The sequence below is a fragment of the Mobula birostris genome, chromosome 3, assembly GCF_030028105.1.
Source record: "Mobula birostris isolate sMobBir1 chromosome 3, sMobBir1.hap1, whole genome shotgun sequence".
In the NCBI taxonomy this organism is placed as follows: domain Eukaryota; kingdom Metazoa; phylum Chordata; class Chondrichthyes; order Myliobatiformes; family Myliobatidae; genus Mobula; species Mobula birostris.
The window spans coordinates 224,740,079-224,884,257 of NC_092372.1; the positions used below are offsets into that span (position 1 = coordinate 224,740,079).

The window sequence follows — 144,179 nt, forward strand, 5'->3', positions numbered from 1 at the left end:
AATAAACTGAGGTGTTCAACTTCAGTTTCCAAAGCAAAGCGATACCAATAGCATTCAGGAAAATGTAATGTTCATTCTGGTCACATCAGACTGCACTACCCTTCTCTCAAAGGGTGCCCCAATGGGTCACCCCGTTGTCTAGTAATAAAAATAATTATAACTCAAGTCTTTGGGGGGGGGGGTCTTCTCTGCTCCTCTGAGTAATGTCTGTCAATAAACTTGTTTTTTTTCATACAGATTTCCATATAAAAGTCATGAAAAGTTGACCTCTAAGCATAGGGAGTTTCCATGGTCTGCTTCAAAGATGACTTGCCACCAACAAAAGAAGTGGTTGAAGATCTGCTGTCTCTGCTAATTATTCAGAAGTCAGGGCAATCCAATGACTCACAGAAAGATCAGTACTTTATCAGTAATCTTTCACCATTTGGTGCAGCAGTTGATCCTGTTGTTCATGCCATTGTTCTTAAATTGCTGTTAAAGTACAGTTTTGCTGATATTAAGGATTACTTGCAGTGCTAGCTGTCTGGCTCAAGAGGGAGAATTCCTTCAGATGCACATTCAGCACAAGTGTGAAAATATAACAATAGAAACCTTACAGTTTGTTGCCAGAATTTGCCTCTGTTTTGATGATGTCTCCCAACTTCTTTGTGAAAAACAAGACACATTGGCTGAGGATTCAAAGTATGTACGTGCAAAATAAATTTTCCCGCAAAGGATTAAATGTATGATTCTCAACGGAGGAAAAAATTGGTTCAAGATTTACCTTGTGCAAAAGCTGTTCTGTTTGAATGGAATTGATCTTGTCCTCTGTTAGCTTTACCTTCTTCCCCAGCAACTTGGTTTTCATTTATTTCACCACCCTCAGTAATTTCTCCCTGAGGCTGGTTGCTATATTGTGGGCGGCGACCATAAAGACGACGAACAAAGTAAGGTGGGTAACGCTGTCTTCTGTAAGAAGGGCGATGTTGCTGACTTTGATTATCTCGGTTTTCTCCATCCGTTGCTGTCTCTGCTCCATCTCCTTTCTCTCCAACTTCAATGTCCTGTTGGTAATTACGTGGTGGACCTTGGTGGCGGGGGTTGCAGGGACGATAATGATTTCTGTCCGCGGCATATCGGCTTCCTTGGACTGGAACTCCTCCAGGACCAGTTACGTTTGCTGCTTCGGCACCCTTTTCGTCTTCCACTACGTCGAACTCCACAGTTTCACCGTCTCCAACACTGCGGAGGTAGTTCCCTGGGTTATTCCTTTTTATAGCAGTCTGATATACAAATACATCTTCCTTTGTATCATTCCTGTTGATGAATCCATATCCATTTCGTACTTTGAACCAATTTACTGTTCCAAGAACCTTTGTTGCGCTGACTTTCTTCTCCCTGGGGAATTAGGGTTTGTGTGGCTGCTGCTGCTGCTGTTTGGGTTGCCGCTCCGTCTCGGCCTCGCTCATGGTGTTGACAGGCTGCGTGAGGTGGTTGCGGCTGAGGTCGATCTGAGGTGGGGGCTCCTGCGTTCTCTCTGCTTCTTTCTTCTCTCTAATATATTTCCTTTCCACTTTTTCTGTCTCCATTTGCAGAAAAAGCCCTGCATTTCATATTCCTTGCTTGTATTGTTGATTAGTTTCTTTATCCTTTTCTGATACTCCTGCAAAGTGCCTTCCTGTAACTGCTGTAGCTGTCCTTTGAGAGATGTCAATTTCTCCTGGTACATCTGCTCTTTTACTTCCAGGTAGTCTTCATCATCCTGTTTATTGGCAATATCTGTCTCCCTGTCGACGCTGTCTAGCTCCTCCTTGTTATTGTAATAGTTGACAATGGGTGAGAGGAGAGCTGCGGACATCTTCCCCGCCGAGCTGCCCTCCTTTATTGATACATCTAGTGCCTTGATGGTGTGCCAATCCAACTGGATTTTCCTGAGCCATTCACGTCCCAGCAGCGGTGGTCCTCCATTTTCCAGTACACAGAGGTTCAGCTGCTGTGTTTTGTCCCTGTCACTTTAATTTTACCTTTGGGACGCACTTTCTGTCCTGTGTATGTCATTAGCAGTAGTTTAGTTCGTTTCAGAGGTATGTGAGAAAACAGTTGTTTCTTTCTTTCATTTCTGTTCAGCATGTTCCCACAACGGTAACATTTCTTTCCTTCATTTCTGCTCAGTGACATTTTATTCGTAGCATATTCCAGGGATTTTTGTTGTATTTCTGAAACACCTCGTGCGGCTGTTTATAATGATATTGTGATGTTTAGCGCCTTCCGATTGTAAGGTCTTTTTCACACAGGAGCTTCTTCTGTGTGGTTTCACAGTGCATGCCACACACTAATCTATCCCTCAATGCTTCTGATAGACCCGCTCCAAATTGACAATGTTCTGACAATTTGCGCAATTCAACACAATATTCAGAAATGCTTTCATTTTTTGCTCTGATTCCAATTGTAAAATTTAAACCTTTCAGCAATGACCAGCGGTTTGGGGTTTAAATGCTGTTGGAGAGTGTCTACTATTTGTTTGAATGCTTTGTTATCTGGCTTTTCAGGGGTTAACAAGCTCCGTAGCAGCCCGAATGCTTTCGCGCCCATTACACTACGTCCACACTAGACCGGGTAATTCCGTAACCGAAGCCTTTTCTCTTCGTTTTGACCCTGCGTCCACACTGAAACAGCATTTTCCTCCCCCGAAAACGGAGCTTTTCCAAGACACTCTCCAGTGTTTAAATCTGAAAACGCTGGTTGGCCATTATAGTGTGTACGGGGTAACCGGCTAATTTTAAAAACGCTGTCATGACGTGCCGGAACAAATGGTGCAGCGGTAGGTCACGTCATTGTTTTCTTGAACACAACCTCCAACACCACAACAACAATATCTGACAATACGTAGATGTGTAACAGCCTAATGTAACATTGTATGGGAATACAAGATAACACTGATGCAGACATGTTTTACACACTTAACAAGGCGCTTTATTTGTCATGATCCCTTCTGGCGATCCCCCACTTTACTATCTACCTCAGGAATTGGGCCTCAATCCCCTCGTTTAATTTCCAATCATTCCCAGGTTCCACTAACTACACACACCTGCTTTCCATCAGAAAATGCAGGATCCTGTGATCACAACAAGGAACTGCCAGTTCGTTGGTCGACTCTGGTGTGAGTAACCTCGTTTCATGGTTCTTAGGACTGTTAGTTCTAAGCACGTAGCCTAAGTCTCCCGATATTCCCGACTCCGGCTGAATTCTCATTCCTTTCAGATCCGCGGCCTCACTCGGCCTCCTTGCACTCTTCCTCCAAGTGCCGTTATCAATTAAAACTTGGCGTTCCGATATAATGAAGGTTCATTAACTTTGTCGCCAATTTGTTGTGTATGTGGCTGTTTACACAACAATATCGTTAATAAAAACACCGGAGACTGGAGCTACGTTAACAGAGTTCTTTACTAACTAAAACCGGACTGAACACGTATATACAGGTCAATATGCACCCAATAGTGCAGGGGTCCCCAACCTTTTTTGCACTGCGGACCGGTTTCATATTGACAATATTTTTGTGGACCGGGTGGGGTTGCCAACGGACAACAGTAGCAGTCAAATACTGTACATTGTGTTTACCCAGAGAAAGACTACAATGACCATGAAGCCTTGAGCGGGCACCAGTGTGCATGTGTGACTTGCGCAAGTGTGCACGTGCCAATGATTTTTCTACAAATCGTTTTTGGTGATTCTGTTTGGGGTGGGGTGGGTGTCAATCACCACCAGAATATCGGTGATAAGTGGCTAATACATTCAATTTCGTTTCTAAAAGGGCTTATCTTAGGAATTTAATATTAAACACACAGCGCATATTTTCCTTGCATGAATACAGTAATAAGTCAATTATCAGGGGAGGACAGGGGAGCTTGAAGTAAGTGTTGAATGAACTTCCAGTAGAAGTGGCAGAAGCAGGTTCGATATTATCATTTAAAGTTAAATTAGATAGGTATACGGACAGGAAAGGAATGGAGGGTTATGGGCTGAGTGCAAGTCGGTGGGACGAGGTGAGAGTAGTGTTCGGCATGGACTAGAAGGGCCGAGATGGCCTGTTTCCATGCTGTAATTGTTATATGGTTATATAAGTCAATAGCATCATAATATTTTAAGTAACGTTTGGATGTTAAACACACAGCACATATTTTCCCCATATGAACATATAAAATCATTGCAACACACCAATATTGCTGAATCAGTGGGAGCCCTGGGCTTGTTTCCTGCAACAAGACGGTCTTATCGAGGGGTGATGGGAGACAGCGATACTTGAAGGAGGTTTCTTATGTCCAGTCAATTCTGCAATTTACTTTTCGTTGCATTCATTGCAGAGATATGTTGGAAATGGAAGCAACGTTTTCAGTGCTTTCGTGGCTATCTCAGGATATTTAGCCTTGACTTTGATCCAGAATGCCGGCAGAGATGTTATGTCAAACATACTTTTCAGCCCACCGTCATTTTTAAGCTCGAGGAATTGATCTCCTTCCCGCGCTGACATGGATGATGCATGGGTCATGACCTTGCATGCGTTCAAGCTCAACAGTGGGCGTGACAGGGAATGAGGAAAGATGCCGCTGACTCCTTTCGCCAAATCATATCGTTTCCTCGCGGCCCGGTAGCGCATGCTCTGCGGCCTGGTGGTTGGGGACTGCTGCAATAGGGCATGCTCAATACCGTGTTACTACGACATAAAAATAGTCCCATATTATACAGTAGGCTATATAGTACAGGAACCTTTTCTGGGGAAGGGAGTGACCTGTACAAGTGGGACGAGTTGTACCTGAATGATGTATCTATTTTAATGCAAGGAGTATCATAAGCAAGGCTGATGAACTTAAGAGCATGGATCAATACATAGAACTATGATATTATGAGCATTACAGAGACTTGGATGACTCAGGGGCAGGAATGGCTGCTGAGTGTGCTGGGCTTTAGATTTTTCAAAAAGGACAGGGAGGGAGGCAAAAGAGGTGGGGGAATGGCACTGCTAATCAGGGATAGTATCATGGCTGCAGAAAAGGAGGAAGTCATGGAGGGATTGTCTACTGGGTGTGTCAGAAACAGGAAGGGGAAATAACTATGCTGGGAGTTTTTTATAGAACCCCTAATAGTAACAGAGACCGAGGAGAAGATAGGGAGACAGATTCTGGAATGGTGCAATAATAATAGGGTTGTTGTGATGGGTGATTTTAACTTTCTTAATATTGATTGGCCGCTCCTTAGAACAAGGGGTTTAGATGGGGTGGAGCTTGTTATGCGTGTTCAGGAAGGTTTCCTGATGCAATATGTAGATAAGCCAACTAGAGGAGAGGCTGTACTTGATCTGGTATTGGGAAATGAACCTGGAGATCAGCAGTTTCTTAGATACTTGAAACAATCATCTGGCACCAACAATAACTCCATGGTCAAAGTCACTTAGATCACATTTCTTCCCCATTCTGATGTTTGGTCTGAACAACAAATGAACCTCTTGACCACCTCTACATGCTTTTATGCATTGAGTTGCTGCCATATGATTGGCTGACTAGATATTTGCATTAACGATCAGGTATACAGGTGTTTTTGCGTGAATGAAGTCACTGGAGAAAATTACTGGTAGGTACAAAGCAGCTTCTTTATTTGACTAAACAAGGTACAGAAGGTATCATATGAAGATGCTTTTGATCGAAAGCTCTCACTGGCCCAACATGGGGCTCGACATTTTATGTGGCAAACATCAAAGGACAACTCCATATTTACAATCGTAAACATGAGGAATTCTGCAGATGCTGGAAATTCAAGCCACACACATCAAAGTTGCTGGTGGCCACACATTTTAATTCCACATCCCATTCCCATTCTGATACGTCTATCCATGGCCTCCTCTACTGTCAAGACGAAGCCACACTCAGGTTGGAGGAACAACACCTTATATTCCGTCTGAGTAGTCTCCAACCTGATGGCATGAACATTGACTTCTCTAACTTCCGCTAATGCCCCACCTCCCCCTCGTACCCCATCTGTTATTTATTTATATACACACATTCTTTCTCTCTCTCTCCTTTTTCTCCCTCTGTCCCTCTGACTATACCCCTTGCCCATCCTCTGGGTTTTTTCCCCTCTCCCCCTTTTCCTTCTCCCTGGACTTCCTGTCCCATGATCCTCTCATATCCCTTTTGCCAATCACCTGTCCAGCTCTTGGCTCCATCCCTCCCCTTCCTGTCTTCTCCTATCATTTTGGATCTCTCCCTCCCCTTCCCACTTTCAAATCTCTTACTAACTCTTCCTTCAGTTAGTCCTGATGAAGGGTCTCGGCCCGCAACGTCGACTGTACCTCTTCCTAGAGATGCTGCCTGGCCCACCAGCAACTTTGATGTCTGTTGCTCCATATTAACAACGTATGGACAATACTTTTTTTGAAGCTACATACTACCTTCACACCTCCTGATTCACATCCCCACCGCAGAGATCCAAATGAATTTTAATCAGCAGTGTCTGGACTGGGATTCACAGCTTTTAGGAACCCATTGTTCACAGACACACTCCAAATTAAATGCTCAATACATTTTCAGATGAGAAGAGTGGTAGCCAAAGTCAGTTGTTAAATGTATATGTCCTAAACCCAAAAATCACTCTCGGCAACAGGTGTCCCAAATAAAGTGGCCACTGAGTGAACTATGACACAAAGCCCATTAACAGTATGCGTTCTCCTGATAAGTAAATTCCAAAAAATGCTTAGCCAACAACTCGTACAGGACAGCTGGTGTGAAGAGATTATCAATAGTTCACATACTGTGTGTGCGTATACACTTTATCTCCTCCTCCCCTTAAAGGAGATATTCATGAAACAAATCTTTATTTTTATGTGGAATTTTAAAGTGAAGCCACAGAAACAGACAAGAGAGAAAGAAATGGAAGGTAATGTTGGTGGAGGGAAGAGGCGGGGTGGCTCTGGATTTTCCCTCGGGGTTTACTCCTGAAGCCTTTCCCATGAGTGAGTATAGCCACAAGGCAGCAGAGGTTTGAGATCAGAGTTTTCCCTCTCCAAGATGAGCTGCCAACCACGGCTAATAAGCCCCATTTACCCAAAGCAACTGCCTTTGTCCCTTCTCCTGTCAGTAGAAACTGTTCCGTCAGGCTTTGAGGCCAAGTTAAACGTGAAGGCCTGGAGCTGGACTTGGTTGTCGGAGGCTATTTCAGCTGCACAACACTGGGAGCATTTAGTAAGTAGTGGGGGGCTTATCCCCGCTTCCCCTCCACACCCTCCCCATATATGACAATCTTAAGAAAATAAATCATATTTAAAGTGCTGTGTGCAGTTCTGGTCACTGCTTTACAGGGATGTGGAGGCTTTTGAGAGGGTGCAGAAGAGGTTCACCAAGATACTTCACACAGATTCCACCACCTGGAGTCTCTTGTGTCTTCATTTTCCACCTCCTTATTTCTCCATACTCGTGAAACATTTTCTCTCACCCACGCACATAAATGTCCCATTGATTCTCTTTGCCATCATGCAAACTCCACACAGAGGGCACCCATCATTTCAGAAACTGTGTCCCCAGAGTCGTGAGACTGCTGCATTAACTGTTGCCTCACCTTCCTATCCTTTCTGAGGAGTACTCCTCTTCTGTGTCATATCTCTCTATCAGAGAGATTGCTCCATCAGAGTGAATGGAAGCAGGCTTTTCCCCTCAGACTGGGTGAGACTAGAACTGGAGGCAATAGGGTTAGGATGAAAGGTGAAATATCTAAGGAGAAGCTGAGTAGGAACTTCTTCACTCAGAGCATGGTGAGAGTGTGGAACAAACTGCCAGTAGAAGTGGTGGATTCTGGTTTGATTGTAACGTTTAAGAGAAGTTTGGATGGGTACATAGATGAGAGAGGTGTGGAGGGCTATGGCACAGGTGTAGGCAGACCATAACCCTCCATTCCTTTCAGCAGGTGTAAATGGGTCTGGGCAGAAAATCGAGTTGGCATGGACTAGCAGGCAAAGGAGCTTGTTTCTGTGCTCTGATGCTCTAAGATTCTATGATTCAAACTCCACCTCTGTCTGCTACTCAACCTTTCTTTCTTTACACTCTCTCCCCTCTTAACTCAATTATCCTTCCCACCCCATCTCTACACCTTCCAACTCTCCATCCTTTCTCCTTCCCTTTTTCTTTATGCCGCCCTCTTAACATTCAACATTTCTGTCTAGCCTTTCTATTTTCACTTTTCCTACTTCCTCCATCTTCGGAGGACAAAGGGAAGATCGACGGTGTCAGCTCACCTTAAGACTCAAATCTCTCCCTCTCGCTCTCTCCATCACTACTCAACTAAATACCACGAACTGAACTGAACTTTACTCATCATCGTAAGATTCACCCCTAGATGTGAAGAAGCTTGGTTTTCATATATTTCCACACTTACTTATATATAAGCATTGCTAACCTGTTTGATATATCTGCATTTATATTACCGTATTGCGTAGCTACTAATAAATACCATCAGTTAATAGCAATACTGGACTCCAAAGTGTTTTCTGTTTCTGCTGGTTCTTTAACCCGTCCTGGGTCCCTATCAAAATTCGGGCCTGCGTCTGAGATATGAACAAATTGGTGGGAGCCATTCTAAAAATTGTCTGGAGGCTTGTTTGAATTGATTGGGGAAAATCCCTTTTGATTTGGTTGTGTGGAAAAAACAGCAGAAATGGATGTTAGGAAATTTCTGGCATTGCCAAACCCTGTGGCCTTGAAGAGAGCTAAAAAGGATGAGTTGTGGAAAATTGTTGAGGAACTGGAACTTAAGACAGTAAAGCAGGGTATGACTAAGGTAGAAATTCAAAGAAAAATAGTTGAATATTATATTTCGACAAAGCAATTTACTAAGGATGTGTTGAAAATGTTTGCTGAAGGTAAAATACTTACTGAGGCTGAGCTTCAGCTTCAGAGGGAAAAATTAAAAATAGAGTGAGTTGCAACTGAAACAGCTCAAGAGAGAAGAGGCAGAAAGACAGAGACAGTTTGAGAGGGAGATGTGGCAGATGAGAGGTTTAGTGTTAGACCTTGCAGATTATTACAGCTCAGAAGAGCTTGTTTTGTTTGATGGATTTAAAGGTTGTGTCCCCTGTAATGTAAGAGCATACCTAGATGAAGAGGATGCCGCCACCCTGCGGGGGTCTGCTAAGACAGCAAACGAGTTTGTTTTAACCCATGAGATTGAGTTTACTCCAGATGAGAGTTACCCAGAGAGTAGCTCGGAGGTTCGGGGTGACCTTGAATTTGAAACTGGGGCAAGTGATGAAAGCCCAGAAGAGGCAGCTGTCCCAGCTGCCGGTATTAAGGTTGTTGAAATACCCATGGATTCACAGGGGACTGAACCTTGTGTTGAAGCTCAGTTAAAGTCTGAGGTGTCTGACATGGTTGGAAAGGAATGAAGTACATTTGTGTCAGATGGTTTTGGTTCAGTGAATAAGGGGTTAACCTTGGTACCAGTGGAAATTGAGAATTCTCAGTCACTTGTATTAGACAGTTTTCTAAAAGTTAGTGATGAGAAAAAAATTGGTGAGGTAAGTGTTACAGGAGATATTGAGAAAAGTGTTGTCTTTGGACTTTTGAATAAAGTACTTGTGAAGGTTGGATTAGTTTCGCGACCTTTGACCCTGTTTGTTGGACAAAGGCCTGCTGAGGAAGTATGTGCCACTCTGTTGAATTTTGTTTTGACATTTGGAGGTAAACGCCTTCAAGGTTGTGATGTTGTTCAAGTTTGGGGTGTGGAGAGACAAAACTTGAAGTTGTTGTGACCAGGAGGGACTATCGGTAGATGTTGCTATGGAGACAGGTCAGAAGAAAGATCTTAGGAATAAGATAAATGGATTGTTTGGCCTCTTCCACAATATATACATGGTTTTTATAATTCTGGTGATAATGCTAAGCTTAGTAAACAATTGGGGGAGGTTGACACCTCTCCAAGATGATCTGTCACAGATCTTTCTACCTTCCATATTCCAGCAGGACTTGGAGGGTAGTAAAGCTGATGAGAGTAAGGTGTATGAGAAAGGTTTGTCCTTATCGGGAAGGAATTTATAGAGGAACAGAATAAAGATTCTGAAATGGTGGCTTTACAGGAGACAGCTCTCACAGAAGAGGAGGTTCAGAATGAGTCAGTGGGATATTACCTTAAAGATGGGGTGTTGATGAGGAAGTGGAGACCAGCCACTGTGCCTGCAAGTGAGGACTGGGCCACTGAACATCAGGTAGCGGTTCCGAAAGTTTACAGGGCTGAGATTTTAAACATAGCTCACAGTATGCCTTTAGGTGGACATTTTGGAGTGAGAAAAACAGTGAACAAGATTATGAAGGAATTCTACTGGCCTAGTTTAAGAAAGGATATTGTGAATATTTGCAGGATTGCCATACCTGCCAGGTCGAGGGGAAACTTAATCAGGATATTCAAGTAGCACCACTTAAACCAATACCTACTTTTGCTGAACCTTTTTCTAGGATCATAGTGGATTGTGTTGGCCCATTGCCAAAGACTGCAGCTGGTCATCAGTATGTGTTAACAATTATGTGTGTTGTGTCTAGGTTCCCTGAAGCAGTGCCTCTCAGAAACATCAAGGCCAAGACTGTGGTAAAAACACTCAGTAAGTTTTTCACACTGGTAGGTCTGCCCAAAGAAATTCAATTTGACCAGGGCAGTAACTTTACTTCGAGAGCATTCCAGGGGATAGTTGGAGAATTGGGAGCTAAGCACATTGTGTCATCTGCATATCACACAGAGTCCGAGGGAGCCTTGGAACGGTTCAATTCCACTTTAAAGACCATGATTAAAACCTACTGTTATGAGAATGACAGGGACTGGGATGAAGAGATACACTTATTACTTTTTGCCCTGAGAGACACCATTCAGAATCCCTGGGGTTTAGTCCAATTGAGCTCATTTTCGGCCATAGGCCCAAAGGACCTCTGACCTTGCTCAGGGAGCAATGGTCTAACCCAAAAGTGTGTGTCAGCATGTTAGATTATGTTTTAAGTACCATTAGTTAATAGCAATACTAGACTTCCCAAGTGTTTTCCATTTCTGCTGGTTCTTTAACCTGTCACGGGGTACGTGACATTTCTCTTTGATGACTACCCATTTCCTCTTCACATTCTTCTCTCCCACCCTTCCCCCTCACACTCCTTATCCTCCTCCTCGCTGTAATGGCAAGTAACGCTATTACAGTGCCAGCGACCCGGGTTCAATTTCCACGGCTGTCTGTGAGGAGTTTGCATGTCCTACCCGTGACCATGGGGGTTTCCTCCGGGTGCTCCAGTTCCCTCCCATAGTCCAAAGATGTATGGGTTAGAATTTGTAGGCTGTGGGCATGTTATGTTGTTGCTGGAAGCATGGTGACATATGCTGGCTGACCCAGCAGATTCTTGGATTGTGTTGGTCTTTGACAGAAACGACACATTTTACTGTATGCTGAGTGTACATGTGATAAATAAAGCTAATCTTTAATCTTCATCTCTTTACTTCCATCCTTCTCTTCCTTTTCTGCCTTATCCTCCCAACCTCTCCCTCTTCCCTTCCTCACTCCTTTCCCTCTCGCTTTCCTTCCCCAGCTTCTATTACTCTCTCTTTCTATCTTCTCACCATCTTGCACTTCTCTTCCCATTCCCCCTCTCCCTCCTGCATTCTGCCCTCCTTTCTCATTTCCTCCCCTTCGCTTCTGTTTCCCCTCCTCTCCTAACTTCATACTTCCCAGTCCCCCTTTACTGTTCTACACTTTTCCTTTTCCCCTCTCCTTCTCTGTCTTCACCCCTCCTCTTCTTAAAACACAGAACAGGCCCTTTGGCCCCACGTCTGTATCAAAAATGGTGCCATTACCATCATGACCAATCAGCTCTATCACAGGTACAACTCTCCCCACCATTGAACCTCAAGAGGCGGCTAAGGACCCTCACAACCCGGGACATGGCCTCTTCTCATTACTGCCACAGGGGAGGAGTTACAGGAGCCTGAAGACTCCACACTCAATGGTTCAGAAGTCGCTTCTTCCTCTTCACCATCAGATATCTGAACAGTCATTGAACCCATGAACACCAACTCGCTATTCATTATTTTTTTGCACTATTTGTTTACTTTTGAAACTTGCAGCACAAGAGATTCTGCAAATGCTGGTAATCTTGAGGAGCACAGACACAATGCTGAAGGAACTCAGCAAGTCAGGCAGATCTATGGAGGGGAATAAACAGTCGGCGTTTTGGGCGTGGGCCCTGAAGTTTAAACAGTTGACTGTTCATACCTCTCCATCAATGCTGCTTGACTTGCTGAGTTTGTTCAGCATTTTGTGTTTGAAATTTAATGTAGTTTTATGTCTGCACTGTATCCCTGCTGCAAAGCAACAAATCTCAAATTACTTAAGTCAATGATAATAAATCTGATTCTATTTCTAAACTAATCCCATCTGCCTGTACATAGCCCTTATCCCTCCATTCCCTTTCACGTGTACATCTAAATACCTATTAAACCTCTTGCTATCAGCTTCCACTACCTACCCTGTCCATACATTTCAGGTACGGATGAAAGAAAAATAGAGGGTTACGGGGTAGTGTGGGTTTAGTACCTTTTTAAAGCAATATATGGGTCAGCACAACATTGAGGGCCAGATGGCCTGTACTGCGCTGTAGTATTCTAGTGTCTAGTGTCTAGTAATTAGCACCCTGTTCAATAATACGTTCCTTGCAAATCTCCTTTAAACACTTCCCTTCTCATCTTAAACTTATATACCCTCTGTTATTTGACAGTTTCACTGTACAAGTGCATCATTATTCACATCGTTCTACAGGTGATCAGTGGAGAGCATCCTAACGAGCTGTGTCACTGCATGGTATGGAAACTGCACTGTGGCGGATAGGAAGGCTCTTCAACAGGTTTTCAAAACTGCCCTACGCAACACTGGTACCAGCTGACCTGCCATCAAGGACATATACACAGAAAGCTGCCAGAAAAGGGCCGGTAACATCATGAAAGATCCCCATGCCCCCCACTCTGCTCATGGTCAGTTTGTCCTACTCCCATCAGGGAGGAGGCGATGTAGCATCCACACCTGGACCACAGACTCAGAAACGGTTACTTTCCCCAAGTAGTAAGGCTGAGCAACACCTCCACCCTCAAACCCACCTCTCAACACCCCAACCACCTAAACTTTACCATTTCCTGTCAGTCACCTTGTGTACAGAAGCAATGCTGTGCCTAGTGTCACTTTATGGACACACAATCCATCTTTGTATAAAAGCAGTCTAGTGTATTTATATTTATTGTTGTTTTTTCATGCTACATCGGATCCTGAGTAACAATTATTTCATTCCCCTTTACACTCGTGTACTGGAAATGATATTAAACAATTTTGAATATCTATTCTATCCATGGCTCTCACAATTCTATTGATGCAGGATCACAACCTGAAACAATGGGCCTTAATAACTGCTGCCAAATGGCCCTGACATCCAGAGTCTGGTCATGGTACACGTCAACTCCAGCCCGTCAGACCACCTCAATGCTATTTGCCTTCTGCCGAAAAAGGCAAATGCTATCTCCCTGGTCCTACTTCCATCTCTGAATATTCTGGACAGTAAGGATACCCACGTAGGTCAGAGTATTGTTTATTGCCTACAGCTCTGCTTTCAACACGATAATCCCAAGCAGGCTCAACACTGTAATCCAAAGCAAACGCATCACCAGTTTCCAGACCCTGGCAGCCAACACTTCCCTCTGCAACTGGATCCTTGTTTTCCTGACCAACAGACTGCAATCGGTAAGAATAGGAGGCACGCCTCCGCTACGACTACTCTTAACACTGGTGCCCCACCAGGTTGCGTCTTCAGCCCTGTGCTTTTCTCCCTGTACCCTCATGACTGTGTGGTCAGATCCTGTTCTACCACCATATCTCAAATAACAGTGAGTCAGCGTACCTTTTCTTCAATGTCAGCAAAGGAGCTGCTCATTGACCACAGGAAGGGGCTGGCGGCAGTGCACATGCATCAACAGTGACGAGGTTAAAAGGGTTCAGAGTTTCCAGTTCCTCAGAGTGAACATTTCCAATAACCAGTCCCGATCCAACCACATAGTCGCCACAGTCAAGAAAGCTCACCAACACTTCTACGTTCTCAGGAGGCTAAAGAGGATTTGAAAACGCAAACACGAGGAAATCTGCAGATGCTGGGAATTTCAAGCAACACACATCAAAGTTGCTGGTGAACACAGCAGGCCAGGCAGCATCTCTAGGAAGAGGTACAGTCAACGTTTCGGGCCGAGACCCCTCGTCAGGACTAACTGAAGGAAGAGTTAGTAAGAGATTTGAAAGTGGGAGGGGGAAGGAGAGATCCAAAATGATAGGAGAAGACAGGAGGGGGAGGGATGGAGCCAAGAGCTGGACAGGTGATTGGCAAAAGGGATATGAGAGGATCATGGGACAGGAGGCCCAGAGAGAAGGAAAAGGGGGAGAGGGGAAAAACCCAGAGGATGGGCAAGGGGTATAGTGAGAGGGACAGAGGGAGAAAAAGGAGAGAGAGAAAAAGAATGTGTATATAAATAAATAAATAATTGATGGGGTACAAGGGGGAGATGGGGCATTAGCAGAAGTTAGAGAAGTCAATGTACATGCCATCAGGTTGGAGGCTACGCAGACGGAATATAAGGTGTTGTTCCTCTGTCCCTCTCACTATACCCCTTGCCCATCCTCTGGGCTTTTCTCCCCCTCTCCCTTTTCCTTCTCCCTAGGCCTCCTGTCCCATGATCCTCTCATATCCCTTTTGCCAATCAACTGTCCAGCTCTTGGCTCCATCCCTTCCCCTCCTGTCTTCTCGTATCATTTTGGATCTCCCCCTCCCCCTCCCCCTCCCTCTTTCAAATCTCTTATTAGCTCTTCTTTCAGTTAGTCCTGACGAAGGGTCTCGGCCCGAAACGTCGACTGTACCTCTTCCTATAGATGCTGCCTGGCCTGCTGCGTTCACCAGCAACTTTTATGTGTGTTGCTTAAAGAGAATTTGCCATGTCTGTTAGCTATTAACAATTTATTTTGATGCACCATAGAGTGCATACTATGTGGATGCATCACAGCTTGGTACAGCAACTGCTTTGCATGTGACAGTAATAAACAGCAAAGCTGTCGACACAGCTCAGCACCTCACAGAAACCAGCCTCTCGTTCATGAACTCTGTCTACACTTCTCTTTTTTTTCTTTTCTTTTTCAAACTATTTATTAAGTTTCAAAATTAATAAACATAACAATAATAATGATACAAAGAGATCGGGATTACATTAATAACGGTTAACATGTACAAGCACAGATTTGAAGTAACAAATATAGTTTAGCCTCCCAATCTCATAGCAACTAACCATGAAAAAGATATTTTATAAAAAGAAAAAAAACCCTAAACTAAAAAAAACAAACAAAGATTGGGCTGTCATATTACATCGGCTAAAATTATTATTTGTCATTAACTTCGCTCCTCTATACATGGACAAAAAATTACTACAAAGGATTCAGAAAGGGTCTACTTACATCATATGAAAATATTGAATAAATGGCCTTCAAGTCTCTTCAAATTTAACCGAAGGATCCATAATACTGCTCCTAATTTTTTCCAAGTTTAGGCATGCTATTGTTTGGGAAAACCATTGAAATGTAGTAGGGGGATTGGAATCTTTCTATTTAAGTAAAATGGATCTTCTGGCTATTCACGCAACAAATGCAATTAGACGACAAGCTGACGAGGATAAATGACTAGAGTCTATCACTGGTAGTCCAAAAATTGCAGTAATAGGATGAGGTTGTAAATCAATACTGAAATAATATCAAAAATATCTTTCCAACATTTTTCTAGAAGAGGATAAGACTAGAACATATGTGTCAAGGAAGCTACCTAGGAATTACATCTATCACAAACAGGATTTATCTGGCAGTAAAAATGAGCTAACTTATCCTTGGACATATGAGCCCTGTGAACCACCTTAAATACCTTAAATGTCTGGCACACATTGAAGTAGTATTAACTAGTTGAAGAATTTTCTCCCATTTCTCTGTAGGTAAAGGTATCTGAAGTTCTCTTTCCCACTCATTCTTTGTTTTATTGGAAGTACCTAAGCGTATTTTCATAATAAAATCATAAATAAATGATACTGTCTACACTTCTCACTGCATCAGTAAAGCAGCCAGCATAATCAAAGATCACAACTACGGCAGGCATTCTCTCTTCTCCCCTCTTCTATTGGGCAGAAGATACAAAAGCCTGAAAGCATGTATCACCAGGCTCAACAGCAGCTTCTAGCCCACTGTTATTAGACTATTGAATGGTTCCCAAGAATGATAAACTGGACTCCTGACCTTACAATCTACCTCTTCATGATTTTTCACTTTATCATTAGTTTTTACACTTTATTCTGCATTGTTATTGTTTTACCTTGTTCTCTCTCAAAGCACTGTGTAATGATCTGATCTTTCTGAACAGTATACAAGGCAAGGTTTTTACTGCCTCTCAGTACATTTGACTATAATAGACCACTACCAACTGTCATCTGTTGCGTTGTCTTCACAAATGATGTCTGATCTGTTAAGTTCTTACAGCCATTTGATTTTTTGCACCAGACAATAGACATAGGTGCAGGAGCAGGCCGTTCAGCCCTTTGAGCCAGCACCACCATTCACTGTGATCATGGCTGATCATCCACAAACAGTACCCTTTTCCTGCCTTCTCCCCATATCCCTTCACTCCGCTATCTTTAAGAGCTCTATTTAACTCTTTTTTGAAAGAATCCAGAGAATTGGCCTCCACTGCCTTCTGAGGCAGAGCATTCCACAGAAGCACAACCCTCTGGGTGAAAAAGTTTTTCCCCAACTCCGTTCTAAATTGTCTACCCCTTATTCTTAAACTGTGGCCTCTGGTTCTGGGCTCCCCCAACACTGGGAACATGTTTCCTCCCTCTAGCATGTCCAATCCCTTAATAATCTTATGTTTCAATCAGATCCCCTCTCATCCTTCTAAATTCCAGTGTATACAACCCCAGTCGCTCCAATCTTTCAACATATGACAGTCCCTCCATCGCGGGAATTAACCTCGTGAACCTACGCCGCACTCCCTCAATAGCTAGAATGTCCTTCCTCAAATTTGGAGACCAAAACTATACACAATATTCCAGGTGTGGTCTCACCAGGGCCCTGTACAGCTGCAGAAGGACCCCTTTGCTCCTATACTCAATTCCCCTTGTTATGAAGGCCAGCATGCCAGTAACTTTCTTCACTGCCTGCTGTACCTGCATGCTTGCTTTCAGTGACTGATGTACAAGAACACCTAGATCTTGTTGTGCTTCCCCTTTTCCTAACTTGACTTCATTTAGATAATAATCTGCCTTCCTGTTCTTGCCACCAAAGTGGATAACCTCACATTTATCCACATTAAACTGCATCTGCCCACTCATCCAACCTGTCCAAGTCACCCTGCATTCTCATAACATCCTCCTCACATTTCACACTGCCACCCAGCTTTGTGTCATCTGCAAATTTGCTAATGTTACTTTTAATCCCTTCATCTAAATCATTAATGGATATTGTAAATAGCTGCAGTCCCAGCACCGAGCCTTGCAGTACCCCACTAGTCACTGTCTGCCATTCTGAAAAGGACCCATTAATCCCTACTCTTTGTTTCCTGTCTGCCAACCAACTCTCTATAAATGTCAGTACCCTACCCCTACCACCAGATTTTATCATCTGCAGTTGCTTGTGTTTTATATAATTTTATATAATTCTATCGGGCCACACCTCAGTCTCCAATGCTTCAGAAATAAAATCTAATATATGCAAACTCTGCTTATAGCTAAATACTCCAGTCCAGTCAACATCATGGTGAACACTCTCTCCGAACTCTCCACATTCTTGCTATAGTGTGACTACACCAAGTGAACACTACACTCCAAATATGGCCAAACTACAATTCTTCTATGTTCACAACATGTCTTCCTGGCTTTTAGATTCAATACACTCTTCCTTCCGTCTCCTTCTACCTTCTTTTCTTCCCCTACCCTTTTCCCCATCATCTTCATGTTTATTATCATCTGACTGTACGTATATATATAACCAAATGAAACAACGTTCCTCCAGACCTCAGTGCACCACAAAACATACATCTCACACAGCACATCGAACAAAATATTACTAGAAATAAGTGAATAAAATATAATTCGAAATGCAGGTAAACAGTAAACAGCTCGCTGTCCCAGTGACGAGACCTCAATGGTGACAGGGTACTCATTAGTCTCCCAGCCTGAGGGAAGAAGCTGTTACCCAGTCTGCCAGTCCTAGTCCTGATGCTCCTGTACCTCCTTCACGATGGAAGTGGGTCAGAGAGATTGTGGGATGGGTGGTAGGGATCCTCAACAATGCTTGGGGCTCTTTGTGTACAACGATCCCAGAAAATGTCACAAATAAAGAGGGAGGGAGACCCCAGTGATATTCTCAGTGGCTTACCTCTGTAGGATGTTGTGGTTCAATGCCTTGCAGTTTCGTACCACACAATGCAATCAGACAGGACACCTCCTTGCCACCAATACCCCCTCCCCTCCCCACTATGTCCTCCCTCCATACATCACCCCATTTTTCTGCTCCTTTCCCCACATTCTTCACATCACCTTATCCTACCATCTCATTTCAAAGCTTCCTCTCATCTTCCCCATCCCTTCTTCTTCTCACCTAGACTATGACAGGAGATTGAGTCGCCTGGGACTGTCCTCGCTGGAATTCAGAAGAATGAGAGGAGATCTTATAGAAACATATAAAATTACTAAAGGGATAGATAAGATAGAGGCAGGAAAGTTATTTCCACTGGTAGAACTAGCCTCAAGATACGGGAGAGTAGATCTAGGATGGAGCTGAGGAGAACCTGCTTTTCCCAGAGTGTGATGAATCTTCATTGGGAATTCTCTGCCCAATGAAGCAGTGGAGGCTGTCTCAGTAATAAATTTAAGGTAAAGTTGGATAGATTTTTGTACAGCAGGGGAATTAAGGATTATGGGGAAAAGGAAGGTGGGTGGAGATGAGTCCATGGCCAGATCATTCTTATTGAATGGTGGGGCAGGCTCGACGGACCAGATGGTCTACTCCTGCTCCTATTTCTTATGTTCACCTGATAAATGGCCTTGGTCGGAAACATCAACTATCTACTCATTTCCATAAATGCTGCAGAACTGCTGAGTTTCTCCAGTATTTTTTATGTGTTGCTCTGGATTTCCAGCATCTGCAGAATACCTTGCATTTATTCCTTTCACCTCCGGCTTTTTCCTTGTTTCCATTCTTCTGTCTCCCTCATCCTATCCATATTCTGACGCCTTTCACCTTGGCATCCGAATGCCCTCCCCAAAGCTCTTTTGCCAGTTACTTTTCATCCTTCTGTCCCACGCTCTACCCCACATCCCTTCCCTATTGTCACTCCACATCTCATACTCAGGGTAACAGAGTTCGGAGTTCAATTCGAGCATCCTCTGGAAGAAAATCGAAGCACGCAGTTTCCTTCGGGAGCTCCAGTTTCCTTTCACAGTCCAAAGACGTACTGGTTAATAGTTTAATTGGTCATTGTAAATTGTCCTGTGATTAGGCTAGGGTTAAATCGGTGGTGGTGCAGCTTAGTAGGTCAGAAGGGCCTGTTCTGCACTGTCTCTCTAAATAAATAACTCCCCCTCCACCTGTTTCTCCAACTTCCCCATCCCTCATTTCCCCTCTACCTCATTCACCCTTCCTGTTCCCCTCCTTTCCTACCTTGACTCAGCCCTCCACTTCACCCTCTGTCCTTATTCCCTATCCCCTACCTCTATAAGCCTTCAATGTTTATCTCACTCACTCCTCCCCATTCTCCCTCCACCAAAACCTCATGCATCCTCCCCTATCCCCTCCATCCTTACCTGACTCTCCCTCCCCTATTCCCTCCATCCCTACCTCACTCTCTCTCCCATATTCTCCTTCCATTCTTACCTGACTCTCTCTCCCCTCCATTCTTACCTGACTCCCCCTCCCTTATTCCCTCCATCCCTACCCCACTCCTTCTCCCGTATTCTCCCTCCATCCCTCTCGCGTACACTCCCCCCATCCTTGCCTTACTCCGCCAAACGCGCCCCCTAGCGCAGCCCGCCACCGATCCTCGCTGCGCGCCACCGTCGAGCGGGAGCGCGCATCCGATTCCCGGCGATCGGGCGGTGGAGGAGGAGATCGATCGGTGCGTTCCGACTTTGGCGTTGCGGGAGTCGGGTCGCCGCAGGTAGGCCTGGGCAAGGCTTCGTCCTCTCGATTCAGTGTCCATGGGGCAAGGGGGGGAGCAGGGGAAAGCTGGGGAAAACATCCTGGTCGGGGTTGGAGAGTCGGAGGGATGGGCCATCGTGGTAAATGATCCGTTATGCAGCCGAATGATTCGTGTTTATTTCTGATAAAATTCAGCTCGCGGCTAATTTAGTGGCTGTCGCCTTCTGTCGTGTAAACTTCTTTTTCTTGGTGCGTCAGAGAGGATTAGGAGGCGCTACCGTAAACTACAGGGAGGTGGAGGGAGAGATGGGGGTTTGCCGGGGGGTGGGGGAGAGAGAGGAGGAGGAGGATTGTAGGAAGAGAGGATTGGGGGAGGGGAGGTGGAGGGGATTGAGGGAGAGGGAGGAAACGGAGAGGGCAGGGTAGGAGAAGGAGGGGGATTGAGGGATTGGGAGGAGATTGAGGGAAGGGGAAGGAGGATGAGTGGGATTGGAGGGGAGAGGAGGAGGATTAGGGGTATTGAAGTAGGAGATGTGGGACTTTGACAGAGGAGGAGGGGTATGTGGGGGTGGAGAATGGGTATGGAGAGTGAGAAGGTGGGATATGAAGGGAGAGGAAGGGGATTGAGGGTTAGGGGTTAGAAGGGAACATGGAGGTATCTGTGTGGTAGAGGCATCAGAGGGAGTTGTGGAGGCTGTGGTATTGTGAGGTGGGGCTGGAGGAACAGATAGGCAGGGATATGGAGTTATCTCTGTGGGGTAGGGATGTTGTTGAGGAGAGGATGTCAGAGGAGGAACGATCTCAGGGGGAAATGGTCACCAGTGAGGAAGTGGATGTGTTGGTATGGAGGCTTGTTTTTCTCTAACCCAGGGCAGCCTTTGGGATTGACAGGACAGGCGATTAGATTCACTGACAAGAAGCACAACCCTCCATGGAGTGGTTATCAGGGCTTGTGCTCCTGTGTATGGTTTCTAGGAAACACTTGAGCATTTAAAATAACTTGTCTAACTAGACTATTGTTGATCCAGCTCTGTTCACAGCAGTTGCCATTTAATTGGTGCCCTCAATGTAGATGAGCTTTGGACTTGCGAAGGGATGGAAAATGGGATTAGTTAAAATGAGTATTGGATGGTTGACATAAAGGTGGCAGGAAAGAGGATCTGTAACTGCAGTGCGACTGTATAGAATGTTAACATTGTGCCTTCGAATGTGTAGAGCAGGGGTTCCCAGCCTTTTTTATTGCATGGACCAATACCATTAAGCAAGGGGTCTTTGGACCCCAGGTTGGGAACCCCTGGTATAGAGAGTGATGTGGTCTAGCTGAAATTTAAAGATTAGCTTTGTTTGTCTTGTGTACGTGGAAATGAGTGAAATGTATCGTTTGCGTCGAGTCAAATCAGCAAAGATTGTGCTGGGCAGCCTGTCGACATGCTTCTGGCGCCATCATAGCATATCCACAACTCACTAGCCCTGACCAGAAGACATAGGAGCAGAATGAGGCCATTTGGCCCGTCAAGTCTGCTCTGCTGTTTCATCATGGCTGACCCAGTTTTCCTCTCAGCCCCAACCCCCTTCCTTCTCTCTGTATCCCTTTGTGCCCTGACCAATCAAGAATCTAACCACCTCTGCCTTAAATGTACATATAGACTTGGCCTCCACAGCTGCCTGTGGCTACAAATTCACAGATCCACCCCTCTCTGGCTAAAGAAATTTCTCCATTCTAAAAGGACGCCCCTTTATTCTGAGGCTGTCTTCTGGTACTCTCCCACCATAGGAAACATCCTCTCCACATTCACTTTGTCAAGGCCCTTCACCATTCGATAGGTTTCAATGAGGTCACTCCTCATTCTTCTGAATTCCAGTAAATACCTGCTCAGAGCCATCAAGCACTCTTCATGTGACAAGCCGTTAAAACCTGGAATCATTTATGTGAACCTCCTTTGAACCCTTCCCAGTTTCAGCACATTCCTTCTAAAATAAGGGGCCCAAAACTGCTCTCAATACTCCAAGTGGGGCCTCACCAGTGCTTATGAAGTTATATATATCCTTGCTTTTATGTTCTAGTCCTCTTGAAATGAATGCAAACATCACATTTGCCTTCCTCACCACAGACTCAACCTGCAAATTAACCTTTAGGGAATCCTACACAAGGACCCCCAAATCCCTTTGCACCTCAGTTGTTTGTATTTTCTCTCTATTTAGAAAATAGTCAACCCTTTCATTTCTTCTACCAAAGTGCATGACCATGTACTTCCCGACAATGCAGTCCATCAGCCATCTCTTTGCCCATTCTCCTAATCTTAGTCCTTCTTTAGCCTTTCTATTTCCTCAAAGCTACCTGTCCCTCCACCTACCTTCATATTGTCTGCAAACTTTGCAATAAAGCCAACAATTTTGCCTCTGCAACGTGGGTGTGTTAAACTAAGTAGTGTGGGGGGGGGGCGAACTGGAAATATAAGGATGGAGATAAAGGGAAAGTGAGAATAAGAAAAGTTAAGAAAGACAGCAGAATCAACAGAGCAGAAAGCTCAAGAAGGGATCGCACAGTATGACCAAGTGAAATAGGAATTGATATGGGAGATGAATTAAAAGTATTATATATGAATGCACGGAGTATAAGAAATAAAGTGGATGAGCTTGAGGCACAGTTGGAAATTGGTAAGTATGATGTTGTGGGAATAACAGAGACATGGCTTCAAGTGGACAGGGCCTGGGAAATGAATATTCAAGGATATACGTCCTATCAAAAGGACAGACTGATGGGCAGAGGGGGTGGGGTGGCTCTGTTGGTGAGGAATGATATTCAGCGAGGGGGGACATAGAATCAGGAGATGTAGAGTCGGTATGGATAGAACTGAGAAATACTAAGGGTAGAAAGACCCTAATGGAAATTATCTACAGGCCCCCAAACAGTAGTCTGGATATAGGGTGTAAGTTGAATCAAGAGTTAAAATTGGCATGTCGCAAAGGTAATGCTACAGTTGTTAATGGGGGATTTCAACATGCAGGTAGACTGGAGGAATCAGGTTGGTACTGGACCCCAAGAAAGGGAGTTTGTGGAGTCCCTCCGAGATGGATTCTTAGAACAGCTTGTACTGGAGACTACCAGAGAGAACGCAATTCTAGATTTAGTGTTGTGCAATGAACTGGATTTGATCAGGGACCTCGAGGTAAAAGAGCCATTAAGAGGTGGTGACCATAATATGATAAGTTTTAATCTACAATTTGAGAGGGAGAAGGGAAACTCGGAAGTGTCAGTATTACAGTTGAACAAAGGGAACTATGGTGCTATGAGGGAGGAGCTGGCCAAAGTTCAATGGAACAATACCCTAGCAGGGATGACAGTGGAACAGCAATGGCAAGTGTTTCTGGGAATAATGCGGAAGGTGCAGGATCAGAAAGATCGTAAGGGGAGGCCGTGGCTGACAAGGGAAGTAATGGACAGTATAAAAATAAAAGAGAAGTATAACATAGCAAAGATGAGTGGGAAGCCGGAGGATTGGGAAACTTTTAAAGAGCAACAGAAGGTAACTAAAAAGGCAATACGCGGAGAAAAAATGAGGTACGAAGGTAAACTAGCCAAGAATATAAAGGAGGATAATAAAACCTTCTCTAGGTATGTGAAAAGGTAAAAAATAGTTAAGACCAAAATTGGGCACTTGAAGACAGAAACGGGTGAATTTATTATGGGGAACAAGGAAATGGCAGACGAGTTGAACAGGTACTTTGGATTTGTCTTCGCTAAGGAAGACACAAACAATCTCCCAGATATAATAGTGGCCAAAGGACCTAGGGTAATGGATGAACTGAAGGAAATTTATATTATGCAGGAAATGGTGTTGGGTAGACTGTTGGGTCTGAAGGCCGATAAGTCCCCGGGACCTGATGGTCTGCATCCCAGGGTACTTAAGGAGGTGGCTTTAGAAATCGTGGACGCATTGGTAATCATTTTCCAATGTTCTATAGATTCAGGATCAGTTCCTGTGGATTGGAGGGTGGCTAATATTGTCCCTCTCTTCAAGAAGGGAGGAAGAGAGAAAACAGGGAATTATAGACCGGTTAGCCTGACGTCGGTGGTGGGAAAGATGCAGGAGTCAATTATAGAAGATGAAATTACGACATCTGGATAGCAGTAACAGGATCAGTCTGAGTCAGCATGGATTTACGAAGGGGAAATCGTGCTTGACTAATCTTCTGGAATTTTTTGAGGATGTAACTATGAAAACGGACAAGGGAGAGCCAGTGGATGTAGTGTACCTGGACTTTCAGAAAGACTTTGATAAAGTCCCACATAGGAGATTAGTGGGCAAAATTAGGGCACATGGTATTGGGGGCAGAACACTGACATGGATTGAAAATTGGCTGGCTGATAGAAAACAAAGAGTAGCGATTTACAGGTCCCTTTCGGAATGGCAGGCGGTGACCAGTGGGGTACTGCAGGGTTCAGTGCTGGGACTGCAGCTGTTTACAATATATATTAATGATTTAGATGAGGAAATTGAAAGTAACATTAGCAAATTTGCCGATGACACAAAGCTGGGTGGCAGTGTGAAATGTGAGGAGGCTGTTATGAGAATGCAGGGTGACTTGGACAGGCTGGGTGAGTGGGCAGATGCATGGCAGATGCAGTTTAATGTGGATAAATATGAGGTTATCCACTTTGGTGGTAAGAACAGGAAGGCATTATCTAAATGGAGTCAAGTTAGGAAAAGGGGAAGTGCAACGTAATCTAGGTGTTCTTGTACATCAGTCACTGAAAGCAAGCATGCAAGTACAGCAGGCAGTGAAGAAAGCTAATGGCATGCTGGCCTTCATAACAAGGGGAATTGAGTATAAGAGCAAAGGGGTCCTTCTGCAGCTGTACAGGGCCCTGGTGAGACCACACCTGGAGTACTGTGTACAGTTTTGGTCTCCTAATTTGAGGAAGAACATGCTTGCTATTCAGGGAGTGCGGCGTAGGTTCACAAGGTTAATTGCCGGGATAGCGGGACTGTCATATGTTGAAAGATTGGAGCGACTGGGCTTGTATACTCTGGAATTTAGAAGGCTGAGAGGGGATCTCATTGAAACATATAAGATTATTAAGGGTTTGGACATGCTGGAGGCAGGAAGCATGTTCCCACTGATGGGTGAGTCCAGAACCAGAGGCCACAGTTTAAGAATTAGGGGTAGGCCATTTAGAATGGAGTTGAGGAAAAATTTTTTTCACCCAGAGAGTGGTGGATATATGGAATGCTCTGCCCAGGAGGCTGTGGAGGCCAAGTCTCTGGATGCTTTCAAGAAAGAGATGGATAGTGCTCTTAAAGATAGCGGTATCAAAGGTTATGGGGATAAGGTAGGAACTGGATACTGATTGCGGATGATCAGCCATGATCGCAGTGAATGGCGGTGCTGGCTCGAAGGGCTGAATGGCCTACTCCTGCACCTATTGTCTATTGTCTAATTCCATCATCCAAATCATTAATATGCATGTCTTTGGAATGTGGAACACCGAGAGGAAACCCACACATTCACGATGAAAACATACTAGCTCCTTACAGACAGGCGTGGGAATCAATCCCAGATCTTATCGAATGTGATGGAGCATTAAGCTCTGCCTTGTTGTAAATAATCTCATTTAAAGGAAGAAAAAGACACGACAGCCTTGAGATTATATATGGATTATATCGTGCGAGAGTTTAGGACCAGCGAGGGTAGAATCAAGATGGAAGGATACCCCTTTAGGACAGAGATGGAGAATTCCTTTAGCCAGAGGGTGGTGACTCTTTGGAATTCATTGCCACAGACAGCTATGGAGACCCAAGTTTTTGGATATATTTAGAGCAGAAGTTGATTGATTCTTGATTGGTAAGGACGTCATAGGTTACAGAGAGAAGGCAAGAGAATGGATTTGAGGGGGATAATAAATCAGCCATGATGGAATGGCAGAGCAGACTTGATGGGCTGAAAGGTGTAAATCTGCTATTGTGTCTCTGGTCTAATGCAGGGGTCCCCAACCGTTTTTGCACCGCGGACCGGTTTATTAGATTTTTTTTTAGATTATGAGGACACACAGTCCTCTTTTATTGTCATTTAGTAATGCATGCATTAAGAAATGATACGTTTTTCCAGAATGATATCACAGGAACACATGACAAACCAAGACTGAAAAACTGACAAAAACCACATAATTATAACATATAGTTACAACAATGCAAAGCAATAACATAATTTGATAAGAACAGACCATGGGCATGGTAAAAGTCTCAAAGTCTCTCGAAAGTCCCATCATCTCACGCAGCGCCGCAAACTTGCCGATGCAGCATTCCGGAAGCATCCGACCACAGTCCAACTCCGAGTCTGTCCGAAGACTCCGAGCCTCTGACCAGCTCTCCAGCACTGAGCACCATCTCTGCTGAGCGCTTAGACCCTGGCCCCGGCAACAGACAGTTGGCAAAGCCGAGGATTTGGAGCCTTCCCCTCCGGAGATTCTTGATCACACAGTAGTAGTGGCAGCGAAGCAGGCATTTCAGAAGTTTCTCCAGATTTTCCTCCGTGCTTCTTCACATCTGTCTCTATCAAATCAGGATTGTGCACGGCATCCTACTTCACAGATACGATATCATTCGGAATGACTGCCCACGCTGTGTCGCTCCGCCATCTTCTCCTCCCTCCTTCATCTATTATTGACAATATTCTTGCGGACCGGCCGACGGGGCTGGGGGGGCGGTTAGGGTTGCCAACGGACAAGAGTAACCATCAAAATACGTTGTGTTTACCCCGAGAAGACTACAATTACAATGAAGCCTTGCGCGGGTACCTGTGTGCACATGTGTGTAAGTGCCGATTTTTTTTTGTTCCCTACAAATCATTTTTGGTGATTCTGTTTGGGGGGGGGGTGTTAATCATGACCGGAATATAGAAGATCAGTCAACTGTAAGTCACTTTTTAGTGGCTAATACACTCAATTTAGTTTCTAAAAGGGTTTAGCTAACAAATTTAATATTAATCACACAGCACATATTTTCCTAGCATTAAAATAGTGATAAGTTAGTTACCGTATAAGTCACTTATAAGTCAATAGCATCATAACCTTTTAAGTAACTTTTGGATATTAAACACACAGCACATATTTTCCCCGTATGAACATATAAAATCATTGCAACACACCAATATCGCTGAATCAGTGGGAGCCCTGGGCTTGTTTCCCTGCAACAAGATGGTCCCATGGAGGGGTGATGGGAGACAGCGATACTCGAAGGGGGTTCCTTATGTCCAGTCTATTCCGCAATTTAGTTTTCGTTGCATTCATTGCAGAGATATGTTGGAAATGGAAGCAACGTTTTCAATGCTCTTGTGGCTATCTCAGGATATTTAGCCTTGACCTTGATCCAGAATGCCGGCAGAGATGTTATGTCAAACATACTTTTCATCCCATCATCATTTGCAAGCTCGAGGAGTTGATCTTCTTTCCGCGCTGACGTGGATGACGCGTGCGTTCAAGTTCAACAGTGGGCGTGACAGGAAATGAGGAAAGGTGCAGCTGACTCATATCGCCAAATCATATCGTTTCCTCGTGGCCCGGTACCGGTCCGCGGCCTGGTGGTTGGGGACCGCTGGTCTAATGGATTTCTCCTAATTTGGCTCTATGGTCCCCCTCTGTGCTTTAGTTTCCTTTTCTGCTTTGTTCTCCCCCCCCCCCCCCCCCCATTTTCTTCAAACTTCTGATTTGGGTATTGATTTGAATAATTTGCTGTCACTATTGATTTGGGATTGTGCATTGAAGGAAACAGAAAGAGCCTGGTGCTTGCCATGAGAGATTGGAGTAGGTATCAAGCAGGAGGAGCAATGCTTGCTACTTCCATGACACAGTATATTGTGATGCCCTGAGGTCATTATAAATTATTCCTAATTTTCCAGTGCTAATATAGTGAGCTAACCCAGATAGGATGAGCTTGCAGTATGAAGTATCTGTGAAATAATTTCTTTTTGTTCACATTGATTAAGGTCAACCCTGTCAAAGCGTTATAGAGCACTACAGCACAGAAACATGCTGTTTGGCCCATCTAGTCCATGTAGAGCTGGTATTCTGTCTGGTCCCATTTAACTACATTTGGACTATAGTCCTCTATTCCCCTCCCTTCCATGTACCTATCCAGATTTCTCTTAAATGTTACAGTCGAACCTGGATCCACCACTTCTGCTAACAGCTCGTTTCACAGTCTGAAGAAGTTCCCCCCAGGTTCTCCTTAAACATTTTACTTTTTACCCTTAACCTATGACCTTTAGCTCCAGTCTTACTAACCCTCAGTGGCAGAAGTCTGTTTGCATTTACCTTCATAATTTTGTATGCCTCTATCAAATCTCCCATCATTCTCCAATGCTCCAGGGAATAAAGTCCGAACCTATTCAGTTATATCCTATAACTCATGTTGAATATGACTTATTGGGTAGCAGTGTGGCATCTGAGTCAGACTTGTGAGTAGGTGGAGAGCGTGTCTTTCAGATGTTAAACTGACAAGTTCCTGTCTGTGTGGCCAGTGGATATGAAACATTCTGTTTTAGCTTGCTTAAAGAAGAGCAGGTAGGTTCTGGGCTGCATCTTTTTCAGAATCAGGTTTGTTATCACCTGATTTGTGATGTGAAACTTGTTATTCAATGCAGTACATAATCTAGCAGAGAAAAAAAAATGAATAAAATAAAAACAATGATAATAAATAAATCAATTACATATATTGAGTAGATTTAAAAAATGCAGGAACAGAAATACTGTATATTTTTTAAAAAAGAGTGAAGTAAGTGTCCAAGGGTTCAATGGCCATTTAGGAATCGGATGGCAGAGGGGAAGAAGCTGTTCCTGAATCACTGAGTGTGTGCCTTCAAGCTTCTGTACCTCCTACCTGATGGTAACAGTGAGAAAAGGGCATGCCCTGGGTGCTGGAGGTCCTTAATAATGGACGCTGCCTTTCTGAGACACCGCTCCCTAAAGATCTCCTGGCTACTTTGTAGACTAGTACCCAAGATGGAGCTGACTTGATTTACAACCTTCTGCAGCTTCTTTCGGTCCTGTGCAGTATCCCCTCCACACCAGACAGTGATGCAGCCTGTCAGAATGCTCTCCATGGTACAACTATGGTCAAAGCAAATTACGCAGTCATTTTGCTCTTTGAGGGACCTTGCTGTACACAAATTCCTTTATTGAGGAAACAGAGCAGCTAGTGACTGCACTTGGGAAGTGTTTCATTGGCAGTGTAAGTGCTTTAAATATTCTGAAAGGGATGTGAAAGGTGCTATGCAAGTGCTCCTTTTCAGTGCTTAAATAGGTTTTTCTAATAGATAGATACTTCATTGATACCAAAGGAAATTACAGTGTCACAGTAACTAACATTGCAAGTGCACAGCTATACAAATATTAGAAGTAAGAAAGAATAAAAGATAAGTTACCTAAAACAGTCTAACAGGAGGGGTTCATCAGTTCCCTGGCTAAAGGTTGATTCATTTTAGAGCCAAGTGGCCGAGGTCAAGAAGACCTATAGCGATCTTTGGAGCTGCGCAGTTGCCTTAGTCGTTACTAAAAGTGCTCCTCTGTTCAGCCAAGGTGGCATGCAGAGGCTGAGAAACGTTGTCCAGAATTGCCAGGATTTTCCACAGGATCTTTTGTTCTACCATAGCCTCCAGTTTGACTCCTATAATAGAGCCAGCCAGTTTATTAAGCCTGTTGGCATCATCCATGTTGATGGCATTGCCCCAGCACACCACCAAGATTGTACTGGTGACAACAGACTGGTAGAACATGTGAAGGAGAGGCCTGCATACTTCAAAAGACCTCCGTCTCCACAGCAAGTAGAGGCAACTATGGCCCTTCTTGTACACAGCCTCCGTGTTGGTGTTCCACTCAAGTCTGTCATCCAGGTGCACCCCCAGGTACTTGTAGGTCCTTACCACATCCAATTCCTGACAATCAATATTAACAGGGAGCAGTGCAGATTTGGTCTGCAGTAACTTGGTTTGTTCAACAAAGCAACAGCACACAAATTCATTATCTCTTTCAAGCAATTGTTACCTTGACAACTATTGGTCTGCTTGCAATCATAAGCAGATTTTCTCCATGACCGTGTGTGTTTCTTCTGGGTGCTCCAGTTCCGCCCACATTCCAAAGACAGGTTTACAGGTTAGGGTTAGTGAGTTGTGGGCATGCTATGTTGGTATTTGAAACATGGTGACACTTGTGGGTTGTCCCCAGCATAATCTTCACACTTTGTTGGTTGATGAAGCAGAATGATGCATTTCACTGTTTGTTTCAATGTACATGTAAGTGCAGTTGCAAAGATTGCATGCAGTGCCTCTACTTCCTCAGGACTCTGCAGAGATTCGGCATGACATCTAAAACTGACAAACCTCTATGGATGTGTAGTGGAGAGTGTATTGACTGGCTGCATTACAGCCTGGTATGGGAACACCAATGCCTTTGAACAGAAGATCCTACAAAAGGCCCAGTACATCTTGAGTAAAGCCCTCCCAGCCATTGAGCACATCTACATGAAACACTGTCATAAAAATGCGGTATCCATCAACAGAGATACCTACCACCCAGGTCATGCTTTCTTCTCCCTGCTGCCATCAGGAAGAATGTACAGGAGCCTCAGGACTCATATCACCAGGTTCAAGAACAGTTTCTACCCCTCAGCCATCTGGCTCTTCAATAAAAGGGGATAACTATACTCACTTGACCCATCATTGAAATGTTCCCACAACCAATGATCTCATTTTAAGGATTTTTTATCTCATTATCTCATTCTCGTTATTTATTGCTACTTATTTATGTTTGCATCTACGCAGTTTGTTGTCTTATGCACTCTAGTTGATCCTTCAATGATCCTGTTTGTAAGATCATAAGACAGGAGCACAGTTAGTCCATTCAGCCCATTGAATCTGCTTTGCCATTCTAATCATAAGACATAGGAGCAGAATTAGGCCATCTGGCCCATCAAGTCTGCTCCGCCATTCAATCATAGCTGATCCTTTTTTAAAAATCTCTTCCTCAACCCCAGTTCCTGGCCTTCACCCTGTAATCTTTGATGCCATGTCCAGTCAAGATCCTAACAATCTCTGCCTTAAATACACCCAACAACCTGACCTCCACAGCTACTTGTGGCAACAAGTTCACCACCTTTGGCTCAAGAAATTTCTCTGCATTTCCTATACTGAGGCTGTGCCCTCTTGTCCTAGACTCTCCCACCATGGGCAATATCCTTTCAACATCTACTCTGTCTAGGCCTTTCAACATTGGAAAGGTATCAACTAGATTCCCCCCCCCCCCCCCCCATCTTTCTGAATTCCAGCGAGTACAGACCCGGAGCCATCAAACGTTCCTCGTATGATAACCCTTTCATTCCTGGAATCATCCATGTGAACCTCCTCTGAACCCTCTCCAATGCAGGCACATCTTTTCTAAGATGAGGGGCCCAAAACTTTTCACAATCTCTGATCATGGCTGATCCCAGATCCCACTCAATCCCACACACCTGCCTTCTTGCCATATCCTTTGATGCCCTAACCAGGAACTGCTTTGATGCCCTAACCAGGAACTGATCAACTTCTTCCTTACGTATGTGCTCAGACTTGTCCTCCACCACAGCCTGTGTTAGAGTGTTCCACAGATTTACTACTCCCTGACGAAAAAGATTCCTCCTTTGTTCCAAAGGGTCGTCCCTCAGTTTTGAGGCTGTGTCCTTTAGTTCTGGATACTCCCGCCATAGGAAACATACTCTCCATATCCTCCCTATCTAGTCCTTCCAGTAGGTTTCAATGAGATCCCCCTGCATTCTTCTAAGTTTCAATGAGTACAGGCCCAAAGCTGCCAAGTGCTTCTTGTATGTTAACTCTTTCATTCCCAGAATCATCCTCGCCATCTACCATCCTGTATGCCATCTACCATCTTTTTGCCCACTCTTCCAATTTGTGTAAGTCTAGCTACAATTGCATTGCTTCCTCAGAACTACCTACCCCTCTACCTATTTTCATATCATCCATAGACTTTGCCAGAAAACCATCAATTCTATTATCTAAATTATTGACATACAATGTGAAAAGCAGCAGTCCCAATACTGAACCCTGAGGAACACCACTAGTCACTGGCAGCCAACCAGAAAAGGCCCCCTTTATTCTCACTCACTGCCTTCTGCCTGTCAGACATTCCTTATCCATGCCAGTATCTTTCCTGTAACACCGTCGGATTTTATCTTGTTAAGCAGCTTCATATGTGGCACCTTATCAGATACCTTCAGAAAGTCCAAGTAAATGACATCCACTGCCTCTATTTTGTCCACCCTGCTTGTTACTTCCTTGAAGAACTCTTAACAGATTTGTCAGGCAAGATTTCCCTTTTCAGAAACCATGCTGACTTTGACTTATTTTATGATTAGTCTCCAAGTACCCCAAAACCTCGTCTTTAATAATGGACTCCAACACTTTCCCAACCACTGAGGTTAGGCTAACTGGCCTATGGTTTCCTTCCTTTTGCCTTCTTCCATTCTGCAACAGTGGAGTGACATCTGCAATCCTCCAGTCCTCCAGGACCATTGCAGAATCAAGTGATTATTGAAAGATCATGACCATTGCATCCATTATCTCTTTAGCAACTTCTCTAAGAACTCTGTGATGTCGCCTGTCTGGCCCAGGTGACTTATCCATCTTAAGACCTTTGAGTTTGCCTAGCACTTTTTCCTTTGTAATAGCAAGAGCACTCATTCCTGCTCCGACACTCTTGGACCTCTGACACACTGCTAGTGTGTTCCAAGGAGAAGACTGATGCAAAGTATTCTTTAAGTTCATCTGCCATTCTTTTTTTGTCCTCCATTACTACCTCACCAGCATCATGTTCCAGTGGTTCAATATCGACTGTCACCTCCCTTTTACTCTTTATATAACAGAAAAAACTTTTGGTATCCTACTTCATATTATTGGCTGGTTTTCCCTTGTATTTAATCTTTCCCTTATAGCTTTTTTTAGTTGTCTTTTGTTGGATTTTAAAAGCTTCCCAATCATTCAACTTCCCACTCACTTTTGCTACCTTATATGCCCTTTCCTTGGGTTTTTTTGTGGTCCTTGACTTCCTTTGTCAACCACAGTTGCCTACCCCTGCCATTTGAGAACTTCTTCCTCTGTGGGACGTATCCTGCACCTTGTGAACTATTCCCAGGAACTTCAGCCATCTCTGCTCTGCCATCGTGCTCGCTAGTACAGTATTCTCCTCCAATTCACCTGGGCAAGCTCCTCTCTCATGCCTCTGTAATTCCCTTCATTTCATTGCAGTACAGATACATGTGACTTGTGCTTTTCCCTCTCATAAGTTACTATTCTATAGATTTGCTGAGTATGCCCACAGGAAAATGAATCTCAGAGTTGTACATGGTGACGTATATGTAGTTTGATCATACATTTACTTTGAACATGTGACATAGCTAATCTTACTTGAAAAGTGCCATTAAACCTTAAAGACACGGGACACCAAATGCTGGAAATCTGGAGTAAAACAAAATGAGCAGCTGATCTTTCCATTTAAGACTAGGAGCCTTGATGAAGGGTCTTCAGCCTGAATGTGGACTATTCATTTCCTCGTAGATGCCGACTAACCTGCAGAGTTCCTTCAGTGCCTTTATGTTGAGCTTTGGAAGGGTGTAGCATAAAAGATTTTAAATAAAAGTGTGCTTCATCTTGTCAACACTGTGCCCAACACATTGAGACTTCTCATTTAAGCTGCTTTATCGCTGCTGGCTGTGAAATCTTAAGTGCTAATTGGTTGTTTTTAGTATGTAAATGAAATCACTGGCGATTCTTCCTGTTTGAATGGGAAAACTTATTATTTTTCTCTATCAGATGATACAATGTGTTAACTCTGCAAATGCATTTGATTTTATTCATGTTGTGCAATAAATAAACATGAGGTGTGTTTGATGACTCTGGGCCTGTAATCGCTGTAGTTTAGAAGAATTGGTGATGGGGGTGGAGGGGGGAATCTCATTGAAATCTATCCAATACATGAAGTTCTGGATGGAGTGGATGTGGAGAAGATGTTTCCTATAGTGGAGTCTTGGACCAGAAGGCATAGCCTCAGAATAGAGGGACGTCCATTTACAGCAGAGATGAGGGAAAATTTCTTTAACCAGACGGTGATGAATTTGTGGAATTCAGTGCCACAAACAGCTGTGCAGGCCACGTATTTAAGGTGGGGGTTGATAGGTTCTTGATTAGTCAGGGGGTCAAAGGCTGTGGGGTGAAGGTAGGTGAATGGAGGTTGAGAGGAATGATGGAGCAGTAGAACAGACTCATTGGGTCAAATGGCCTAATTCTGCTTCTGTGTCTTATCTTCTCATGAATTACTTAGCAACACCAGTGTTTGTACATTAGCAGCATGATAATTCAGTTGAAAATAAATTCCTTCACTACCAACCCAAATGGAATTTTCAAATCATTAGATTTTGTTTAAGACCATAAGTAGAATTTGCCCAACGACTTGTCTCTGTTTGCCATTCCATCATGACTGATCCCTCTCGTCCCCATTCTCCTGCCTTCTCTCCATAAACTTTGACACCCTTGCAATTCAAGAACCTATCAACCTTCGCTGTGAATATATCCAATGACTTAGCCGCCACAGCTGTTTGTGGCAATGAATTCCACAGATTCACCACCCTCTGGCTAAAGAAATTTCTACTCATCTCTGTTCTAAATGGACATCCCTCTGTTCTGAGGCTGTGCCCTCTGGTCCTGGACACCCTACTTTAAGAAACATACTCTCCACATTCACTCTATTCAGTATTCAATGAAATTTATTTAGAGAGATATAGTGCAGAACAGGCCACGAGCCGCACCCCCCAGTGACCTACCTATTTAACCTTAGCTTTATCAAAGGACAATTTACAATGACCAGTCACCTACTAACTGGTAAGTCTTTGGACTGTGGGACAAAACTGGAGCTCACGGGAAGAGCATATAAACTGCTTGCAAAGGACACCAGAATTGAACTCTGAACTCCAATACCCCAAACTGTAATAGCATTGTGCTAACTGCTACGTTATGGTGGAGATTCCCTCGCCTCATTCTTCTACACCACAGTGAATCAAATGCTCCTCATACATTAACCCTTACATTTCTGGTTAATGAACTGCTGGTAAAATGGAGCCGTTTAAATGCTGAGTAGTGTGCAAACCTTTCTCATTGGTTTTAGTTATGCCTCGTTTCTGAAGCACTCGCATGCTGATCTAACCTCGTGATCAGTTCATTGTCAGAAACACTTTAGCTGGGGGAAGACTGTAGGATTTCTGACATTTCTAATCTGGCAGCTGTTTTTCAAATTTTGCTGGTCTGAGCTAAGGGCAAGTTTGTTCTACTGTTGTCAGGTTGTGATATATCCAATGACCACATGGATATGCTCCAGTTTCCAAAGAGGTGTGAGTTTGGGCTAGTGATTTGTGGGACTATTATGTCGGCTTCTGCGGCATGGTAACAGAGCACTATCCTTACTTATTTGATGCAAACAATCAATTTCACTATATGTTTCGATGTACAAGTGACAAATAAAGCTTATCTTTATCTTTGCAATCTATTCAACCTATGATCATGTATCTCATTTGATGTAAGGAGACTTTTTAAAGTCTTCCACCTCACCAGTTTTCTACCGCTACCCACCTCGTTTCCCAACACTTTCACTGACTGGAGTGCTAGCAAGTAGTTGCACCTTCTGGTACATCTTTGAAGTTAAACTCAGAATCCAGGTTTGATGAAATGAGTGACATTTTTGAAAAAAAAGCTTTTCTTTGTGTGACTTCATTAGATAGTGGAATAACAAGCTAATAGAAGCTATTTTTCCATTGCCTCTGATCCTCTCACTCCTTCAATAAAACCTTTGGTATGACTCGACTCTAAATATAGACAGTGAAGGTTTATGCACTGTACTGCTGCCACAAAACAACAAATTTCATGAATGATGTCAGTGACAATAAACCTGATTCTGATGTGTTGAGGCAGTGAAGACCTTGTTTTGGATGTCATCTCTATAGATTTTATTACAGCATAGCATTGAGGTAGTGCTGTCTATAGGAAAACACTAATAGAATGCAGAATGAAGTATTATAGTTACAGAGAGAGTGCAGTGTAGGCAGATAATACCATAATGAGGTAGATTCTGAGCACAGCTCCATCTTATCGCACTAGGGGATTGTTCAATAGTCTTCTAACATTGGAACGGAAGCTGTCCTTGAGCTTGGCAGTACATGCTTTTAGACTACTGATGGGAGGTGGGACAGAGAAAGGAGCTTAAATGTAAGTTGAAGTTTGACAAAGCTTGATTACCCTCCTTTACTCTCAGTATACCCATGACTGTCTCGCCACCCACAGTTCCAATCTGCTCATTAAATATACTACATTGGTTAGACCATAAGACATAGGAGCAAAATTAAGTCATTTGGCCCATGGAGTCTGCTCCGCCATTCAATCAAGGCTGATCCTTTTTTTTTTCTCCTTCTCAACCCCAGTTCCTGGTCTTCTCCCCCTAACCTTTAACACCATGTCTAATCAATAACCTATCAATCTCTACCTTAAATACACCCAACGACCTGGCCTCCACAGCTGCTTGTGGCAACAAATTCCACAAACTCACCACCCTTTGGCCCAAGAAATTTCTCCGCATCTCTGTTTTGAAAGGGTGTCTCTCTATCCTGACGCTGTGCCCTCTTGTCCTAGACTCCCCCACCATGGGAAACATCCTTACCACATCTACTCTGTCTAGGCCTTTCAACATTAGAAAGGTTTTAATGAGATCCCCACTCATCCTTCTGAATTCCAGCTAGTAAAGACCCAGAGCCATCAAACGTTCCTCATATGATAACCCTTTCAATCCTGGAATTATCCTTGTGAACCTCCGCTGGACCCTCTCCAATGCCAGCACAACTTTTCCAAGATGAGGGGCCCAAATCTCAAATAATAATGAGGCAACCTACAGAATTAGAATCAGGTTTATTATCACTGACATGTGACATGAAATTTGTTAACTTGGCAACAGCAGTTCCATGCAATACGTAATCGAGAAGAGAAAAAAAAACAAGTAAATCAATTACAGTATACGTATATTGAATAGATTTAAAAAAGTGCAAAAAACAAATACTGTATATTTTAAAAAAAGTGAGGTAGTATCCACAGATTCAATGTCCTTTTAGGAATCAGATGGCAGAGGGGAAGAAGCTGTTCCTGAATTGCTGAGTGTGTGCCTTCAGGCTTCTGTACCTCCTACCTGATGGTAACAGTGAGAAAAGGGCATGCCCTGGGTGCTGGAGGTCCTTAATAATGGACGCTGCCTTTCTGAGACACCGCTCCTTGAAGATGTACTGGGTACTTTGCAGGCTTGTACCCAAGATGGAACTGACTAGATTTACAAACCTCTGCAGCTTCTTTCGGTACTGTGCAGTAGTCCCTCCATACCAGACAGTGATGCAGCTTGTCAGAATGCCCTCCATGGTACAACTATAGAAGTTTTTGAGTGTATTTGTTGACATGCCAAATCTCTTCAAACTCCTAATGAAGTATAGCTGGTGTCTTGCCTTCTTTATAACTATGTAGATATTTTTGGACCAGGTTAAGTCCTCAGAGATCTTGACACTCAGGAACTTGAAACTGCTCACTCTCTCCACTTCTGATCCCTCGATGAGGATTGGTGTGTGTTCCTTTGTCTCACCCTTCCTGAAGTCCACAATCATCTCCATCCCTCCCCCTCCTGTCTTCACCTATCATTTTGGATCTCCCCCTCCCCCTCCCACTTTCAAATCTCTTATTAGCTCTTCTTTCAGTTAGTCCTGACGAAGGGTCTCGGCCTGAAACATTGACTGTACCTCTTCCTAGAGATGCTGCCTGGCCTGCTGCGTTCAGCAGCAACTTCGATGCGTGTTTACTACTGTGAGTTTTTTTTCTGATTTAAGTAGAGAGGCAAAATGTAGAGATGGCTGAAGTAGCCAATTTTGGAATTATTCAATGGGTCAGGCAGCATCTGTGGAGAGAGAACCATGGTTAACATCTCTGTTAACCAATCAGGTGACGAGATAATATTCAAAAATGGACTGTTAAGTAACAAGTCATGCTTGTTTCACAAACATGTCGGACAATGACCACTTCCAACAAAAGAGAGTTTAACCACCAACCTTTGACATTTACCATCACATCTCTTGACCTTTCCACCTTTGAGCTCCAACAATGCAAGAAGTTCAACACGATACAGGACCAAAAAGCCCACTGAATTGGCTATCAGTCTTAATCTTAACTATTCATGCCCTTTACCACTGCATTGTGAGAGCAACATGGTAGTATAATGATTAGCTCTAGTGTTGTGGGTTCAATTCTCACCACTGTCTGTTAGGAGCAAGTATGTTTTCCTCATGACTACATGGCTTTCTGCTGGGTGCTCTAGTTTTCTCCCACATTCCAAAGATGTATGGGTTTGGATTACTAAGTTGTCGGCATGCTGTGTTGGTGCTGGAAATGTGGCGACACTTGTGGGCTGACCCTAGCACAATTCTTGGACTTTGTTGGTTGTTGACACAAGTGGCACATTTTACTGTATATTTTGATGTACATATGACAAATAAAGATGATCTTTGTGGCTGCAGATGAACTGCAGTTGCTTTGAAAGTACCTGCTGCTTTCTTTCTAGGAAAAAAATGTTTCACAAATTTCTAACTTAAATCATTCACTTGTTCAGTGCAAGCTTTAGAAATTTGCTTCCTCCTTTCTCAAGAGCAGCTAAGGTTGGGCAATAAAAGCTTGCTGACTTTGTTAGCAACATCTACATACTGAAAAATGAATGGTAAGGAAAAGTTCCTTCAGAATTTTTCTATTTTACTGTTCTAACTTGGGGTATTATTGACCTAACATACTCTTATCGTTTTTCATTAGACAATCTCTTACCAGAAATCAACCAAGTGAAATCAGTCCCCAAAGAGAGTCTATCCCTTGAACAGGGATACCAACGTTATACTCAGTATTCCAGTTTCTGGAAGGCTTACCTGCTGTGGTACTCAAGTAGTCCTGTAATAAAAGACAACCTTCCTTTTGCCTTCCAAGTTAGCTGTACTTGACTTCTATACAGAGTAAGTCATTAGTTGTGGTGTGATCTCTCAAGTTGAGTAAAATGTTCTCCTAAGCAATATTAGTCTATTGATGGGTCCTCAGGTGGCTGTAGAGGCCAATCTGGGAACCCACATATTTTGGTGCATTGTGGACACGAGTAAGTGATGACGGATCGCAAGAGAGGGAATTTGTTGAAGGCCTATGAGATGGCGTTTTAGAGCAGCTTGTGCTTTAGCCTACTAGGGAAAGGCTATCTTAGATTGTGTGTTGTGTAATAACTCAGATCTTATTAGGGTGCTGAACGTAAAGGAACCCTGAGGAGGCAGTGATCATAATATGATTGAATTCATACTGCAATTTTAGAGGGAGAAGCCTAACTCACATATATCTGTATCGTAGTGGAATAAAGGGAATTACAGAGCCATGAGAGAGAAGCTTGCCCAGGTGGATTGGGGGAGAATACTGGCGGGGACGATGGCAGAGCAGAGATGGCTGAAGTTTCTGGGAATAGTTCACAAGATACAGGATTGATATGTCCCACAGAGGAAGAAGTTCTCAAATACCAGGGGTAGGTAACCGTGGCTGACAAAGGAAGTTAAGGACTGCATAAAAGCCAAGGAAGGGCATATAAGGTAACAAAAGTAAGTGGGAAGTTGGATGATGAGGCAGCTTTTAAAATCCAACAAAAGGCAACTAAAAAAGCTATAAGAAGGGCAGAAATGAAATATGAGGGCAAACGTGAAGCAGGATACCAAAAGTTTTTTTCAGTTATATCAAGAATAAAAGAGAGATGAGAGTTGATATTGGATAGCTGGAAACTGATGCTGTTGAGGTAGTAATGGGGGACAAAGAAATGGCAGGTGAACTTAATGAATAGTTTGCATCTGTCTTCACTGTGGAAGACACTAGCAGTCTGTGAGTGTCAGGGAGCAGGAGTGGGTGCTGTTGCTAATACAAAAGGAAAAATTGCTAGGCAAACTTGGTGTGAAGGTCACCTGGACCAGATGGATTACATCCTAGAATCCTGAGAGTGGTTGCTGAAGAGGTAATGGGTGCATTGTTCATCATCTTTCAAGAATCACTTGATTCTGGCATGGTCCTGGAGGACTGGAAGATTGCAAATGTCACTTCACTTTTTAAGGAGGGAGGAAGGCAAAAGAAAGGAAATTATAGGCCAATTAGCCTAACGTCAGTGGTTGGGAAAAGAGTTGGAGTCCATTATTAGACTAGATTAGATTCAACTTTATTGTCCTTGTGCCGAGTACAGATACAAAGCCAATGAAATGCAGTTAGCATCTAACCAGAAATGCAAAGAATAGTGTTATTTACAAAATAACTGCGAATAAAAAGTAAGTGCTACAGCACACAAATATAAAAGTACTGAGACAGTACAATATGGGTGCAATACTGCTTATCGCTGTGATGTGAGGTTCAGCAGGGTCACAGCCTCAGGGAAGAAACTTCCTGTGCCTGCTGGTGCAGGAGCGGAGGCTCCTGTAGCGCCTACCGGATAGGAGGAGAGTAAAAAGTCCATGGTTAGGGTGAGATGCATCCTTGATAATGCTTTTCGCCCTGCCCAGGCAGCGTTTATGTTAGATGTTCTCAATGGTGGGCAATTGTGTGCTGATAATCCGCTGGGCAGTTTTCACCACACGCTGGAGCGCTTTGCGGTCCGATACGGGACAATTGCCATACCACACTGAGATGCAGTTGGTGAGTGTTCTCTCAATGGTACAGCGGTAAAAGTCCATCAGTATCCTGGGACAGAGGTGAGCTTTCTTGATGCTCCGTAGGATTGCACCTTCTTGATCAGGATGGAGGAGTTCAGGGACCAGGTGAGATCCTCAGAAATGTGGACACCAAGGAATTTGAAGCTTGATACACGCTCCACTACAGCTCCGTTGATGTAGATGGGGACGTGAGAATGTCTCCTAGCATGCCTGAAGTCCACAATGAACTCCTTGGTCTTCTGGGTGTTAAGGGTCAGGTTGTTGTCGTCACATCACACGGCCAGGTGCTGGACCTTGTTCCTGTGGGCCGTCTTGTCATCCCCTCTAATCAGGCCCACCACTGTGGTGTTGTCTGTGAACTTGATTAAGGATGAGGTTCTGGGGTACTTGGGGACTAATGATAAAATAAGTCAAAGTCAGCATGGTTTCTGTCAAGGGAAATCCTGCCTGGCAAATCTGTTGAGAGCTCTTCGAGGAAGTAACAAGCAGGGTGGACAATGGAGAGGCAGTGGACATCATTTCCTTGAATTTTTAGAAGGCATTTGATAAGGTGCCATACATGAGGCTGCTTAACAAGATAAAATCCTATGGTGTGACAGTAAAGATATTGGCATGGATAGCGGAATGGCTGACAGGCAGGAGGCAGTGAGTGGGGATAAAAGGGGCCTTTTCTGGTTAGCTGCCAATAACTAGTAGTGTTTCTGAGGGTTCAGTATTGGGGCTGCTACTTTTCACATTGTTTGTCAATGATGTAGATAATGGAATTGATGGTTTTGTTTTTAAAAATGCAAACACGAGGAATTCTGCAGATGCTGGAAATTCAAGCAACACACATTAAAGTTGCTGGTGAACGCAGCAGGCCAGGCAGCATCTCCAGGAAGAGGTACAGTCGACGTTTCAGGCCAAGACCCCTCATCAGTCCTGACAAAAGATCTTGGCCTGAAACGTTGACTGTACCTACCTCTTCCTAGAGATGCTGCCTGGCCTGCTGCGTTCACCAGCAATTTTGATGTGTGTTGCTTGATGGTTTTGTGGCAGTTTGCGGATGTTACAAAGATAGATGGGGGGTAGGTAGTGCTGAGGAAGCAATGTGATTGTAGAAGACTTACACAAATTGGAAGAATGGGCAAACAAGTGGCAGATGGAATGCAGTGTTAGGAAATGTATGATAATGCATTTTGTTAGAAGGAACACTAGTGCAGACTATTATCTAAATGGGGAGAAAATTCAAGCATTAGAGGTGCAAAGGGACTTAGGAGTCCTCTGCAAGATTCCCAGAAGGTTAATTTACAGGTTGAGTCTGTGGTAAAGATGGTAAATGCAGTGTTGGCTTTTATAAGAGATAATGCTGAGCCATTATAAAACACTAGTCAGGCTGCCCTTGGAGTATTGTCAACAGATTTGGGTCCTAGATTTGGGTCAACAGGGTACAGGCAGACAAGAAGGTTCAATGTTCAGAGTAAATTTATTATCAAAGTATGTATATGTCACCATGTACTATCCCAAGATTCATTTTGTTGCAGGCATTCACAGTAGAACAAAGAAATACAATAGAGATAATGAAAAACTACACATAAAGAACCAATGTGCAAAAGAAGACAATCTGTGCAAATACAAAGAAATAATAAATAAATAAATACTACTGAGAACATGAGTTGTCAAATTCTTGAAATTGTAGACCCCAGATCCATAGGTTCTGGAGTCAGTTCAGAGTGGGGGTGAGTGAAATTAGACTGTGAGGTCATGAGTCTATCTTATTGTACAAGTAGACCTTTCAGTTGTCTTTTATCAGATGAATAGAAGCTGTCTTTGAGTGTGGTGGTGTATGCTTTCAGGCTTTTGTACCCGATTGAGGGAGTGGGGAAGAGAGAATGTCCTCCATGGAGGAGTGTTGTTTATTGCTTCCATGGAGGGGAGGCTAGTTTCCATGACGTACGAGCTGTGTCACAACTGTGGTTTCCTGCGGTCACATACAGAGCAGTTACCATACCTAGCCACAATGTATCTGAATAGGATGCTTTTTATATATTTCCTGTGTGAAAACACCCATTTCCTCTGGTACAGCAGCATTCAAGATCCATTTAATGACATGCTATATTATACACGCTGCAGTTCCTTAGGGACTGCGTCAGGGAACTGGAGATGCAGCTCGGTGACCTCCGTCTGGTCAGGGAGAGTGAGGAGGTGATAGAGAGAAGCTATAAGGAGGTAGTCACACCGGGGCCTGGGGAGACAGATTGTGGGTGACAGGAGAGGGAAGGGCAGGAGTCAGAGGCCAGAGAGCACCCTGTGGCTGTACCCTTTGACAATAAGTACTCCTGCTTGAGTACTCTTGGCAGAATGGCCTATCTGGGGGAAGCAACAGTGGCCATGTCTCTGGCACAGAGTCTGGCCCTGTGGCTCAGAAGGGTAGTGAAAGGAAGGGGATGGCAGCAGTGATAGGGGCTCTGTAGTTAGGGGATCAGATAGGTGATCCTGTGGATGCAGGAAAGAAGCATGGATGGTAGTTTGCCTTCCAGGTGCCAGGCTCTGGGATGTTTCTGATCGTGTCCACGATATCCTGAAGTAGGAAGAGAACAACCAGAGGTCGTGGTACATATTGGTACCAACGACATAGGCAGGAAAAGGGAGGATGTTCCGAAAGCAGACTACAGGGAGTTAGGAAGGAAGTTGAGAAGTAGGACCTCAAAGGTAGTCATCTCAGGATTACTGCCTGTGGCACATGACAGTGAGCATAGGAATAGAGTGAGGTGGAGGATAAATGCGTGACTGAGGGATTGGAGCAGGGGCAGTGATTCAGATTTCTGGATCATTGGGACCTCTTTTGGGGCAGGAGTGACCTGTACAAAAAGGACGGGTTGTACGTGAATCCCAGGGGGACCAATATCCTGGCAGGAAAGTTTGTTAAGCCTATTGGGGAGAGTTTAAACTAGGATTTCAGGAGGATGGGAACCAAACTGAAGAGACGGAGGAAGAGGTGGTTGGCTCACAAATAGAGAAAGCTAGGAGACAGTGCGAAAGAGAGGATAGGCAAGTGATAGAGAAGGGACACGCTCAGACTGATTGTTTGAGCTGTGTCTATTTTAATGCAAGGAGTATTATGAACAAAGCTTAGGGCGTGGATCAGTACTTGGAGCTTTGATGTTGTGGCCATTACAGAGACTTGGATGGCTCAGGCAGGAATAGTTACTTTGAGTGCCAGACTTCAGATGCTTCAAAAAGGACAAGGGGGAAGGCAAAACAGGTGTGGGCGTGGCACTGTTGATCACAGATAGTGTCACAGCCGCAGAAAAGGAGGAAGACATGGAGGGATTGTCTACGGAGTCTCTGTGGGTGGAAGTTAGGAACAGGAAGGGTCAATAACTACTGGGTGTTTTTTATAGACCACCCAATAGTAACAGGAACATCGAGGAGCAGATACAAAGACAGATTCTGGAAAGGTGTAATAATAACAGGGTTGTCCTGGAGATTTTAATTTCCCAAATAATGATTAGCATGTCCCTAGAGTGAGGGGTTTAGATGGGGTGGAGTTTGTTGGGTGTGTTCAAGAAGGTTTCTTGACACAATATGTAGATAAGTCTACAAGAGGGGAGGCTGTACTTGATCTGGTATTGGGAAATGAACCCAGTCAAGTGTCAGATTGCTCAGTGGGAGAGCATTTTGGAGATAGTGATCACAATTCTATTTCCTTTACCACAACATTGGAGAGGGATAGGAATAGACATGTTAGGATAGAGTTTAATTGGAGTAAGGGGAAATATGAAGCTATCAGGCAGGAACTTGGAAGCATAAATTGGGAACCGGTGTTCTCAGGGAAATGTACGAAAGAAATGTGGCAAATGTTGAGGGGATATTTGCATGGAGTTCTGCATAGGGACGTTCCAATGAGACAGGGAAAGGATGGTAGGGTACAGGAACCGTGGTGTACAAAGGCTGTTGTAAATCTAGTCAAGGAGAAAAGAAGAGCTTACGAAAGGTTCAAAAAGCTAGGTAATGATAGAGATCTAGAACATTATAAGGCTAGCAGGAAGGAGCTTAAGAAAAATTAGGAGAACCAGAAGGAGCCATGAGAAGACCTTGGCAGACAGGATTAAGGAAAACCCCAAGGCATTCTACAAGTATGTGAAGAGCAAGCGGATAAGACGTGAGAGAACAGGCCCAATCAAGTGTGACAATGGAAAAGACTGTACGGAACCGGAGGAGATAGCAGAGGTACTTAATGAGTACTTTGCTTCAGTATTCACTACGGAAGAGGATCTTGGCGATCGTAGGGATGACTTACAGCGGACTGAAAATGTTGAGCATGTAGGTATTAAGAGGATGTGCGGGAGCTTTTGGAATGCATCAAGTTGGATTAGTCACCGGGACCGGATGGGATGTACCCCGGGCTACTGTGGGAGGTGAGGGAGGAGATTGCTGAGCCTCTGGCAATGATCTTTGCATCATCAATGGGGACGGGAGAGGTTCCGGAGGATTGGAGGGTTGCAGATGTTGTTCCATTATTCAAGAAAGGGAGTAGAGATAGCCCAGGAAATTATAGACCAGTGAGTCTTACTTCAGTGGTTGGTAAGTTGATGGAGAAGATCATGAGAGGCAGGATTTATGAACATTTGGAGAGGCATAATATGATTAGGAATAGTCAGCATGGCTTTTTGAAAGGCTGGTCATGCCTTACGAGCCTGATGAATTTTTTGAGGATGTGACTAAACACATTGATGAGGGTAGAGCCATAGATGTAGTGTATATGGATTTCAGCAAGGCATTTGACAAGGTACCCCATGCAGGGCTTATTGAGAAAGTAAGGAGGCTTGGGATCCAAGGGGACATGGCTTTGTAAATCCAGAACTGGCTTGCCCACAGAAGGCACCGAGTGGTTGTAGATGGGTCATATTCTGCATAGAGCTCGGTCACCAGTGATGTGCCTCAGGGATCTGTTCTGGGACCCCTTCTCTTCATGATTTTTACAAATGACCTGGATGAAGAAGTGGGGGTGATAAAGTTTAAGGGAATGGGGGATTCTCAGATTCCTGTGAACAATGGATTAAGTACTGACTTTGTCTGTGACTGCAGTGTGTTTGAATAATGTTTCACAGCTGCCTTCTTTGGAGCAAGATAAGGGTTAAAGTTCGTCCAGATCCACCTAAGATGTCTCTGGGCTTTTCACACCTTTTGATTTTGACAAAAAGCAGTACCTGATGGAAATTAGACAGAACATTCCTTTTTATTTAAAGCATAAATTTGACGGATGTTCTTATCTTTGTAATTCAGTTGTGGCTCCAGCAAACGAGGTAGGACATTCCTTTTTTTAATCAAAGTGGCTGGAGTGTCGAACAAATTGATTGTACTTTTGTATCAATAGTCCACTGACTTGGCTGGAATGGTTATCAAACTGATTGTTCTTTTGTATCGGTGGTCTTATAACTTCTGACAATTCTGACATCAGGCAGTGAACTTGTAGAACTGCCGGGAAGATGAGAAAGATTTTCTCCCTGATGTTGGGTCCAAGTTCATTCGCCGGCTGAGCTCGAAGAAATAAACGGGTGAAAAGATAAGTAACGATCTTTTTGTGCTGTCGCTATTTGATCCAGAAAAGTTAAGTTTACAGAGGGATGAAATGACACAAATATTGAGGGTGTTGTGGATAGTGAGGAGAGCTGTCAGAGATTACAGCAGGACATTGATAGGATGCAAAACTGGGCTGAGAAGTGGCAGATGGAGTTCAACCCAGATAAGCGTGAGGTGGTTCATCTTGGTAGGTCAAATATGATGGCAGAATATAGTATTAATGGTAAAACTCTTGGCAGTGTGGGGGATCAGAGAGATCTTGGGGTCTGCGTCCATAGGACACTCAAAGCTGCTGCACAGGTTGACTCTGTGGTTAAGAAAGCATACGGTGCATTGGCCTTCATCAATGGTGGGATTGAGTTTAAGAGCCGAGAGGTAATGTTGCAGCTATATAGGACCCTGGTCAGACCCCACTTGGAATACTGTGCCCAGTTCTGTTCATCTCACTATAGAAAGGATATGGAAACCATAGAAAGGGTGCAGAGGAGATTTACAAGGAAGTTGCCTGGATTGGGGAGCGTGTCTGATGAGGATAGGTTGAGTGATCTCAGCCTTCTCGGAGCGACGGAGGATGAGAGGTGACCTGATAGAATTGTACAAGATGATGAGAGGCATTGATTGTGTGGATAGTCAGAGGCTTTTTCCCAGGGCTGAAATGGCTTGCGCGAGAGGACACAGTTTTTAAGGTGCTTGGAAGTAGGTACAGAGGAGATGTCAGTGGTAAGTTTTTTATGCAGAGAGTGATGAGTGTGTGGAATGGGCTGCCAGCAATGGTGGTGGAGGTGAATTTGATAGGGTCTTTTAAGAGACTTCTGGACAGGTACATGGAGCTCAGAAAGGCCAGTGATGTTGTGGGGATGGAACTGGATTCTCTGACGGTGGGGTCTGAAAAGAGGATGCTGTCCAATTTGCGTGCTACCTTGGACAATGTCTCCCATCCACTACTCCTGTTGGGCACAGGAGTACATTCAGCCAGAGACTCATTCCACCGAGATGCAACACTGAGCATCATAGGAAGTCATTCCTGCCTGTGGCCATCAAACTTTACAACTCCTCCCTTGGAGGGTCAGACACCCTGAGCCAATAGGCTGGTCCTGGACTTACTTCCTGGCATAATTAACATATTATTATTTAATTATTTATGGTTTTATATTGCTATATTTTTACTTTATTCTTAGTTGATGCAACTGTAACGAAACCCAGTTTTCCTTGGGATCAATAAAGTATGGCTATGACTATGAAAAATAGAGGGCTATGGGTAACCCTTGGTAATTTCTAAGGTAAGGATGTGTTTTCACAGGTTTTGAGCTGAAGGGCCTGTAATTGTGCTGTAGGTTTTCTATGTTTCTATATCCCTATTGTCAAGTTTTCTATGAGAGGGGAGGCCATTCATTTTATCGAGGTGAAACTGATTCTTGGAGTTTCTGCATTAGTTTCATTTTGCCCCTGCCCTCTCCTTTCCATTAACCTGTTCTTATGTTAACTTCCTCCTAGTTCTGCTAAAACCAACCTACCCTAGGGGTTCTTTAAGGTTGTCAAAGTCGATGGGGGTGGGGCATAGTGTTGATAAGTTCCCACAACCTATTAAATATCCCAACGTCATGTGTCTCAAAATAACCTCTGACGAGCAAGTCCAGCTCTTGGCCATCACGTGCAGCTTAGCTACTAAGCCCGGCGGAACTGTTTCTACTGACAGGAGAAGGGGCAAAGGCAGGTTACTGGTGCCTTCAAATCAGTTACTCTGGCAGATGGGGCTCGTCAGCCGTGCTTGGTAGCTCATCCAGCAGAAGAAGAACTGATTTCGAACCTCTGCTGTCTTGTGGCTATACCCACTCATTGGGAAAGTTTTGGGAATAAATCCTGAGGAAAAATTTGGACCTGGAGTCCCTATGGCAGTTGTATGTTGTGTACAATGCAGTACGTACTGGCAATTCCTGCGATGCCACTGGTGCCAACCTGTATCAGTCTCTGCTGTTTCTTTGGATTCATCAGCTGCATGGAGAGGGGGAGCCTGCTACATGGGAAACAGCCTGCTTTTCATATTGTATTGCCCTGGCTTGTGTATACATAGAGCGCTAAGATGCAACATCCATGTTCGACCCCAGCCACACAGGAGTAATTTATAATGGCCAGCACATCTTTGGAATGTAGGAGGAAATGGGAGCGTATGAAGAAAGACCAGCTGTTGCAGGAAATTTCACTGGGCCAGCTCCTGAGGTTTAAACCTGGGTTACTGGAGCGGTGTCATACCAGTGTTACGTGCTTGGTCATTGTTCAGTCTCATTCTTCGTACCAAAGTGGATAACTTTATTTCTCCACTAAATAACCATCAGAATAAAAGAGTAATCTGTCACTCATCGGACTTTGGTACCAGTCTAGCCGATGTTCTGCACTGTTGAATACTATGCTTATTAATATTTAACATACTTAAGTTTTACCAGTGAATTCTGAAAATTTAAAGATATTGCAGGAATAAGTTGCGTATGCGCTGGTCGCGCATGCAGCCTGGTACAGCCGTTCCGATCTATTCTTACTTTTTAATTTACGTTATTTTTTGTATTTTTTTCTCATGGTAATACGTCGAAGCTGCACCCTGTCTAACATGCTGGTAGAGAGAGTTTTATTTGGGTTTTTAGCGCTGGAAATAGTTACATCCAGACATGCGGGATAGAAGCAAGGTGGCTTTATGTATTCCAGGGACCAACTTTTTGCGCTAATGCCGGCCGATTTAGCGAGCAGAGCGGCGGACACCCCTGCTGAAATCTGGAGGGAAACACACAGAGGATGCAGAGTGGAATCACAAAGTTGAGGAGAGAGGACTGGGTGGAGACAACAAGAGACTTATGGAGAAGAGGAGTTCGGTGGGTAATAAAATGGACGAGTTCACAGTGCTAGCCAGGCGTCAGAGAACGTTTCGGGAGTGCAGTGTTATGTGCTTCACTGGAACAGGGCTGCACGAGGACATTCCCAATCAAAACTTCTCCATGGACGGTTTCCAGACCGTTCGGGCTGACTGGAAGTGCACTGAGAGTGGTAAGCGTAAAGGATTTGGATGCTTACTGTTCTGGTTAACAACAGATGGTGCAATCCAGGTCATATTACGATGGAGGAACGTGTTTGTAGACCGGATATTGAACTTTTTACTGTTGGACTTCAGCCACATTCCACTGAGATACAACACTGGGCGGCGCGGGAGGTCCTTCCTGCCTGTGGCCATCGAACGTGCAGCTCCTCCCTTGGAGGGTCAGACACCCTGAGCCAATAGACTGGTCCTGGACTTATTTTCCATCTGGCATAGTTTGCATTTGTTGTTTGATTGTTTGTGGTTTTTGTATTGCTATATTTACGATCTATTCTTGGTTGGTGCAGCTGTAACGAAACCCAATTTCCCTTGGGATTAATAAAGTCCTTCCCCCCCTTCCCCCCTTCCCCCCTTCCCCCCCTCCCCTCCCCATGAGCCATGAGAATTACTGAAAATTTGGTTAAGAGTAAAAGAAATAGGAGCAGGAGTAGGCCATCCGGCCCGTCAAGCCTGCCCCGCCATTCAATAAGATCATGGCTGGTCTGTCTGTAAACTCAGCTCCATCTACCTGCCTTTTCCCCATAACCCTTAATTCCCCTACTATGTAAAAATCTATCTAACTGTATCTTAAATATTTAGTGAAGAAGCCTCAACTGCTTCCCTGGGCAGAGAATTCCACAGATTCACTGCTCTCTGGGAAAAAGTTTCTCATCATCTCTGTCCTAAATCTTCTCCCCTGAATCTTGAGGCAATGTCCCCTAGTTCTAGTCTCACCTACCAATGGAAACAACTTTCCTACTTCTATCTTGTCTATCCCTTTCAAAATTTTGTATAAGATCCCTTCTCATTCTGAATTCCAGAGAGCACAGTCCCAGGCGACTCAGTCTCTCTTCATAGGTTTTTAAAAAATTGTTTTTTGTAATTAATTTTTTTATTGAATTTCATCATCAAACAAACATTTCTATAAGATGTATTTCAGATACTGTACAAATATATCATATAATATTTGTCGAAGATCTGCGCATAATATTTATCTCACGCAGACGAGAGAAGGAAAAGTTTTCTTCCTTCTCCCGTCTGCGTGAGATGTGGGACTTTCGAGAGACTTTGAGCTTTTTTACTGTGATCATGGCCTGTTCTTCATCAAGTTATGGTATTGTTGCACTGTTGTAACTATATGTTATAATTACGTGGTTTTTGTTAGTTTTTCAGTCTTGGTCTGTCCTGTGTTTCTGTGATATCACGCCGGAGGAATATTGTATTGTTTCTTAATGCATGCATTAGTAAATGGCAATAAAAGAGGACTGCGTGTCCTCATAATCTAATAATCTAATCTAATCTGAGGTATACACTTATAGAAAGGTGAGGAAAGAAAGAACAATCAAAAGAAGAAAACTATGTACAGAGTAGGGAGTGATTTTTTTTTTTACGACATACCCATTGACTTGTGAGAATAAAATCAGGCCTATGAGGTGTTATGTAGTGAAACCACTTTTCCCAGTATAAATAAAATTGTTCCAATTTATGATTAACAGATGCTGTTATCTTCTCCATTTTGTAAATGTCCATTGTAATTTCCATCCATGCGTTTAAAGTTGGGCTCTCCTGTGATAACCATTTCCTGGTAAGGGTCTTTTTACCAGCCACCAGCAGTACATTCATTAAATATTTATCTCTTTTCAACCATTCTTGAGGTATATACCCAAAATATATGGTCTTACTTTCTAAGGGTATTTCACATTTAAAGATGTCTTGTAGGGCATTGTGTATCCCACTCCAATAGTCTTTGATAACGGGGCATTCCCAGAAAATATGATAATGGTTTGCATTTTGATTTCCACAATTTCTCCAGCAAACAGGGAGGTTACTATCATAATGGGATTTCTGAGAGGGTGTAATAAAATATCTTATCAGGTTTTTCCACCCAAACTCATTCCATTTCTGTGAACTGGTACACATCCATTGATACCTCCATATTATTGTCCAGTCTTCCTCAGATATTATTATCCCTCCTTCCTTCTCCCATTTTGTTTTAATGTATGAAGTCGAATGTGTTTTAAGATTTGACAAACCCTTACACATGCTTGAAATGATTCTACTACTGTTGTCTGAATTATATGCTTTTCTAAATAGCTCTATCAGACATGTACTTGCCTTGGTTACATTTTTAACCGTTCTATTAACATACTGTCGCATTTGTAAATACCGGTAAAAGTCTTGTTTTTCTAATAAGTGTTTCTCTTCAAGCATTTCAAAACTGAACAGTGTTGTTCCTTTAGCTGTCCAGTCCTTAAATCTAGCATCCAGTTTATCTGGTTTAAAATCCCAGTCATGTGCACACCATTTAAGAATTGCAATGTCTCTCTCTAGTTTATATTCTTTTATAATGGTTTTCCATATTTTAAGAGTCCATTTCACCCACGGGTTATCAATAGTATTTATGTAACTTTGTAGGTTGTTATTGGCCAAAATTGCCTGTATGGGGATGGAAAGTATCCTCTCCTCAATGTTTTTCCATTGAGCGCCATATGATGGGTTGCACCAGCATATCACAGCTCTCAACTGTGCTGCAAAATAATAATCTCTAAGAGAAGGTAGGCCCTATCCCCCCCCTTTTCCTTGGCTAATTGCAAAGTTTTGAGACGAACCCTAGGCCTTTTACCTTGCCATATATAACTTGATAGCATCTTGTTCCATTCATTGAATTGATTTTGGTTAATCTCTGTTGGTAGGGTCTGAATGAGATACAGTAGTCTGGGCAGTATATTCATTTTAATAGATTCAATCCTTGAACTGAGACCAAGAAAAGGAATTGGGTTCCATCTTGTTATATCTTCCTTAATTTTTTTTATATATAGGCTGATAATTGCATTCTGATAATTTTGCCAAATCTGATGCCCAAATATTTGACGGACTCTGTTTGCCATGCCCAAGGATATCTACTTTCAATTTCTCTTGGTGGGCTATAGTTATATGAAAGTAGTTGGGTTTTATCGATGTTGATCTTGAATCCTGATAATTGGCTATATTGTTCAAAGGAATGCATCAATTTAGGTGAAGAGTATGTTGATTGCCCTAGATTGATCAAAATGTCAAAAGTGTAATAGGCCAATTTATGCTCTGTCCCCTTAGTAGTAATTCCCCTGATATCTTCATTTTGTCTGATGTATTGAGCTGATGGTTCCAGATATAATGCGAAGAGTAGCAGTGACCATGCACAACCTTGTCTCGTGCCCCTTTCTAGGGTAAAACTATTAGATAAATATCCATTGATTTTAATCCTGGCAGTAGGGTTGTCATATAGTGCCTGTATAGTTTTAATAATTGTGTCATGTAGACCAAATCTATGTAAAACTCTGTACAGAAAATAACAATTAACCAAATCAAATGCCTTTTCAGCGTCCACGCTTATCACTATTGCTTCAATTTTATTTTTTTTGTATATGATCCATAATGTGAAGTGTCCTTCATATATTGTCTTGTGTTTGGTGTTGTATAAAAGCTGTCTGAGCATTATGTATCAGTATGGGTAGAAACTCTTCTAATCGTTTGGCCATGATGGAGGTAAATATTCTATAATCCACATTAAGAACAGATATTGGTCTAAATGACCCACATTCCATTTTGTCCTTGCCTTCTTTCGGTATAGCTGAGATTATCGTCTCCTTCCAGCTGGGTGGCATTTGTGCCTTTCTTAGAGCCAGTTCAGTGTGGGGAGTAAAACAGGGATTAACTCATTTCTAAACTCCTTGTACCACTCTGCCATATATCCACCTGATCCTAGTGACTTGCTTAATTTAAGCCTACTGATGGTAGTTTTTAATTCAGCTTCAGTTATGTCAGCAGTCATCATTCTATTTTGTTCTTTGCTTAAAGTGGGTAACTCTAGAGAATTCAGGAAGGTGTCAGTCCCGGTTATGCTTCCCCCTGGAACTTTGGAATATAGAGTTTAGTAAAACATTTCAAAAGCTTCTTGAATTTCACTTAGCTTATTTTTTATTACTTTTGTTCTTGGATCCCTAATTCTATGAATTGTATTTTCTGCTATCTTTTGTTTTCAGTTTCCACGCCAGTATTTTCATAGATTTAGATCCACTTTCATAGTGTCTCTGTTTCAGAAACATTAAATTTTTTTGAATTTCTTGTGTAGTTAAACTATTAATTTCATTCCTAATTTTTAAAATTTCCTTGAGTGTATCCTGTGCCAAACTCAATTTGTGATTTTTTTTCGAGTTCCTTCAGCTTATTTTGTAATTCCTCTGATGTTCTATTCCTTTTTTTTTCTTATATGAAGATATTGCTATAATTTTCCCTCGTAAGGCAGCCTCCAGAGTATCCCAAGAATGGGAGGTGAAACCTCTCCATTATCATTGAATTCTAAGTAAACAGCAATTTCTTTTTTTAATTTGTTCCTTAAAATAGGGATCATTGAGTAGACTTGAATTTAGTTTCCAAATAGTATTTTTTGGTTGTAGGTCAAAATCAACAGATAAATATATAGGTGCATGGTCACTTACATCTATTGTCCCAATTCCACAGGTGATTATTTTGTCTTTATCTTTTCCAAATGTTATGAAATAGTCTATTCTTGTATATTCGATGTTGTCGTTTAAAGTTAAATTGGATAGATATATGGACAGGAAGGGAATGGAGGTTATGGACCGAGTGCAGGTCGGTGGGACTAGGTGAGAGTAGGAGTTCGGCATGGACTAGAAGGGCTGAGATGGCCTGTTTCCGTGCTGTAATTGTTATATGGTTATATAATATGGAATGAGGGGCAGAATAATCAGTGTAATCCCTTCTGTCAGGGAAAAGGTTCCTCCATATATCAATCAGACCAATATCCTGAAAAAGAGTGTTAACTTTCTTAGGTAAGGACTTTGTTTCATAAATTTTTCTATTGGAAAAGTCGAACTTTGGTTGTAATTGTAAATTTAAGTCTCCCCCACATATCAAGAGACCTTCTGTTTCTATTACCATAAAATTAGTAATTTTCTGGAAGAAACTAATATCACTTCCTTGGAGTGTGTATATATTCAATAAAGTAACTGGATTTCCGTCTATATTCCCCCTTACCAGAATATGTCTACCCTCCTTATCTCCCATTTCGAATACTTTTTCAAAATTCAGCTTGCTTGAGGTGAGAATAGCAACTCCTCTTCTGTGTCCTGATTTATATGAGGAGAAAAACAAATTAGTGAAAAGCATTCTCTTTAATTTTCCATGCTCATTATCACTTAAGTGAGTTTCCTGTAAATACACTACATGGGTTTGTTCTTTTTTCATTTTTGGTAGAATTTTACTGAGCTTGACTGGGTTCAACAGCCCACTGACATTAAAAGAAATGAATTTTACTTTGTCCTTTGCCACGTGTATTTATCTGTTAGTATATCATTGAAATTTGCAGAATATAACTTAATCAATCTACTCCCTGAACAAATAAGAGCCAAGAAACTCGAATAATTAAAAAAAAAGGTAATGAAGGTGTAATTCCAAGGCTGGGGTCTCTAGATGACCCTGGGTTGAGCTAGAAGAAATGTCTAGCCTTGGGGGATAGCCCTTCCTACTTGTGAGCTGAAGGCCCCTGCTGCAGTACCTGTAAAAGTAAGTAAAACAAAAAATCTATGTCCATTAACGCAGAAATGATTTCCCTGTGTATTCCTCCCATGTATATATTCTCATTTAGGTGGGGATAAAGGAGTGAATGAATGGATTAAAAAAAAATTGAGTAATATAAAATCCACATTATAATACGTATTTCTTGAGATAGGTATATCACTGTCTATTTTTTGCCTCCGTTTAATTTATCAACACTTTTAAAGTTAGCCAAACGTTACGGCTCTTCTGGAGGAGGTGAGGGCTGTCCTCGGAGAACTCACAGGCTCTCCCTAATATCCTTCTCTTGTCCTCTTCCCGTCCCCTGCTTTCTTGGTTCTCTTACCATTTCCCAAGTAGATCAGGATAACTGCTCAGCCAGACTTTCCCTTGGTTTGACCGCGCTAACGGGCAACCCTCTGTTCTTCATGTCTATAGTCGCCTCTTCCACCGTCTGATATAGTTGTATCCCTTCTTCGTAAAATACCCTCAGTTTAGCAGGGTAGGAGGTTTGGAATTTAATGTTTTCTTGCTTTAATAATCGTTTCGCTTCGAAATATTCCTTCCGTTTCTGTAGGATTGCCGGAGGGTAATCTTGATCGGAGTACATTAACTTCCCATTCCATAACACCCTCTTCTTATCCCAGGTCCTTTGTAGAATCTCTGCCTTGCTCTTGAATCGAAGGAATCTTAGTATTATTGAGCACGGCTTACTTTTTCTGTCTCCGGGAGGCCTCGGAACGAGCGAACGATGCACCCTCTCAATTTCAATCTTCATGGTCGGGGGAATCTCCAGCGCTTCCCGCAGCAGCTTTTCTACAAACTCCATCATCAACAATCCCTCCGCTCCTTCGGGAACATTATAAATCCTGATATTTTTCCGTCGCGATCTTCCCTCCTGGTCAAGCAATTTACTTTCCCGTTGATTTAATATTTTTATCGTCTTACTTAGTATCTGTTCCACTTTTTGCACGCAATCTTCCACCTTCTTAATTCAAGTCTCTGCCAACGCTATTTTCTGATTGACGTTGGCAAGCTCTGACTTTATATCATTGAGTTGCTGTTTTATATCTTTTTGGACTTCGCTTATCCTTTCCAGAATCTTTATCATATTTGCCGCTTCGCCTGAATGAGACCCAGCGTCAGACCTCGCGCACGTGTAGGAGAGCTGCTCGTTGTACCTCTCTCTTCCATAGGCTCCGCATTGATGCTGTTTTTTATCTCCATTCTTTTTCCCCATTCTTGCCCCCCTTATCAATTCAGATATTTTCAAAGGATCTTGTATTTGATGGATTAAAGAGGCAAAATATGCGTTTTCCCAGAGGAGCCATTGACTTAAGTTGCCATTCTGAGTGATGACATCACCGGAACCAGGTTATTTTTAAATTGGAGCAAGAGGCTGAGAGTGAAGGAGTAAAGCAATCTCGGAGAGAAGTCATTTTTTTTAAACACTGCTCGGGGAAAAGAAGTTAGACCGTGCAGGAGTGTGACGCAGAGCGCCAAAGGTTTAAAAAGGAATGGAATTTTCAGCGGTGTTTTTTAAATTGGAGCAAGAGGCTGAGAGTGAAGGAGTAAAGGAATCTCAAAGAGAAGTCTTTTTTAAACACTGCTTGGGGAAAAGAAGCTAGACTGTGCTGGCGCGTGACGTAAGAGTGCCAAAGGTTTAAAAAAAAAGACCACCATATAGAGTGACCAGCGGAGTGAGAGGGAGCAGAGTGGGATGGCTTTGGCTCAACAGGCTTCGGCGTGAACAGGCAGAGGTGAGGACAGGTTCTGGTAAGTTTTGTTTTGTTTGTTTAGAGCAGAGGGAATTTCAGGCAGGATGTTGGAATGCTCCTCTTGCAGGATGTGGGAAGTCAGGGAGACCTCTGGTGTTCCTGACAACAACACCTGCAAGAAGTGCATCCAGCTGCAGCTCCTAACAAACCGCGTTAGGGAACTGGAGCAGGAGCTGGATGACCTCCGGATCATTCAGGAGAATGAGGTGTTTATAGATAGTAGCTTTAGGGAGGTAGTTACACTAAAGGAGCAGCGCACAGGTAATTGGGTTACCGTCAGGTGAGGGAAGGGGAAAGGACGGGCAGGGTTCCCCTGTGGCCATTCCCCTCAACAACAAGTATACCGATTTGGATGCTGTTGGGCGGGATGACATACCTGGGACAAGCATTCACTGTTGCATGATGCGCCTGACTATTCCAGCATAGATCATTCTGGATTTTAATACCAAGGTACTTGATCGGTTTGGTTTCTTCAAGGGTGACACTCAGGATTTTATATGATGTTTTACATGGTTTCACATTTGGAAGGATTGAACTGCATGCTCCATTGTTGTGACCACTTGACCATATTATCAAATCTTTTGGGAGAGCACCTTCATCATCAGCTGACTTAATTGGCTGATATATCAAACAACCATCAGCAAAAAGTCTGGTGGTGCTTGTGACTTTTTCGTGGATGCCATTAATGTAAAGTAAAAACAAATGTGGGCCCAGCACTGTGCCCTGGGGTGTACCACTTAACACTGGACGCCATTTAGAACTTTTTCCATTCACGAACACACTTTGAAGACATTTTGTCAAGAAACTGGAAATCCACCTTTTAGTATTGAAGTGAACACCGTAGAAGTTGAGTTTCCTAAGTAATCTTTGGTGGAGAATAACATCAAATGCTTTGGAGAAGTCGAGCACTCCTAAACCATTGATGACATTGTTATCAAAATTCTTAGCCGGTCATTTATTGTCAGACTAAGCTGAGACTCGCATGATCTATGCTTCCTAAAAGCATGCTGGTTGTCAGCAAGAATATTGTGTCTGTTAAGGTACCTCATCAGATTGCTGTCAGTTATATGCTCGAAGAGTTTACAGCAGGTGCTTGTTAAAGAAATAGGATGATGATTTTGCTGGGTTGGTGGTTGAACCCTTCTTAAAGAGAGGAGTGATGTTTGTCTTTCTCCAGTCCAGGGGAAGATCACCTGAGCCGAGTGACTGCTGGAAGATAAAATGCAGAACAGGAGCTAGTTCTTCGACTGCGATCTTAAGGGCTTGATTCTGAATCTGGTCTGGTCCAATAGCTTTTGTCGTATTGATGTTGAGTAGTAACTTTTTGACACCCCCAATCTCAATTTCGGTAGGAGGCATATCAGTATACGGGCTGGGCAGTAGATCAGGAAAAGATGAAGGTTCCGTATCTTCCCGGGTAAAAACATTCTGCAATTGGTCTGCAAGAGCTTCTGCTTTCTCCTGGTCCTCAGTGATCAGACAGTTGTTCACCTTTAGCATCTGGACACCAGTGTTGTCTGTCAGTCTGGATTTCACATATCTCCAAAAATCCTTAGCATGTTCCTCCCCTCCCCCCCCCGAAGAATTGAAGAAACACGTGGTTTATAAGCATTCCTAAGGGTACGGTCGACTTGCTTTTGCACTCTGGTCAATTTGTCCCAATCCAGTCTTGTACCACTTTTTTTTGGCATGGATGTAAAATTTCTCTTTCTACAGAGATGTTTTAATTTCACTGAAAACCAAGGAGAACACATACGGCCCTTAATAAATTTATGAGGAACATGATTTGTAACAATATCATTTAGTGAGTTTCTCAGCCACACCCAGAAATATTCCATTATTTTTAAGCTTCAGGCAATTGTTAGACTGTTTTATTGTGTGGTTGTGATACCAGTTTTTGCACTACTTAATTTAATTACTTAATGTACAGGTATGTACTCGCTGTAATTCAGTTTTTTCCCTATATTTATCATTGTACTGCTGCTGCAAATTTAACAAATTTCATGACATATGCAGGTGATATTAAACATGATTCTGATTCAGATTTATGCTTGCTATCTTGTGTGCTTTGTGCTGTACGTGACATTCCATTTTAACATCTTGCGTAATCTTTAGACATAGAACTGGTGCAGCCATTTGTAGGAACAAGTAGAACAGAGCAGCATAGCACAGGCCCTTTGGCCCATCATGTTGTGACAACCATTTAACCTACTCCAAGATCAGTCTTCCCTCCCACATTGCTCTCCATTTTTCTTACATCATGAGCCAATAATCTTATAGATCTCTATTTGGTGCCCCCTCAGTGTCCACTGCACCATACCTATGTACAAGTCTCTTAAATATTCTCAATGTATCTGCCTCTACCACCACCATGGCAGTGTGTTCCATGCACATCACTATCTGTGTTTTTAAAAAAAACTATCTCTGACATACCCTCTGTACTTTCCTCCAATCACCTTAAATATTTTTGCCCTGGGAAAAGGGTGCTGGCTGCCCTCTTATCAATATCTCCTCAAAATTCCAAGTATATTTATTTTCAAAGTATGTGTATTATGTATAACCTTGAGATTCGTCTCCTTCAAGCAGTCACAAAGCAAAGAAACCTGATACAACCCACTTAAAAGAAAACTATCAAACGCTCATATGCAGAAAAAAACAAATCGTGCAAACAGTAAAAGTAAGAAAGTTACATTCACAATTGAAGTTCACAAAAGTGAGTCCACAGCCACAAAACCAGTCATGGCTACAGCCGATCTAGGAGCCTGTTAGTTGCAGGTGACAGCCGCACTTCAGGCCAGAAACGAATAAACCTCACAGAATAGTGAGCTGAAGCTGGCCCTTCCCTCACCTCTGGTCCTGGGCTTTTCCGGTTTGATAGCCAGCAGGACCCAGGTCCAAGAGCAAGGATCGACCTGGAGACAGAAGAAAACCCCCCCCGTATCAGACGTACATAAAATTAGAGAACACAGATTTAATGTGAGGCAAAAGATTAAAAAAGAACATGAATCATAGAGTAATAGAACAGTACAGCACAGAAACAGACCCTTAGGCCCATCTAGTCTGTGCTGAACTGTTTCTCTGCCTAGTCCCATAGCCCTCCATTTCCTTCCATCCACGTACTTATCCAAAGTTAAATGCTACAACTGAACCCGCATCCACCACTTCCGCTGGCAGCGCATTCCACATCATGTTCCACTTAAACATTGCACCTTTCACCCTTAACTCAGCAGCTCTAGTTCTGGTCTCACACAATTCTCTCTATGCCTTTTCTTCACCCAGGGAGTGATGAGTACCTAGAACATATTGCTGGAAGAAGTGATGGATGCACAGTTGCTGACAAGCTTTGAGTGTATGAGCATTTGAATCGCCTAGGTTTGGAGGACTCTGAGCCAAGATGGGACTAATATGAAACGATGCCCACCAATAGGATGTAGATGTATACAGAAAGGTGCTGGAAAAGAGCTAGTAACATCATGAAGGATCGTACCCATCCTTCTCATGGATGTTTGACCCACTCCCATTAGGTAGGAAGCTGCATAGTATGCACGCCAGGAACCACCAGACTCAAAAATGGTTACTGTCCCCAAGCAGTAAGGCTGGTCAACACCTCCACCACTAACCCACTCCTCCACACCCCAACCACCACTGCTTTATCATTTCCTGTCAGAATCACCTTGTATACAGACACTCCTGTGCCTAGAGTTTCTTTATAGGCTGTCTTGTGCATTTATTGTTAGTATTATTACTACTACGTTCTTTATCTCTTGTGTTTTTGTTTTGTGCTGCATCAGATCTGGAGTAACAATTATTTTGTTCTCCATTATGCTTATGTAAAGGAAATGACATTATACAATCTTGACTCGTAAATCTCTAGAATGAGCAATTACTGGCAAAGATATAATGTATCTTTCAGCAGCACATGGACTGAATTGGGTGATGTCATAGAGGTAGGGGTGGGAACTTTTATGACGAAGGTCTCAGCTTGTGTTTGAAGAGGATACTTGCTAATGGCTTAACTCATTTGGACAGCAGTTGGAAGGGAGCCTTCAATGGTGAAAGTTAGGGTAGGGCAGAAGGTTCTGGATGGGCAGAATCAGTTCTGCCATCAGGTAAGACCAGCCAGGAGCCAAAATGTTTCTGGAGAATGTGGGGATGATGCTACTGGTGAATAATAATGTAGGTGACAAGGATACAGTTAGAATTTGTGGGCGTGGGAATCTTTAGCATGTTAATTTTTCTAAATATTTCCCCCTTTCAGCTCAGTTTTTGGCTGAAAGTTTCTGAAGTTCAAACTGGAAGTCATGGTATTATGACTTGTTTTTGTGCTGATCCTATTTGTATTTAAACTAGGCCCTGCTTTTTAAGTTGCCAAATCAGCAGGTATTTAACATAGTATTACCCTCCCTCCCTTAAGGCTTCTGTTAGGGACTGGTTGGACTTTGAAACTATTCAGTGATTTTTTTTTTGGGATTGGTTTATTACTGTCACAAATAGCAAGGTACAGTCGTGCATACTGTTCATCAGATCAGATCATTACACAGTGCATTGAGGTAGAACAAGGTAAAACAATAACAGAATGCAGAATAAAGTTTAACAGCTACAGAGAAAGTGCAATGTAGGTAAACCAATAAAGTACAAGATCATAATCAGGCATATTGTGAGGTTGAAATCCCATCCATTAATCCAGGATGTGCCATTTAATAGTCTTTTTATGGTGGCATAGAAGCTGTCCTTGAGCCTGGTGATACATGCTTTCAAGCTTTTGGAACTTCTGCCCAGTGGGGGAGAAGAGAAGAGAGACTGTCCAGGTGGGTGGGGACTTTGCTTATGTAGGCTGCTTTATAGTAAGGCGACAAGAAGAAAGGCGAGTCCCACGGAGAGGAGTCTCATTTCCATGATGTGCTGAGCTGTGTCCACAACTCTCTGCAGTTTCTTGTTGTCACATGCGTCACATGCTGACTGGTTGCCATATCTAGCCGTGATGCATCCAGGAAGGAGGTTTGATTAAAAATTGGTGACGGTTGATGGGACTTTTGCCTCTTGAGGAAGTAGAGATGTTAATGATCTTTCTTGGCCATTGCAGATTTGATGTATGTGAGATGCATTGTGTTAATCACTGAATTTTATCTAATGCACCATAAAGCATCTTTGTATTGCAGCAGAGATCTGTATTGTTTACACATGACCCGTTATTCCATTGGTTTAATCCATTCACGTGACTCATTGAAATAGTAGACTGCAGTTTGGCATATTTGGATTCTACTTCACTTGGTTTCCATATACTCTGAGAGAGGAGGTACATTTCAAGTAGGTCATTACTTTTTTTACTTGATACAATGTTTATCTGCCCTGACTTTCCATTAATGTTTACTAAAGCACTTACCTGGGTGTTGCATTTAGCGTTCCTGGTGCAGCCACCTCTGTCAGCGAGACCTGAGGCAGATTGAAATATCACTTCTTTGAGCATCTTCGCTCTGTCTGTCGCACCAGGCAAGGTCTCCTGCTGGCTAGCTATTTTAATTCCACTTCCTATTCTCACACTGATATGTCTATCCACAGCCTCCTTTACTGCCAAATTGAGACTAGATGCAGATTAGAGGAACAGCTCCTTCTATTTCACCTTGGTAGGCTTCAAATTACCTGAACATCAATTGCTGTAACTTCTGTTACCTGTTCCCCTCTGTCTTGTTTTGCCTTATCCCACCAGCCCATCACTGCTCCTCTTTCCTCTACCTGCCCTCTTGACCTGCCCGTCACCCACAAATTCCTCCCTCCAGTTTCCCTCCTCACCTCCTTCCTTTTCTTCCATGGTCCACTGTCCTCTCCTGTCAGATTTCATCTTCAGCCCTTTGTCACTTCCCCCTGTCACCTCCCAGCTTCTTGCATCATTTTCTACTCTCTCCTGTCCTCACCTCACCTGGGTCTGCTTGTCACCCATCACTTCTTGCCCTGCCTTACTTCCACCTCTTTATATTGGCAATCTCCTCTTTCATTCCAGACCTGAGGCGAAATGTGATGGCCCATTTCCTTCCATAGATGCTGCCTGACTTGCTGAGTTCCTTCATAGTTTTGTCCATTGCTCCAGATTCTAGATTCTATAATCTCTCCTGTATGTTCCTTAATTATCCTGTTAGAGCATGAGTTTTGCTTTACAAGGTGCTTTGAGTAACAAATATTTTTTCCGGAAACATTTGGGAGGACTTCAGGTGAAATTTTGTCAAATAGTCTAAAGATCAAAGGACTCTCATACTTAATATGAGAGATTCATTTGCATTTGGAAAGATTGGGACTGATTGTAGAGAGTCAAAATAGGAAATTGTACAGTATCTCAAAAATTTGATTTTCTTTTTGTTGAAGAGGTTACCAAGAATATTTTCAGCAGGGTAATAGACATTGTCAGCAAAGCTTTTGACAAGGTCCTGCATGATTGGCTGGTCTAGAAGGTTAAAACGTGATCTAGGGTGAGCTAGCCAATTGCACACAAAGTAGGCATGGTTTGAGGAGTTAGAAGCTTCCAGTCTTGTCGGGAGCAAATACTTCCATTGCGAGGAGGCTTGTGGGAGCATGTAAGGAGAGAAATGGAGAGTACTTTTTGAAGACCTTGTCGATTTACTCTGTGTTTCAAGCTGCTTTTGAGAAGGTACAAGTTCCTCCTAATCAGGATGATGAGCATAAATGAGGAACTGTGTGGTACACCCAGTCTAAACCTGTCATGTTACATCCTGGAGGAGTAGCTGGAGTGACAAGAACTCCTAAATTATCCTGGTGGATGCTCCTGATGATCAGGAAGAAGAGTCACGCTTACCTGCAGGAGTGCTGGTGAGATCTGAACTGCAGTAATCTTTGGCTTTCCATGCAAATAAGGTGACAGTGACTGTCAGGAACGCCTCAGGAAGAGATGTTACCCTCAGATGCAACATGCTGATTGCACATCCTTTTCTTGTGATAATCGTGTCTTGTTTGGGGGAAGTTGACGTCAAGGTCATTATCAATGAACTTTGAAAAGGTTTCGGCCCGAAACATCAACAGTACACTTTTCCATAGATGCTGCCTGGCCTGCTGAGTTCCTCCATCATTTTGCGTGTGTTTCTTTGGATCTTTGCTTTGGAACTGCCAGTGAGGACTTGCTGCAGAAGACGTATCTCAATATGTTTCTGATATGAAGAAAGAACTGCAAAAAGCTTAAGAACTAGCAGCAGTTTCAGCTAACAAATAAAACCAAGGAAACGGGAAGAGATATGATCAAAGTATCGTTCTCGCAACTGATGCCTGGATAGAGTTCTATTAAGAAATTTGGGAAGCATGAATTGGCTGACCACTGGGTTTCTACGCCTTATGTAGTGGAGAGCCAGGTGCCAAATTTGCTAAATTTTCTGGCTGAAGCATGAAGATAAGAATGGTCCTGTCAAAATTCTCCATTGAAGTCATCTTTTACTTCTGGGGTGCAGAGTGCATGTTGATCCAGAATCTGACATGGAACCTGCATCGAGTAAAATAACTGTGCAAAGAGGAATGGGAAAAGGAAGGCAACAAGCTGAGGATAGGTGTAATTTCAGTGGAAAGACCTGAAGGGAAACCAGATGAACCCCCTGACCCAGAGGATGAAGAAACTGGAATGTAGCTTGTCTTGTGCTAACTTCCCAAGGGTCGATGAAGAGATGTCTGAATCTGCCATTCCAGACCTGGATATAGTAGGGAGCACAACCGTTGGAAAGCCAGACATGATATTAGACAATGAAGGGGAACTGGACACAAATATAATTGGAGATGAAGCTGAGTTCAGTCAGGGGGTAGAAGGAACTGAGTTACTGGAAGGTACGAGTGGTAGGCAGGGTGAGGCATCCCCAAGTAAACAGGAACAGCCACAAGGAGAGGCTGAGACTGAAGAAACTGAAACTGATATAAGAAGGTCTTAGGGAGTCAAGAAACCTCCAGGTAGGCTGACGTGCTGTATCTGGGAAACAGACATGTCAGTCCCAATGGTGACATACGTTACTTCCGTTTACAAATGGATTGGAGGTCCTGTGTAATTCATTTGAATGCTGTAGTCCCACCCTGAATACTGTCAGAACGTGGGTGGGAACAGAAATGCCAGTGCTAGTGAGTATAAGTAATTGATAATGTTACAAAGGCTTATAAAGTCATGAGGACATGACTATTTTTGGTGGGGGGAAAGAATATATACTGGCTAAGAACATGTTTAATTATGTAACTGCAGTTATGCTCTTGAGTATTTTATTTTCTGTAGATCCTGAGACCATAAGACATAGGAGCAGAATTATACCATTCAGCCTATCGAGTCTGCTCCACCGTTCCAGCACGGCTGATCCCATATCCCACTCAACTCCATACACCTGCCTTTTTGCCATACCCTATACCCAGGGACATGCAGTCTGTGGCAGAGCATTCCATAGATTCACTATTCTATGACTAAAAATATAACTCCTTACCTCTGTTCTAAATGGTCACCCCTCAATTTTGAGGTGGTGCCCTCTAGTTCTGGATACCCCCACCATAGGAAACATCCTCTCAACATCCACCCAATCTAGTCCTTTCAACATTCAGTAGGTTTCAATGAGATCCCCTCTCCCCCACATTCTTCTAAATTTCAGTGAGTACAGGCCCAAAACTCCCAAACACTCCTCATGTTAACCCCTTCTTTACCGGAATTATCCCCGTGACCCTCTTCTGGACCCTCTCCAATGACAACATATCCTTTCTGAGATATGGGACCCAAACTGTTGACAATATTCCAAAGTGTGGTCTGACTAGTGTCTTATAGAGGCTCAGCATTATCTTCTGGTTTTTATATTATATTCCCCTTGAACTAAATGCCAACATTGCATTTGCATCCTTTACCACAGACTCAACCTGTAAATTCACTTTTTGAAAGTCTTACACGAGGACTCCTAAGACCCTCTGCATCTCTGATGTTTGAATTTTCTTCCCATTTAGATAATTATCCCCACTATTGTTCCTTTTACCAAAATGGATTATCGTACATTTCCCAACACTGTATTCTATTTGCCACTTTTTTGCCCATTCTATGAATTTGTCTAAGTCCTTCTTCAATCGGATTGCTTCCTAAGCACTATCTACCTCTCCACCTATCTTCGTATCATCCGCAAACTTTGCCACAAAGCCATCAATTCCATGATCCAAATCATTGACAAACAATGTGAAAAGCAGCGGTTTCCCTGAGAAACACGACTAGTAACTGGCAACCAACCAGAAAAGATCCCTTTTTTTCCCACTCGCTGCCTCCTGCCTGTCAGCCATTCCTCTATCCATGTCAGTGTAACTCTTGCTTCGGCTAGTGGCTTAATATAGCGGGTGATAACCCCCAACCTGGCTAAACTTAAGAGATCTCGTTTGGGTGGATACTGCGCGATGTGTCCCCTGTTACAAATCAGTACCCCAAAATAACAAACAGTACACAATATGTGATTAAACGATTAAGCTTTATAATTCTTACTTTGACTATATGGTTAGTAAAGAATGGAAAAAAGAGGGAAAAAAAGGGCCCAATCTTATTAAACACTCTGTGTACAAAGTTGGAGCTCACTGATAAGTCAATTGTCCACCATTGACCTCTGATCGTCACCGCCCTTTGGACCCTCGCTCCAAGTCCACCCTATCCGGTGGAAGCCCACGAAAAATCTCCTTCCACATTCACAAGACAGAGCACCAAAAACCTGATTGGCTAACATGCATAACTGTAGACCTGTTATCTCCAGCCATAACCCAAACATTGCTGCTACAGAGGAACTGTTACCTCAGCAGTGAACATTACAGAGAAGCCATTACATTAGCAGTGAATCCTTACAGCGCGTTATACCAGTATCTTTCCTGTAACGCCATAAGGTTTTATCTTGTTAAGCAGCCTCATGTGTGGGACCTTATCAAACGCCTTCTGAAAATCCAAGTAAATAACATCCACTGCCTCTCCTTTGTCCACTTCCTCAAAGAACTCTTAACAGATTTGTCAGGCAAGATTTCCCTTTACAGAAACCATGCTGACTTTGACTTATTTTGTTATTAGTCTCCAAGTACCTTGAAAACTCATTCTTAATAATAGACTCCAACACTTTCCCAAACACTGACGTTCAGCTAAGTGGCTATAATTTCCTTTCTTTTGCCGCCTTCTCTTCTTGAGGAGTAGAGTGACATTTGCAATCTTCCAGTCCTCTGGGACCATGCCAGAATCAAGTGATTCTTGAAAGATCATAACCACTGCATCTGCTATCTCTTCAGCAACCTCTCTCAGGACTCTGGGATGTAGTCCATCTGGTCCAGGTGACTTATCCACCTGAAGACCTTTGAGTTTGCCTAGCACTATTTCCTTTGTAATAGTCAAGGCACTCACTCCTGCTTCCTGACACTTACGGACCTCTGGCACACTGCTAGTGTCTTCCACAGTGAAGACAGGTGCAAAGTACCCATTAAGTTCATCTGCCATTTCTTTGTCCCCCATAACAACCTCATCAGCATTGTTTTCCAGTGGTCCAGTATCAACTCTCACCTTCCTTTTATTCTTCATATAACTGAAAAGAACTTGTAGTATTCTGCTTTATATTATTGGCGAGTTTGTGTTCATATTTTATCTTTTCCATTCTTGTAGCTTTTTTAGTGGTCTTTTGTTGGATTTTAAAAGCTTCCCAATCATTCAACTTCCCACTCACTTTTGCTACCTTATATGCCCTTGGCTTTTATGCTGTTCTTAACTTCTTTTGTCAGCCATGGTTGCCTACCCCTGCCGTTTGAGAACTTCTTCCTCTGTGGGACATATCTATCCTGTGTCCTGTGAACTATTCCCAGAAACTTCAGCCACCTCTGCTCTGCCGTCATCTCCGCCAGTAACTTCCTCCAATCCACCCGGGCAAACTCCTCTCTCATGCTTCTGTAACTCCCTTTATTGCAATGTAGTAGTGATACATGTGACTTGTGCTTCTCGCTCTCAAATTGCATTGTGAATTCAATCATATTATGATCACTGTCTCCAAAAGGTTCCTTAAGCTCCCTAGTAAGATCTGGGTTATTATACAATAGCCAATCTAAGATAGTCTTTCCCCAAGTAGGCTCAAGCACAATCTGCTCTAAAAATCCATCTCGTAGGCATTCAACAAATTCCTTCTCTTGCAATCCAACACCAACCTGATTTTCCCAATCCCCTTGCATATTGAGGTCCCTCATTACAATCGTGTCATTACCTTTGTTACATGCCTTTCCCAGCTCCCTTTGCAATCTCAACCTCACATCTTGGCTACTATTTTGATGCCTATATATGACTCCTGTAATGGTTTTTCTACCCTTGCAGTTTGTCCACCCTCAAAGATTCAACATTCTCTGACCCTATGTCACCTCTTTCTAAAGATGTAATTCCATCTCTTACTGACAGAGCCACACACTGAAGGCCTATGCCTTCCTGCCTGTCCTTTCGATACAAAGTATATCCTTTGATGTTAAACTCCCGACTATGGCCTTCTTTCAGCCACGTACAGACCAATCTCTAATTGCGCCATGAGTTCGTCCACCTTATTCCGAATGCTATGTGCATTTAAATACAGCACTTAAGTCCTACATTCTTCGCCCTTTTGAATTTTGCCTCTGTGGTACAATGTAATTCTCGGCTTTGCCTGCATTTGTACCCAGTCGTTGGCTTGTCCTTTGTTACATTCATGTTCCATCCATAATCTACTTGTAAACCTGAAGGGGGATGGCCACGAGGGTGTTCTCCACTATCTGACATTCTCCCTTCCCTCTCCTGACAGTCATCCATTTATCAGTCTCCTGTAGCCTTGGAGTGACCAGCTCCCGGTAGTTCCTATCACTGCTTCACTTTCCCGAACAAGTCAAAAGTCATCGAGCTGCAACTTCAGTTCCCTAACATAATATTTGTTCCCTTAGCAGAACATTGCAACTTCCCTGTTTACGTTGAACTTGAATCATACTGATTCTGGATGTGTGCTGCTTATTGGAATTGGCTGTTTCACTATTACCCATGCAATGCTGGGTCAAGCGGCTGGTATTCAGAGATAGCTGATGAGCTCAATTTGTGAGAGGGTTACAGGTATATAGAAGAAGCTGCCAATGGAGGTAGAAGGGGATGCCACAGCAGTGTAGCACCTAGTACACCTTTTTACAGCGCCTGTGTCACCAACCAGGGTTCAATTCCCACCGCTGTCCTAATGACCTTGTATGTTCTCCCTGTGACTGAGTGGGTTTTCTCTGGGTTTTCCTACCACATTAAGAAAAAGGAAAGAATGTACGGATTAGGGTTAGTATGTTGTGGCCACGCTATGTTGACACCAGAAGCATGACGACTCTTGCGGACTGCTGCAATCCTCGCTGATTTGATATGACACAAACCACGCATGTTACTGTATGTTGCAAAGTTTCAATGTATATGTGGCAAATACAATCTTTATCTTCAGTAGAAGCAGCTGTTAAGAAATATCATTTGGGCAGACGTGGTTGGTAAAGGTTTAGAGGGATAGGATATGGGCCAAGCACAGACATTTGGAATGAGTTAACATGGGGAACTTGGTCAGCGTGGCTGAGTTGGGCCAAAGGACCAGCTTCTGCTCTGTATAAGTCTATGAGGCTTTACGAAGCTAGGAGGCTATCAGTATTTCTAACCCTGGATGTGTACATTTATAGGGTATGACTTTCAACAATGGTTTGTGCTCAAAACTGAAGTCCTTGTGTCATGTGAGCAGCCATTATGCGACCATTGATACCAAGCAGACAATCTCTGAAGAGCATTGATAATGGCTGGGGACCCATCTTGTATAGGTACTGCCCAGTAGGTCACAATGGCAAACTACTTCTCAAGAACAGTCATGGTTATGAAAACACCATAATCGCCCATATCATACAACACAGCACATAATGAATGAACAAGTCCTATAACCAGTTAGATAAACTGCAGTTGGTAGACTTAACCAAAACTTGTTACTTGAGATCTACTTTTTCCAATGATTGTCCCAAGTTAAGTGTAACAGAATTTACCATCATCTATTTTAGTGTCTACATTGATGAAGTAATTAGATCTTCTTCTCACTTTATAGGTGAAGGATAACGATTGACATTGCTGATAATGTCTCAGGAGAAGGCATACCTCGTTGCAGGAGATCCACAGCAGCCTCCGTATCCGCGTAATGAGATGTCGTATGGAAATGAACATTATCCACAACAGCCCCCACCATATGGACAGCCTGCATTTCCTCAGGCTAACTACGGGCAGCCTCCGTTTCCAATAGCAGGTTATGGGCAGCCACCTTTTCCACCATCTGCCTACGGGCAGCACGGCTTACCTCAAGGATCATTTGGAGAGTCACCGCAGCCAGTGTATCCGCAGGGTCCATTCCAGCAGCCGCCCATGCCTCCACCTCCAATGATGCATCCAAACGGTATGAGGAATTTAAATGTTTCATTCATTTTATCCCTTCCTTCCTCCTCCTTGGGACCCTGGTGTTTGTATTCTTGTGGAATGCAGTTGTGCAGTGTCTAGTTTTTAGCAGCTGAATCATGAACCACTTACAGTAGATCATTAGATCTTAAGATATTGACACCTGAAAACCCTGGAATGGTACTATTAAAGATCCTTATGAAAGACTGAGGATTAGCTGAAAGAACAGGTGCGTTAACACCAGCTTACTGGAGGAAGCCAATTTGAACAGCAACTCCATCACAATAAAACAATACCAACTCCAATATAAACACAAGAGATTCTGCGGATGCTGGAAATCTGAGCAATACACACAAAATGCTGGAGGAATTCAGCAGGCCAGGCAGCATTTATGGAAAGAAGTACAGTTAACGTTTCGGGTTGAAATAATGCCTGAAACGTCGACTGTACTTTTTTCCGTAGAAGCTGCCTGGCCTGCTGAGTTCCTTCAGAATTTTGTGTGTGTTGCTCAAATACAGAGCAAGCCATACTAATTGCTGGAGGAACTCAGCAGGTCAGGCAGCATTTATGGAAATGAATAAACAGTCGACACTTTGGAATGAGACTCTTTATAAGGATTGGAAAGGAAGGGAAAAGACACCAGAATAAAAAAAGTAGGTGGATGAATGGATAGGTTATGTCATTTAGATGCTAAACTCCCACTTTCCCATCAGATCCTTGAAGGAAGCTTAGCGAGCCCTGCTGTGCAAGGGAAACGCTTCAAAGTTAACATCAAAATCAGCCTGAAGAAATTCAGTATAACATCTAAAAACTGGGAAGACATTGCACTGAATAGACATATCTGGAGGAAATGTGTTCAAGGGGGAGCTGTACTGCATGCTGTGCCACAGAGACCAAGCAGTAGCTGTGAAAGGAGAGAATGAACAACCAAAAGACCCAACCACTAATCACAGCTACCACTTCCTCGGGTCCACACTGCACCAGAATATGTGGATCCTGGATCAGCCTTGATAGCCGCCTGAGGACACACCAACAGACAATCCCTGAAGAGAACATCATCCTCGACTTGTGATCACACTGGGAACTCACGATGGCTTGTTCTAGTGGGTTGCTGTCTTTTTGTTAAAGAAATGTTAAATGTTTACATGGCAAAAGACAGAGAGGAGGGAAGATTTTGGGACACAAGAGTATGGTTTACTACAGCATCTTCTATTAATGTGAGAATGGAGGAGGAATGGACAAAAAAATTGAAATGAAGGCACTAAAAAATGTTAGTGCAAAAATCACCTACTTTGGATAGAATGCTTTCCATGTTGGTGAGTGAAGTACAAAGAGAAATGTGGAAATTTTGGATTTAGTCTTTCAGTTATGGAAGGGTTGGAGGATTGTACTCCTATTTAAATTTGGGCAGTGGTATATCTGGTAGCTACATGCAGTCAAAGTCAAAAGTAAAATTTATTAACAAAGTACATGTATTATATACCACCTTGAGTTTCATTTTCTTGCAGGCAATTAAAGAATTTACAAACAACTAGACATAAACATTAGTGTTAGAGGTGTTTTGAGGCAGAATGGTAAGTTGTAGGGGTTTCCTAAAGGGAAGTAAGTGGTGTCTGTGGTGTACAAAGTGGAAGCTGTTGGGGAGGGTGGAGAAAGCTGTTACAGAGCATGTGAAATTCTTGGCTTGTAAACAAAGGCGTGAAGTGTAAAAGCATGGCAGCTATGCAAAACTTCTAAAGGTCACTGGAGAAGTGTATTGTTTTCAGTTTAGGTCAGTTTGCATTTTGAAGGATGTCAAAACCTCAGAGTTGAGCAGAAATTTCTAGAATGATAGGGAATTCCAGGGACTGGGGAATTAAAGAGTCTTAAGAGCACTGGAGCCCATCTAGTCCATGCCAAACTTATTCTGCCTAGTCCCATTGGCCTGCACCTGGACCATACCCCTCCCATTGAAACTTCTCTTAAATGTTACAGTTGAACCCACAACCATTACTTCCCTCAGCAGCATGTTCCACACTCTCACCACCCTCTGAATTCCCCTTAAATATTTCACCTTTCACCTTTACTCTATGACTTTCAGTTCTAATCTCACCCAACCTCAGTGGAAAAAGCCTGCTTGCATTTACCCTATCTATACCCCTCATAATTTTGTATACCTCTATCAAATCTCCACTTGTTCTCCTGTGCTCCAGGAATAAAATCCTAACCTATTCAACCTTTCCTTATTACTCAGGTCCTCAAATCCTCAGGTTAAGGGGAACCATTAAAGAATAGTATGGAATTATATCGCATTTTGGTAAAGTGGAAGGTTTCAGAGATGGAACCTGGAGTTCTTTGGGGTTTGATGTAACTCTCAATAGAATCAGAGGTGAAATGATGGGAATTTATTTTCACAAAGAGTTGTGTGACCGTGTGGAAGAAACATTAGGGAGTGCTTCAGGAATTGAGAATTTACACAAGAAGATAGGGAAACATTAAAGAGCCTCTATACTTTAAGGGAAGGTTGATAGGTTCTTGATTAGAAGGGGTGTCAAGTATTATGGAATTGAGAGGAGTAATAAATGGTGGAGCAGACTTGATGGGCCAAATGGCCCAATTCTGCTTCTAAGTCTTATGATCTTATTTCCTATGTTATGATATTCTAGACACTAGAATACTACGGCACAGTACAGGCCCTTCAGCCCTCGATGTTGTGCTGACCCATATATGCCTTAAAAAAGAGTACTAAATCCACATTACCAGATAGTCCTCTATTTTTCTTTCATCCATGTTCCTGTTCAAGAGGCTCTTAAATACCCCTAATGTGTTGGCCTCCACCATCATCCGTGGCAAGTCATTCCAGGCACCCACAACACTCTGTAAAAAAAAAACTTACCCCTAATGTCTCCCCTAAACTTTCCTCCCTTAACCTTCTACATATAGACAATAGGTGCAGGAGTAGGCCATTCGGCCCTTCGAGCCAGCACTGCCATTCACTGTGATCATGGCTGCATCCACAATCAGTATCCAGTTCCTGCCTTATCCCCATAACCTTTGATTCCGCTATCTTTAAGAGCTCTATCCATCTTTTTCTTGAAAGCATCCAGAGACTTGGCCCCACAGCCTTCTGGGGCAGAGCATTCCATATATCCACCACTCTCTGGGTGAAAAAGTTTTTCCTCAACTCTGTTCTAAATGGCCTACCCCTTATTCTTAAACTGTGGCCTCTGGTTCTGGACTCACCCATCAGCGGGAACATGCTTCCTGCCTCCAGCTTGTCCAATCCCTTAATAATCTTATATGTTTTAATAAGATCCCCTCTCAGCCTTCTAAATTTCAGAGTACACAAGCCCAGTCACTCCAATCTTTCAACATATGACAGTCCCGCCATCCCGGGAATTAACCTTGTGAACCTACACTGCACTCCCTCAATAGCAAGAATGTCCTTCCTCAAATTTGGAGACCAAAACGCACACAGTACTCCAGGTGTGGTCTCACCAGGGCCCTGTACAGCTGCAGAAGGACCTCTTTGCTCTTATACTCAATTCCCCTTGTTATGAAGGCCAGCTTGCCATTAGCTTTCTTCACTGCCTGCTGTACTTGCACGCTTGCTTTCAGTGACTGATGTACAAGAACACCTAGATCACGTTGTACTTCCCCTTTTCCTAACTTGACTCCATTTAGATAATAATCTGCCTTCCTGTTCTTACCACCAAAGTGGATAACCTCACATTTATCCACATTAAACTGCATCTGCCCACTTACCCAGCCTGTCCAAGTCACCCTGCATTCTCATAACATCCTCCTCACATTTCACACTGCCACCCAGCTTTGTGTCATCTGCAAATTTGCTGATGTTACTTTTAATTCCCTCATCTAAATCATTAATATATATTGTAAACAGCTGCAGTCCCAGCACTGAACCCTGCAGTACCCCACTGGTCACTGCCTGCCATTCTGAAAGGGACCTGTTAATCGCTACTGTTTGTTTTCTGTGAGCCAGCCAATTTTCAATCCATGTCAGTGTTCTGCCCCCAATACCATGTGCCCTAATTTTGCGCACTAATCTCCTATGTGGGACTTAAAGGCTTTCTGAAAGTCCAGGTACACTACATCCACTGGCTCTCCCTTGTCCATTTTCAGAGTTACATCCTCAAAAAATTCCAGAAGATTAGTCAAGCATGATTTCCCCTTCGTAAATCCATGCTGACTCGGACCGATCCTGTTACTGCTATCCAGATGTGTCATAATTTCATCTTTTATAATTGACTCCAGCATCTTTCCCACCACCGACGTCAGGCTAACCGGTCTATAATTCCCTGTTTTCTCTCTTCCTCCCTTCTTGAAGAGAGGGACAATATTAGCCACCCTCCAATCCACAGGAACTGATCCTGAATCTATAGAACACTGGAAAATGATTACCAAAGCGTCCACGATTTCTAAAGCCATGTCAGTTGTTATGGGTAGAATCTTCTAGATTTTCTGCATTCTCTTTAAATAGCACTTGGCAGTAGAGATATTTCAGATAAGTGAGCTATATCAGTAGGCACTCCTATGACTCAATTCCTGAACTATTGATTCTAATCACATGACTTCAACGATTATAGAGAGAAACTTTTTTTCCCCCTCTCAGTAGTTGTTGAAGTGCTTTTTAAGTGGAAGTTGTAATGTGCCATTGAGAGGGTGGAGTGGATAGAGTTTGCACTGTTTAAGATTGCTGTTGAATGGAGAGAATGGATTTAGAGGGCATAGGTTTGAGGTGAGAGGGGAATATTGTAATGTTGGTTGTTGGCTTCACAGGTATCACCAGCCAGATTTCAAGACTATTCCTGTACCTCTAGAGGGAATTTGGGGGTTTCAGAAAGGTGATATGTAAGTGGAATGAGCTGCCAGAGGAAATGGTTTAAGTCAAATACATCAACAGCTTCTAAAAGATAGTTAGACAGGTACATGCATTGGAAAGGTTTGTTTATTTATTTATTTATTTAACGATATTGCATGGTAGCAGTCTCTTCTGGCCCATGCTGAGGTCTAGTTATAGAACTGAGGTGAGGAGAAATTTCTTTAGTCGGAGTGTGGTGTATCTGTGGAATTCATTACCATGGATGGCTGTGGAGGTCAAGCCATTGTGTATATTTAAAGTGGAATAGAACAGAAAATTCAATAGAATCAGAAGTGAAATGATAGGAATTTATCTTCACAAAAAGTTGTTAAGAGTCATATGATTATGTGGAAGAAGTATAAGGAAGTACAGGAAAATAGGGAAACATTAAAGGGCCTCTGTATTTAAACCGGAGGTTGATAGGTACTTGATTACTTAGGGAGTCAAAGGTTAGTGGGAGGAGGCAGAACAATGGGGTTGAGAGGGATGATAAATCAGCCATGATGGAATGGTGGTCAGAGCTGATGAGCCTAATGGCCTAATTCTGCTCCTATGTCTCATGCCGTGTGAATAATCAAGCGCTACTAGTATGTCTGTGGAATGTGGGAGGAGTCTAGAGGAGACCCACACAGTGCTGGGGAGAACATACAAACTCCTTATAGACAGTGGTGGAATTGAGTCTGGGTTGCTGGGTAGCACTATGTTAACTTCAGTACTGTACCTCCCTGGAAGGTTATGGGTGAAATGCTGACAAATGTGACTAGCTTGGATGGAGCATCTTGGTTGGCATGAGCCATTTGGGCCAAAGGGACTGTTTCCATTTTGTATAACTATGAACTTCGTGTTTTAAGCAAATTGTAAGGCTTCACCCAATGTGATGTTTGAATAAAAATTGAAGGTACATTAGAATTCACTGTTGGTCTCATGAGTCTGTTCTCTAGGAAAGATCCATCTCCAGACGTTTCACCAAATGCTGCCTTGTTCCTTATTGGATATTTACAAAACTGTTTACCTGAGTTAATTAGATCTGAAAGACGAGGTACATGTCTGAAGAGAAAGAATAGAAAGAGGGTGAAATGGGGGCTACACCTGTTAAAAAGAGGCAGGTTAATCTTTTGTTCCTAGTTCTACTTGCGATGATTACATTGGATAACAAAGATTTTGCTTCCTGAAATACTTTTGGGTGTATCTTATGGATTTTGGGCTGCTGATCATGAAAATCACTATTGAATTTCCTATCGTGCACCTTGTTTTGAACTTGCCTATATTTCAATTCAAAATTCAAGTCAAAAATTAAAATGTAAGCTGAAAAGTTTTCTATCTTGCCCCAGATTGGCTGGGCATGCTTGGGCAGGGCGGATGCTGCATGGCAGGACCAGTTTTAGAAAAAAATGAGACATGGAGTCTAGAGGAGGGAGACAAAGATGCCATTATCACGAGTCAGGAATGGAAAACGACACTAACACAGATTTTGACCCTTTATGTTGAGTGAGCCTCATTTGATAACTCAGTCTGGGTTAAAAGATCTGGTCAGAGACTTGGGTTTGTCAAAGGCAAAAGCAGAATTACTTGCTTCAAGACTGCAAGGATGGACCAGGCACAAAAATTTCCCTGAAGGATTTTAATATTCAAGACATTTGTTTCCCAAAAGATTAAGGAATGCATTTTTGGTGGTCCACAAATCAAACGGGTCAACAGTGACAAGCGATTCAAACAACTTTTAGTGGGACTGGTGAAAATAGCATGGAAGGCATTCAAGGATGTGGTTGAAATTTTCCTTGGCAACTACAGGGCACCAAACTACATCCAACTGGTTGACAACATGTTTCAAGCATACAAAACTATGAAGTGCAAGATGTCATTAAAAATTTAATTTTCCTGTATTCCTATTTGGACGACTTCCCTGCAAATCTTGACACTGTCAGTGACGAGCATGGTGAAAGGTTTCACCAGGACTTAGCAGTCATGGAGAAATAGTATCAGGGCAACTGGAATCCATCAATGCTGGCTGATTATTGCTGCACACTTAAGCGAGAAGCCTCAGACACTGAATACAAATAAAAATAATCAACAAACATTTTTAGTTTAGCATCAGACCATTATGCAATTAAACACATTATATTCAATAAAAGTTAATTTCTTGTTTCTCCAAATTCCTATCTGATACACGTAGTCTGAAATTATATTTGTGTTCAGCTTCAGGTGGTCTATAGCAAAGAAAAAAATTCTGAGGAAACAACATTTCCAAAAATATTTGTTGTCCAGTGTTCCAGATGTATGTTCCAGATACATGGATCCAGAAAATAATGCTTTTGGAATTTTCTTTTTTTTTAATTTCAAGATTAAACATTTTGTTTAAAAAAATACAAATCTAAAAGCTCTGTTTCACATTTGCAATGTCATTGAGTCTATGTATACACAGTATTGTGCCCTCTAGTGGTAAGGAGTTTATTTCTTTCCTTGCAGTTGGCTTGGGAAGTCCTGGCTACCATGATGATGTCCCTCCATCTTATTATGACAATGGGGAATTCAGTGCAGCAAACTTTGAAGATAAAAACATCCGTCGAGCATTTATTAGAAAGGTGAGTGTCTCTCACATGGAGCCTGAAAACTTTACAAACAAAATAAAGCAACACGCAAACTGTTGGAGGAACTCAGGCATTTTCTGTGGAGCATCTCGGGTAGTATCCATGGAGGGGAATAAACAATTGGCTGTTTCTAGTTGAGACCCTCCAGTGGGACTAGATAGGAAGGGGGCAGTGCCAGGAAGGAGATCACTGGGGAGGGACAAGGGGGTCACAGAGAGAGTGAAAGCTGAAATCAAACTAATTCTAGTTTTCTGTGGTTTGTGAAACCTGACTTATGGGAACACTATGTAATTATTTGGGGAGGATGCATGATGGATGGGGATGGATTAGCTTGTTTCTGCAGGGCTGCAGGTATCCTGTGCAGGTTGGATTCTTTATTTAAAAATACAGATTTTGTTTCCTGCCCGCCTGTCCTGATTTCTTCATCACTGGCTTTTTAAAGACATCGTAATAACCTTCACTTCCAGAAAATGTTTACTTTCCACTTCCTGTTGATATATTAGTTCACTCATTTTTCAACTGTTCTGTTCTCATAAAGACACTGTGCATCTGTTTAATGGAGACGTAAGAGACTGCATTTGCTGAAATCTGGAGCAACACACAATCTGCAGGAAGAAACTCTGGGTCGAGCAGCATCTGTGGGAGGAAAGGAATTTTGGGTCAAAACCTTTGATGCAAGAATTTTGAGCTGAAACATCAACAGTTTTTTCCTTCCACAGATGCTGCTTGACCTACTAAGTTCTTCCAGCCAATTAATAATTTTAACATTTTTAAAAACTTAGCGATACAGCACGGAACAGTCCCTTCCTACTGTGACCTGCACCATCCAGCAACCCCCAATTTAACCCATAGCCCAGTCACAAGACAATTGACAATGACAAATTAACCTACTAACCGGTGTATCTTCGGGCTTTTGGAGGAAACAGGGGAACCAGGAGAAACAGCTGTTTATGGAGAGCAACACACATAAAAGTTGCTGGTGAACGCAGCAGGCCAGGCAGCATCTCTAGGAAGAGGTGCAGTCGACGCTTCAGGCCGAGACCCTTCGTCAGGACTAACTGAAGGAAGAGTGAGTAAGGGATTTGAAAGTTGGAGGGGGAGGGGGAGATCCAAAATGATAGGAGAAGACAGGAGGGGGAGGGATGGAGCCAAGAGCTGGACAGGTGATAGGCAAAAGGCATACAAGAGGATCATGGGACAGGAGGTCCGGGAAGAAAGACGAGGAGGCGGCGGGGGGGACCCAGAGGATGGGCAAGGGGTATATACAGAGGGAGAAAAAGGAGAGTGAGAGAAAGAATGCGTGCATAAAAATAAGTAACAGATGGGGTACGAGGGGGAGGTGGGGCCTTAGTGGAAGTTAGAGAAGTCAATGTTCATGCCATCAGGTTGGAGGCTACCCAGACGGAATATAAAGTGTTGTTCCTCCAACCTGAGTGTGGCTTCATCTTTACAGTAGAGGAGGCCGTGGATAGACATGTCAGAATGGGAATGGGATGTGGAATTAAAATGTGTGGTCACTGGGAGATCCTGCTTTCTCTGGCGGAGAGAGCGTAGGTGCTCAGCAAAGCGGTCTCCCAGTCTGCATCGGGTCTTGCCAATATATAAAAGGCCACATCGGGAGCACCGGACGCAGTATATCACCCCAGCCGACTCACAGGTGAAGTGTCGCCTCACCTGGAAGGACTGTTTGGGGCCCTGAATGGTGGTAAGGGAGGAAGAATTCTGACATGTCTATCCACGGCCTCCTCTACTGTAAGGATGAAGCCGCACTCAGGTTGGAGGAACAACACCTTATATTCCGTCTGGGTAGCCTCCAATCTGATGGCATGAACATTGACTTCGATAACTTCCGCTAATGCCCCACCTCCCCCTCGTACCCCATCTGTTACTTATTTTTATACACACATTCTTTCTCTCACTCTCCTTTTTCTCCCTCTGTCCCTCTGTATATACCCCTTGCCCATCCTCTGGGTCCCCCCCCCCACCCCCCAGTCTTTCTTCCCGGACCTCCTGTCCCATGATCCTCTCGTATCCCTTTTGCCTATCACCTGTCCAGCTCTTGGCTCCATCCCTTCCCCTCCTGTTTTCTCCTATCATTTTGGGTCTCCCCCTCCCCCTCCAACTTTCAAATCCCTTACTCACTTTTCCTTCAGTTAGTCCTGACGAAGGGCCTCGGCCTGAAACGTCGACTGCACCTCTTCCTAGAGATGCTGCCTGGCCTGCTGCGTTCACCAGCAACTTTTATGTGTGTTGCTTGAATTTCCAGCACCTGCAGAATTCATGTCGTTTGTGTTTATGGAGAGAATGCACCAGCTCCTTGCAAAGGATCCCAGAATTGAACTCTTATGCCCTGAACTGTAATAGAGCACTACAGCACAGAAACAGGCCCTTCAGCTCATTTAGTCTGTGCCGAGCTTCTTTTTGTTGCATTTAACAAGGCATTCTTCAATTATGTGAAGAACGAAAGGATGACAGGAGTGAAGGTAGGGTTGATTAGAGATAAAGGTGGGAAGATGTGCCTGCAGGCTGTGGAAATGAGCGAGGTCCTCAATGAATACTTCTCTTCGGTATTCACCAATGAGAGGGAACTTGATGATGGTGAGGACAATATGAGTGAGGTTGATGTTCTGGAGCATGTTGATATTAAGGGAGAGGAGGTGTTGGAGTTGTTAAAATACATTAGGACGGATAAGTCCCCAGGGCCTGACGGAATATTCCCCAGGCTGCTCCACGAGGTGAGGGAAGAGATTGCTGAGCTCCTGGCTAGGATCTTTATGTCCTCGTTGACCACGGGAATGGTACCGGAGGATTGGAGGGAGGCAACTGTTGTCCTCTTGTTCAAAAAAGGTAGTAGGGATAGTCCGGGTAATTATAGACCAGTGAGCCTTACGTCTGTGGTGGGAAAGCTGTTGGAAAAGATTCTTAGAGATAGAATCTTTCAGCATTTAGAGAATCATGGTCTGATCAGGGACAGTCAGCATGGCTTTGTGAAGGGCAGATAGTGTCCTGATACAGTTCTTTGAGGAGGTGACCAGGCATATAGATGAGGGTAGTGCAGTGGATGTGATCTACATGGATTTTAGTAAGGCATTTGACAAGGTTCCACATGGTAGGCTTATTCATAAAGTCAGAAGGCATGGGATCCAGGGAAGTTTGGCCTGGTGGATTTGGAATTGGCTTGCCTGCAGAAGGCAGAGGGTGGTGGTGGAGGGAGTACATTCAGATTGGAGGGTTGTGACTAGTGGTGTCCCACAAGGATCGGTTCTGGGACCTCTACTTTTCATGATTTTTTATTAACGACCTGGATGTGGGAGTAGAAGGGTGGGTTGGCAAGTTTGCAGACGACACAAAGGTTGATGGTGTTGTAGTTAGTGTAGAGGATTGTCAAAGATTGCAGAGAGATATTGATAGGATGCAGAAGTGGGCTGAGAAGTAGCACATGGAGTTCAACCCGGAGAAGTGTGAGGTGATACACTTTGGAAGGACAAACTCCAAGGCAGAGTACAAAGTAAGTGGCAGGATACTTGGTAGTGTGGAGGAGCAGAGGGATCTGGGGGTACATGTCCACAGATCCCTGAAAGTTGCCTCACAGGTAGATAGGGTAGTTAAGAAAGCTTATGGGGTGTTAGCTTTCATAAGTTGAGGGATAGAGTTTAAGAGTCACAAGGTAATGATGCAGCTCTATAAAACTCTGGTTAGGCCACACTTGGAGTACTGTGTCCAGTTCTGGTCACCTCACTATAGGAAGGATGTGGAAGCATTGGAAAGGGTACAGGGGAGACTTACCAGGATGTTGCCTGGTTTAGAGAGTATGCATTATGATCAGAGATTAAGGGAGCTAGGGCTTTACTCTTTGGAGAGAAGGAGGATGAGAGGAGACATGACAGAGGTGTACAAGATAGTAAGAGGAATAGATAGAGTGGACAGCCAGCGCCTCTTCCCCAGGGCACCACTGCTCAGTACAAGAGGACATGGCTTTAAGGTAAGGGGTGGTAAGTTCAAGGGGGATATTAGAGGAAGGTTTTTTACTCAGAGAGTGGTTGGTGCGTGGAATGCACTGCCTGAGTCAGTGGTGGAGGCAGGTACACTAGTGAAGTTTAGAAGACTACTAGACAGGTATATGAAAGAATTTAAGGTGGGGGGTTATATGGGAGGCATGGTTTGAGGGTTGGCACAACATTGTGGGCCGAAGGGCCTGTACTGTGCTGTACTATTCTATGTTCTATATTTAACAGATTGTTTGCCTCTGTTTAATACTGTTCATAAATTCACGGCAACCCAAAGGCCATCACAGCCACTACTTTTCATTTTCTTGAATGCATGTTATTTAACACTGAAGTGATTTTTCATAGGCAGCAATTCTGAACAGCACAAACATTCACCACCACAATCCTTGACATTATCCATGCAGGTGATCAACCCTGCTTCAATGAGAGCAGAAGGGCATGTCAGGCAGCACCAGGCAGAGCTAAAATTGACTAACCCACACTAAATGCTAGAGGAACTCTTCATCCATGGAGGGGAATGAACAGTTGATGCTTTGGCCAAAACCCTTTATTGGGACTGAACAGGAAGGGGGAAGAAGTCAAGAATAAGAAATTGGGGGTGAGAAGCAGTACAAGCTGGCAGATGATAGGTGAGACTAAGAGACCTGAAGCCCTGCAGAAACCACCAAGGGAGGGGGCATGAAGTAAGAAGTAGGGGGGTGATTGGTTTAAAAGTTAAAGGGTGGAAGAAGAAGAAATTTGATAGGAGAGTAGAGTAGACCATGGGAGAAAGGGAAAGAGGAGAGGTACCTGTTAAGGAGATAGGCAGGTGAGGAGAAGAGAAGAGGGGAGCCAGAGTGGGGAATGGAAGAGAAAGGAAGTTATTTTAGAAAGGATATTCTATTCAAAAGGTTCAAAGGAACATCTAAACAAGCCTGATGCATTTTGGAAACAAGTCCCGTGGACTGATGAAATTAAAATAGAACATTTTGGCCGCAATGCGTAAAGGTATGTTTGGAGAAAAGAGGGTGCAGAATTTCATGAAAAGAACACCTCTCCAACTGTTAAGCATGGGGGTGGATCGATCATGCTTTGGGCTCATGTTGCAGCCAGTGGCACAGGGAACACTTACTGGTAGAGGGAAGAATGAATTCAATTAAATACCAACAAATTCTGGAAGCAAACATCACACCGTCTGTAAAAAAGCTGAAGATGAAAAGAGGATGGCTTCTACAACAGGATAATGAACCTAAACATACCTCAAAATCCACAATGGACTACCTCAAGAGGTGCAAGCTGAAGGTTTTGCCATGGCCCTCACAGTCCCCCGACCTAAACATCATCGAAAATCTGCGGATAGACCTCAAAAGAGCAGTGCATGCAAGACGGCCCAAGAATCTCACACAACTAGAAGCCTTTTGCAAGGAAGAATGGGCAAAAATCTCTCAAACAAGAATTGAAAGACTCTTAGCTGGCTACAAAAAACATTTATAAGCTGTGATACTTTCCAAAGGGGTTATTGCTAAGTCCTGCCATGCAGGGTGCCCAAACTTTTGCTTCAGGCCCTTTTCCTTGTTTTGTTATTTTGAAACTAAAAGATGGGAATAAAAAAGTTTTCTTGCTTAAAATATTAAAGAAATGTGTCATCTTTAACTTTATACCTTTTGGAAATCAGTTCATCTTTTACTGACTTAGCTATTCACAGTAACAGAAATTTTGACCAGAGGTACCCAAACTTTTGCATGCCACTGTATTTGCACCATATACAACATTTCTGGCATACTGCTAGTGTCTTTTGCTGCCAGGACTGATGCAAAATACTTAATAGATTCGCCATTTCTTTTTCCCCTATTGCTACATCTCCAGCAATGTTGCCTCTAATTTGTAAGGACCAGTGTACACAAAAATCTTGGGCTGTGTAGTTTTTCCCCTCCAGTTTCAAAACAAAGTGCGCACTGAATAATTTCTTCAATAAAAACAGTATAAATAAGCTAATTCTAAAATTTGCAGAGAAATCATCACAAACTCCACTGTCCGCATCAGAAACCGGAAAAGGAAATGTGATTGTGTACGATTGCGAAATGTACTTAACATGCCAACGAGATACAGGGTGACAACCTTTTGTGTGCAATTTAAATTCCTTTGTGCGCTAACAGCAAAAGATATGTATGTGCGCACACACCTTTGAGGGAACATTGCTCTCCAGTGTCTTGTTCCAGTGGTCCAATATCCATTTTCTCCTATCTAATACTCTACATATCGGGGAAAAAAGTTTGGTGTTATATTATCGGCTAGCTTACCTTCATATTTCATCTTTTCTCTCCTTGTGGCTTTTTTAGTTGCTTTCTATGGCTTTTTAAATCTTCCAAATCCTCTGATTTCCCTTTAATTTTTACTCTATTATAAACCCTCTTTTCCTTTTATGCTGGCTTCACTTCCCTTTGGTTGCCTCATCCTCCCTTCGCTATTTCTGTCCCAGAAAAATCCTCTGATTGTCCACTCAGTCTTTGTTTCTTATTATTTTATACACCTCTATCAGATCACCTCTCGTCCTCCTTTGCTCCAAAGAAAAATGCCCCAGCTCACTTAACCTATCCTCGAAAGACATGCTGTGGACTTGGACTTCTAGATCCATCACGTTTAGATCCTGGATCCAGGTTTAGGGTCTTGTCATCAGTAGTGTACTATTGATTTTCCAAAGTGCAATGTTTCATATTTGGCCGGGTTAAGCTGTGCCCATATCTGCAACTGACCTATATGCTGCTATATCCTTTGCCAGTCTTGGACTCTATCCATGACACCACCACTCCTTGTATTGTCTGCAGACCTACTAACCCACCCAGCTATATTTTCATCCAGGTAATTAATGATGTTGTTTGTGCAATATCACAAAGATCCCAGTACAGATATCTGTGGAACGTCATGAGACACATATTTTCAGCTGAATAAGTCCCGTTGATCACTATCTCCCATTCTCTATGGGTAAGGCAATCCTGAGTGAAACTGCCAATTTACCATGGATCCCATGCATCTTAATCTTCTGTGTGAGCTTCCCATGTGGGACTGTCAAATGCCTTACTAAAATCCATGTGAGCAACATCCACAACTCTGCCTTCATGATCTTTTCAAAATTCAGTCAAGTTAGTAAGACTCAACTTGTTGTGCACAAGGCCATGCTGGCTCTCCGTAATTAGGCCGTGGTTTTCCAATTGCTTATATATCCTATCCCACAATCCTCTCCTGTAACTTTTCTACCACAGACGTGAGACTCAACATACTGACCTTGAGCTGTGATTGTTTTCCAAAAGCTGTGCTAATGCATATTTAATAATAGATTCTCGCATTTCCCCCACTATCTTTGTCAGGCCAACCAGTATATAAATGTTTTCTCTCTCTCGCTTCTTTGTTTTAAGTATGGGTGTTGCATTCGAAACTCCCAATCCATGGGGTCCAAAGAATGTTGGAAAATGGTCACCAATGTGTCAAGTATTTCTTAGACCACTTTGAGTTGCAAACAGTGTACCCTGAGGATTTATTGGCTTTCAATCCCTCCACTTCTCGCCTTTTTTCTGATTCCTCCCTCTCACTAGATCTAGACAAAATTGAATTTGCTCAATTTGCCTTCCATTTCTTTGTTGACATCTATAAATTCCACTTTATTTGGGGCCTTCAATAGTCTTAACTAATCTTTAATTCCTCACTTTTTAAAATTTAAAGATACAGCACTGTAACAGCCACTTCGGGCCCAATGAGCCTGTACTGCCCAGTTACACTCGTGTGACTAATTAACCTTCTAACTTGTACGTGCGTGGAATGCGGAAGGAAACCAGAGCACCCAGAGGAAACCCGTGTAGTCACAGGGAGAACATATACACTTCTTAGAAGTAGCAGCCGAATTGAACCCTGATCACTGGTGCTATAATTGCAATATACTACCACTATGCTACCGTGCCATCCCAATGGCATGGGGTCTATAGAAACTTTTACAGTCCCTGCAACCTTATGCTATTTTCCTCCACCCCTACCCTGGTCTTCCTTTGCTGAGCTCCAAACTACTTCCTTTCTTTGAGTTTGCTGCTTTCTCAAACTAATTTATGTGTTCTCCTCCTTGGATTTAGTGTTAGTCCATCACAGGCAAAGCCGTCCCCACCATTGACCACATTCACAAGGCGTGCTGTCACAAGAAATCAGTATCCATCATCAGGGCTTCTACCATCCAGTACATGGTCCCTTCTCGCTACTATCATTAGGCAGGAAGTACAGGAGCCTTGGGTCCCACATCATCAGGTCTCGTCACAACTATCAGGCTCCTGAACTGGTCTGGATAACTTCACTTGCCTCAACACTGAACTGATTCCATATACTACAGACTCACTTTGAAAGACTCTTTAAAACTCGTGTTCTCATTATTATTTTATTTTTATTTGCGTTTTTTTTGACTTTTGCATATTGGTTGTTTGACAGCCTTGTTTAGGTTTTTTTATAGGCCACCCAATAGTAACAGGGATATCGAGGAGCAGATAGGGAAACAGATCCTGGAAAGGTGTAGTAATAACAGAGTTGTTGTGATGGGTGATTTTAATTTCCCAAATATCGATTGGCATCTCCCTAGACCAAGGGGTTTAGATGGGGTGGAGTTTGTTAAGTGTGTTCAGGAAGGTTTCTTGACACAATATGTAGATAAGCCAACAAGAGGAGAGGCTGTATGTGGAGAGCAAGAGGATAAGACGTGAAAGTATAGGATCTATCAAGTGTGACAGTGGGAAAGTGTGTATGGAACCAGACGAAATAGCAGAGGTACTTAATGAATACTTTACTTCAGTATTCACTATGGAAAAGGATCTTGGAGATTGTAGTGATGACTTACAGCAGACTGAAAAGCTTGAGCATATAGATATTAAGAAAGAGGATGTGCTGGAGCTTTTGGAAAGCCTCGAGTTGGATAAATCGCTGGGACCAGATGAGATATACCCCAGGCTACTGTGGAAGGCAAGGGCGATGATCTTTGCATCATCAGTGGGGGTGGGAGAGGTTCCGGAGGATTGGAGGGTTGTGGATGTTGTTCCCTTATTCAAGAAAGGGAGTAGAGATAGCCCAGGAAATTATGGACCAGTGAGTCTTACTTCAGTGGTTGGTAAGTTGATGGAGAAGATCCTGAGAGGCAGGATTTATGAACATTTGGAGAGGCATAATATGATTAGGAATAGTCAGCATGGCTTTGTCAAGAGCAGGTCATGCCTTATGAGCCTGATTGAATTTTTTGAGAATGTGACTAAACACATTGATGAAGGAAGAGCAGTAGATGTAGTGTATATGGATTTCAGCAAGGCATGGGATCCAGACATTGCTTTGTGAATCCAGAACTGGCTTGCCCACAGAAGACAAAGGGTGGTTGTAGATGGGTCGTTTTTTGCAAAGAGGTCGGTGACCAGTGGTGTGCCTCAGGGATCTGTTCTGGGACCCTTAATCTTCGTGATTTTTAGAAAATGACCTGGATGTGGAAGTGGAGGGATGGGTTCATAAGTTTGCTGATGACACAAAGGTTGGAGGTGTTGTGGATAGTGTGGAGGGCTGTCAGAGGTTACAGTGGGACATTGATAGGATGCAAAACTGGGCTGAGAAGTGGCAGATGGAGTTCAACCCAGATAAATGTGAAGTGGTTCGTTTTGGTAGGTCAAATATGATGGCAGAATATAGTATTAATGGTAAGACTCTTAGCAGTGTGGAGGATCAGAGGGATCTTGGGGTCCGACTCCATAGGAAGCTCAAAGCTGCTGCACAGGTTGACTTTGTGGTTAAGAAGGCATATGGTGTATTGGCCTTCATCAATCGTGGAATTGAATTTAGGAGCCGAGAGGTAATGTTGCAGCTATATAGGACCCTGGTCAGACCCCACTTGGAGTACTGTGCTCAGTTCTGGTCGCCTCACTACAGGAAGGATGTGGAAGCCATAGAAAGGGTGCAGAGGGGATTTACAAGGATGTTGCCTGGATTGGGGAGCATGCCTTATGAAAACAAGTTGAGTGAACTCAGCCTTTTCTCCTTGGAGCAACGGAAGATGTGAGGTGACTTGATAGAGGTGTATAAGATGATGAGAGGCATTGATCGTGTGGATAGTCAGAGGTTTTTTCCCCAGGGCTGAAATGGTGCCACAAGAGGGCACAGGTTTAGGCTGCTGGGAAGAAGGTACAGAGGAGATGTCAGGGGTAAGTTTTTTACGCAGAGAGTGGTGAGTGCGTGGAATGGGCTGCTAGCCACGATGGTGGAGGCAGATACGATAGGGTCTTTTAAGAGACTTTTGGATAGGTACATGGAGCTTAGAAAAATAGAGGGCTATGGTTAAGCCTAGGAATTTCTAAGGTAGGGACATGTTTGGCACAACTTTGTGGGCCGAAGGGCCTGTATCATGCTGTAGATTTTCTGTGTTTCTATGTATAGTGTTTTTTTTCATAAAACCTATTGTATTTCTTTATTTTCCTGCAAATGCATGCAAGAAATTGAATCTCAGTGTAATGTATGGTAACGTATAGGTTCTTTAGTAATAAATTTTACTTTGAATTTGACTCCCTTAATTTTCTTTTTGTAATGGTTGAATCACCTTGTTTTTATCTGACAGGAGCAAGTAATTATAATTTATTCATGCTTTGTTAAATGTTTGTCATTCACTGTCACACTCGGAGTAAGATTTTCCAATCTGTTCACCTCATACTGTGACAGCTGTCTCTGCAGCTGCTCTGAGACTTCATTGAAATCAGATTTGTCTCTCAGAACCAACCAGGGTATTCTCTATCTTAATTAAGAACTGTGTCTTATTATGGCCACTCCTCCCCAAGGGGACTTGCGCAATCAGATTGCTAATTAATCCCTTCTCATCATACAATACCCTGTTTAGTTGGTTTGCTTTTGGTTAGGTAATTGACGTATTATCCAAAAATCCTTCGCACAGATTCTCCAGGAACTTCTGCTGCAGACGCACTATTGCTCCGAATGTGGTAAGCTCAGCCTGCATGCAGATTAAAGTCACCCATGACGATAAAGATTAGCTTTATTTGTCTCTTGTACGTTAAATCGTGCAGTGAAATGCATCGTTTTTCATCAAATCAAATCAGTGAAGGTTGTGCTGAGCAGACTTGAGCTGTCACCATGTTTCTGGCGCCAACATAGCATACCCACAACCAACGATGCCTCTAATTTTTTTTTACAGCTGCACAGACCAACTGAGCAGGAAATGTTTACAAGGCCTGGAAACTGTATGGCACTTTAAATGTTTTTTTTGTGCAACATGTATACTATGAACATTTAGAATGGAAATTGAAAAATCACATTTTTGATGTATTGCTTGAATGGTATAATGAAATACAGTAGAACAAAGAAAATCTTTCACAGTTTTTAAACTTTTACTCATCTGTCTTTATTCCAGCTGTGTGGCAACAAGGGCTATGTGTTCGGGAGCATTTCAGTTACTGTGCATTTGTGCATCCATGGAGCTTAGAGGGGACAGTGTTCACAACTCACTGACCCTAACCTGTATGTCATTGGAATGTAGGAGGAAGCTGGAGCTCCTGGAGCAGACCCACAGGGGTCACGGGGGAATGTACAAACTCCTCATAGACAGTGCGGGAATCGAACCATGATCTTACAGTTGCCACTGTAAAGCTGTTGTACTAACCACAGTGCCACCATGTCGCTCATTGAACCCTTAAAGCAGTGCTTCTAATTTCCTGTTGAAAGGTCTTCTTGGCAGTACCAGTGCTGTTTGCGATTCAGTTTTCATTCTTGTTAGTGTTTTCAGACTATTTTTTTTTTAGCTCCATTCATACAAATTTCCTGTCATCCAAGCTGGTATCCTTCGGTGCTGTTTTATTAATCTTTCCAGCTCATGATGCTACAACACTTTCCCTTCTTGCCCATCTTTCAAAAATACTAAATCTAGGTCCAATCTTTGGTAAAGGGTGGCGCAGTAGTGTAGCTGCAACTTCACTGGTCTTGAACCCAATCCCCGAACTAATGAAGGCCAGCACACCGTCTGCCTTCTTAATCACCCTATCAATTTACGTGACAACCTTGAGGGATCTATGGACGTGGACCCCAGAATCCATCTGCTACTCCAGGCTGCGAAGAATCCTACCATTAACTCTTCAAATTCGACTTTCCAAAGTAAATCACCTCACACTTCTCCAGATCTTCTAATTCTCACCCCAGCTCTGCATTCTTTAAAATATCCTGTTGTAACTTACGACAATCTTCTACACTATCTACATGATGTATTACTAAAGGACTGCCTTCAGAGCTGACCGCAACATAGAGCCGGTGGTTCCAGTACCATTATCTACACTGTTAACTACCAGGCTGTGTGGGAAAATTAACCAGTTCCGTCCTGTCACTCCAGTCAGCTTTGCTCGATCACTCTTTGTCATCAGAAAAATAATGGAAGTTGTCAATGGACAGTGGTATCGGATAGTGGGTAGGCCCTTCATTCATTGGGATTGACCATGGTTGTTGCATCCTAGCTGTCGATACAAGTTAACTTGCAAGCCGGGGCAGTACGATAAGGAAAGCAAACTGTACCCCATGTAACAGGCTTCCCCCTCTCCATGCAGCTGATGAATCCAAAGAAACTAGAGAGAACGATACATTTTAGCACCATCAGCGTCACAGGAGTTGCCAGTCAGTATATAACTCAACATAGGACTGCCTAGGGATTCCAGCTCTGGATTTATCCTCAGGGTTTACTCTCAAAGCCTTTCCCCACAAGTGGATATAGCTGTAAGACAGTGGAGGCTGAGATCAGAGTTTTTGTTCTCCTAGATGAGCTGCCAACCATGGCTGATAAGCCTCATCTGTCTGAAGTGACTGATTTTAAGGTGCCAGTAACCCACCTTTGCCCTTATCCTGTCAGTGAAAATGGTTGCAGTGAGCTTCGTATCTAAGCCACAGGTAAAGGCTCTTGGTTGTCACAGGCTATTTGAGATGAATGCCATTGGGAGCATTTAATAGGTAGTGGGAGCTTATCTCCACTACACCCCCATCACCCCTTGCTATGGCATCCTTAAGGAATCTGTATCTGTTGACAGTCAGAGAATCATATAGGCATGGAAGCAGGCTCTTTGTACAATTCTTCTAAAACAACCAGAGTGTCTCAGTGAGTTAGTCCCTTTTGCCTGAGTTTGGCCATTTTCCTTCTAATTTCTTAAAAATCTATGGACCTGTCCACTTTCTGTTTTTGGGACAAAAACCCCTGCTCAGATCTCTTTTAAATCTCTCCCCTCCCATCTTAAACCTGTGCCATCTCATAATTGTCCCCTGCTCATCGAAAAAGCATTCTGATCATCTATCATATCCATTCCCCTCATAATATTGTGAGCCTTTACAAGGTCACACCTCAGCCTCCTGCAGTCCAGTGTGAATATATGTAGCCTGTCCAATCTCCCAAGTAAAGCCTTTCTTTCCAAGCACCATCCTGGTCAATCTTTCCTGTGCTTTCTCAGTTGTTACCATATCCCCACTGTAGTTTGACAAGAACATGGAAGCAACAGTGAGCTGGGGGATGCACAAGCCTAATAATTATCTATTGGAGGTACTGGATTTTATAACTCTTGATATTCACAAGAATGATTATTGTCCTTCCTTTCAGGTCTACTTGGTATTGACTGTACAGCTGCTGGTGACGTTTGCCTTTGTGTGCATCTGTACGTTCGTGACTGAAGCAAAGGAATTTGTGAGGCGCACCCCTTGGCTTTACTATGTGTCGTATGGAGTATTCTTCGTCTCACTTATTGCTCTCAGTTGTTGTGGGGAGTTCAGAAGGAAACACCCCTGGAATCTTGTTGCATTGGTAGGTAAATATGACATTAATGGCAGTTTGCCTTGCCAGAGTTTACTCCAAAGTAGAGGAGCTCAATAGGGGAACAGGAGATTGGGAGGGGGGAAGATAAATTCGGAATTGAATTAAGATATGATTTGCCCTTTGACCAATGAGGGCACTTGACATTTTGGAAAGGTTTTCTGCTGGCAACTAGCTTGAGAGGGTACAAAAAGGTTATCCTTTGATTAAAGATTTTTTCCTCACTACATAATTAACTCCTGTTTAACTAGCACTTAATGCACTGGGACTGGAGTACATCACAGAATCATTTTTGTTTTATAATATTGCTTGAACTCTTGGGTCATCTTCTGTTGGTCTCGTAACTTTAGACAATCTCCCTCAAAAGATAATTGGCAGGTCAGCTTTTTTGAACTTGTTTCTAAACTGTGGAATTCAAACCCTAAAACTATAAGGGATGCAGACTCAGTTGGCACTTTTAAACACCAACTCAAAACCTATTTATTTAACCTTGCTTTAAACTAACATCTTATTGTCTCTATTTTCATGTTTGCACTTCATCCTATTGTAAAGCACTTTAAACTACATCACCTATATGAAAAGTGCTCTACAGATAAAGTTAATAATATTATCAGCTAACTTCTGTTTGTTTTCTGATTCATTCTGAAGTTTGTTGAAACAATATGGGTCTGTATCCATATATTTAACAATAGTGCATGTACTTTCTGGTAATTCAAATAGCAACGTTAATATTTGCGTGTGGTCTGTGTAGATGTAAATTACTAGCAGTAAATTTACTGCTTACAGGTTGAGTCAGTGGTAAGGAAGGCAAATACAACATTAGCATTCATTTTGAGAGGATTAGATTATAAAAGCAGGATGTAATGCTTTACTAGGCATTGGTCAAACCTCACTTGGAGTATTATAAGCAGTTTTGGGCCTCTTATCTAAGAAAAGGCATGTTGGCATTTGAGAGGGTCCAGAGGAGGTTCACTAGAATTTTTCAGAACTAAGGGGATATCCTCTTTCAAAGAAAGGAACTTCCTTTCCTCCTCCATCAACACTCCCTTCACCTGCATCTTTTACATTTCGTGCACGTCTGCCCTCACCCTGTCCTCCTGCCACTCCACCAGGGATGGGATTCCTTTTGCCCTTACATATTACCCCAACAGACTCCATGTCCAGCTCAAAATTCTCTGTAACTTCTGCTATCTCCAATGGGATCCCCCCACCAACCACATCTTTCCCTCCACCCCCACTTTCTGCTTTCCGCAGGGATCGCTCCTCACTGATCTCCTTCCTGGCACTTATCCTTGCAGGCAGGACAAGTGCTAGACCTGCCCTTACACCACCTCCCCCACTATCAGTCAGTGCCCCTAACAGTCCTTCCAAGTGAGGCGAGACTTCACCTGTGAGTCTTTTGGGGTCAACTACTGTATCCAGTGTTCCTGGTGTGGCCTCCTGTATATCAGTGATACCCGGCGTGGATTGGGAGACCGCTTCCCCGAGCGTCTATGCTTCATCCACCAGAAAGGCAGGATCTCCCAGTGGCCACCCATTTTAATTCCACTTCCCATTCCCATTCCAACATGTTAGTCTATGGCCTGCTCTACTGTTTTACTGCCGTGATGAGGCCACACTCAGGTTGGAGGAACAACACCTTGTATTCCATCTGGTTAGCCACCCCTCCCCGCCCACCATTCCCATTCCCTCTCTCACCTCATGTCCTTACATGTCCAGCATGTCCCACTGGTGTTCCTCCTCTTCCCTTTCTTCCATGGTCTTCTGGCCTCGCCTATCAGATTCCCCCTTCTCCAGCCTTTCACCTCTTTCAACAATCAATTGGATTTCCAGCATCTGCAGATCTTCACTTGTTTGTCACTAGAATTCTGTTCTGTAAATTTGCTATGTGTGCCCACAGAAAAATAATCTCAGGGTTGTATGTGGTAATATGTATGAACTTGATTATAAAGTTACTTTGAGAATTATTCCAGAAATGAAAGGGTTAACATGAGGCGGGTGTGAAGGCTCTGGGTCTTCTCTTGCTGGAGTTTAGAAGAATCGGGGTGATCTCATTGAAATCTATCAAATACTGAAAGATGTAGATAGAGTGGATGTGAAAAGGATGTTCCCTATAGTAGGGGAGTCTAGGACTAGAGGGCATAACCTTAGAATAAAGGGATATCCCTTTAGAATAGAAATGTGGAGGGATTTCTTTAGCCAGAGGGTTGCGAATATGTGGAATTCATTGCCACAGGCAGCTATGGAGGCCAAGTTATTGAGTATATTTAAAGCAGAGATTGATAGGGCATCAAAGGTTACGGGGAGGAGGCAGGAGAATGGGGTTGAGAGGGAAGTGGATCACCCATGGTGGAATAGCGGAGCAGACTTGATGGGCCAAATAGCTTAATTCTGCTCCTATGTCTTACAGTGGTCTAAATTAAATAGTAATGGTAACTGGTCTGATGGCCTTAATTTTGTTGATTTGATTCCCTTCAGACTCCTTATATGAAGATATAACTGGAAACTGCTTTATGATTTTGAACTAGTTTGCTGTACTAGTTGAACTAGTTGCTGAATCATTGAGCTGAGGTTGCTTCTCCCATTGTAACCTAAAGCAAAGGCTATGATCAGCTGCATTTAATTTAATCACAACAACTATTAGCTGAGATATAGAGCAAAAAAGCATTCCACATCTCCCACATTAGCTGCTTTTTAAACACAAAATCTTGGAAACATTCTTCAGGTTTCTGACTCAATTTTTTTTTAGTGAAAGTTTTCACTCCAAACAGTAGCAAAGGAAGACAAATTGTGCAAACGAAATAAAATAATACTGAGAACATGAGTTGTAGAGCCCTTGGAAGTGAATCTGTTGGTTGTGGAATCAGTTTGGTGTTGAGGTGAGTGAAGTTATCCATACTGATTCAGTAGCCTGTCGGTTGAAGGGTAATAATTGTTACTGAACTTGATGATGTAGGACATAAGGCTCCTGTAATTCCCGCCCAATATTAGCAGTGAGAAGAGAGCATTGCTTGGATGGTGGGAGTTCTCGATGATAGATGTTGCTTTCTTGAGGCCTAGCTCCTTGTCAATGTGCTCAATGGTGGAAAGGGCTTTACCTGTGATGGACTGGGCTGCATCCACCTCTTTCTAAAAGAAACTAATTTGGGAGCTGTGGAATGCCTTTTCTGTTCTTGTGCACTGGTGTTTCCATACCAGGCTGGGATGCAACTAGTTAGGATACTCTCTAATGTGCACCTATAGAAGTATGTCAAAGTTTTAGGTGATGTGTCGAATCTGTGTAAACTTCTAAGTAAGTAAGAGGTGCTGTCGTGCCTTCTTTGTGATTGCACTTATGTGCTGGTCACAAGACGATTGTCTGATATGATAATGCCAAAGAATTTAAAGTTATTTGCAGTTTAAGATTAAATTACTCGAAACCTACAGCACAAAAACAGTTTATTCAGCCAGTCGCTCAGTGTTGCCTCCCTTGCCCCAGCATAGAGAAACGTACACCGCTGATCCATAGCGGTATAAATATTGTCTTTGCAGCCTATTCATGGTGGCTTTTCTGTCTGCAGTCCATCCTGACTCTGAGTATGTCCTACATGGTTGGAATGATTGCCAGTTTCTACAATACGGAATCTGTCGTGATGGCCGTCGGGATCACTGCAGCTGTTTGCTTTACCGTTGTGATCTTCTCCATGCAGGTAAGCTTTGCAGACTTGTTACATGGCCCCAATGTGGCAATTAATGATTTAAGGAAAACCTGGATTCCAAAGCATGATGTGTAACTGAATAGCCAATGTGTAACCATTAGCAGGTTGAATTATCTTTAATTTGACTTTTAGTTTTGTAAGTCTGTCACTCTCACTCTTGTGGTCAAACTGGGACATGATTGTTACCTGGGAGGTCAAAGCACAGTGTCTGCAGGCCTGAGTTGTGGTTAAAATCATCATCATCATCAGGTGCCATGCCCAGTTTGAGCTTTGACTGCCATGGCCCACATACTCCTGTTTCGGGTCAAATTCATTGGTATTCATTTCCAATTCTCTGGCTGCTGTCTTCATCATCATTTGTCTTTGTCTTCCTCTTGCTTTCTTCCCTTCAATCTTTCCCATAATTACCGTGCATTCTAACTCCTCTTTCCTAATCACATGTCCAATGAAGTTAACGTTGCCTTTTCATGATCTCATACATTATTTCTCTTTTTGTGTTTGCTGTGTTCATGACATCCTCATTAGATATTCGTTTTGTCCATGATAGTCTTTGCATCCTCCTCAAAAACTACATCTCTGCTGCTACAATTCGTTTCCTTATGTTACCAGATATTGTCCAACATTCTGAGCCATATAACATAACAGGATAAACGTAACATTTCAGTACTCTGAGTCATGCCTAGCTTAGTATTGGTCAGTATACTCTTCATTCTCATAAAGGTGTCTTGCCATCCCTATTCTTCTTTTGATGTCCAAGTTGCACCTCCTACCTGATGTCACCCAGCTTCCTAAGTATCAAAAGTTCTGTACTTGTTTTATGTCTTCCCATATGTTTGTGGATGGGCGGGTGGAACGGGGTTTGTTTTGCACTTGCTTTGTTGCTTATTGTGTTCTGGTGGACATGCTGTGGTGGCGCCACTTGAGCACTGACCCCAGCACATCCTTAGGCTGTGTTGGTTGTTAATGCAAATGATGCGTTTCACTGTATGTTCCCATGTACACAGGATAGTGTTGGTACCTTTGTAACTTGGACCGTTGGCTTGCTAATGGGGTTGTTTCCTACTTCACAGACGAAATATGACTTTACTTCCTGTATGGGTGTGATGCTGGTGTCCGCTGTCGTGCTCTTTTTCTTTGGAATTCTTTGCATTTTTATGCAAAACCGGATTCTCCAGATCGTGTATGCATCTGTTGGTGCACTGATCTTTACAGTGGTAAGTATAAATGCTTCACGAAAGGAAAAGGCTCATCTTTCCTGTCTCGTTTCTCTCAGATTCAAATTATAAGATGACGCTAATACTCTGTTTATAACAAACTGTGACTGCCCATGGAATGGATCCGTGGCAACAAATTCTGGGTGGGGGGGGCACTGGAACGGATTCCTCCCAGCCTAAGCTATCATTTTTCCCAAGCCAGGTGCACATTTGCCTAAGTTACCAACTTCATCTCTACTTAAGGCTTTAAGTATAGGCTGTCTGATGTTTAATTAGACGTGAGAGTCACGGTGTTATATAAAATGATACAAAACATTTTTTGCATAGACCATAAAGACATTGCAGAATTAGGCTATTCAGCTCACCTACTCTGCTCAGCTATTCCTTCGTGGCTAATTTATTATCCATCTCTACCCCATTCTCCTGCCTTCTCCCTGTAACCTTTGACACCGTTACTAATCAAGAACTGTCAATCTCCACTTTAAATATACCCATTGATCTGGCCTCCACAGCCATTTGTGACAATGAATTTCACAGATTTACCAACCCTTGACTGAAGAAATCCCTCCTCATCTCTATTCTAAAGGGATGTCCTTCTATTCTGTGGCTGTGCCCTCAGGTCCTTGACTCTCCTATTGGAAACATTCTCTCAACATCCACTGTATCTAGGGCTTTAATTATTCAGCAAGTTTTAATGAGATTTCCCCCTCTTTCTCCTAAACTCCAGCCATCACATGCTTCTCATATGGAGAAATTCCAGGGGGATTTAAGGGATAAGTTTTTTACCGAGTGGTAGTTTCTATGGTGACTATCTGGAATGAGTTTACAGAGGACAAGGTAGAGGCAGATACAATGTTAAAAGGGTGTTTGGCCAGGTGCTTTGGTAGGAAACGTGGCCTCATGCAGGCAAGTAGGATTAGTGTAGATAGCCATCACATTTGGCATGGATTCTATGAAGAACTTGTCTATGCTAACTGTCCAGTCTAACTCTTTTACTATTCTTTTACAGTTTTTGGCCATTGACACACAGATGATCTTGGGGAATAAAAAGCTGGTTATCAGTCCAGAGGAATATGTTTTTGCAGCGCTCAACCTCTATACCGACATCATCAATATCTTTTTGTTCATCATGACGATCATCGGGCACAGCAGAGAGTGAGATCTTGATGGACAAGGAAGAACATGTCCCTGGCGAAAAATTATCCTAAAGCCATCTTTCCTTGTATTGTCTAGGTTAATGAATCTTCCTTTTGAACAGTCTAATTGCCTCCCCTGTGAATAAGCATGTTTGCATGGATGGGCAGCTGTGAATGTACAGTTTCACTGTGGATACCAGTGCTTTCAATCTCAGTTGCTTGGGGAATCAGGTTAATCCCCCTTCACCATATAGTCCTGTGAGTTTAAGGATCCCTTGGTCCAGTCCAGAGATTTGAAGATTGCAAATAGTCCTCTTAAAACTGAAGATTTTTTTTCTGGGAGATTGAAACTATATTGCAAAATACTTTTATTATGGTAACAAATTGAAGTATTCTGAATTTAAGGCAACTTGAGAACAAAAGTCCTATGCCTGTAAACATGCTGAATTCTAGTTCAGGGTCTGTACAATCCCAACCTCAACCTGCACGTTTAGAATGTCTAAGTTGGCAATATTAAAATTAACTTACTAAATGTGAATCCTGTAAAATTGTGAATTCTGACACTTTAATTTAGTATCAATATCTTTAATATATTAATCTTGTTGACTTATGCAGGCCAACACTGTGTGAAGAATTGAAGGAGTTTTACTTTGCAGGCTAGACGGGAGGTTGAGCAGTGGATGTGAATGAGTAGAAAGGCAAAGAACAAAATTTGTAAAAGAATCGTGCTGTTGTAGTGGCAGTTCAGAAAATTTAATAAAGCCACAATTAGCCACCTCTGGCCCTTGAAAGAAGTTGGAGCTTATAGACCGAAGCGATTTTTCTTCATTTGAAAGAAGGTTACCTTTACTAATGGGGGAGCTTTGGACCTTGCTAAGAAGATATCAATTAGCATACATCCAATATGCTCTTTAGCTAGTTGAATTAGAGATGTGTTCTTGGAGTGCAAACTGTATTTTGGGGCTAAGTAATCATAGTTTCCAAGTATTATTGCTGTGCATCATTACAATGGACTTAACTGCATACTCATAATTTAATTCTCAGATTCATAGATTGCTGTCAGTGATGCCATACTTCCCCAACTCCCACCACTAGGGAGTAGGTTTTGAGTCCGTGTGAAAATAGCTCAATAGATTTAAATGTTGGGTTCTCTTGAATTGTTAACAGATAACTGAAAATGGTTTTGTTATACTTTCATTAATCAAGCTGTAATGATCTCAGTTTAAGTCATTGTCCCATTTATCAGTGTGTTCAGCTGAAGAAATTGGGTTTTTTTTAATCCCAGTTTCTTCAACTGTTGGGATTAGCACAGGTTGATGAAGAAGAGGAACCTGCAAAGGACAACAGCTTTTAATGTTCTATGATGCACCTAACTCTTGCAATTAAAATAATCATTTAGTGTACTTATTTTTTGTTTTTTGTTGTAACTGATTTGATATGAACATTTCATGGGACCATGTATCAGATATGACATAATTGAACAAATCAGAGTTACATGCACTAAGATGCTCAAGTCTTCACAACTAGAAAGCATGAGGTAATGAAGGATAATGAAGGAAGCTAGTGCAAATAAATTTACAGTTTAAGAAAATAGTTTAATTTATAACTGTTAAATGAAAGTGAGAAGAATGTATTGTGCTTAAATTTCTAAAATGTTTTTTTTTTGACTGTGAACCCAGAGCTTGTACAGCTGTTGAAAATGCATGAGTAAAACTAGTTTTAAATAATGGTGTTTGGTCAAGTGTGCTGTAGTAATTGGACAAGCAGAAGTTTAGATACTTCTTTCTCCTGAACATACTATGTATTTTTCTATTGCACAGTGTGACCCTTTTACATCCTTGGCACATTGAAAAACTGTCTGGATTCCACGCAAGTTTGACTTTAAAAAAAAATGCGTTAGTTTACAAGAAAATGCTTGAACATCTTTTCATAGGTGGCTATGGGACATGAAAAAGCAATAGTAAGGTTTTAAAATTGTCTTTATTTTGTAACATAATCCTGCTGACGTGGCTCACTTATGGTTTTGGGCTAGTATGAATTTGTACTGCTGAACTACAGGCCCACTAATATATTAGGATTTTATTTTTGGAATTTGGTTGTTCCACAATCTCAACTTTGTTTTCAGTTGTGAGTTTAAAATTGTAGTCAATGTTTTTAAAAGAAAAACTACTGTTTTAAAAAAAAAAAGAAGATTCTGGGAAGTACTCAGCTGGACAGGCAGCATCTGTGGAGATAAATATGTCTCTGGCCCTTCATTTGATCATAGGATATGGACATCACTGATAAAGCTGACATTAATGGTCTATTCATAGTTGATCTTTAAACTGAGTCACTTGCTAAGTCGATTACTGTTTGGCTTGAAGTCTCAGCAGACCAGTAGAATCGGCAGGCTTCATTAGCTGAAGGGTTTTCATCAACGGGGTAGCTTATTATGCCTGCTTGGAAGTTTCATAGCTACCGTTACTGATGCTATCTCTTAAATTCCAGATTTATTCAATTAAATAAGTTTAACTTGCCAATTAACAGCATGAGAATGCCTCAGGTTACCAGTCCAGGCTTCAATGTACTAGTCTAGTATATTGAAGCCTGAACTGTTCTACTACCAGGACTAGGCAGAATAATAAACGAGAGAAAATCTGCTGATGCTGGCAATCCAAGCAACACACACAAAATGCTGGAGGATCCCAGCAGGCCGGGCAGCATCTATGGAAAAGAGTACAGTTGATGTTTCAGGCTGAGTCCTGCTGAAGAGATTGGCCCAAAATGTCAGCTGTACGCTTTTCCATATGTGCTGCCTGGCTTGCTGAGTTCCTCCAGCATTTTGTGTATGTTTGGCATGGACTGGATAGGCCGTAGGGCCTATTTCTGTGTTGTATTGCTCTATTACTTTCCGAAAACTTTGTTCTGACTTGAATTATTAACATGCCTGCAAAGCATTCCAATGATTTCATTCTTGTTTCTGATTTCCTCTATATTAGCTAAGGGTTAGGATAATCAGTCACTCATTTTTAGAAAGATCATGTCTCACCCCTACAGTATTTCCAGCATGGTTTCTTTATTTCAGGATTATAATTACATGTCCAAACATTTTACATTTGTGGAAATGTCATCAATACAGATCAAATTGTGTTAGAGAAAGCCTAAAGGTTTTTTTTTGGGGGGATGGAAAAATGGGGACTGTAGTTTGAATTTGGACTTTGTGTTTAATACTTGCGACTAGTCCCATGGTATCACTGTATGCTAATAGTAGTTAGCTGGAATACTTGGCAATTTAATCTCAATTGAATAAATTTTCTTATCTATAATCACTGTGCAAGGGTAAGATGAAAAATAAATTTTTTTCACATAAGAGAAAAGGTTGGAAATGGTTTTGACCAACTAGATTGAAATTCTGCAAATATTTCACTCAATATTTTACAAATATAGATAAAGGAACAGGTAGGGTTGAGGAAGCAGGGAGTCTGTCGATGGATTTAGACAGATTGGGAGAATGGGTAAAGAAGTGGCAGAGAAATACCATGTGGGGAAATGTATGGTCATGAACTTTGGTTGAAGGAATAAAGACACAGACTGTTTTCTAAATGAAGAGCAAATTCAGTGAGGAGCATATGAGGAGCATCTAATGGCCTCTAGAGTTTAGGAGAATTAGCAGGGGTGGGGGTTGGGAATATCATTGAAATCAATGGAATATTGAAAGGTCTATATTGAGTGGATGTGGAGAGGATGTTTCCAATAGTAGGGGAGTCATGGATATGGATAGCAGGGGTATGGAGGGCTATGGTCCCAGTGTTCGGCATGGACTAGATGGGCTGAATGGTCTATTTCTGTGCAGTACTTCTCTATGACTCTAACCAGAAGAGACGATCCACTCAACATGATCTTCAGCATAAACAACTATGGAAACATGGTCAGGTTCTGAGCACTTGACCTGAAAAATTAGCCTTGTTTTTCTTTTTCTGCAGATGCCGTCTGACTTGCTAAGAATTTGCAGCATTTTTGTTTATTTCAAATTTCCGACTTCTGCGATTCTTGTCTTTGGGAAAATACAATTATAGGTCCTTTTCCTTTGCCAGTGAAGTTGTGCCTTTCTTCCATTCATTGAAGACGTGAATACCAGGGGAGAACTGTAGTTTGGAATATTGTGGATTACAACCATTTCTTTTGTGGTCGAATTCTACTGATGATGTAACTTTTTGGGTATAGCGAGTTAATACGTTTCCCCTTCACTTCTAGCTCCTTGGGTCCTATACAACTGGAAAAGTGAAATAGGTGCCTCATGTTTTCTAACTAAGAATCTCTGTTGAAATGCTTGGCTTCTAATGTAATTGTGAAAGTAGTGTTCTTGGCAACAAGTAGGCATTGTGATTCTAGATAATGACACTGGTATTGCAAAGGTTGCCCTTAAGATGATTGGGAGAAAGTAGATGAAAGTAGTGTAGATGATTTGTACACTGCAGACAGTTTATATTATAATGCTGATTTTTGCCACCTGGATGGGGAAATGTGTGTGTGTGATCTTTGAAGTTGTCATGCAATAAAACTTCGAAATTGTTTATGCAAAAAAGCTTTTCAAAAATATGAATTTGCAATCCAGAAATTGAGGTCATCCTAAAATTTATATGAAAATAATTCCTATTTATTTCATTTGTCTAATTTCAGAGTGTCTTTCCAAAGTGAACAAGCATATACCAGATGCATTTTAGCAATTTTCAACCATAACTGTTTTATCTGCCTCCTAGTTGATCAGGTTTTGTTTTTGGTCGCTTAATCCAGATTATGCCTACTAATTTGAAAATTTTATCTTGCTGTGTCTTTGCCACAAGCAATTATTTATAGAATTAATTTCTCTATGATAATGCTGACAGGATTTCTGTGTCTTGTTTTTGAAGGTACATCACCTCTGATACAACTTAAAAATGTCCGAGTTTGTTTATAATTCCTCACTTCAGTTATGCAGCTTTCAACTAAAACTGGCCCTGGATATATAGTATTTATAAGATTTGAGAGTATTTATTACCTATCTTTTATGCATGGTTTAAACCTGTTTGGTGCAGCATTTGAAATTTATTTCAAAATAATTTTTTAAAATAGACTTAAGATTTAGCTTTATTTCTGGAATGCATTTGAGACTGCTGAATGCTTTTTTTTTCTAAACCCTGGATTATTCTGAAGTTGCAGCACCCATGTTTTCTACAATCTCTTTTCCTTCTGGGTTATTGGGTAGGAGAGTGGGCTCTGGATGTTTTCACTGTTTGATGTAAGCTCTGCACCTTATGAAAAGTTTACTGTGTTATTCATGTTTTGAGCTTGCTGAAATTTTGAGCAAAGCCACTCTTAACTGTTCAGTTTTCTCAGCACCTTAGTGTTTACTGTTACTGGTTATGTGCCCAACTGACACTACGGTCAGAGGTCTGTAAATGCAGAGGTAAATACACTTCAGAGACTACTGTATTACTCTATTAACTTGTGCTTCATTGCAGTGATTACCTGAATAAACTTTTCATGCACTAAACAGTTTAAATAAGTTCTTGAACCAGCTGTTAATTCACCATTTTTGTGTTGAATTTAGCTTTGAACAAAGAAAATACAGATCTTTTGATTACTAAAGTTATTAATTTTCCCCCCAATCTTATTTATCATTTTCTGTATTTAAAATTATCTTGGAGAAGGTGGCAATTGTATTAATACCGTTATCATGCTAACTCAAGATTAAAATTTCAATCTAAATCATTATCCAACTTTCTTACTTCAGTGAACAACTATTCCGAAGGTAAGTAACTTACTTGGCAGTAGGCTTATCACGTGCTTACTGGTACTTACCGGTTCTCTTTCAAAAGGAATGAGAGAAAAGAAATATGTAAAATATGAAAGATATCAGTAAGATTGAAAGATTGCAAAGAAAATTTACAAGGACATTGCTGGGACTTGAGGACCTAAGTTAGAGGAAATTGTTGACTTGGTTAGGATTTTATTCCCTGGAGTTTAGGGGAATGAGTGGAGATTAGATGGAGGTATACAAAATTATAAAGGGTATGGATAGAGGTAAATGCAAGCAGGTTTTTCCACTGACACTGGGTGAGACTAGAACTAGAGGTCATGGGATAAGGATGAAAGGTAAAATATTTAAGTGGAGTTTGAGGGGAAACTTCTTCACTCAGAGGGTGGAACAAGCTGCCAGCAGAAGAGGTAGATTTTTGGTTCAATTTCAACATTTAAGAGGAATTTGGTTAGGTAAATGGCTGGGAGGGGTATGGAAGGCTACGATCTGGTTGCAGGTCGATGTGACCAGGCAAATTAATAGTTCAGCACATACAAAATGGGCTGAGCGGCCTGTTTCTCTGCTGTAGCATTCTATGGCTCTCTTTATAGAAACAACAAGAAATTGGACTAGTTGGTTCCATGAGCCTTCACAGTGATAGTGGGGCATTATGAACAAACATTTTGTCTTTCGCTCTCCACATCTCATGGAGAGGCAAAAGAAAAACAGGAGCTAATGATAATGAAAAATATACTTGGAATTTTCCATGCATTCCACTTTGCCACCTATTAACTGGACAAAAGATGATAGTTAGAGTAGTTTTAAATAAGGTAAATTCCATACCTGATTTCTGGTTCTTAATTTTGTATATAATTAATAGCAAACAACACAGAACCATATAGCACACAATACAGGCCCCTCACCCATACTGTTGTGTTGACCTTTGAATCTACCCCATGATTAATTCAACCCATCTCCCCTACATAGTCTATAATTCTCAATTTTTCTTTCATCTATATTCCTATCTAGGATCTGTTAAATGTATCAGCCTCTACCACCAACCCCAACAATGCATTCCAGGCACTTACCACTGCGTTTAAAAAAAATACATCTGACATCTTCCCCAAAATTTTCTCCACTCACCCTAAAAATGTGACCTCTGATATAGGCTATTGCTGCCCTGGGTAAAAGGTGCAAGTTGTCAACTTTATGCCTCTTAAAATGTTATACACCTCCATCAAGTCAGCTCTCATCCACTTTTGATCCAAAGAGAAAAGCCCTATCTCGCTCAACTTTTCTTCAGAAAACACGCTTTCTAATTCAGACAGCATTTTGTTAAATCTCTGCACCCTTTCAAAAGAACATAGAATACTATAGCACAGTTACAGCACATTCCACACACCCACCACTCTGTGTTAAAATACCTACCTCTGACATCCCTCTCTATACTTTCCCCTAATCATCTTAAAATGATGTCCCCTCATATTAGCTACTTCCGCCCTGGGGAAATTATTTTGTAAACCTTTATCAAGTCACCTCTCATCCTGTCTAGAGGAAAAAGTCCTGGATTGCTCAACTTATCCTTGTGATGCCCTCAAATCTAGAGGACATCCTGGTAAATCTCTGCACCTGCTATAAAGCTTCCACATCCTTGTAATGAGGTGACCAGAAATAAATCGAATATCCCAAATGTGGTCTAACCAGGGTGTGTTTTTCAGAACTACACGCACAAAATGCTGGAGGAACTCAACAGGTCAGGCAGCATCTATGGAAATGAATAAACAGTTGATGTTTCAGGCTGAGACCCTTCATCAGGACTGGAAAGGAAGGGGGGGGGGGAATGCCAGAATGAAAAATAGCGTGGGGAGGAGAAGGAGAACTAGCTAGAAGGTGATAGGTGTAAGAGGTAAAGGGCTGGAGAAGAAGGAGAGAAGAGTAGACCACGGGAGAAAGGGAAGGAGGATGGGCACTAGGCGGAGCTGGTAGGTGAGGAAAAGTAGCAAGAGGTCAGAATGGGGAATAGAGAAAAGAATTACCTGAAGGAGAAATCGATGTTCATGCTAACAAGTTTGAGGCTAGCCAGACGGAATATGAGATGTTGCTCCTCCACCCTGAGAGTGTCCATCATGGCAAAAGAGGCCATGGGTGACATGTCCAGAACAAAGATGGGGATAGTAGTTAAAATGTACGTCCACTGGGAAATTCCACATTTTGCAGATGGAGCAGAGGTACTGGTCAAGGTAGACCCCCAATTTACATAGGGTCTCACCCAAGTAGTGGAGGCTGCATCGGGAACACAGGATTCAATAGACGACTCCACCAGTTACCAAGTGAGTGTTACCTTATGTGGAATGCTGTTTGGGGCCCTGAACAGCAGAAAGGGGAGGAGGTGGATGGGCAGGTATAGCATTTCTGTCATTTGCAGGGATATGTGCCAGGAGAGCTATTGTGGGGAGGGACGAAAGAAAAAGGGAATCACAGAGGGTGCAATCCCTGCAGAGAGGGAAGATATTTTTGCTGGTAGGATCCCTTTGGAGATGGCGGACATAGTGCAATTCTATCACTTAAAGGTAGGTGCAAGATGGGGAGAATTTGGATGTCAAGGAAACGGAGGCGATGGAATAAAGGGAATTACAGAGGCATGAGAGAGGATCTTTCCCAGGCGGATTGGAGGGGGTTAGTGGCAGGGATGACAGCAGAGTAGAGATGGATGAAGTTTCTGGGAATAGTTCACAAGGTGCAGAACAGATATGCCCCATGGAGGAAGAATTTTCAAATGGCAGGGATAGGTAACCGTGGCTAACAAGGGAGGTTAAAGACTGCATAAAAGCCAAGGAAAGGACACAGAAGGTAGCAAAAGTAATGGGAAGTTGGATGATTGAGAAGCTTTTAAGATCCAACAAAAGGCAACTAAAAAAAGCTATAAGAAGAGAAAAGATGAAATATGAGGGCAGACTAGCCAATAATATAAAGCAGGATATCAAAATTATTTTCCGGTTATATCAAGGGTAAAAGGGAGGTGAGAATTGATACTGGACCCCTGGAAAATGATGCTGGTGAGGGAGTAATGGGGGACGAATAATGGCAGATGAACTTAATGGGTACTTTGCATCAGTCTTCACTGTGGAAGTCACTAGCAATGTGTCAGAGGTCTGTGAGTGTCAGGGAGCAGGAGTGAGTGCCATTGCTGTTACAAAGGAAAAAGTGCTAGGGAAACTCAAAAGTCTTAAGGTGGGCCAGATGTCATCCCAGAGCCCTGAGAGACTGCTGAAGAGATAATGGATGTATTGGTCATGATCTTTCAAGAATCACTTGATTCCAGATGGTCTTAGAGGACTGGAAGATTAAAAGGTCACTCCACTCTAAGAAGGGAAAAAGACAAAAGAGGAAATCATAGGCCAATTAGCCGAACCTCAGTGGTTGGGAAAGTGTTGGAGTCTATTATTAAGGATGAGGTTCAAAGGTACTTGGAGACTAATGAGAAAATAAATCAAAGTCAGCTTGTTTTCTTTCAAGGGAAATCTTGCCTGACAAATCTGAGTTTTTCGAGGAAGTAACAAGCAGGGTGGATGAAAGAGAGGCAGTGGATTTCATTTACTTGGATTTTCAGGTGTCTGAAGGTGCCACATATGAAGCTGCTTAAAATCCTATGGTAACACACATCAAAGTTGCTGGTAAACGCAGCAGGCCAGGCAGCATCTCTAGGAAGAGGTGCAGTCGATGTTTCAGGCCGAGACCCTTCGTCAGGACTAACTGAAGGAAGAGTGAGTAAGGGATTTGAGAGGGGGAGGGGGAGATCCAAAATGATAGGAGAAGACAGGAGGAGGAGGGATAGAGCCAAGAGCTGGACAGGTGATAGGCAAAAGGGGATACGAGAGGATCATGGGACAGGAGGTCCGGGAAGAAAGACAAGTTGGGGGGACCCAGAGGATGGGCAAGAGGTCTATAGAGAGGGACAGAGGGAGAAAAAGGAGAGTGAGAGAAAGAATGTGTGCATAAAAATAAGTAACAGATGGGGTACGTTTAACGCTCTTAAACTTTTCGATGATTTTAAGTTCCCTGGCCCTCACCGCTTTATTTTCACCATGGATGTCCAGTCCTTATATACTTCCATCCCCCATCAGGAAGGTCTCAAAGCTCTACGCTTCTTTTTGGATTCCAGACCTAATCAGTTCCCCTCTACCACCACTCTGCTCCATCTAGCGGAATTAGTCCTTACTCTTAATAATTTCTCCTTTGGCTCCTCCCACTTCCTCCGAACTAAAGGTGTAGCTATGCGCACCCGTATGGGTCCTAGCTATGCCTGCCTTTTTGTTGGGTTTGTGGAACAATCTATGTTCCGTGCCTATTCTGGTATCTGTCCCCCACTTTTCCTTTGCTACATCGACGACTGCATTGGCGCTGCTTCCTGCACGCATGCAGAACTCGTTGACTTTATTAACTTTGCCTCCAACTTTCACCCTGCTCTCAAGTTTACCTGGTCCATTTCTGACACCTCCCTCCCCTTTCTAGATCTTTCTGTCTCTGTCTCTGGAGACAGCTTTCCACTGATGTCTACTATAAGCCTACTGACTGTCACAGCTATCTGGACTATTCCTCTTCTCACCCTGTCTCTTGCAAAAACGCCATCCCCTTCTCGCAATTCCTCCGTCTCCGCCGCATCTGCTCTCAGGATGAGGCTTTTCATTCTAGGACGAGGGAGATGTCTTCATTTTTTAAAGAAAGGGGCTTCCCTTCCTCCACTATCAACTCTGCTCTTAAACGCATCTCCCCCATTTCACGTACATCTGCTCTCACTCCATCCTCCCGCCACCCCACTAGGAATAGGGTTCCCCTGGTCCTCACCTACCACCCCACCAGCCTCCAGGTCCAACATATTATTCTCCGTAACTTCCGCCACCTCCAACGGGATCCCACCACTAAGCACATCTTTCCCTCCCCGCCTCTCTCTGCATTCCGCAGGGATCGCTCCCTACACAACTCCCTTGTCCATTCGTCCCCCCCATCCCTCCCCACTGATCTCCCTCCTGGCACTTATCCATGTAAGCGGAACAAGTGCTACACATACCCTTACACTTCCTCCCTTACCACCATTCAGGGCCCCAAACAATCCTTCCACGTGAGGCAACACTTCACCTGTGAGTTGACTGGGGTGATATACTGCGTCCGGTGCTCCCGATGTGGCCTTTTATATATTGGCGAGACCCGACGCAGACTGGGAGACCGCTTTGCTGAACATCTACGCTCTGTCCGCCAGAGAAAGCAGGATCTCCCAGTGGCCACACATTTTAATTCCACATCCCATTCCCATTCTGACATGTCTATCCACGGCCTCTACTGTATAGATGAAGCCACACTCAGGTTGGAGGAACAACACCTTATATTCCGTCTGGGTAGCCTCCAACCTGATGGCATGAACATCGACTTCTCTAACTTCCACTAGGCCCCACCTCCCCCTCGTACCCCATCTGTTACTTATTTTTATGCACACATTCTTTCTCTCACTCTCCTTTTTCTCCCTCTGTCCCTCTGAATATACCTCTTGCCCATCCTCTGGGTCCCCCCCCCCCTTGTCTTTCTTCCCAGACCTCCTGTCCCATGATCCTCTCGTATCCCCTTTTGCCTATCACCTGTCCAGCTCCTGGCTCCATCCCTCCCCCTCCTGTCTTCTCCTATCATTTTGGATCTCCCCCTCCCCCTCCAACTTTCAAATCCCTTACTCACTCTTCCTTCAGTTAGTCCTGACGAAGGGTCTCGGCCTGAAACGTTGACTGCACCTCTTCCTACAGATGCTGCCTGGCCTGCTGCGTTCACCAGCAACTTTGATGTGTGTTGCTTGAATTTCCAGCATCTGCAGAATTCCTGTTGTTTGCGTTTAAAATCCTATGGTGTTACAGGAAAGAGTATAGAGGAATGGCAGACAGGCAGGAGGCAGTGAGTGCGAATAAAAGGGGCTTTTTTGGTTGGTTGCTGGTGACTCGTGTTCCTCAGGGGTCAGTATTGGGACAGCTTCTTTTCACATTGTCTGTCAGTGATTTAGATAATGGAATTGATGGTTTTGTGGCAAAGTTTGCAGATGATATGGAAATAGGTGGAGGGGTAGGTAGTTCTGAGGAAGCAATGCGATTGCAGCAGGACTTAGACAAATTGGAAGAATGGGCAAAAAATGGCAGATGGAATAGTGTTGCAAAATGTTGGGAAATGTATGATGCATTTTGGTAGAAGGAACAATAATGTGGAATATTATCTAAATGGGGAGAAGGTTCAAATATCAGAGGTGCAAAGGGACTTAGGAATCCTCATGCAAAACTCCCAGAAGGTTAATTTACAGGTTGAGGCTGTGGTAAAAAAGGCAAATGCAATGTTATTTATTTCAAGGGGAATGGAATATAAGACACTAGTCAGGCCGCACTTGGAATGTTGTCAACTGTTTTAGGTCCCATATCTCAGATATAATGTATATGATGGCAGAATATAGTATTAATGGTAAGACTTTTGGCAGTGTGGAAGATCAGAGGGATCTTGGGGTCCGAGTCCATAGGACACTCAAAGCTGCTATGCAGGTTGATTCTGTGGTTAAAAAGGCATACAGTGTGTTGGCCTTCATCAATCGTGTCATTGAGTTTAAGAGCTGACAGGTAATGTTGCAGCTATGTAGGACGCTGGTCAGACCCCACTTGGAGTACTGTGCTCAGTTCTGGTCACCTCACTATAGGAAGGATGTGGATAGAAAGGGTGCAGAGGGGTTCCGGTGATGTCATCGTCCAGAATGGCAGCTTAAATTAACAGCTCCTCCGGAAAAACGCATGTTTTGCCCCGTTAATCCATAAAATAGAAGACCTTTCGAAAATATCTGATTTGATAAGGGGGGCAAGAATGGGGAAAAAGCATGGAGATAGCATGAGAGGGCATAGTTTTAAGGTGCTTGGAAGTAGGTACAGGAGATGTCAGGGGTAAGTTTTTTACGCAGAGAGTGGTGAATTTGTGGAATGGGCTGCTGGTGGCAGTGGTGGAGGCGGAAATGATAGGGTCTTTTAAGAGATTCCTGGATGGCTACATGGAGCTCAGAAAAATAGAGGTCTATGGGTAAAGCCTAGGTGGTTCTAAGGTAGGGACATGTTCAGCACAGCTTTGTGGGCTGAAGGGCCTGTATTGTGCTGTCGGTTTTTCTATGTTTCTATGTCAGTGGAGAGAGTCCAGAAGAGGTTCATGAGGATGATTCCAGGAATGAAGGGGTTAACATTGGAGCAATTGGCAACTTTGGGCCTGTACTCACTGGAACTTTGAAGAATTTGTGGGGATCTCATTGAAACCTATCGAATACTGAAAGGTCTAGATGGGGTGGATGTGGAGAGGGTGTTTCCTATGGTGGAGATATCCAGAACTAGAGGGCACAGCCACAAAACTGAGGGAGAACCCTTTAGAACAGAGGTAAGGAGGATTTTTTTTTTAGCCAAAGAGTAGTAAATCTGTGGAATGCTCTGCCACAGACGGCAGTGGAGGGTAAGTCCATGCGTAAATTGAAGGTGGAAGTTGATTGTTTCCTGATCGTCAAAGGATATGATTAAAAGGCAGGTGTATAGAGTTCAGTGGTATCTGGATTCAGCCATGATGGAATGGCAGAGCAGACTGGATGAGCTGAATAGCCTAATTCTGTTCCTAGTTCTTAAGACCAGGATCACTACCTCCAAAATGCTCTCCACCTGAGAAATATGACACCTGACACGGTTAATTTCCCAAAACTGGATCAAGCACAGTCTCTCCTCCAGTTGGCACTTGGTTGGGTCTGCAGGATGGGGACGGGAGGAGCAGGTGGCTGGGTGCTGGAGGACCCGTGGGGGGGGTCTGCAGGGTCGGGGCTGGAGGACCCTTGGGAGGGGGTGCGGTGATCTGCAGGGTCGGTGCTGGAGGACTTGTTGGGGGGGGGGTGTGGTCATTGTGGTGGACTGCAGGTTCGGGGCAGGAGGACCCGGTGGTTGGGGCTGGAGGACCTGGGGGTGGGGTCTGCAGGTCCGGGGCTGGAGGACCCGTGGGGGTGGGGTGGTGTGGTGGAGGACCCAGTGGTTGGGGCTGGAGGACCCTTGGGAGGGGGTGCGGTGATCTGCAGGGTCGGTGCTGGAGGACTTGTGGGGGGGGGGGTGTGGTCATTGTGGTGGACTGCAGGTTCGGGGCGGGAGGACCCGGTGGTTGAGGCTGGAGGACCTGGAGGTCTGCAGGGTCGGGGCAAGAGGACGAACTGTTGCTCAGGCGCACGTGCGGACGCGCGAGCCCGGGGACGGTTAAACTTGAAGCGAGGGCGGAAAGAGCGTGCGACGGTGAAGCTTTGGCGGGAAGGACGGGTGGGGGGGGAGTCAGATACACAATGAGTCGGAGGAAGGGCTTTGAAGAGGATAAATAAAACAAACCGCTGGGGGAAGGGAGAACAAAAACCTCGGCAGGTCGAGCGGCCTCAATGGGGGCGGTGAGGTGTGGATGTCGGAAGAAGGGGACCGAAGTGGGGGCGTCGAGCTCCCGGCGGGGAGGCAGGTCGAGCACCGGGGCGGCCTGGTGCCTCGAATAAACCCGGTGTCTCTCTTCTTTCCCCCTCACACACACATGCACACTCGCGCAAGGCAAATCTCTGCAGGTGCCAGAAACCAGAGAGTGCTAGTAGCGCCTGGTATGTCGGGCAACCGCTGTGGAAAGAGAAGTCGAATGAGCCTTCGGGAACCGCCACCCTTGGCCAGGTAAGGATTAGAGTTCAGCTGGGTTTGCTTGCGCCACAGGTGTTCCCTGTAGTACTCAGGGGAAGACAGGAAAAAACTTCAGATATTGGAAATATGAAATAAAGTCAGCGAAGACACTCAGCATTACCTGATGAGAGAGAAATCATGAACCTTTCAGTTCTGAATCAGCGTAAAGTTTATTTTCACTGACGTACGTCATGGCAATAGTGTAGTACAGAAACATAAATTACAGAATAAATAATAGAACAAAAGCATGTCAATGTTAATGGACCATTCGGAAAACTGAGGGTGGAGGGGAAGAAACTGTTCCTAAAATATTGAGAATGCATCTTCAGGCTTCTGTACCTCCTCCCTGATGGTAGCAATGAGAAGAGGCCACGTCCTGGGTGTTGGGAAGTGTGAGGTGGTACACTTTGGAAGGACAAACTCCAAGGCAGAGTACAAAGTAAATGGCAGGATACTTGGTAGTGTGGAGGAGCAGAGGGATCTGGGGGTACATGTCCACAGATCCCTGAAAGTTGCCTCACAGGTGGATAGGGTAGTTAAGAAAACTTATGGGGTGTTAGCTTTCATAAGTCGGGGGATAGAGTTTAAGAGTCGCGATGTAATGATGCAGCTCTATAAAACTCTGGTTAGGCCACACTTGGAGTACTGTGTCCAGTTCTGGTCACCTCACTATAGGAAGGATGTGGAAGCATTAGAAAGGGTACAGAGGAGATTTACCAGGATGCTGCCTGGTTTAGAGAGTATGCATTATGATCAGAGATTAAGGGAGCTAGAGCTTTACTCTTTGGAGGGGAGGAGGATGAGAGGAGACATGATAGAGGTGTACAAGATAATAAGAGGAATAGATAGAGTGGATAGCCAGCGCCTCTTCCCCAGGGCACCACTGCTCAATAGAAGAGGACATGGCTTTAAGGTAAGGGGTGGGAAGTTCAAGGGGAATATTAGAGGAAGGTTTTTTACTCCGAGAGTGGTTGGTGCGTGGAATGCACTGCCTGAGTCAGTGGTGGGGGCAGATACACTAGTGAAGTTTAAGAGACTACTAGACAGGCATATGGAGGAATTTAAGGTGGGGGGTTACATGGGAGGCGGGGTTTGAGGGTCAGCACAACATTGTGGGCTGAAGGGCCTGTACTGTGCTCTACTGTTCTATGTTCTATATTGCAACTCATACTGTTGACTGCAATTTTGCCCTATCATCAGCCTGTCTTTGCTAGGAGTCTCACTAAACATTCCTTCCATTTGTAACCCAGCTACCTCATCTTCAGCACTACCACTCCAGTTCCTATGCCCCTGCCAAATTAGTTTAAACCCACCCGAACAACTCTACCTGACCTGCCTGCAAGGATATTAGTACTCCAAGTTGGTTCAGGTGTAACATGTTCCTTTTGTTTAGGTCATACCCTCTCCAGAAGAGATCCCAATGATCTATAAGTCTAAACCCCTGCCCCCTGCGCCAGTTCCTCAGCCACACATTCACCTGACACATCATCCTATTCTTACCCTCACTGACAAGTGGCACAGGCAGCAGTTCAGAGATTACTACCTTGGAGATACTGTTTCTCAGCTTTCTACCTAGCTCCCTAAAATCTCTCTTCTGGACCTCCTCACCTTGTCTACCTACGCTTAGGTGCCAATCTGTATCAAGACTTCTGGCTGCTTACCCTCGTCCTTGAGAGTGCGATGAACGTGACCTGAGACCATAAGACCTATTAGACATAGGAGCAGAATTAGGCCATCTGGCCCATCGAGTCTGCTCTGCCATTCAATCAAGGCTGATCCTTTTTTTTCTATCTCCTCCTCAATCCCAGTACCCAGGCCTCTCCCTGTAACCTTTGATGCCATATCCAATCAAGAACCTATCAATCTCTGCCTTAAATATACCCAACAACCTGGCCTCCACAGCTGCATGTGGCAACAAATTCACCACCCTTTGGCTTAAGAAATTACTCCATATCTTTGCTTTGAAAGGGCGCCCCTCTATCCTGAGGCTGTGCCCTCTTGAGCTAGACTCTCCCACCACGGGAAACATTTCCACATCTACTCTGCCTGGGTCTTTCAACATTCAAAAGGTTTCAATGAGATCACACCTCATCCTTCTGAATTCCAGCGAGTACAGACCCAGTGCCCTCAAACGTTCCTCGTATGATCATTCCTAGAATCATCCTTGTGAACCTCCTCTGGACCTTTTCCAATGCCAGCACATCTCTTCTAAGATGAGGGGCCCAAAACTGTTCACAATACTCAAGGTGAGGCCTCACCAGTGCCTTATAAAGCCTCAGCATCACATCCTTACTCTTGTATTCTAGACCTCCTGAAATGAATGCTAACGTGGCATTTGCCTTCCTCACCACCGACTCAACCTGCAAGTTAACCTCCAGGATGTTCTGCACAAGGATTCCCAACTCCCTCTGCATCTCAGATTCACAGATTTTCTCCCCGTTTAGAAAATAGTCCGCACATTTATTTCTACTACCAAAGTGCATGACCATAATTTTCCAACATTGTATTTCATTTGCCACTTCCTTGCCCATTCTCCTAATCTGTCTAATTCCTTCTGTATCCTACCTGTTTCCTCAACACTACCTGCCCTTCCATCAATCTTCGTATCATCTATAAACTTTGCAACAAAGCCATCTATTCCATCATCTAAATTATTTATATACAGCATAAAAAGAAATGGTCCCAACACCGACCCCTGCAGAACACTACTAATCACTGGCAGCCAACCAGAAAAGCGATCCTTTTATTCCCACTTGCTGCCTCCTACCAATCAGCTAATGCTCTAACCATGTTAGTAACCTTCCTGTAATGCAATGGGTCTTGCACTTGGTAAGCAGCCTCATGTGTGGCACTTTGTCAAAGGCCTTCTGAAAATCCAAATATATAACATCCACTGCATCCCCTTTATCTATCCTACCTTTTTCTCCTCAAAGAATTCCAATAGGTTCATCAGGCAGCATTTTCCATGAAGGAAACCATGCTGACTTTGTACTATCTTTTCTGTGTCACCGAGTACTCCATCACCTCATCCTTAACAATTGACTCTAACATCTTCCCAATCACTGAGGTCAGGCTAACTGGTCTATAATTTCCTTTCTGCTGACCTTCCTCCTTTCTTAGAGAGTGGAGTAATATTTGCAATTTTCCAGTCCTCTGACACCATGCCAGAGTCCATAATTATTTAAAGATAATTTTTAATGCCACCACAATCTCTAATGCTCCCTCTTTCAGAATCCTAGGGTGCAGTTCCTCTGGTCTGGGTGACGTATGTACCTTTAGGTCTTTCAGCTTTGCTGTTGTAACAGTAACTGCATCCACTTCTCTTCCTTCACATGCTGCAACATCAGGCATACTGCTGGTGTCTTCCATGGTGAAGACTGATGCAAAATACTCATTTAGTTCATCAGCCATCTTCTTGTCCCCCAGTATTATTTCTCCTGCCTCATTTTCTAGCGGTCCTATATCCACTCTGATTTCTCTTTTATTTTTAACATACATGAAAAAGCTTTCACTATCCACTTTTATATTATTTGCCAGCTTGCTTTCATATTTTCTCTTTTCCTTTCAAATGCTTTTTTTTAGTTGCTCTTTGTATGTTTTTAAAAACTTCCCTATCCTTTATCTTCCCACTAATTTTTGCTTTGTTGTATGCCCTTTCTTTTGCTTTTTCAATAGCTTTGACTTCCCTTGTCAGCCACGGTTGTACTATTACATTTGAGTATTTCTTCTTTTTAGAATACACATGTCCTGCACCTCCCTCATTTTTCCCAGAAACACATGCCATTGCTGCTCCTGCTGACATCTTTGCCAGCAGCTTCTTCCAATTTACTTTGGCCAACTCCTCTCTCATACCACTGTAATCCCTGATCCTGGCACCAGGGAGGCAACATACCATCTGGGTCTCTCTATTGTGCCCACAGAACCTCGTCTCTGTTCCTCTGACTAAAGAATCTCCTAACAATGGTGCAGTCCTCTTTACCTCTCTAATCTTCTGAGCCACAGCACCAAACTCAGTGACAGAGACCCAGTCACTGTGGCTCTCCCTGGGTAAGTTGTTTCCCCTCAATAATATCTAAAGTTATATATTTATTATTGAGAGGAATGGCTGCAGGTGTACTCTGCATTGGTTCTGCTTTTCCCCTACTTCTCCTCTTGGTCACCCAGTTTCCTGTCTCTTGCAATCTAGGGGTGACTACCTTCCTGTAGCCCCTGTCTATCACCTCCTCATTCTCCTGTATAAGTCAAAGGTAATTGAGCTGCAGCTCCAGTTCCTTAATATGTTCTCTCAGGACCTGTAGCTTGGTACACCTGGTGCAGATGTGTTTATCTGTGAGACTGGAGGTCTTCCAGACTTCCTACATCCCATATGCAGTACCAAATACTGGCCCTGAAACCACTGTCTCTATACTATGCATTAATAGGTGAGGAATGAATGTGTACATTCACTCTATCTGTGATTTTATAAATCTCTCGGTCACTTCTCAGTCTCCTGTTTTCCAAGGGGTAAAGTCCTAGCCTGCCCTATAATCTATCCCTTTGAATCCGGGCAGTATTCTTGTCAGTCTTTGTACTCTTTCCAGCCTCATGATGTTTCTGCCAGAACTATATTCAATACTCCCAAATGTCCTGTACAACTTCAATGTAACATCCCAACTCTTATACTCAGTGCTCTGACTGATGAGGCCTACTTGTCAGATGTAACCACCTAGACTTTAACACTCCTCTTTCCTATTCCAACTTCCCTCCTTCCGAACGCTTGGCTCTCCGCTCCCTCTGCAGTAATCCTAACCTCATCATCAAACCTGCAGACAAGAGAGGTGCTGTAGTAGTCTGGCGTACTGACCTCTACCTTGCCAAGGCCCAGTGCCAACTGTCGGACATCTCCTCTTACTTACCCCTCAAAGAGGATTCCACTAAGGAACACCAGGCCATTGTCCCCCACACCATCACCAGCCTTATTTCCTCTGGGGATCTCCCATCCACTGCCACCAATCTCATAGTTCCTGCACACCGCACTTCCCGTTTCTACCTCCTGCCTAAGATCCACAAACCTGCTTGTCCAGGTAGACCCATTGTTTCAGCTTGTTCCTGCCCCACCGAAATCATATTGGCATACCATGATTCTGTTTTATCCCCTCTAGTTCAGTCCCTTCCTACCTATATCCGTGACATCTCACACACTCTTGATCTTTTCGAGGATTTCAAGTTCGCTGGTCCCCATCATCTTATTTTTACTGTGGATGTCCAGTTCCTATACACTTCCATTCCCCACCAGGAAGGCCTCAAAGCTCTCCGTTTTTTTCTGGATACCAGACCTAACAAGTACCCCTCCACCACCACTCTCCTCCGCCTAGCAGAACTTGTCCTCACTCTCAATACTTTCTTCTTTGGCTCCTCCCACTTCCTTCAAACAAAAGCAGTAGCCATGGGCACTTGCATGGGTCGCAGCTATGCCTGCCTGTTTGTCGGCTGCATGGAACAGTCTGTGTTCCAAGCCTACATTGGTGATCGGCCCACACTTTTCCTATGCTACATGGACAATTGCATTGGTGCTACTTCCTACACCCGCATCTGCTCTCATCCACTTTGCCTCCAACTTCCACCCTGTCCTTAAATTTACCTGGTTCATTTCTGACACCTCCCCTTTCCTGATCTCACTGTTTCTATCTCTGGAGACAGCTTGTCCACCAATGTCTATTTCAAACCCACAGACTCTCACAGCTACCTTGACTACACTTTGTCCCACCCTACTACTTGTAAAAATGCCATCTCCTTTTCTCAATTCCTCTGTCTGCACCACATCTGCTTTCACAATGAGGCTTGTGATTCTAGAATGAAGGAAATGTCTTCCTTTTTCAAAGAAAGGGGCTTTCCTTCCTCTACCATCAATGCTTCGCTCAACTGTATCTCTTCCATTTCTTGCGCGTCTGCTCTTACCCCAACCTCCTGCCACCCTACCCGGGATAGGGGTCCTCGTCCCCACCTACCACCCCATCAGCCTCCGCGTTCAGTACATAATTCTCCGAAACATCTACCACCTCCAACGGGATCCCACCACCAAGCACATCTTTCCCACCACCACCCCCCCCCCAACTTTCTGCTTTCCACAGGGATCGCTCCTTTGCGACTCCCTTTTCGATTTGTCCCACCCCACTGATCTCCCTCCTGGCTCTTATCCTTGCAAGTGGAACATGTGCTACACCTGCCCATACATCACCTCCCTCACGACCATCCAGGACCCTAAACAGTCCTTCACCTGTGAGTCTGTTAGAGTCATTTACTGTGTTCGGTGCTCCTGGTGTGGCCTCCTGTACATCGGGGAGACCCAACATAGATTGGGAGACCGCTTCGCCAAGTATCTATGCTCCATCCACCAGAACAAGCAGGATCTCCTAGTGGCCACCCATTTTAATTCCACTTCCCATCCCCATTCCGGTATGTCTGTCCATGACCTCCTTCACTGTTGTGATGAGGCCACACATAGGTTGGAGGAACAACACCTTATATTCCATTTGGGTAGCCTCCAACCTGATGGCATGAACATTGATTCTCAAACTTCCCGTAATGCTCCCCAATTCTTCCCCCTTCTCCATTTCTTATCCCCTTTTCCCTCTCTCACTTCATCTCCTTGTCCACCCATCTCCTCCCTCTAGTGCTCCTTCTCCTGTTGTCTTTCTTCCACGGCCTTCTGCCTCTTTCACCAATCAACTTCCCAGCTCTTTACTTCATCTGTCCCCCACCAGGTTTCACCTATCACCTGCTGCTTCTCTCTCCCCTCCCTCCACCTTTTAAAACTACTGCTCAGCTTCTTTTTCTCCAGTGTTGCCAAATGGTTTTGGCCTGAAATGTTGACTGTACTTTTTTCCATAGATGCTGCTTGGCCTTTTGCGTTCCTCCAGCATTTTGTGTGTGTCGCTTGGATTTCCAGCATCTGCAAATTTTCTCTTATACATGTCAGATGCCTTCTTTACCAACCTGACGATCTGTGACTCCATTTTCAGTGAACTGTAGGTTCCACTGTTCCCAGAGCCTGATTTTCATTTTGTAAATTCTGCCTTGGTTTGAGTTTTTAAAATACACCACTTTGCACTTAACCAGATTGAATGCCATTTGCCCACTTGCCTAGTTGATTGAGATGCTCCTTTAAATTTTGATAACTTTCTTCACTGTTTATAATACCTTCTGGCAACTCTGTGGCCAGATTCTGCTCTAACTTCATCTACAAATTAACGGATGATGGCACCATAGTGAGCTCTGCATCCCTCTACAATTGGACCTTGGACTTCCTGACTAACAGACCCCAAACAGTTAAGTTAGACAACCTCTCCTCCTCCACTGTCACCCTGAACACTGGCGTGCCGCAAGGCTGTGTGCTGAGCCCTCTTCTGTACTGCCTTTTCACCTATGACTGCGTTCCTGTACATGGTTCTAACTCCATAATCAAGTTTGCAGACGACATCACGGTGGTTGGCCTGATTGGGTGGATGATGAGATGGCCTACAGGGATGAGGTCCAGCACCTGGCTGCGTGGTGTGCCGACAACAACCTGGCCCTTAACACCGAAAAGACCAAGGAGATCATTGTGGACTTCAGGCAGGCTAGGAGCCACACTCACGTCCCCATCTACATCAATGGAGCTGTAGTGGAGCGTGTATCAAGCTTCAAATTCCTTGGTGTCCACATTTCCGAGGATCTCACCTGGTCCCTGAACTCCTCCATCCTGATCAAAAAGATGCAACAGCGCCTTTATTTCCTGTGGAGCATCAAGAAAGCTCACCTCTGTCCCGAGATACTGATGGACTTTTACCGCTGTACTATTGAGTGTACACTCACCAACTGCATCTCAGTGTGGTATGGCAATTGTCCTGTATCGGACTGCAAAGCACTCCAGCGTGTGATGAGAACTGCCCAGCGGATTATCAGCACCCACTTGCCCACCATTGAGAACATCTACCATAAACGCTGCCTGGGCAGGGTGAAAAGCATTATCAAAGATGCATCTCACCCTAACCATGGACTTTTTACTCTCCTCCCATCCGGTAGGCGCTACAGGAGCCTCCGCTCCTGCACCAGCAGGCTCAGGAAGAGCTTCTTCCCTGAGGCTGTGACCCTGCTGAACCTCACATCACAGCGATAAGCAGTATTGCATCCATATTGTACTGTTTCAGTACTTTTATATTTCTGTGCTGTAGCACTTTTTATTCACAGTTATTTTGTAAATAACGCTATTCTTTGCATTTCTGGTCAGATGCTAACTGCATTTCATTGGCTTTGTATCTGTACTCAGCACAATGACAGTAAAGTTGAATCTAATCTAATCTAAACTCAAAATGACTGAATTGGAGTACAGGAAAGAGATGAGCACACTGTCATGACAACAATCTTTCTTTCAATGTCAAAAAAGCAAAAGTGAATGATCCAAACACGAGGAAATCTGCAGATGCTGGAAATTCAAGCAACACATACAACATGCTGGTGGAATGCAGCAGGCCAGGCAGCATCTATAGGAAGAATTGCAGTTGACGTTTCAGGCCGAGACCCTTCGTCAGGAAGAAAGTGAATGATCATTGACTTCAAGGCGATGGGCTGGTGCACACGCTCCTGTTTACATCAATGGCGCTGACACTGAGAGGGTTGAGAGTTTCGTGTTCCTAGGAGTAAACATGACCAATAACCGGTCGTAGTCCAACCATGTGGACTTCATAGCCAAGAAAGCTCACCAGCTCTACTTCCTCCAAAGGCTAAAGAAATTTAGCTGCTCCTTGGACTTTAACCAATTTTCATTGTAGCTAGGTATGGTAACTGCACTGCACTGCACATGATTGCAAGAAACTGCAGAGAGTTGTGGAAGCCAGCGTCTCCTCCATGTGACTCTGTTTACATTTCTTGCTGCCTCAGTAAAGCAGCAAACATAATCAAAGACCCTACCAATCTCATACATTATCTCTTCTCCTTCCGTCAGAGTGGAGATACAAAAACCTGGAAGTACGTACAAGGACAGATTCTATTCTGCTGTTAACAGGCTATTGAATGATCCCCTATTGCAATAAGATGCACTCCATCTTACAGTCTGTCTCATTATGACTTTGCACTTCTTGCATTACACTTTCTCTTAACTGTTCTGCTGTAACCCTCTCACCGGGTTCATATTCAAACTGGCCTCGTTAGCTAACCTTGCTAACAGTCACATGACTCAGTGGTAAGATGGACACCTTTCATAGACAGTATACCTCTAGGATTGGGATGATTTGAGGTTCAACCAAACAGGAACGTCGTGAGATTAGAATTTGAGAAACCTCGATTTGAGCAAATGTTGTGTAAATATTGTTCACACACAATTATCGGTTGGTAAGAAATAACAAACTGTATACTGCATAAAATTATAAAAGAAAACATTTTTATCAATTTCAGCTTTATCAAGCAGTTATTAAAATAAATAGAAAGAAGCAAAAAATAAAAGGGCCCATTAGAGTTAAACCAGACTAAATGTGCAGATGACTATTGGAGCTCATCTTTTCCAAAACCTGGGTTTAACCGTTACTCACAGCACCGAACCCATGGTCTGTGTGAAAGCACCTGCACAGTCAAACTTCCCTTGAAGTCTATCTCGAACAAATTGGCTCTTTCAGGAGTATTGGCCTTCCCTCTTGGAGTCATTCATCTGCACAAAGTACTTCTTTCAACAGGGACTCTCCTTCCAACAGCATTCTGCATCATTTTCCCTTTTGTCCCGCTCTGCAGCTCCCACCAAAAGACCCCATACCAGACTACTGTCCATCACAAATCTCTTTCCACCCTGCTTTCTCTAGAATCTTCTCCCGATCCCACCATCCTGACTGGCTGACACAACATTCCTAAGTTTTGCAGAAAACTGCAAAAATGAAATACCTACAGCATAGCAGTAGAAATCCTAACCAAGGCATTACACTGCATTCTGTTACTTTATCTTGTACTACCTTAATGTTGTCATGAATTGATCGGTATGGAAGTTATATTACCCCAGTACAGGTGGCAATAATGGTCCAGTATACTAATTTACCATTTAGTATCATACACAGATTTACTGATCATGTTATTTTACTTTTTCATCTAAATCATTTATATAAATGATGAACGAATGTGCCAGCAATATTCATTGCAGCACACCACTAGTCAAGCCAGTTCGAGAAACGGCTTCCACCATCACACTGTGCTTCCCACCATTGAGCCAATTAGGAATCCAGTTAGCTAGCTCTGTAGGGAAAGGAGTTACTGTATTTAATTTTGTCGTTGTAGTCAAGTTGATAAGAAATGGATCTTATTTGTTTAAAACAATATAGTTTATTTGAATGTACAATAAAATGAATTATCGGATATTTTAATCAACTATAAGTAATCTCTCAAAGACAATTTTGTAAGTTAAGTGTGTTCAGAAATATTCTAGGCTTTCTGTTGCTTCCTTGAAATTGTTTTGTAGTTCTGATTATTCAGTGTAAGTGAATTGTTCAAATTACTTTTGTTGAAGTTTATAAGTAAATTTTGCACTGCAGTTTCTGAGAAGTAACATAAGTTCATACCTAAATGTCAAGAATATTCTAAACACTATACACATTCAGAGATGATATGTAAAGTATATAAATTGCAAATAAGGTCTTGCACATATTTTGTAAATACTGCTGATAGTTTCCATGGCATTTAATTGTATACAGCAGATTAAGTATGGATACATATTTCAGCATAATTGCTGAGGTATCCAACCATTTTAAAGTTTTAGTTACTCATGGGCTATATGTTTATCAATCTAATCTTCTTTTCATTTAAATCTGTTGCTCTAAGACCATAATTGTAAAACTAAGTATTTTGTTTAATATTAATTTTAAACAGTAAAACAAATTAAAACATAAAGCTGAATGGAATAATGTTTGTACACCACTAATCTGCTACATAAAATGCACCATATTTATTTGTTAAATTTCAAGGAAGTGAAACCCCATGTGAGCATACGGATGTTTAACAGGACAGAGTCATGCTATCAGATGGGGAGATGAATTAGGAAAGCTGAAAATTCTTGATGACATAATCAAGAACCTGTTATTTTATAAGGTAATTTTTTATTGGAACTGATCAACTTTTTTGAGATTTAACATAGAAACAAAATGTTAGCTTGATATGTTGAAACAATGAATAAAAATATTTTAGGTGTGGAATATAAATGTTTCATTTGTTATGCTTCAGTATCTTTAACACTAAGCAGCAGCACTTAGTGCACCTGTTTATCCTGTTCTGGTAGAGTAATATTTTGCTATACCAATGCACTTTGCTTCTGAGTTTAACCCAGAATACTTCCATGAGGAAAATTTCCAATTTTCAGTTGACTTAGCATGAAATAAATACAGAAATTTTCTTAAATGTTCAGGAAGCAAGCTATTTGAGCTGTATTGGGCACATCCTGGGCGCATAGTGGAATAGGTGTAAGGCTGATGTGATGGCAAAACAATTCGGTACCTTGTGATTTTAAATTATTACTGTAACCTTTGATTTAGTTACTGTATCCTTAACTGCTCCAACATAAGCCTTCACCTGAACGAATGATTGTATACTATTATTTATAATTTAAGAATTGAAAATTGATTAACTGTGCCTATGATGTCTGTGTCTGCTTTGTGTAGCACATTCATTTGCATATGCTTTTGAAGGACAATGGCTTGTGCTTTTCACTTTCTCTGTTCTTTTATCATGCTGCCAGTTATTTTGGCAGTTTTGCCTTGGATTACATTTGCTTGTTCTGTATTCAGAAGCTCCATTTGGTGATGATTCTCTTCCTTTCTTCCTATGCTTGTTTTGAGATTGTTTGAAAGCTAGTTTCTTCTTTTCCCATTCTTCTTCTTGTAATTGTCTTTCGGCCTTTTCCTTTTCAACACGTTCAATGTCTTTCCTGTCTCTCCTGTCAAATGCTTCAGCAATTAATTTCACTCTGTCCTTCCTTCTCATTCGAGGTGCTAGCTTTTCTAGTGAAGGTGTGGGCTCCAACCTGGATCGTCTCTGCTTTGAGTTGTTTCTGCTTTGTTTGTGTTTCATCTCTTGGCCTACATGTTTTGGGGTATGATGGCTTTGGCATTTTTCACAAAACCTGCAGGGATACTGAAAAAGAATCTAGAATGCATCAGTATCATTAAAATCAGAAATTTGTGCTATAGGCTGTGGAGAAAAGTAATCTTTTATTTGCTTAGTCTTAATGAGGAATTTCGTTCATATGGAACATTATTGAAGATTAAATATAAACACTTAAATGTTTCTTACTATTTTTAGATATCTAAATTGCTGTAAAAGATGTGAGAACATACCAATCCAGGGATTCATGTACACAAGTGTTATGATGGTAAATCAATTAATAAGTCTGTTACAAACTATCAAGGAACTTGAGCAATAGCCAAGGAAATCATGCTAAACTTTATTGATATGTTAGGACTTTTCCTTAACTCTGGAAACTACATTGTAGAAAAATATAGCTCTTCAGCCCATGATGTTTGTTCTGAGCATGACACCCATTTAAATGCCTATGAGATTTACTACTGTCGAATCACAAACAAGAGAAAATCTGCAGATGCCAGAAATTAAAGTAATACACACAAAATGCTGGAGGAACTCTGCAGGCCAGGCAACATCTATAGAAAAGAGTACTGTCGACATTTTGGTCTGAGTCCTGTTGAAGGCCTGCTGTTAAAATACCTACCTCTGACATCCCCCTCTATACTTTCCTCCAATCATCTTAAAATGATGCCTCCTCGTATTAGCTATTTCCGTCCTGGGCAAATATCTCTGGCTGTCCACAGACCTTTGCTGCTTATCATTTTGTAAACCTTTATCAGGTCACCTCTCATCCTGTTCTCTAGAGAAAAAAGTCCTAGATTTTCTATTTTTTTTTCTATGCTCAACCTATCCTTGTGATGCTCTCCAATCTAGAGGGCATCCTGGTAAATCTCCTCTGCACCTGCTTACACATCCTTCCTGTAATGAGGTACCCAGAAAAAAAAACAATATTCCAAGTGTTGTCTAACCAGAGTGTTTTTTTTTCAGAACCATAGACACAAAATGCTGGAGGAACTCAACAGGTTAGGCAGCATTAATGGAAATGAATAAACAGTTGATGTTTTGGGTTGAGACCCCTCATCAGGAGTGGAGAAAAGAGATTAGAAGTCAGAAGAAGAAAGTGAGGGGAGAGGATAGGAGAGACAGAAGGTCATGGAAGAAAGGGAAGAGGGAGGAGAGAGGGAAATGGGAAATGGTGAAGGATTCCCATTTCCTCCTCCCACCTTATCTCCTTACCTGCTCGTCACCCCCCTCTGGTTCTCCTCCCCATCCCTTTCTTCCATGGCCTTCTGTCCTCTACTATCAGATTCCCCCTTCTCTAGCCTTTTGCCTCTTTCATCAATTAACTTTCCAGCTCTTCACTTCACTCCTCCACCTCTCCTGGTTTCACTTATTACCTACTAGCTTGTACTTCTTTTTCTCCTCCTCCCCCCCCCCCCCCCCCCATCTTCTTACTGTAACACTCGCTTTGCTTAGTGGCATGATCTCGGGGCTGGTAACCCCTCTGCTCGGCCAAACTTTAGAACTCCCATTTGGGTGGATGCTGTGTGAAGTGTCCCCTGTGTCAAATCAGTACCCCGAAATAACAAACAGTATACAATATGCAGTTAAACAAGTAAGATTTTATAACTCTTACTTGGACTATGAGACTAGTAGAGAACAAGATATAAAATAAAAGGTGCCAAGAATTTACTTAATCAGTTTGTGCACAATTGTTGGAGCTCACGGTTTTCCTTCGCTGATTCCTCCTTCGATCATTGTCGACCCTTGGCTCCTGCTGGAGCCTGGAGGGTCGGGCAGCCCACTGACTCCTCAAGTTGCGTCTCCTCTCTTCATTCTCCTCGCACCTTCTCCCCAAAGTCCATGAAAACCAACAGATTTCACACAAACAAGAAAGAATAACATCTCAAACAACAGGAATTCTGCAGATGCTGGAAATTCAAGCAACACACATCAAAGTTGCTGGTGAACGCAGCAGGCCAGGCAGCATCTGTAGGAAGAGGTGCAGTCGACGTTTCAGGCCGAGACCCTTCGTCAGGACTAACTGAAGGAAGAGTGAGTAAGGGATTTGAAAGTTGGAGGGGGAGATCCAAGAATAACATCTCGCCCATTGTTTGGCAACTGAATTCCAAGATCCCGTTATCTCTACCTATAACCCAAACATGCTGCTACAGAGAACCCATTACCTGAGCAGTTAACATTACAGAGAAGCCATTTTATTATAACACTACAGAGAAGCCATTTTATTAGCCTTAGCAGTTAACATAAAAGAGAAACCCTTACACTCTCCCCCCCACCAAATTTAGTCATGTCCTCATGACGTCGAGACAATTCACCAACCCTTCCTGCAAACACAAAAACCCAATCCAAGTACCAACAGTGACATAGCTCCCCAAACAATAGACTTCATGCCCTGTTCCCCAGGCACTACATAGGCCAACCTATCTGGGAGTTTCCTAATCCTTTGAGACCTCTGTACTCCCTCACCTAACCCTTCAGGCTCGGACACTACTGGGGTACTTCGGGTCTGCTTGCCAAATCCTCTCTCAATCTATCACTCATGTCCCCCTGCAACTCGGACCCCCCTGTCTCATGTTCAGGCCCCACTGTCTCTCCTTCAGGGTCCTGCAGTAATCCAGGCTGCCCACAGCTAGCCCCCTGCCCATCTCACCTGACTGAGTGGGAGAAGGGCCAGGAGTCTCTTCCTCAAACAAGGGGAAGTTAGTGAAACGCAGCATGTACCACACCTCCATCTCATCATCCTTCGAATTCGTATTCTCCTTTTCCTCGTTTGTAGCTGCTGTTTGGTTTTCTCCAAGCTGGAGCACTTGGCCTGGGCTGCTTCTGCAGCCTTTTCAGCCTCCTCCAGTTCCTCAACCTGGGCCTGATATTCCTTAATCTTCCTCTGAAGAGCAGCAGTTAAAGATTGTTCATCCTCCAGTTTAGTGTTCACTGAACTTATGTCCAGCTTTTTCTTCTTAATGATCAGGTCAGCTTTCAGTTTTTCCATTTCATTTAGGCTGTCAATGGTCATCTTCAGGTCTCCTTCAAGCTTCCGCTTCCCTCTTCCGAGATCTGTCGCAATTGCTTCAGCTCCTCTGAATTGTATTCAGATTCCCCTCTCTGTGTTCTGAGTTTTCTGTTGTCCTTAGTCAGACAGCTTTCTTTGTGTTCCCCAGCTTGCAAGTCTTCCAATCTGTTCTGGATCAATTTCTCTAGTTTCTGCTTATCCTTTCGAAGGTTGGTTATTGTCTCATCTCTCTGGTTTAGTTCATCAGTAAGTGACCGCAGTTTCTGCTCCGAATTCTGTTTCTCCGTCCCCACTTTGACGAGTGTAGACTCCAATTATTCAGCGTTTGTCCCAAGATTGTGGCACTCAGTCTCCAGTCTGCATTTCTGAGCGTTCAGTTCAGTGGTGCAAATCTCCTCCCTCAGCAGTCTCTCATTCAGATCGGCGACCTGGGTTTCCAGCTCCCGGTTCACCTTCAGCTGCTGCGTGCAACGCTGCTTAGTGTCAGCCCGACTCTCCTGCTCCTCGTCCATGTCCAGCCCCTCAGGTACCTGTCGTAACCAAACATCCACATCAATGTTATAGCTCCCTGGCCAGTACTTCAGGCTGAAATCATAGGCGGACAATGTTGCCAATTTCGGATGGCCCATGGCATCCAGTTTCAATGAGGTCATGATATGAGTTAGGGGTTTGCTGGCTGTCTGCACCTCAAACTTGGCCCCATAGAAAGAGTCACTCAGCTCATCCACTACCGCCCGTTCCAGCGCCAGGAAGTTCAACTTGTGTGTTGGGTAATTTCTCTCGGAGGGCGACAAACTCTGGCTGACAGACTCCACAGGTCTCAATCCGGTGCCTTGATCCTGATACGGGACGCCCCCTAAACTGTCTTGGCTGTCCGCAGAAACCAGCGCCTGGAGTAGCAACTCCTTTAGCGACTGAAAAGCTTCCTCACATGTCCTGACGAAGGGTCTCGGCCCGAAACGTTGACTGTACCTCTTCCTAAAGATGCTGCCTGGCCTGCTGTTTCACCAGCAACTTTTACGTGTATTATTCACATTTTACATCCCACTTCTGTCCAAAAAGCTCCGACGGGTTTAAATACTCTTCACCCTCTGGTCCTTTTCCCCCCCTCCCTGTCTTCGTTATGCCCCGCTGGAAGGCTGCAGGGACTCCGGATATGCCTGGGGCATCTTTTCAGACCGGAAGAATCCCAGGGGACATATAACTGCCATCTTCTCTGTCGGCCTCACTCATCGGGATCTGGTAACATCCATTCCTCAGATCCAGTACATTAAACCACTTCGCACCACTCAGACAGACCAGTGCATCTTCGACTCTTGGGATCACGTCCTGGCCAGGGACGATGCGCCTGTTCAGAGTCCTACAGTATAGTCCAGACACATGTGTACCTCCTCTTTCTTCTTCTTGGCCCTTACTAGTGGGGGGATGCATAGAGGCTTAAAAACCCAGCGATGATCCCCGTTTCCTTCAACTCACACAAATGCTGCCGCGCAGCCTGCACATCTGCAGGGGCCAGTCGCCACGACCTCTCCCCCAAACGGGGTGTCCTCAGCAGTCAACTCTCCCTCCTCATGGTGTGCCGGAATGCTCACTATGAGGGCTTCTCTTTCAGATGCTCCAGGAGATTTTAGCATCCCCATCACTCTTGCTATTTTCCCGGGCCGCAGCACCATTGACTTTGACTGGGTGAACCACACAGTCCCTCATTTAAATTTGGTACCCAGCCCGCTGCTGCCACACATGTCCTCAAAAGCAGTTCGAAACACTGGGTGCATGGGCAATGTCCCCAAACAACTCTCATCTGCCTTCTTCTTACAGGCCCCCATGAGCCTTCTCACAAGCGGGGTGTTGGTCCCCTCCAGAATCGAAACGCTGCCCTTCTCAACAGTGTCCGGACACATCAGCGCTAACGATTCTCGAATCTCAGACACCCACACATCAATCTCCGAGAACTCCAGTTTTATTGACCAATAACCGTCGTATGGATAATCACCAGCACTGATACCCCAAAACTCCAGTGCCCTGAATGGTGTCAAGGGTAAGTGCTTCGGATACCAGTTGTAAAATGCACGGTACAGTAAAGCCTTCATGAATAGGGTCCTTTTCTTTCGGGAGTTCCTTGGTGCATTGCTGGGAACGTGTTCCCCCAGAGACACCAGGTCGTTTCCCCACTGGGTCCCCTCTAAGTTTCCCGATGCCCCTCTGACCAGCTGAACAAATCCCTAACTTATCCACCTCAGCCGCCTGACTAACACTCCGCTGCCGCAACCAACTTAGCTGTCTCTCCAGCCGTAAAAGATACGCTGAAAGCTTTTCCCCATTCTCCTGACTCATGTTTTGAAACCCCATCCCGAGGTGCATTTTGCTCCCAGTCGAACCAAACGCCTTGTACCGTGCTTACAGGTAACTGGCAGCTGTCACTATGGGGTAATGGAACCTGCCGGTTCTAACAACATCAGCAGCCCGCCAATACAAACTTTCAACCAATCACTGTCACTTTTCGTCATCCAAGCACTGCCCCTCATCTGATACTGAGAGGTCCGTTCCGCCCACATCTCATATGCCTCAGCACCTTTAGGGGTGGGCATTATTCCACAAACCAGGCACAGCCTGCCATAGCTGGAACATTTATTCACCAAAGAAACAAAAACGGACACTACCTCAGAATTCTCACTCTTCACTGGGGGATGAGGACTAATTATACATACCAAATCCAACCACTCTTTCCCCTCACTCCTGACAGTATGGACAGTCCATGGCACTGTCTCACTTGGGGCACCAGTAGACACTGGCAATCCCACCTCCGTGATGTCAGCGCTAGTCTATGCTAAAGCGAGGTCTGAACCGGCCATTTTGTCAAACTTTTGCGCTATAATTTCAACTTTGCCAACAGCTTTGACCATACTCAAAAATCGAATTAACAATCCATCCGGGGTACGACTATCTACCCCAATCAACCCGTTACTAACCGCCATCCCACGGAGGCACACATTACCAACTGCAATCTCACAGAGGCACACCAGCACTGATTTAAACAGGGCGATCACACAGCATCCCACAGAATCAAATCCCGGATGAGCCCCCACATTGTAACACTCGCTTTGCCTAGTGGCATGATCTCGGGGGTGGTAACCCCCCTGCCTGGCCAAACTTTAGAACTCCCATTTGGGTGGATGCTGCGTGAAGTGTCCCCTGTGTCAAATCAGTACCCCAAAATAGAGATTAGAAGTCAGAAGAAGAAGGTGGGGGCAGGAGAGGATAAGAGAGGACAGAAGGTCCTGGAAGAAAGGGAAGAGGGAGGAGAGAGGGAAATGGGAAATGGTGAAGGATTCCCATTTCCCCCTCCCACCTTAACTCCTTACCTGCCCGTCACCTTCCTCTGGTTCTCCTCCCCTTCCCTTTCTTCCATGGCCTTCTGTCCTCTACTATCAGATTTCCCCTTCTCTAGCCTCTTATCTCCTTCATCAATCAACTTTCTGGCTCTTTACTTCACCCCTCACCTCTCCTGGTTTCACTTATTACCCACTACCTTGTACTTCATTCTCTCCTCCCCCCATCTTCTTACTCTGTCTTCTAATATCTTTTTTTTCCAATCCTGATGAAAGGTCTCAACCCGAAACGTTGACTGTTTATTCTTTTCCATACATGCTGCCTGGCTTGCTGAGCTCCTCCGGCATTTTGTGTGTGTAGCTTTGCTTTCAGCACCTTCTAGGCATCTACCACGCCCATAAAAATACTTGCCTTGCAAATCTCCTTTAAACTTTCCCACTGTTACTTTAAAATTCCACATTTCCACACCGAGAAAAATAATCATTATCTACTCTACCTATGCCTCTTATAATTTTATATATTTCTATTTTCTAAAATTCCTCCTTGACCTTAATGTTATAGAGAAATCAAGTCAAGTTTGTCCAACTTCTCCTTATAGTTAATACTCTCTAATCAAGACAACATTCTTGTGAACCTCTTCAGAACTCTCCAGAACCTCCACATTCTTACTGAAACATGATCTTGGAACTGCACACAATACTCAAGTGGCCTAACCATTGTTTTATAAGCTAGATAGTCTTATGGAAAAACTAAGTATAAAAAAATATTTTTTAGAATGATGAAAGCCAAGTGGAAAGTAAAGGTACTCAACAAAGTTATAGAAGTTTTGGAGTTAAAAAAGAATACATTTTCCTGTTGCAAGAATTGCAGCAACTCAGGCTCAGATTAAGGGTTATTGGCATTAGAACAGAAGACTAGGTGAATGAAAATAGTTTCAAGTTGGAAACATGTCATTTGGCTCATTTAGTCCATGATGGCTGTAAGAACCTTCCATTTCCACTGTCCTGTCATTTCATAAAAACCTTTTTTGAATACTTAGTTACTTTTCCTTTGAGCACTAGGGATATGGTAAGCATTTTATAGCAGTAATTTCTGGAATGCACTCTTGAAAGAGCAATGGAAGCAGATTTACCATCCACCTAGATGTTTTAAATCAACAGTAAATTGAAGATGGCTCTTACTGACTGCTGATATAAAGGATCCAGTTATCATTCTAACCTTTCCCAATATTTGCTACTGTTATAGCAAAGGAATGATGAACTTAAGGGACAGGCAACAGAAAGTGCTCTGACTTTAAGATTGATCTTTTGCACTATACCAATGTAGCTCAGGATGAACTTGAGGAACAGAACTTAATTTTCTAACTTGACACCTCAAACCCTTCAGGACTTCACATTGAAGTCAACCACTAGTCATCCACCTGTAATGTTAACTCTGCTTCTCTCCTTTACCTTTACTGATACTAACTGGCCAGTATTACCAGCATTTTCTGTTTTAACTTCTGATCTGCAAAGTTTTTTTTTTATCTCCAGTGCATTTTTTCCTCCTTCCTTTGTTTTCATTCATCCCTATGTAGTTCCATCTTCTCAGACAGATTATTGTCAAAAGCAGCTATTTACCTTGTCCCGCAGCCTGCGCCACACTATTTATGCCATTCCATCCCTATGGTCCCCACTCTCACTGATATTCCTTTTGTTTTCTTTTTCTCTCTGCCCTCCCTATAACACAGACATGTTTGATATCCAACTTTTCATATTTCTTGTGGAAGGTCATCAACCATAAATGTTAATTCTGCTTCTTTTTCAGCAAGTGTTGCCTGACATGTTAAGTATTTCCAGCATTTGCAATATTTTTGTTTGCTTTTTGAGCACATTATACAATTTTGATTTTATTTATATTTGAGGGGACATTGGAAGGCTAGATGGGGCAGCTTCAGTACCTACTGTGTACTTAAATAGACAAGAACGTTGGCTCAGTATCCAACTGTTCAGTAGTAAAACTCATGACAACACTATTATTGGAAGGTTGTATATTTATGACTGACAACTTAAGATCAGTGATGGACCTCAGGCTAAGAGACAAAGGCTTGTCATCAATGAAGAACCTTATTCAATTGATAGCTGGACTTTTTGATGAACAATGTGCATGTTTTCTGAAATAAAGAGAAAATTCTGGAAACAGCACATCAGGTAGTTAACATTCCAGCTTAAAGACTCTTTGTCAGAACTGGAATGAGAGCAAATAATATATTCTTTTGACTTCAACATCATGACGATATATGAAGTGCCGTGGGAAGACTTTTGACCATACTGTTGCTCCAGGCCAACTAGCTCTGTATTGAGGTCAGGTCAAGTTAACTTTATCATTCGTGTCATAGTATCTTTCCAAGGAACTGCAGCAGGTCTCTGCTATGTCTTACAATTTGCTGCTCACTGTAGCATAGAGAGGAGAATCATTGAGTTGTCCTCCACTGAAACAGGCATTTTGGCTCACTATGTCCATGCTGCCTATTGTACCCATCTACACTAATCCACTTACACATACTAAGCCTTCTGTGCCTTGGCAATTCAAGCACTTACCTAGATGCTTCACAGATGTTGTGAGAGTATCTGCCTTCACCACCTCTAAAGGCAGTGTTCCACTCTTCAACCACCTCTCCATGGGGGAGAAAACTTCTCAGTTTCCTTTTAAACCCCCTACCTCTCATCATGAATCAATGCCCTTTTGTCTTAGAAAGCCCCACTAATGGAAAAAATATTTCTAATGTCTACCCAGGCTGCTCCATGAGGCGAGGGAAAAGATTGCTGAGCCTCTGGCTAGGATCTTTATGTCCTTGTTGTCCACGGGAATGGTACCGGAGGATTGGAGGAAGGCGAATGTTGTCCCCTTGTTCAAAAAAGGTAGTAGGGATAGTCCGGGTAATTATAGACCAGTGAGCCTTACGTCTGTGGTGGGAAAGCTGTTGGAAAAGATTCTTAGAGATAGGATCTCTGGGCATTTAGAGAATCATGGTCTGATCAGGGACAGTCAGCATGGCTTTGTGAAGGGCAGATCGTGTCTAACAAGCCTGATAGAGTTCTTTGAGGAGGTGACCAGCCATATAGATGAGGGTAATGCAGTGGATGTGATCTATATGGATTTTAGTAAGGCACTTGACAAGGTTCCACACAGTAGGCTTATTCATAAAGTCAGAAGGTATGGGATCCAGGGAAGTTTGGCCAGGTGGATTTTGAATTGGCTTGCCTGCAGAAGGCAGAAGGTCGTGGTGGAGGGAGTACATTCAGATTGGAGGATTGTGACTAGTGGTGTCCCACAAGGATCTGTTCTGGGATCTCTACTTTTCATGATTTTTATTAATGACCTGGATGTGGGGGTAGAAGGGTGGGTTGGCAAGTTTGCAGATGACACAAAGGTTGGTGGTGTTGTAGATAGTGTAGAGGATTGTCAAAGGTTGCAGAGAGACATTGATAGGATGCAGAAGTGGGCTGAAAAGTGGCAGATGGAGTTCAACCCGGAGAAATCTGAGGTGGTACACTTTGGAAGGACAAACTCCAAGGCAGAGTACAAAGTAAATGGCAGGATACTTGGTAGTGTGGAGGAATAGAGAGATCTTGGGGTACATGTCCACAGATCCCTGAAAGTTGCCTCACAGGTGGATAGGGTAGTCAAGAAAGCTTATGAGGTGTTAGCTTTCATAAGTCGAGGGATAGAGTTTAAGAGTCGCGATGTAATGATGCAGCTCTATAAAACTCTGGTTAGACCACACTTGGAGTACTGTGTCCAGTTCTGGTTGCCTCACTATAGGAAGTATGTGGTATGCATTATGATCAGAGATTAAGGGAGCTAGAGCTTTACTCTTTGGAGAGAAGGAAGATGAGAGGAGACATGATAGAGGTGTACAAGATAATAAGAGGAATAGATAGAGTGGATAGCCAGCACCTCTTCCTCAGGGCACCACTGCTCAATACAAGAGGACATGGCTTTAAGGTAAGGGTTGGGAAGTTCAAGGGGAATATTAGAGGAAGGTTTTTTACTCAGAGAGTAGTTGGTGTGTGGAATGCACTGCCTGAGTCAGTGGTGGAGGCAGATACACTAGTGAAATTTAAGAGACTACTAGACAGGTATATGGAGGAATTTAAGGTGAGGGGTTATATGGGAGGCAGGGTTTGATGGTTGGCACAACGTTGTGGGCCGAAGGGCCTGTACTGTGCTGTACTATTCTATGTTCTACCCCATTCACCTATCTCATAATTTTATATACCTCTTTCAGGTTGCCCCTCAGCCTCCTCCAGCCCACGGAAAACAAAGCCAGTGTATCCGTCGCTCCTTAAGACAGAAAGGTACCAATCCAAGCAGCATCCTGATGATTTTCCTCTATGCTCTCTCCAGCATAATCATATTCCTCCTAGACCTGTATACATTACTTCAGGTTTGGCCTAATCAGACTTCTAAAATGTTGCAACATAATATCCTAGTTCTTGCATTCTGTTGCACAGTTGATGAAAGCAAGCATCTTGTATGCCTTCTTCACCACCTTATTCACCTGTATTGCTACTTTTCATGTATCTATGCATACCCTCTGTTCATCAATAGTTCTAAGGTCCTAGCTTTAACTGAGAACATAAGAAAGTAAGAGAAAGCCTCTCTGCCTCTCAAACCTTTTCTGCCATTCACTATGATCACAGCTGATGTGCTGGAGGCTTCATCTCCCTGTGCTAGCTTCCCATAGCCCTTTGTACTTCCAAAATTTTCTCTGCTTCCTCTTTAAATAAATCCATTATCTGGCTTCCTCAAATATCTGGGCTAGAGAATTTCAGATTTTTACTACCATCTTTAAGAAGTAGTTCACATGTACTTTAGTTTTAAATAACTGCATCCTAATCTTGGAACCAGGTTTGGATTCACCAGTAACAGTGCTGATCATTTTGCAATACTGATCAATGTGCTGAGGAGCACACACAAAGTTCTGGAGGAGCTCAGTAGATCAGGCAGCATCTATTTGCTTTTTGCTGCCCTACCTGCCATTTTTTTTTGCAATTTGTGCACAAGAATACCAAGATCCACGTGCATGCAATTCACTCATTTGCAATGCTTCTCCATTTTGATCAGTCTACCTTTTGCTTCCTCTAGCTGAATGGCATAACTTCACACTTCCCCCATCAAACTCCATTTGCCAAGTTTTCGCACACTCACTAAAATTTCCATTTGCAGAGTCCTAATATCCTCATTGCAACATAGAAATGGCTAATAGGCGGAGCATAATTTTAAGGTGATTGGAGGAAAGTATAGGAGGATTTTTTTATACACAGAGACTGGTGAGCGCATGGAAAGCTCTGCCAGAGGTGATGGTAGAGAGAGATACATTAAGGGCATTTAAGAAACTCAGCGCGTAGATGACAAAAAATTAGAGGGCTATGGAGAAGGGAAAAATTAGATTGATCTTAGAATGAGTTAAAAGGTCGATACAACATCATGGTCCAAAGGGCCTGTACTGTGTTGTAATATTCTATGTCAACATGCCTTCCTGCAAACTTACATTCATTCCTTCCTCCACAAAATTGTAAACAATTGTGAGAGTATAGTCAGGCTAAATGAATAGGCAAGGTCATGAACAGCAGGAATATAATGTGGAAAACATGAGGTCAATCCCTTTGGTAGAGCCATCTGGACTAATAAGTACAGGTCTGGTGACCCTCCCTGAGGTATAATGTACAGTACTCACAATAGGAATGCAGCACAAGTTTGAGTAAAGATGCCCTACTCAGATTGCCATAACTTGTTGGAAGCTCACTTAAGTGGTTATGGTAATGTGGGATCCAGTTTTATTGAATTTCTGGATTTACTGTCTTTGGCTAATTTCACTACATTTTGCACAGGACCTGAATTGATGTTAACATTGAGCATAATGGTTTAGTACATCAGAAGTAGGCAAAATCCAATTCCAGTTTTTAAAAGGTTAACATCTGAATTTATTGTCATTTCACAATTTCTGCATATTGTGTGGGATTAATACTCTCTGAAATAACCCTCTACCTGTAGCACCAGATCCTGAGCATTCTTCAATTAATGGCATATGGTATTCTAACTCCTCAAAGAATTTCCACTGTCTGCATAGCACATGTCATAAATGTAATGGAAAAATCTGCATTTGAGTGGATGTGCAACTTTACCAAGATTAGTAAAGGATAATCTGCTTGATTGACAGCTGATCTATCACCCTAAGTAATTATTTCCTCCACCACAGCTGTACTGTGGTTGCAATGAGTAACACCTGCAGTTACTTGCCTTATCTACTCTGAAAGTTTCTCCTAAATTCGTAATCTGTATCGCCAATGGCAAAGACAGCATTTGCACTGAAACCCAGTCACCTGCATGTTCAATAGGTTGTATGCCTGACTTAGAAATACATCGTTGGTCCTTTATCGTCGTTCATCTAAATTCTCGAATTCCCTATCCAACAGCATTAATGGAATACCTTTATCAGCATTTTAGTGGTCACCACCATAACTTCAAGGCAAACTGTGATAATCAATAAATGCTGGCTTTGCCAGTAATGCCCACATTCTGAGAGATGAATTTTAAAAATCACTCAAAAAACTTGATAAGCTTTCTTAGACAGCTCCTCTCAAACCAATGAGTTATACAGCTATAGGAATATTGTTGCCCAACAACCATCTTTGTCATCACTATATAGTGATTCAGATTGTTCGTAATTTTCCTGTCTTTAGTCCTATTAGTTTTTTCAATATTATCCTTTATGATACAAATTGTTACAAGTTCTTCCATGCTCTTTAAAACTAGCTCACATTATATTTGCAATGCCCTCAACTGTGCAAACCCCCCTGCTTTCTACTGCTAAACTAATTTTGAATCTATTCCACTATCTTTCCCTGGATTCCATATGATCTGACTTTGCAGGCTAACCTACCTTGAGGAGCCTTTGAAATGAAAGAGAAATTGGTAGCTCGGGTTGGTTGCTTATTTGTAGAGGTGTTTGCCGAGCCTGGAGATTAGATTGGAAATGTTTTATCACCAGTCACGGTGACATAATCATTACGCAGTTGACTGTTGTTTCCGTCACGTGCCCATGTTTATACTGGGCTGACTCATTATTTGGACTGGTTGGCTGTTGCGCTGGCCGCTAATCATCACTGGGTCCTGGCTCACCGGATAGCTGAATGATCTCTGCTGGCCTGTATTCTTGGTTATCGATCGTTGTGAGTGTTAATGATCGATAACTAGGGATACCGGCTAGCAGAGGTTACTCAACTATCTGGTTGGTCAGGTCCCAGCAGAGACTAGCAGTCAGTGTGACAGTAAATGTGAGCACTCGGCAGAAACAATACTCAGTAGTGCACTGATGATGTCACCTTGGATAGTGACGAAATTTTTGCGACCTAACCTCCAGGCTCAAATGAGTATTCCTACAAGCATGAATAACATTCTCAAAGGCTATTTACACAATATCTTCTGCCTTGCCCTTATCTACCCTCTTGGGAGGGTACAGAGGGGCTTAGGTGTCGTATTGACCTGCAGGACAGTGCTGTTGTAAAAGCAGCATTGCCATAAGAGAGTAAGGAGTGATTAATGAAAAACAAGTAACATGGTGGTTACTGACAGCATTGTACACCAACAGTTAACATAGAAAACCTACAGCTCAATACAGGCAATACAAGTTGTGCCGAACATGTCCCTACCTTAGAAATTACTAGGGTTACCCATAGCCCTCTATTTTCCTAAGCACCATGTACCTATCCAGGAGTCTCTTAAAAGACCCTATCGTATCCGCCTCCACCACCGTTGCCGGCAGCCCATTCCACGCTTTCGCCACTCTGCATAAACAAAACTTACCCTTGACATCTCCTCTGTACCTACTTCCCAGTGCCTTAAACCTGTGCCCTCTTGTGGCAGCCATTTCAGCCCTGGGAAAAAGCCTCTGACTATCCACATGTTCAATGCCTCTCATCATCTTACACCTCTATCAGGTCACCTCTCATCCTCCGCTGCTCCAAGAAGAAAAGGCTGAGTTCACTCAACCTGCTTTCATAAGGCATGCTCCCCAATCCAGGCAACATCCTTGTAAATCTCCTCTGCAATCTTTCTATAGTTTCCACATCCTTCCTGTAGTGAGGTGACCAGAACTGAGCACAGTACTCCAAGTGGGGTCTGACCAGGGTCCTATCTCCAGTTCATGGAGATTACTTGATAATATAGAGATAGCATTTAATTTAAATTTCAGTTGAGTTGTTTTTGCTTTCAAGGAGTTCTCACTCAGTCTGTGCCAGTTTTAGAAAGTAAACTATGACAATGCTGATGCTAATCTTTGAAGAGCATTTTCATCAGATAGGTTACCAACCTACAAGCTTCATAAAAGACGGACCATATTTCAAGAAACAGACGAACCTGATTAATTGAACCTTTAGCAGAGTCATACCATCTTTTACTTGGTTTGCAGTTGACATTGGAATCAACAGATTCCAAACTGTCTTTGCATTTTTGAATAGTTTTTCTTGGAAGGTTTTGAACTCTCTCACTTTTTTTGGTAAGCGGCCTGCAGGTGTTGCATGCACAAAGCTGACTGTAATCACCACTAGGATGGTCTTTCAGCGTTTTACCAGGATTATTATTTTTAACTAATGTTTCTGAGAACTTTCTCATGCCAATATCAATACATTCATCACTGCTTTCACTCATTTGTTTTCTTTCTACTTGACATTCTTTTAGCAAATTTGGTCTTTTAACCCAAGAAGGACAATGTTGTTTAAAGGTGGTCTTGCCATTCCGATCATCCTCACAAAAGAAAGTTTCAGTAGATGAATCTTCAGAACAGTTATTCATATTTTGGCAAGTCTCACATTGCCTGATGTGTTGACATATGTAGTTTTCAAAGGTTTGGTCTGCTGCTGCTGCATTATATTTAAACCTGTGTTTTTTAATTTTGTCAGGTGGGACAAAGTCTTTTTGTTCAGAGTATATTTTACTGTGAGGGAAATTCAATTTTTTGGACTCTGAATCACAATCTAGGTCCTTTGAAAATGTTCTTGAGGATTTTGTACATTTGCAAGTATCTTGTTGAGGAGTTTTGTCCTGTTTTGTCTCAACTTTACACCTTTCTTTTTGACCTTTGGTATTATATTGCCACTTTGCCAATTCAGTCGTTTTTCTCCTTGAGTTTTGTTTCACCTTTTCTTTGTGTTTGTTATTTTTCTGGATTTGTTTTTCAAAGTGAACCTGCAGGTTTTGAATGTGCTTAGTTCTATCCATGACTTGCCGAATATTTTCCAGTGATCTTGAAGCTACAAGGTGATGTGAATCATGCTTGGAGCCCAGTTGGTTGGATTGACAAACATATGGTCTTTTTGCTTGCAGGCACCTTGGATTTATGCCTTCATGCAGATTATCAGTATATTGGTAAATATTTGAAGCATCATGACATGAATCTAGAGGATATGGAGAATTGTTTTGAGCATCCAGCTTTCTACGTAAGAATCTATCTAACTTCTGTGCAGCATTGGTACTGAATGTGGAGGTGCGATCAATGCCTGAGATAACTGATTCTGTTTCGTTATAATCCAATTGAAAATTATCCAGAATAAAAGAACCTGTTTTCATAGCATCAGGTTTCATGTGAGATGCATTGTTTTGAGCTGGAAATCCATGGTAATCTCTTTCATAGGATTGGAAATGGTCATGCTTGCTTTTGGTTAACAATTCTGAAGCAATGTGGCCTGAAGATTCTGAAGTGGTATTACTTCTACTTTCTTGATTATAACTTTGAGGTTTATTGAATGGGATGGATCTCTGAGTTTCTATAGTCATGTCAGCTCTGTGAGATATTCTTCCTTTTTTAGCCTGAAAGTCATTTTCTCTGTTGTGGCACTTGTAACACATAACATTTTGGTAATGGGCTTGACTATCTGGAAATGCATAATCCTTCACTCCAGCTCCAGCACATGTCTTGTTGTATTCTGGAAATTCCAAACCCTTTAGGTGTTGGATGTCAGAAACTGATGAGGTTTTGTTATAGATCTTATTGAATCCTTCACAATTCCTGATGGACTTTGACAGTTCTAGAAAGAATAAAATAATTAGCTATTAATGAAAGTCATGCAGTCAAATAGCACAGAAACAGACCTTCAGCCCACTATGTCTATGCCAACCATCAAGTACTTATTGTATCTATGTTAGTCCCATTTACCATGGCTCGGTAAATGTTTCAAGGGCTACTTCATATACTTAAATGTGAGAGTACTCGCTTCCTGATTACAAGTAATTTCTGGCTGAAAACAATCTTCCCTTGGAACATACACAAAAAATACTGGTGAACGCAGCAGGCCAGGCAGCATCTATAGGAAGAGGTATAGTTGACGTGTTGGGCCGAGACCTTTCGTCAGGATGGTTCCCTTGGAACCCCTCTCTCAAATCTCTTCTTATCTTAAGCTTATATCCTCTAGTTTTTAAACATCTGTGTTAAATAGGGAGAGGTTTTCTAGTATTTACCCTGACTAGGCCACTCATAATTTTGTATGCCTTAATTAGGTTCTCTCTTAGCCTCCTACAGTCCAAGGAAAACAAGCCCAGTCTCTTCAGTCTTTCCTCATATGTGAAATTAACCATCTAGGCAACATGTTGGTGAATCTCCTCTGTATCTTCTACAGTGCAATCACATCTTTCTTATGTGGTGACCAGAACTCCACAAAGTGGTGATCAGATCTGAAGGCTTTTCGATTCACAGAAAGACTGATGGACCGAACTGTGGTTTGGAAAAAGCAAAAGATGGAGGTGTGTGTTCCATAATAAACTTGGTGGTGCTCGGATGTGGTTTTGTCGAACTTGAGTTCCCCGGTCTTGATCACCTAACGATCAAATGCTGTCAATTCTACTTACCAGGGGAGTTCTCATCTGTGATCCTGACTGCAATTTACATACCACCAGCAGCCGACTATAATCAAGAGCTTGAGATACTACGTGATGCAGTCACCAAAGAAGAAACAGTCCATCCTATAGCATTTCATATCATAATTGGAGATTTCAATCAGGCTTGTTTCAAGAAATCCCTGCCGGATTACCATTAGCATACAACCTGTAGCACCAGAGGTCCCAACACACTAGATCATTGTTATACTGGAGATTCCATTTTGCAGCGAATGGGGTGAGACGCGTTTGCCACCGCAGCTCTGCTTTTTATATCTTACATTCTACTGACAGATCCTTTTTAAGTTGAAGATTCACTATTTTTGTTGAAGGATTTATGACTTAACTATGATGGCAGGAAGTCGATCCCGTGTTGAATTGAGAGGCCGCAAGACCCTTTTTGAAATGGAGCAATCAGGACAAACAAAGTAATCGGAGGAACTTTCTACATTAGAAAGAATACTCTGTTCAATACAAGATATGACACTTGAATTTGGATTGTTTAACAGTAAGATTGATAAACTGACGGATGCTAACGGAAAGCTTGAAAAATCCATCTCTTCCGTTCAAGAATCTTTGAAGAATTTGGATTTTCAATTTCAGATGCTTAAACAGTCTACTCATCGAATTGAGAGGGAACAGGAGTCATTCAGGCAAACTATTAATGAGCAAGAATTGAAGATGTCATTTATGGAAAAGAAACTTAATGAAGTTACTTTGGAATGATCAAGAACGAAGAAAAAACTATTGATTTAGATAGCAGAATGCGCAGGAGGAATTTACGTATATTGGGCTTGTCTGAAAATACTGAAACCAGTGACCTGTTAAAGTTCTTTTCAGATATGTTATATTCACTTTTTAACAAGATTCTTGAAGTGAACCTTGTACTCGATGCAGATCATTGAATCCCACGATCTAAGCCCTCACCCGAACTATGTCCACGACTACTGGTAATATCCTTGCATTATTTTACAACCAAAGAAGCTATACTCCGAGAGGCAAGAAAAAGGGGTAAGCTAATCTTCAATTCAACAGAAATTCATATAGTGGAGGACTTTGTCCCGGAGATCTTTGCAGAAAGAAGGAAATACTGGGAACTGATGGCTGAATTATATAAAATAAATTGTCGTCTGTCGCTCTGTTATCCGGCACGTTTGATAGTTTTTCCGCCTGACTCTCAGCTACAAAAGATTAACTCTCCAGATGAAGATTGGGAATTTATCAAGGGGTTTAAGTCTATGTTGAATGCAACTTAAGTAGACAGTCCCGAGCTGGGAGATGTTTATAGATGCCTTGAGGAAAGTCTGTTCTACGTTTTATGGATGTCTGTACAGGACTTGGCTGATTTAATTTTTTTTATTATTTGTTAATAGTATATATCTATAGTTGCTTTGAAGAAAGTCTTTCACATTTTATGGATGTCTGCACAGGACCTGGTTGATTTAATTTTTTTCTTGCTTGCCTTAATATTAATATACCTCTGGGTTTGATATATATATTTACTTATTTTTATGATTTAGAAGTTTTTTAAAACTTCAGTTGTAATATATTATTTGCTTGGATTTATCCTTTTCTGAATACATGATTAATATACTTTAGATGAATTTAAGATGGCTGTCACCAACTACGTTTTAACTATTGTTAGACATAACATTACAATATTTGAAATTTGTTCATCTCTTTTATTATGTCTACAATCGGTGGAGTAAACATATAACTTTGTTAATATAGCCGCAAAATGGAGATTGGGTTTGGGGTCACAGGTTAGCATGCTATCCCCTTATTGGATAGTTTTTTTTCAGTCTTTGGGGGAGAGGGGTGGGGCTATTAGAGCAGTTTTTTTTTGACTGGGCAGTTCTGAGAGGTTATATCTTGTATCAATCATGTCGTCACTTCTTGTCAAGTCAGTGCTGTTTTTTTTCTTTGGATCTAGTTTGCGCTTGCGCAATAGCTTTTTAAAGTAAAATTTAAAATTAAATCTTAAACATGGATGTTAACAAAATTAATATTTCTTGGAATTTGAATGGCATGAATCATCCTATTAAGCACAAACAAATTTTTAAGAAATTAAGAACACTTCATGCAGATATTATTTTCGCGCAAGAAACTCATGTACGGAGACAGGATGAAAGTCGCTTTTTTAAATTTTGGAAGGGACCTTTATACCATTCTTTATCAATCAATAAAACTAGAGGGGTATCTATTTTTGTTAACTCTAAAATCTCTTTTGTACATTTTAATACTGTTACTGATTTGATTGGAAGATATTTAATCATCACTGCTTTGCTATGTGGTCAAAAGGTGGCTTTGATGTGTGTTTATGCACCTAATTTAGATAGTCCTGAAGTTTTTAAGAAGCTATTTTTTGCGCTCCTGAATCTAAATGAATGTAAGTTGATTATGGACAGTGACTTTAATTATTGTCTTAACCCGTTGATTGACAGGTCATCAACCAATCCGTTGCTTCCTAATAAAGCGGTGACTTGTATTAATTCTTTTCTATTAGAAAATGGCTTGGTTGATATTTGGAGATATAAGAACCCGAATGAAAAAGAGTTTTCTTTTTTTTCACATGTACATAATAAA

General features: G+C 42.9%; 1 protein-coding gene and 1 pseudogene across 3 annotated transcripts; one reads left to right on the top strand and one right to left on the bottom strand.

Moving 5' to 3' along the window:
• Positions 1-737: 737 nt before the first annotated feature.
• LOC140194806 (Y-box-binding protein 1-like) lies at positions 738-1,844 on the bottom strand (annotated as a pseudogene).
• A 5,002-nt stretch (positions 1,845-6,846) lies between these two features.
• On the top strand, positions 6,847-99,487 carry grinaa (glutamate receptor, ionotropic, N-methyl D-aspartate-associated protein 1a (glutamate binding)). Of its 3 annotated transcripts, none has more exons than XM_072254249.1 (7): positions 6,847-6,906; positions 70,092-70,433; positions 77,760-77,875; positions 91,502-91,702; positions 95,272-95,400; positions 96,480-96,623; positions 97,633-99,487. In XM_072254249.1, exons 2-7 carry the CDS (start codon positions 70,121-70,123, stop codon positions 97,780-97,782), a joined length of 1,053 nt encoding a protein of 350 aa, XP_072110350.1. In that variant the 5' UTR covers positions 6,847-6,906; positions 70,092-70,120; the 3' UTR covers positions 97,783-99,487. The 3 variants fall into 3 exon arrangements, with proteins under 3 accessions (XP_072110350.1, XP_072110347.1, XP_072110348.1); XM_072254246.1 differs by lacking the exon at positions 6,847-6,906 and adding an exon at positions 20,135-20,258; XM_072254247.1 differs by lacking the exon at positions 6,847-6,906 and adding an exon at positions 61,061-61,130.
• The last annotated feature ends 44,692 nt before the right edge of the window (positions 99,488-144,179 follow it).

Coding starts and splice junctions, on each gene's coding strand:
- grinaa (XM_072254249.1), top strand. CDS start 70,121: ATGTCTCAGGAGAAGGCATACCTCGTTGCAGGAGATCCACAGCAGCCT. Junction 95,401..96,479: donor TTGTGATCTTCTCCATGCAG/GTAAGCTTTGCA, acceptor CCTACTTCACAG/ACGAAATATGACTTTACTTC. Junction 96,624..97,632: donor GTGCACTGATCTTTACAGTG/GTAAGTATAAAT, acceptor ATTCTTTTACAG/TTTTTGGCCATTGACACACA.